This window comes from Lichenostomus cassidix, chromosome 4 (assembly GCF_008360975.1).
Source record: "Lichenostomus cassidix isolate B80296 chromosome 4, HeHo_3.0, whole genome shotgun sequence".
Classification (NCBI taxonomy): domain Eukaryota; kingdom Metazoa; phylum Chordata; class Aves; order Passeriformes; family Meliphagidae; genus Lichenostomus; species Lichenostomus cassidix.
Window position 1 is genome coordinate 54,328,221 of NC_139484.1, and position 121,896 is coordinate 54,450,116.

General features: G+C 37.0%; 1 protein-coding gene and 2 long non-coding RNA genes across 4 annotated transcripts; 1 reads left to right on the top strand and 2 right to left on the bottom strand.

Annotated features, from left to right (window-relative positions):
• The first annotated feature begins 36,669 nt into the window (after positions 1-36,669).
• ADGRA3 (adhesion G protein-coupled receptor A3) lies at positions 36,670-90,478 on the top strand. The gene is made up of 19 exons (XM_085059242.1): positions 36,670-37,197; positions 51,550-51,621; positions 58,378-58,449; positions 59,804-59,875; positions 60,763-60,834; positions 62,384-62,544; positions 63,430-63,643; positions 64,577-64,741; positions 71,430-71,631; positions 74,294-74,443; positions 76,942-77,103; positions 77,376-77,579; positions 78,659-78,872; positions 79,019-79,227; positions 83,903-84,027; positions 84,566-84,689; positions 86,357-86,502; positions 88,615-88,710; positions 88,900-90,478. The coding sequence occupies exons 1-19, from the start codon at positions 36,935-36,937 to the stop codon at positions 90,140-90,142; spliced, it is 3,966 nt and encodes a 1,321-aa protein (XP_084915368.1). The 5' UTR covers positions 36,670-36,934; the 3' UTR covers positions 90,143-90,478.
• Positions 90,479-99,605: 9,127 nt separating this feature from the next.
• Positions 99,606-114,357, bottom strand: LOC146438513 (uncharacterized). The gene is made up of 3 exons (XR_014852091.1): positions 113,800-114,357; positions 100,698-100,824; positions 99,606-100,078 (listed from the first exon to the last, which is right to left on the bottom strand). It is a non-coding gene; the product is annotated as an uncharacterized LOC146438513 (long non-coding RNA).
• A 1,466-nt stretch (positions 114,358-115,823) lies between these two features.
• On the bottom strand, positions 115,824-120,067 carry LOC146438514 (uncharacterized). 2 transcript variants are annotated; one of them, XR_014852093.1, is made up of 4 exons: positions 120,006-120,067; positions 119,201-119,313; positions 118,475-118,576; positions 115,824-116,106 (listed from the first exon to the last, which is right to left on the bottom strand). It is a non-coding gene; the product is annotated as an uncharacterized LOC146438514 (long non-coding RNA). The 2 variants fall into 2 exon arrangements; XR_014852092.1 differs by lacking the exon at positions 115,824-116,106 and adding an exon at positions 116,906-118,244.
• Between the last annotated feature and the right edge of the window lie 1,829 nt (positions 120,068-121,896).

Consider the following 121,896-nt stretch of genomic DNA (forward strand, 5'->3'; position numbering starts at 1 on the left):
TTCAACACTTTGCAATGGTGTGAATTCAATGTTTCACTCATTAGATCTAGGTGATATTTAAGGCTTTTCATTGGGTTCTACTAGATTGTAGATGGAGTTTGAGGCACTGGTCTGTTTAGCCATCAACTTGAATGGCTTGGCAATAGTTTATCCAAGAAACCATCTCTTACCTTTTTACACTGCCACTGCTGCAGACTGCTCAGTCCTTCTAACTGCAAGAAGGAATTAGCTCACCTCTCTAAAAGCTCATGACTTCTAACCTTTCTTGTCCCCTCTTGCTAAGACAGAGATCAACTTTAATTTCCTGGATGTGTTGTTAAAGCTGGCCAGTACTGGGGATGTATTTCTAGAGGCTTAAAAGAAATTCACCTTCTGTTCTGATTTAGCAGAGGCTGACATAAATATGTTTCCTAAAGGACTATTTTTATGCTGCTGAGAGGTCACTGTAAGTTTAAATATCAGGATGTCTTAAGCTCTCAAATAGGCATTTTTAATTTTGCTTACATCCAAACACAACTGTATTGCTTTAAACCTTCTGAAAACACTAGATATTGAAATACACATCTTAAGCTCTGGTTCAAAGAGTATCAATTAGCTTGCTCTTTTACTTGAACTATCTGGTTTAGTGCAGTAATTGGAAAAGGCCAACAGTGGCCTTGAATTATTATTTGTTAAGCTAAGAGGCTCCAGATAGGAATAGGTCTCGTTCATGCCGGTGGAATGTAGAAATCAGTCAGCCTTTGCTTCAGAGACTTGGGCTAAATACATCAAAGTGTTTAATAACCTCAGAAACATAAAATTCATAAAAATTTTGTGGGTCTTAAACCACCACATATCCTAATAAAACATAGGTGCTTGTGAAATATGTATCCCAAGGCCTTGTATTGAAACACAGAACTCAGAAATGTCTACAGAAGTTGAAAACACAGCAGAAGGGAGGAGCATGAGGAAGACTAAATTGCAAAGGTTAATCAAATGTATGATTAGGAGGTTATGTATGGCGTAGATCATTATTCTTAACAGTTTCTGAACTAGAGATTTAGTTTAATCCAAAGCAGGAAATTTGTTCTATACTTCTGTTACATATTCCTCGGTATTTTCAGGTTCAGCTTACTGCGTATTGATGTTTGAAAATGCCAACGCAGAACTCCATACCACCTTCTTAAAAGGACAGTATTAGACTTCAACTTAACCCAACTTCAAATGACTTGTATTAGGGATTTCTGCCAAACTGCTTTTTTTAGACAACATTTACTGCAGCAATCAATTATGAACCCCAGATTTAGACACTGTCTTCTCCTAAACAAACAGATGCATACACATCCCTCCACACAGCAAGACTCAATAAGATTGTTTACAAAGTAATTCACAATAAATCTCACATGTAGTTTGCTTTTCCTTCCAAATGCAGCACCAGAAAAATACATTAAATTCTGAGGAGATAAGTGCCTGTGCCCGAGAACGCACTCATGCAAAAGAGAAAGGAATGTACTAGAACTTAAATTTTGAAAAGCAAATTTTTAGCATTTGCAATAGAAATTAGCAGCAAATACATGTTGTTACTCTTATTTTTGAATGGGGTTCTATTTGTCTTCAGTGGGACTGGGTGTCCCAACTCTTTGCTGATGAGACCATGAGGTTTACTACACAAGCTTAAACTGGGAAAAAAGAGATCCTTTGCTGCTCAGGGATCCTGTCCTCTCATATCAAGACCAATCCCTCCTAGAAGACACTAGCATTTCTCATTCTGATTTTCAGATTATAAATTATATAGTACAATTTATAACATTTAAGTGCAACCAGCCATCATTTATTTTTTACCTCTCGATTAAATACCTATATTGGAAAAGATTTATGCCTTTTGTTAGAAAATGAAGAGAAATTGAACTGCATGCCTGAAAAATGTTAATGTCAAGTCAAATATCCAGGTTGTCTCATACCTTCCAGAGTTGGCTGACTTAGTTTCTCTGGTTGTATCTTTGAGTCAGGTAGATGCAGAAATACAAAAGAAAACATTTTTCTGAGGAAGTGTGTATATAAGGCTTTTGTGGAGATAACCCAAAATTTTGGGATTACCGATATTAAGGAGCAGTTTGTCACTAGAAAGTGAAGGATTGTTCTTTTCTTCTTTCTGCCATCTCTCCCCATTCAGATTCCCTACCTTCATGCTGAGGTGAGGCATAACATAAAATTCTCAGACTCAATATCCCCATGTCTACAACTTCTGCCTTCTTCTGCACTGACACCTAATGTTTAGCAGCTCAATTGTTCTGCTCAGGGCACCTTCTAGGGTAAAAATAATTGTATAAAAATACTTGAAAAACTTGGTGTAAGCTTTAAGCTAAAACCTGAAACATCTTAGGAACAATACATCTACAGCATCACTGCTTTGAAAGACCCTACCTCCAAGTTAGAAATGGAATGGTTTTAAAGGTTTTCAAATGCCCTACATCTTAGGTGTGAAATTGGTAGTGAATCAGTTGGTGTGAACGATTTTATTTGAAAGGACATTGCTTTAAGCTTTCTAATTCTTCACATGCTCTTTGCAAAAATGTTTATATAGAAGATGATGGCCTTTCCATGCTATGCAGTTACAATTGCTTCAACAGATCACTGCACAGGAGAAGTGAACTCCTGCCTAATGAAAGCTGGCCTACTTGGAGTTTTGCCAATGCCCTTTCGTTAAATGTAAAGTTCATCATATTAATCAGCCAACTGCTTATACTGGGGATCAAGTGAACATTTTCTGAAATTACAGCTGAGTTTTGTCAAAATGTTAGCTTTCCTTACCGAGTGCTTTCAGAATGTCTGCTTGCTATCTCCCACTCTGACAACTAAATGACAAAGCCCATTCAGCAGGCAGCTTGGTGGGGTTTAGCAGTGCCTGCATCCCCAGCTGAAGGAATATCAGTACAGGAAAGAAACCACAACAACTCAGCCAAATTTAAATTCAACACCCCATGAAAAGCATTCTGAGGGAAAGACAAGCTGTGCCAGTGAAAGTGGGCCATGTATTGTAAATTTTGGTGGCAAAGAAAATGCTTCAATTCAAGCCTCTCTGGGATACTGGCACATGTATCTGGCATGCTCTGAAGGGAAAATGTCTGGTTGGTCTGTTTACAGCAGATTTACCAGTCCTGCTTTTCTGAAATCTTGAAACAAAGGCTCCTCCACTCTCTGGTGAAAACCTTAATCTGCAGGATGCAGAGGATAGGCTGATGTCTACTGAGCAGCCAAGCTCTTCATGACCAAAATTCTGCAGAAAATGATTGCTTCTGCTGGTACCATCCTAGTACAGATAACCTGCAGAGCATTTTCTAAGAAGTCCTATCCTTTGTAGCCTTCCATCTTTGCAATATTCAAACCAGGAGAAGAAAGGAATTGCCACGGCAAACACTGCCCCAGAAGTATGAATATATACATCTTCTTGGTAGAACTGAGATGCAGGAGAGTAGGAAGCAGAATTGAGAGTCAGAGGTTCATTTAAAAATATTTGCTTTTTTTCTCCTTGGAACATTATCCTTACAGCATACAAGAGATCTCAGCCAGCTACTTTGATTCTTCCATAATTTCTGGTTCAGCTTCAGTTGCTTTTATTTTTCACAATTCTCTTTATTTCTTCTTTCTTCCATTCCCTCTGTTCTGTAGGCACAACTGCCCTTTCCTGTCTTTTCCTAGAGAGTGATCCTTATTTCTCCCCCAGTCCACACCAATGGAATTAAAATAAATTAATCAGAAGTGAAAAAAAATTTATATCTGACTTCTAGCAATATGACCAACTTATTTATGTGCTGTATCCCTTTACACATATACACTGCCTGCTGAGACTGTGAAAACTCTTCAGAGCTTCTGTTTGCCAGAGAACTAAGCATAGTTCCTGTCAGAGTCTGAAGAATTCTCCATAATTTGCTAAAGAAAAATGTCTGGGAAAAGTATGTCCCTTAGTGCAAAATAGTCAATGTGAAGTTCAGCACATTGGAGTATACTGATAAACTATCTAAATGCACTTGCCAAATGAGATAACTTGTCTATTGTAAGCCATCCAAAAATATTCTCATGGCTAGGATCCCTGTAAGTATAAACATTCTGATGAAGCAAAATGATTTAGAGTTACAATTAAAAAAACTGGAGTAAGCAAAAAGATACATAGGAAACATAATAATAATCCTATCCCAAAAGATTGTGCTATCCGAGGGGATCTAGAATATTAATTAGCAAGTTGTTGCAAACCTATAAAAAATCATCCCATAATTACTCTGAAAAAAAGTTGCAATTTCAAAGCTACACTGCAGAATAGCATACTGGATTAATTATGCCAGACTGCAGCAATAACCTTGAATTAAAGCTGCAACCTTCTATTTTTAAGAAACAATTGCCTTTCTGGTTGATGAAACCTGTCGTCCCATCAGGTAACAGACGTGACCAGGAAAGAGAAAAGCAATAATGAGTCAATCCAAGCTGTTTGATACATTTCAAATCTTCCTCCCACAGAGTGTAGCTGCCACAAGCTACAGCACCAGTCTGGTTCTTGAAAACTCGATCTCCTCCCTGATGGGTGAATATGTCCCAGACATTAGGGCCCTTTCCATCTGCATTCCAGCCTTCTGCTTGAAAAACAAAACTTGGTCATTACACTTTTGACATCAAAAGACATATGTTGCATGTAAATATTTATCACAAAGTAGATGCAAATCCCTGAAAATCCCATGGGCAAACTGAGAAGTATTGTCTACCCTGATATCAGTTAAAGTAACTACAAACTTTCAAGCATTAATATACATTTGCATTAGGTTTTGAATTTATTCATATTTTTACTTGCTGCTAATTATTTGAAAATCCTGTTTTAAAAAAACATTCAGACTTCTAACACTCCTCATACTTTCTTAGCCAAAGATCAGATGTTTGCCACTCTTGAGATATTACAGGTTTTCACAAAGGGCATTTTCTAATGCAACTTCCATCCATAAATGTAAAAGATCAGTCCATATCAAAGAAAGCCTTTAGGGTATGAGAAATACATCCAACAAATAGGCACTTATGGCTTTCAGGATGTCCTTTGAAAATCTTGACAGTTTGTTAAAAAGAAAGGAATGCCATTATGAGCCATGGCCCTAGGCATATACAAGCTGAATTAATAACACAGCTCTACAAAACTTCTGCTTTTTGTTTAGCCAGACATTCACAGAAATTAATTTTGAATGTTCAAAAGCACTGCACCATTTTCCCCAAACTTGCAGAGTTTTGGGGTATTTCTTCACAATTCTAAAATTGAGATACACAGCTTACCATTAAAATATTCAAAATTTAGCTGTTGTCTGAGATCTAACAACATACAATATTTAATTCAAATAAATGTACCTCTCTTCATTGCAACTTTCTTTGTCTTTACTGAGCAATGCTGTAGCTGAGGCAAACACTACATTTTTTATGTGGAGAGCTCTGTAAACTTACTTCACTCTGTAAACCCCTGTAATGTGTGATTTAATAATAAAATTGCAATTAACCTCAAAATGGCCGACCTCATTTACCACCAAGATTTTTCAGAGTCCCAGTGAACCCAGTTCCAGGGTTATTCTTTAAAAACTAAAATGACATTGTGTGTTAAAATTATGTATAAATTAAATATCACTTGGGTTATAAGATTAATAACTATATAATAGCTACATATCAATCCTCAATAAAAGTGTTTTAATAATCAATTAGTATCATAGAAATTAGAGATGGAGGAGAGCTATTAGGAGGTCATTGAGTCCATCCCCTGCCAACGCAAGATTGCTCCCTTAAGTATATTCAGTACTTAATATACATCTGTCTTATTAAATCTAAGTTTAATGCAAGGTTAAGCATATTGAAGACACTTAATTTAAAGCATTACTAAAATCTGTAATATCACTTATATAACCTAGCTTTTCAAAGATCATTGTCACATTTCATGGTCTTTACAGAATTTTATTGCAGCACATGAACACCCATACATCTACATTTGGTTGGTCAGTAAATTAAATTTTACATGGGACAACCTTCAAAGTAGGTCAAATCTTAGATCCAGACAGTTTGAGTTTCTCTTAATCTCAGATTTTTTTCATAGACTTTGTGCTCTGTCTGTATGCTCCTCAGAAAAATACAATACTACAGGTTTTCTATATCCTGCTTCAAATTTCAAACATGACTGCTGAAATAAATAGTTATCTGAGAGAAGTGCAGGAAATAACAAATAACAGTAATTCTTCAATGGTACCTAGAATTTAGAAGCCTTTAAGAGCAGGCTTCCTGCACCATATTGATTTGATACAGCTCTTTTTTCAGTACAGTTGGAGTGAAGGGAAGAAAAAGCTGCCATAACAGGCAGCTAACACACCTTCAGTTAAGAATCATCATCTAGTGCAGGGGCTGAATGATTGCTCTTTTTTGTCTGCCTTCCTCCAGCAAAGGAAGTGGGAGGGAGGAGGAGAAGCATTTGATTTTCAGCAGAGTATAGCAGTACTACTCCAGTGGTCATTAGCCACTGCAAAGCCCTGAGGGGAGCTGGAGCAAACAGATCCACTTTCAAGCATTCTTCACACTCTTCAGAGAGATTTCTCTGTACAGCATCAAGCATCTGAGCTACCTGACAAAGGAAGGAATCCAGCCAAGGCAACAGAAAGCTCTACATACACTAACACATCCTGCTGAGCCACAATTGGTCCGCACAGAGCTCTTCAGTGAACCAAGCTTGCACCTCTCAGCTTGCTCAGAAACTTCCATGCTACATAGTGCTCCATAGTGTAGGCATAACTGGAGTTTTAGTGAGCTTTGGGGCCAGGAAAGAACAGTGATGAGGAACTGGTTTTACATTTAAAATACCTAGGTGAGAATTGGATACCAAATCAGCACGTGACATGCCATCAAATGAATAATGTAAATTATTGTGATACATGTTCCCCATTCCCTGCAATTATTATAACAGAAAGAAATGCAATACCTTTCCAACTAGTGAAGCTACTAAAGCAGGAATATTGCTGATCAGAATATTTAAGTTTTCATGTACTCTTCCAAGTACAGTTTTCTTTTAATTCAGCTGTCCTTTAGCCTTTTGGACTGAAATTTTCTTGACCCAGTCTCTGACCAAAAAGGGTAATTTTGTTTGAACTAATGCAGTTCTTCTATTTGGCATATGAAAGAAGTGAAGAAAACCACTTGAACCATTACAAGTATTTTTTGCAACTTTTCCAAAAAAAAAAAGTAAAGAAAAAAAAAAAATCAAGCAGAGAGTTGAAATTTAGCATAGAAATGGCCCTCAGTAAGAAGAAGTGCTTTTGAATGTTCTGGTGCAAATTGATTTTGATTTGACTGAGTCATGAACCTTTGAAATCTGCACTTTGAGCATGCACAGTACAATTGGTATGATTTTTTAGCGCTTTGAAATACACAGAGTGGAGAAGGTTGTGCTGTGCATAAATACATAGCTGACAGTAAAAAATAAAGTAGCCTGTCAGCTTATGCCTCTTCCACTGTGTATCTTGTGATATGTGCAGCAACTGAGTTTGGACTCTAGAAGAACTATTGCTTCAATCATGCTGCCTCTAAGTCAGAAGCTGCACAGCCTCCGAAGCTTTCAGGAGAAGGAATTCCCTGTTGAGTTTCTTACTTCTGCAGGAAAAGGGTCATTTAAGTAGTGTCTAGACCATATTATAGATTTTTTTTATGTTTTTCCCACTCAGAAGCCTTAAGAAAGTTCATTAAAAATACATTAAGGGAACATTAAAGTTGCACATCTAGCCACTCAAAAGGCAGGAAATTATAATGCCATTCTATATGCACACACAATTCACATTTTAAAAATTAGTTAGAAGAGCTATGTGCATTGCAGGACTCCAGTTAGAATCTGGCCCAGAATATTGATTCCCTGGGAACTGTGAGCTGTGCAGTCTATTAGGTGAAGTGAACTGAGCTCGTTAAAAGGTACTGAGCATGGGCAAGTACTCTCAATTTCAGCAATAACCAAGAACTAAAGGCTACATCCTCAAAGACAATTTAGGATCTACAGCTCCCATTTAGGTACTGAAATCAATGGGAGTTAAGTGCCTGTATGCTGCAGGGTATAATATGAGAATATCAGGTCTATATGTATTTTGCAGGTTTATAAAGACATATTTATGACAGGGTAAAGTTTGGAGGGGTTTTGGCTGTAGATATCCTTGTGTTTATGGGTTTACATTCCCTGATCTGCAACACATTTTCATATTGCCCTGGGCAAATCCGTTCCTCAGCCCCTCTATTCAGTTGGGAACATGACACAGTTCCCTGGGGGACAGCCTCCACAAGTCCAACTGTTAACCTCTCAGTTCATTGTTTTTCAGAATCTTTGGAGATGAGCTCCTAACTGAAGAGTTCTTGTGAGCACCAATGTCTGATGAGGTAGCTCTCCCATCCAGTTTCAAAATAGAAAAGAGCAAGCTACTTAAACTAGCTCTACAGGAAGGACATCTACAAGAAGTAGATTAAAAAATTACTTATATCTGCTTCCTCCCCCTGCCCCACCCCACTCTCAATAACCCACTCCATTTTCATTACCTAGCCATATTTCTGAGATTTGAAACATCTTCTAGCCTGTTCTTACTCCTCAAGTCAGAAGTGTTTAAACAGAAGTGCTACATGGATTTGCATCAGATGTAGTTTCTACAAAACAAGGCAAAGATCAAACACTCTCCTTCCTGGATCCAGAGTTTTCATTCACTTAAAACTTCCTTAACACTTTGATAGCTAAAAATTGACACCTTCAATTTGGTATGCTGCTGTAGCTGCGCTCCAAGCAAATCCAACTGGAAAAGCAATATCCTCCAGCACCAGCTGCAGAAGACAGGTGAATACACAGCTTTATGTGTGCTGTGGAGATGTTGGGCTCATTTACAGACAACGCTTCCTGGCTTGATCACTCTTCCACTTGTTACAAGCAGATTCTATACGGAAGACATAAATAAACCCTGTGCAGCTTCACACACTGAAGGGTAAGCCATGCACTTTGCATATCTCAGGATTAAAGCAGAGATGTTCAGTCAGCACTGAAAGTGGAAAAGGCAGCAGCAGAAAAGCCTAGGGTGGTCATGATAAAAGAGCTCCTAGGACAAAGAATTAGCACACAGAACAGATCCCTGTTTCCCTTCATTTCCCTCTCACCTCCCACCTCTCATACACAGAACTCTGTGGACCCTCTATTCAACATAATTCCTTTAGACACCAGGCAAAAAATAATTTCCAGCTCTTCCAGTAAGTTTCAAAAACCAGCAGCCCCTCTTCTGGCACCAAAATTGATTTTTTTTTTCTCTTCCAACACCAAGTAAAGTTGCCTGCAGTAGCTGAGAAAGGATGTTTTAGCCATTACATGTTTTGCAGTGGAAACCAATGAGTAGAAGAGCAAGATTTGTATGGGAGTACAGACAGAACAGCTATCTTTCTCCTTCTTTAAAACCCCATGGATGCTCATTTTTTTAGAGCAGCAATGACAACCTTATGGTATGTGTGCCAGAATCAGCATCTGCAAAACAGCCCTCAGGTCTCTCCCTCTACCTTCTGTCAATGCTGTTACTGCTCTCCTGTCAGCAGACTGAAAAGGGAGCAGCAGCAGCAGGCGAGTCAGGTAACAAGTGGGATGGGTTGAAAGTAGTTTACTGTCCCTTTCCAGAAAACTGCAACACCTGGCACACTAGATGGCACTACTGCAATTTTTTCTTTTTTTTTTTAAACTTACTGATGCTTTCCCCCCATTTATTGTAACAGTACATCCACCCAGCTTTTGCCAAGGTCAGTATCTGCACATAATCGGACTATTGTACTATAGGACCACTAATATGTTTTCTTCCTCTTTACTCCACTTACACTCCCTTGATTTCAAAATCTTTCTGGGTGAGGACCTAATTCTGCAAAGCATGTAACTGACATTTTCTTTGATAATGAAAATAAGAAACCTTAATACACATAGAAAAGCCACTAATAGAGTCAATGCACATACTTTTGCCAAAAATGCACACAATAAGAGTCAACTTCTTAGGAAAAAAAAAAAATTCCTTTGTAGAGATGCAGGGAAGCTGATTTAATTCCAAACCAAATATTGCAGAACCAGACAGTGCAGATGCAATGCAAAATAAATCAGGCTTTCACAGCAGGCATGTATTCCTCAAGTGTCTTTCAAAGGGAAGGTAAAATCCCCTTGAATACAAAGGAACAAAGGGGGATTTGAGGCACAACATACTAATTTGTTCCCAAAACACATGCTGACACAGGGTCTAGGCAAACACACATATCCTTCATGTGTGTTATACATATATGACCAAAAATTGATACAATGAACTATTCAGTATTCTCTGGTTGAAAAAGCATCCTGAGGCTTTCATCTGCAAGATAAGGACAGTTAACAGCAAAACTCATCAGGGCCACCTTAAACAATGATTAATAAGTATTAATGAGCCAGGGTAATAATGATTATTTTTTACATCATTAAAGGTTACTGGTAGGCACTTTTGAAAATGTGACATTAAATATTTTCCCTGAGAATGATACAATTCAATTTCACAATTACACATAATAAATATGTAACTCAATAATAGGGGGAGAGGGGAAGACAGGAGATACTAAAAATAAAAATCTAATAAAAAATTTTTTAAAAATGCTTAAGCATGAAAACAAGGCTAAAAAGTGTCACTGCTGATTCCCTATCAGGAATCAACAGAGATGAGTTTTGGAAGAGATTGAGTAGGAGGAAAATATTCCATAAGCAGTCTAGAGAAGAGTGAACAAAATTTGCCTCAGAGGTTAAGACAGATTCACAGCAATGAGATACCAGGTTATGTTAGATAAGTAGGCAGACACTGAAAGATGCAACTTATAGCAACTAAGCTCAAACTTTTCTGGCAACCCAATTTCTACATTTGTGATCCCATTTCTGGTTGTATTTCTGGATTCATAACTCACTCCTTACTGCAGTGGTGGGATTTGAAACTACATCTTCATTAAAGCCACTACATGGCTACTAGGATGCACCCACCTTCTTACTCTGATAATTTCCCCTACATCTAACGAATAACCCGGCCCCAAACTGAATTTCCAGTATTTCACTGTCCCAATTGTTTTGTTCAACACGTATACATATAAAACCTTAAGAGAACTATTAAGTTCTATCCAGAGGCAATGTTTTTCCAGACTACATTTAAGGTCTTTACATTTGCACTGGCACATATGTAACTGAATGAGCTCAAGCCAAGTATTTGTAAGAAAAAACAAGCAGCTCCTCGGTATCCAAACCTATTTGGACAAAGATTTTCTTGTCAAGTCAAAAAAAAGCAGGAGAAATTAGCCCTCATAGTAAGGGTTGGCAACTAACTTTAAATAATGCCAGATACTTTATTAAGGTGAAAGATGAACAGGCTTTGGTGTTGGACTATAAGTCATGTGCAGTTCATTATTATTAGAGGAATTGTATCTTGTCAAAAGGAGATTTTCCTGACTGAATTGATGCTTCCTATCATAAATATCTTTAATAATATTTACTATGGAGTTTAGAAATCAAATTCTGGAAGCGTGGTGAAAATTAAAATCTTGTTCCTGAAATTTTATACCATACAGGGACCAGCAGAAAGATATACCTTCTTTGGAAGCAAGACTATGTCTCTGAAACAGCCAAAGATAGAAGTTCATATCTTCTGTGAGTTCTCTTTGTAATTGCTGCTCATAAATTTAGCTTCTCTCCCTGGCAACATAACAGAGCAGCTATTGAGAAACAAATTCACTAAAGCATTTTGAAGTCTGCAAGACAAACTTGGGTTTTTTAATAGTAATACAAAATTAATTAATGGAGAACAGAAGAAATACAGTCATATGTCTGTGTTTTAGCCATAAACTGTTTTCTTTAGGATATTTTAGCACTGGGCTTAAGGTGTTCTCAATTAAGTTATGGAGACAGTTTCCATCTTACACTGTGGCTGCAGTAGAGGATTCAACTTTGATTCTCTAAATTCAGCCTTAATTAGGAGCCTCTCCTGGATTGTTGATTAGCCACATCACCAATGTGTCAAAATTCTGTTCCCAAACTTAAATCAAATTGGAAATGAACTATCATGTTGACTGCAATGAAGGGTGATGATAAACAATGAAGGGTAATGATAAACAATAACTTTGAAGGGAGGCATTTAGTGTGGTACACAAAGATTAGTATTACTTCTGATCTCATTTAATAGCTTCAATAATGAGCTAGAAGAGGGAGTAAATGGTACATTAATGAAATCTGCAGATCTATTAAACTAGGAGGAGCTGAGCACACTGCTGAAAATGGAGAAATAATTCAAGGGTTCTTGGGAAGATGAGAAACACAGGCAGAATATTGCAATGAGATTCTATTTAGAAAACAGATGAATAATATTTTGGTAAAAAAAATCAACAGATGGTAACAGGTAAAAATCCAGAAAGCTGTAATGCTGGAAGAGATTTAAAATTAAGAAAAGTAGGAAAACTAGGCAGGAATCTGAGTAGTAGATATAAACTGTGAAATTTGGGCAAAACTATTAAAGAAAAAGTAAACAAGTAATGACTCATCTTAAAGCAGCTCTACAACCATCAGTTCTCTTCTGTATATAGCATGGGCATTGGAAAAACAGACTATCAGTCAGATGGTTAAAAATTTTACAGCTATGGAATGTTTTCCTGGAAGAAAACTTAAAAGTAAGCCATTCATATAACAGAGTGCTGTCCTTCATAAAGTGAATGACATAACAGTGAGCCACTGGCTAAAAAAGTATAAAAAAGCCCAAGACTGAAGAAATAAAATATTCTCCCACTGCTCCTAGTAATTTCATCATGCAGCTTGAATTTTTTGATATTCCTGAGGAAACTTCCAATATAATGCCAGCTGCCAATATAAAGCCAGTGAGCTTTCCAATACCAGATATATTTGCACAATATCTTGGAGACCTAAAGCCAGTTGTGAGCAAGTTAGTTGCAGTTGAGGAGCTCACAGAAATTAAACTTGCTGGGAATAACTCTACACAAACTATAGCAGAGGGCCAAACCAGTGGTACATCACTCCCTGTACCAGAAAAAGCCTTGGCAATTCAGCACAGCAACAGCATTAGGATGTACTGTATGTTTGTAAAGTGATATTCCATATTGGTCATCAGTCTTCAGAAGTCCTTGGTAGTTCTTGGATGTTGAAGGCAATTGTCCTTTATTGCTGAGTGCCTTCATATAGTATTTTTAAGTGGGCTTGTCTGCTCAGGAGTTTGTCACTGTCACCACATTGTGACACAACACTGAGTGCGCAGAGAGCAGGGCATTGAGCCACAGCTTTAAATTTGCACACTTCAGTAGAAAACCTGGCAAATGCCCTTTCATGTAAAACCATGCTCCATTCATTTATATCCTAGCACGTCCTCCTGTTCCACACTTCTGGATCACTCACTTTTAGGTGAACAAGCTTAAAAACAATGAGCCATCATGCACAAATATCAGGATTAAAAAAAGGAAAATACATATATATATGAAAAACAACACAAAAAAATACCAGAAGTATAGGCAGGCCCTCTGGTCCCTTGTGAATGCACTCTGTGTGCTGAGACAGCATCCTTTCACTGGTGTTTCAGGGAGAGCTGTCTACATTTTCCAGAAACTGACAGTTTCAAGATGTTTGCAGAGCTACCTACTGGCAAACCTGTTTAATATGGTTTTGCCAGTAAAATACCTGCTGCAATTTACCAGATTGGCTGCAACTGGTTAGAAAGACACATCTGAATGATCTTAAGCTAAACTTGTTAACATTTTCAAAACAGAAGGCAAGGTCTTTCACTTATTTGAAAGTGGCATAGTTTCCCTATTTATGCCATGAACCTGTAGGCTATTTTGCTACACAGTTAAATTTTCAAAATCATGTACACAGAATCTTCACTGCACATACCAAGTTCTGCTTTAAGATCAGTATGCCTCCTTTTTCACACTAGGTGCACTTTGAAATCCCAGCACCTTATCCTCTAGAATATTTAAGTGCCCAGAACTAGAAGCCAAATTTGGCTCATTTGAAAATGTAGGCCCCATATCTGTTTGTTTTGCTGTTCCTGAAACTTCTGCCTTCTCAACAGGTAAATTATATTTACCCTTAGAAACTTGTATTATATGGTTTTTATTGCTGGAAGATTATATACGTGGTGTCTATATTATTCACCCATTCTAACATTCACAACTTACATATTTCCTAGCACAGGAATTTTTTTTCTTTCTTCTGACCCCATATACCATCAACAATATAGCAGCAGCCCCTGTTACAGTGCATTCCAGGAGGCAGACATGTGCTGACATCACATCACACAGGGGTAAAAACATTGCTGAGATGTTTGAATGCTTAAAGGCAAAATTTCAATGGAAATCACTAACCAGAGCCAACCAAATTTGAAAGAAACCTGACATTTGTGACAATACATGGCTGAATAAATATTGGTGTTGCAACATGACAGAAAGCCTGAAAAGCTGGTGCAAGTATCATATTAAACATTAGAGAACATACTTGAAGGAGACATTGCAGATGCTGGTACTAAGCCAAATGCTTCCAGCAAGATCCATAAGACCACATAAAGCAAAAATCAACACCATCAGAGAAACCTGTTTTTAAAACTAAATTATCACAAAAACTTTTTTTTTTTTTTTGTTTTCTCCCCATAACACCTCACCATAACCTAAAAAAAAATCTTAAGAATTTTTACTACTTTTTTTTTCTTTCAAGAGTTTTTTTAGGTGTTTTTTGCTTTTTTGGTTGGTTGGAGTTTTTTTGGTTGGTTGGTTGTTTTTTTTGTTTGGGTTTTTGTTTGTTTGGGGTTTTTTTATAATTTTCATTTATTTTAACACAATCACAGAATAAACCAGGAAAGGATTCTGCCTAGACCAATTTTATGTTGGGTATATATTGACAAAACAAAATTATTTCAACATTTATAATATGAATAAAGTCCTGCAGAGTCCCACTATTTGATTTTAGAATTAGCTTGAAATAGTGCAACTAGTTTATATAGCACTGAAACTGTATCTTTCATTTTCTTTTCTTACAGAAATGCTGTTTCTCATGTCCCTGACTATGACTAATGACATTGACTATGACTTTAGCAAATATGCTTGAAAAGCTTCTTCCACCAGTCAGGATTAAGAAATCCCATTATATTAGTGCATTTACATAAAATTCACTTCCCTGTATCAGCAATATAGAACCATCTACTACTAAATGGCAGCACACTATAAGAGACAGTAGTTGATATTACTTTTCAAAAGATTTGTGCTACACCATTATCCTGTAAATATTTTTTCCTTTTGCAAGAAATACTATCCATTGTACTCCTCATTTTTATCCTGCAAAATAGTAGTGAGCATTATTGCTTGCACCTGGAAAGAGAGATTTACTGCAGTACTTTAATTTGACAAAGTAATTCAAATACCTATCTGAAATTCAGTAAATACAGGTTATTTTTCAAACAAATTGAGTTTTATACATACATACACACACACATATATATACACACATATATATAGTCTTCCAAACTGTATTACAGATGTGCAGTGATGTCTCAGGACTATGTTATTCTGGAAATATCACAAAACATGTACCTAACCCTGAAGCTAAACTACCACAATAAGAAGGAAAAAAAAATCAATACAACTGTTTAACATAGCTTTCATTTCTTGATTTTAGCACATACATTTTAAAAAAAGATGAAAGGATACAGTAGGCATAATGGGGCAGCACTGACCTTTTTACCATCACAGAGGTTTTCTCCTTAATAAAGAAGTCACATGGATAAATACAGTGTCTCATTAAATTTAGGCTCTTTAGATTTTCACTCATATTTTAGCTTGGCACAGAGTAAACTGAACAGTGGCACAGTGTAGATGAAATCACACACATGTTTCCCTTTCTGATGAAATACTTCAGAATTTTATAAGCACACAACAAAAAAAAAAAAAAAAAAGTAGATTTTATGGGTAAGCAAGTCTATTTTTAGATCCAGCTCCTTTGATTCTCTCTTAATTGCCTTTCAGACTAAACTGGCGAATAGACCTAGTAATGGTTGTTGTATGAAAGCTTTTGGCTGCTGAGTGATCAATATCCCATAGGAGGCAATAGTTAGAGCTTAGAGGATGTGGATATTGGGCACACATGCACACTAAGCTCTTAGAAATATTTCTGGTTCCTCACATTCCCATTGAGGTCTGTAGAAAAAATGTGTTTATATAATGAAAAGACTACAGCACGATCTATGGCATAGATTGGGAACAAAGACATAGGGGAACAAAGACAACATTTTATTTTCTAGCCTTTGAAAAGCAGATTTTGTGAATTACCACTATTTAATAGAATACATGTAGCAGCTTATTAAATGCATTTAAAATCTGTCCAGTGGTGGTGCTGCTATCCACATCACTCTTCTCTCAAACTCATCCAAAGCAAGAAGTTGTAGCAACAGAAAGCTATTACTTTTTATATGGACTATTATTACAGGTTGCCATTGGTTTCAGTTATTTGTTTCCTTGCCAAAGAGTGAGTAACTTTTTGTTGAGTTCCAAGTTCTCCAGCAGACTGTGCTCCACTGATTATCAATTATTTTATACTCTGTTTTGGCCTGTATTCATGATCTTAGCCTCGGTTTTGTTTTGGGGGTTTTTTGTGTTTTTTTAAAACACAGGCTTTGGCAGTAGCAGGAAAATGGCAGGGAAACCTTTGTTGGGCCTCCAAATTTTAGCATGGAGCCTGCTCCATCTCTGTAGGAGCAGTCCAATCCAGTTAAAGCAAAGAAGATGATGGGGGCTGAAGTGTTCTCAAAGCAGACAGTCTTTGGCAGATTATACAACCAAGTATTAACAAATTCTCCACTGAGCTTATGCAATGTGTATTTTTTTCTCCAAGGCTTATAGTGGGTCCAAATTTATGGAATCTTAATAGATATGGCAAGAGAGGTATGCTGACAAGCATGTGCCATTGGTGCCCCAATTTTGATTCACTCCTCAGTCAGTGTCTAGAGGTGTTAAAGCAAGCTCGTTTTCTTTCTGCAAAAATCTCATGCTTCAGATGCCTCTGATCCATGCCACCTATACAAATTTGAGACCGAAAAGAAAAAGACAGCCAGACTTGTGGTCTGAAACAATGAAGAATAGATGCAGACGTTATTAGACATCTTAAATTAAATATTTGCAAGAGTCCAGTTCTTTTTTTGCCTGAGTCAGGTTAGAATATGCATTTCTCAATAACCAGAGGAGTGTCTTAAGCAGCATGTATTGATTATCCTGTGATGATCTTAAAAATTCCTTTTTTCTTTTTTTCTTTTTTTTTTTTTTTGGCATCTTGGGTACCTTTTTGATAAAAGGTGTACCATAATGCTGCATTCTGACAAAAATATCTTGGTTCTAAATCTCAGTTTTCAAGAGTAAGGAAAAATATTTAAAAGTCGTCATAATTTCTTTTTAGACCTCACCTATGCTCAATGTTTTTCTCCTTTGAAACATTTTAGTCCAGAATTCCCCAGAGCACAGTGGAAAATAAATGCAAATTCTATTACACTTCCACAAGTAGAATACCAAAAAATTTCAGTTTTGGACTTTATATGGACACAGGCTCTACAAACAAAACCAACACAAGCTTTCCATTACTTACTGACAGTTGGATTAGGTCTTAGCTTTCACCATAATAAACCATTTGATCAACTGGAATAAAAGGAGGAGAAAATAACACCTAAATGTTATCAAAATTTTTCATCCATCAAAATACTTTTTTTCATATGACTGTAACTGATATTTTTAAAGCTACTTTTGCAGTCTTGTTTCAACATGGCTGAACTTCCACTGTGTCATGGGATGTTGACTAGGTATCACAAAAAGGATTTGGATTCTTTATTTCACTAGCCTTCTCCCAGTCAAGATTAGCCAAGTCCTCATAAACATGCTATATATAAGATTTCCTAGGGTTTTCTAAAGGCTGTAGGTTTGGTTTTCCTGCAGTTACAGAACACAGCCCTGGACTGATGCCTAGAACAGATCCAAGAAAGATATCTTTCTTCATGCTCCGTTCATGTGCTACTGGTTATAGACCTTGCAAGTGTTATCCAGCTGGATTAGTGCCTTAACCATACCTTTGCTATTCAAGAAGAAGATTTAAAATGAACAAAATCTTTTCTCCCACAATAGTTTTGTGAGAACATCAGCATGATAGAGCAAGCTGGGAACACTTTCTTAAGATCTTGTGATTACTATAAATTCTGTTTATCACTAAACCTGTTTTTTCCATTGAATACTTTATAGCCATTAAATTCTCTAGACACTGGTTTGTTCTCTACTTTAAAATAAGGTGATACCAATATTTTGAAACCTTTTTCAGGTTTTTTTTCCTCTTGAATGTGCTGAGTTTTCAATTGAGAAGGATTCACACATTAAATAATGGAAAGGAACACAATAAGTAGGGAATAACACTGCCAAAAGACAAAGAATCCTTAAACAGAAAAAAATCTCATAGCAATTGTTTCCTGTCATAATACTAGAAGCATTCAGTGCAAAAAGATTATAGTACTGTTATGCACAGATCTTTCTCTGGAAAGGCACTACATTGGAGAAAAGAGTCCCTAATGAAAACAGAAATGATTCCTCAAAAGCCACACAAAAGATCAATATCAGGATTAGGAAAACATTTAGATCTTTCATCAGGTACATGTCTTTTTCAGACAACAATACCTATCTGTACCTTCTCACATCTACTGCAGAATTTCCTGGCACTGAGCACAGTTCTGAAGAGCTAAGGAAACATGCAGATTGGTGTTTACTTTACCATATATAACTATAAAAATGGAAAGCTAAAAGTTTTCTGTTAGCTTTAATTGTCTTTCATATTGAGGTATATACTGAAAGCAAATATACAGTTCTGCTTTGTTCTGGCAAGCATGTCTGTTGAAATGCTCAACAGAATATGAAAGTTCGTATGTTCTTTCAAAAACTGACATTAACAGAGCTTTGTAACTGAAATGTTAAAATGTCAGAAAGGAGACCTGAAACCCAAAATCACGTATCTCAGCTCTGCCCTTCTCTGCAGCAACCTGCCTGTACTCCTGAGTGGATGCTGAAACATATCTTTTCATCCATAACTTTGCAATAGCAAGCTTCCTGTACTAAATTTGCTTTGTATCTTAAAAGTTTAGAAGTTGAATGATTGCCTATTAAAGTCAATACTATAGAATCTCAGCTTCTATGGAGAAAGAAATATTAAAGGCATGTGTTCAGTACACAACCAACTCAAATGCGAACACTGCAATGACATTAGAGATTACCTTTTTATCATTCAAATTTTCCCTGTGAATCTGTAAGGGAAAGAGGTGATTTTATAAAAGACATAATTATAGCTGCTTTTGAAGATAGTTGTGATCACAATCTACTAAGAGGATGGATAAGTATTTGACTATGGGACCAGAATTTTAACAGAAGTGACAAACCTATCTGAAAACAATAGCTTTTCTATCGGACAGCATCAAAAACCTGCTATTCTTTTCCATTGTGGCTTATCTCTGTCACTGCCCACCTATAGCACTTTAAAATTTATCCTCTTAACAATTATTAAAGCTTGAATAGTATGTTTGCATAGATATTAATCACTAGGATAAATTAAGGAAACTTTAGTTTAAGGCTGGAAAGAGCAAAAAAAATTGGTTATTTGCACATAATTCAGGGAATTCTATGGAGTAATGCCATTATCCCACTTACAGCATTTGATGCTTGTAACCTCCCATGCGTTCACTCATTTTGCTCACTTCTGCAGGCACTGTGTCTCTTTATGATTCCTTGACCACTGTGCAGTCTCTCCTGGGTGCTTGTCTCCCATGAAATGTCACTGCATCATTTAGTGAGATAAACGCTTGCATGTACTTATTGTGAGACAGAAACCTCATCAAAAGGGGAGGAAATAATTCAAGTTTCCAAACATTGGCTATTTCATATTTTCATTTGTTTCTTAAAGCTCTGTTTCATTCCACTAAGGTCAATACCATTTAAAAAGCAAGATGGTTTGGATAATCTCAATAAGTCAACCAAAGAGAACAGATGGATAAAATGCGTGGAAAAGCACATATCTATACCAAATGTTCTCTGAGATAAATTTCAAAGTCTTCAGATAGGAGTCTTGCTTAAAGCTCTGTAGAAAAAATCCACAAGCCTTCATGTAAGGAAAAGCAAACTGTTACATGACTTAAGATCACAAAACTGGATGATTTCTTTTTCTCAAATTTAATAAGTGAACTAGGATAAAATTGACCTTTGGTCAATGATCATATCTGAGAAATTTCAGCTGTGAAGGTTAAAGTTTGACAAAGTCATAAATAGCTGAAAAGGACAGAAAGAAAACATAAAAAAACCCCTATAAATGTCACTGTACTCTCCATCTGGAATACCATTGCTAGTACTTCTACAATGCAGTACAGAGAGCAGAACTAAGGTGATCAATGGAACAACAATCTGTCTTAAAATCTGTCTTTAAAAAGAGGAAAAATATCACTAAGATTAGAGCTGAGATCATGGATCATCCAGAAGACCACCTGCTGAGGAGGAAGACAAAGAAGAAAAGAAAGTCTGTTTTAGCCAGCTTCAGTTTCTTGCTAGACTGACCCTTGAACCACTAAGTCATCAGTTTCCAAAGATCCAGTTTTACTGGCCAATTACTCAGCAGAACATGACATGATCAATGATCTGAAAGTTTTCAGCTGGTTGTATTGATCAAATATATAAACAAAACACAACTGTCAGCTGCTTTGAGTTTACTGCTGATGAAGTGATGTTTAAAACAATTAATGCATTAATCCTCAAACACATATGAAAAAAACCCTTAGCTGATATAAAAGAGCAAAAATGTTTACTACTCAGTTAATTAATAATTTGCCTTATAATTGATTTTTTAAAATTGTTTGACTGGAAAAACAAAAGTGTGAGCTATAATTACCAGCTACCTGTAATAGCTCATTTTTGGGGGGGGATTTATGTTAATTATTTCTAAAGTGAAGGAAGCAGCATCACTGGGGCTGCCAAAGTCTTTTCAAATTATTGGTGCTAAAAAAATAAATATCAGAAAATGCAAATTATAACAAAATGTGAAGGTTGATTACTTTTTGTAAAAAAACAGGCAGAAGAGCAAATGCTATGAAATGCTGAGGCAGGGCTAGGGCACACAAAGGAGTTACGGTAAACTAATGAGCTTCCAGGTGTTGGCTGAGCTTGGGTAGCTAATAATATTTGCACTCTTAGCCTAGAGCAACTCTGAAGCAAAAGGTGTTAGATAAATCTTCAGAGAAAGCACCCTCTGTTAGCAGGACCAGCCCTAAACAAGAGTCAAAGTTTGCAAAAGTGCACCGCTTTATGAAGAACAACTTCCTTCACTCCTCCTTGACCTACTCTGAAAATAGGAACAATTTCAACTTTTAAAGGTAGTAATTTAATTTCCCTCTGACAGCAACAGAATGATCCAAGACTCAGTACTATCTTGCCTTTTCAGAAGACGTGTCTATAAAACAGAGGCTGCTTTCAAAAAGAGACTTGGAGTCAAATTCATTATTGGTCTCCTGGAAAATGTAATTTATGTCTTGCTTAGCCAGGTAAGATGGGAGGCAATCTAGCTGTTAGAAAATAAGGAGCTGAGTTAAAGAAAATGGAAGGGGAAAGAATTAAGCATGAAAAGAATACTATTTAAGGAAAGGGTGAAAACTGAGAGATTAATTTACTGTTAGTTCCATTTTATCTCTTGTAAGTACATTTTTTAATTCTTTAAATCGAAGTTCTTCTGCTCTATGTGTATTGCATTATTTCCTTGGAATTGAAAATGTCTGTTTTGTTCAGCAAGTGCATGTTAGAAATCTTGGGCTATTAAAAGATGGTGCCAATGTTAACTATTATACAAAGGATTAAATCTTAACTAAGTAGTATTAAAAAGTGACTCTATAAACCTTGAGGTTATTGGTACTTAAAGATTTTTCAAAGAAAAGAAGACCAATATGAAGGATTAATAGTTAAGGTTATGCAAAATCCACTTAATCAGCATGGCTAATTTTAGCTTTAACTAAAGCTGCTGGCAACTATGTGTACTTTGCTTTGGGGCTTTACTTTTGAAGAGAGTGATGAATACATTTTTGAGGTAAATTTATCTTAACTGAAAGTCTACCTAATGCTCTTTAATTGCTGAAAAAGTGATTTTAATAGCATTTGCATTTAGGAGAGGAAGAAGATCTTCAGCTGTGCATCTTTAAGACCCTAAAATAAGCACTTTATTTTCACATTTATATAATATACTGCTTGACTATAAAACAGGTGAATTTTATAAACAATACAGTCATCAACATGAGCACTGTTTATGAAGAAATAATTGTTCTCCTGATAGTGCATACTCTATTCAGAAAAGAGCCTAGGAAAACTGGAGCATACTGCAAAGATATGAATACAATGACTTGCCAAACTGTGTAGGGCACAAATGCTGAGACTGAGGGTCTTTCACTGGCAAATGCTACCTAAGCAAGGCAGATGCACAGTGTCAGCTCAAGCACCCCAGGCATTTTAAACCAGGAATATAAACTTGCTAATACTTGCAGCACTTTTACCCGGCTCCAAAATCACAAAGGATTAGATCATTCAACATGAAGTGGATTAAATGTGGTTATGTTCTTAGCTTAAACCAAACTATATGAATACAAACTCTATGCTCCCTGTCCTGTGAGAGTCAGATAAAATCTGACTGCATCTTAAGCTGGTGGGTTAAGGTGTTGAGAAAGCAAGAGCTGGGCATTTGGTCAACTCAGCTTCACAAAGTTGTCAAAATCGTGTGGGAGGAGCTACCCTTTACATTATAAAAATGAAGAGCCATGGTCATAATTCCACAGTGGAGGATAAAGGGCTTTATCTAGTGGAAAAAAGTGGGCAAACCTGGAAAAGCTAGACCACCGATTTACAGTTATGGGAAATTTGGATGAATGTACCTGTGTTAGCACAGGGCAATTATTCACACAAACCAGGTAATGTAATGTTAAAACATATGGCAAGATCCTAGCATACTATTACAGAACAATTTAATTTATCATAAATTGAAGTCTCTTTAGGCACTTGCAATACTACTTTTTTTTCTGTGTCATGAATAAATTAATTAACTGAAATTCATGCAGCTTTGCTTCCCTACACCTGCTGTCATGGCCTGAGAAGGTCATCCCACCTTCCCCTTTCTCCCAGGATTTTAACTACTAGGACTTTTTCAGTGGAACCTGTTTATCAGCTTGGATCATAAGGTATGATATACTAGATTCAGTGCATCCAGCTATGTGAGTATTTTTTGCATGGCAATGAACAGCATTTTCTGAAGAAACCTGTGTTCCAGATTGCAAATGGCAAGTAGATTGACTGGACTCAATGAAACGGAGATAATACACACTGTGCCATTTCCCTTGGTTAAATGTCATCCAGTAATACAAATCCACCATTTTAAAATCTTCCTGCTCTTGCCATCTAGTCTTGCTCTGATATTGTCTTTGATTCTTGGTTTAGATAACTGCATGGTAGACCACTGCATGGTACTCTTTGCTCCACCTCAGAAGAAGCTGTGCCTCTTTGATTGGAAAAAAATTGTTGGTAGAGAATTGTAGGAGGTATGACTTTGAAAATGAACTATCCTAATAGTTTGGTTAAGAATCTTCAAAGTTTTAACTTTTCTGTTTCTCATTGTAGACTAGCACATGGAGAACAGTAATTATGAGCAATAAGGATCTGAGCGTGAAATTTCCTATACAGCTGTAATTCAAATTTCTTCACCTTCAGGGAATCACACAGTCCCCATTGCCTTATACAGTTGCTTTCCTCTTATTTTTGTTTTTTTTTCCTGGAGGCATTCAGAAAGGGCATATGTATAATTATCTTACCATTTGTTATCTTGTTTTGCATTCCTATTTACATTTGTGTGACCAAATGCATTTCTGTGGGGTAGATCTGAAAAACACTTTAAAATTTTGAGAACTACTTGTCTGTATGTTTGTATGTATATGTTTATACTAGAGTTTCTCAATTAAAAATGAAAAAAATACCCTTCCAAATCTTCCAGGGAACATTCCTAAAAATTCATTTTGAGCTATAAGCTCTCATAAGATCTCCCTAAATTAGAGGCTGTTAGATTTTTTTATAAGTGTAAGTATTGTCACTTATAAATAAATTTGTTTAGGTATGCCATAACAAATTGTTTTAGTTTTAGAGTAGAATTTAAGTATCTATATCCATTATAACTCTCAAGAAAGAATTGTAAACTTTGGAGGCTATGTAAATCTCTGTACTCTTCACTGGGCTCCTTCAAAATATCAACGTCTAAAAACAGCTGACAATTACCTGGAATGTAAAAATTGGAATGTTAGATAGGGATGTACTATTCCCAGAAACTTTTAAAAATGTGCCTGGCATGTTACTTGCTCTGAAAGAAGAGGTAGTGGTGTGTCGCTTCTTAAAATGCCCTTACTGACCGCTGAGAGTAACTTAAAAGATCTCATGTCTTCTGTTTTCACACTGCATCAGCTCCAGCCATGTGGGCCTCCAACAGCAGCAACTCCACAGTCACTCGTTTACTGTCTATTGCACCCATAATGGCAAAATTTCCCCTTTGTACATTGCATGTACCCTTTATTTTGTTCTCAGCAAGCAGAACTTGCTATCTAATATGTATTTGTATGCTGTTAAAGGTTGCTGTCATTCTTTTCTATGAAGTGAACATGTCTATGTAGAAATTGAATTACAAGGGGAAAAATACCTAAATCCATCCATTTTCATTACATATTTTAAACTCTTAAATTTATCCTGACAATACTGTTGTATTAGTACACACATTTGAGGTAGCAATCATTATGAAGGAGAAAAAAGTTACCTTTGTCTTTGCATCTTTACCTGTGATACTTTCCTGGAAAAAGCCCAATGAAGTAACTTTCTATTTAAAATACAAACTCATAACTTTTTAACCCAAATCTATCTAATTATATTTTATCCTTGCCCTTTTAAAAATTAACTATTCAAGTTGTGTGGTATTTGACTGAAATGAGAAGGATCACTGCTTATGAGGGCAAAGCCATTCCTGAGGAAGTCAGAAGCAATTTTGCAGTTATTTCAACTTTAATGCAATCTGGATTATATTAAGGGTTTATAAATGACTGTGGCCAAAGTTTTCCTGACTAGGGTTTTATTTGTGGCATATACGTATTCATTATACTTTAAAATAAACACTACTGGAGTCTATGTGCAGACAAAATCAACTCTTTAACAATTAATAGTATCTGCTTTTTTTTGTATAAAACAATGTTCATTTCATCTGCCTATTCTCTGTGCTCTGCATTTCAGTCTTTTTTTTTTTTTAATGTCTCCTTTCAACATTATATTTTTATTCTAACACTGAAATACATTTGTTGTGTTTCATTGTCAGATTTGATTAGTTCACCTGCTGTTCAGGTGTGTGCTACCCCTCCTAACTTGGAAAGGTTGTCTCATAAGAATCTGCAAAACTAACTTGATAATCATCCTTTCAAACTTCTAAAAATGTCCCTTTCATCTAATTGCAATGAAAAGTCTTGACAATGATGAGGCAGCTGATTTTCCTGCTACAACAGCTGTCTGTAAATCTTACAAAGAGCCTCTCATTGATATCTTGGGATCTCATGTCCCTATCACCTATTGCCTCTTAGCCCATCAGCTTTTGGGACAAGAACAAGTTTCTGTATTCTTAAAAGCCAAAATATTCTTTTAGTTGTCAAAAAACATAGGTGGCCATACCTGCCAGCAGCATGCCTATTTGCTGTGGTAAAAACAAATTAATAATCAAAAGAATCTTTGTTAGTTTTTATAAAGAAAACAGAGCAAAAGATCTCAAAGACATCTAATGCCAGTAGACATATTTTTTCCCTCAGTCAAAACAAAAAGGCATAAACATTTCATGAATCCTGCGATTTTAGATGAATGGACAGAAATATCAGTCAACAGAAACAACGTCAATAAATAAATTTGAGATAATCCTGCAGCAACCAAAGCTCTATTTAGATATGCTTTGGAATATTTAATATATCTAAATAAAGCAACTCAGCTGTGTAGGAGAAAACTGATGCTGATGTAAGCTACTCTGGTGCTGGCATAGAACCAAAATGGCTGTCATTTTTGCTGGTCTGCTCAGTTTCTTTATTTAGGTGTTTCTTACATGTGATGCTGTTTTATGGGGGTTTTTTGACTTTAAAAAAAAAGAAAAAAAATCCCTTCATGTCTAAATTGAGCTGTGTAAGATGTTTAATCATGCAAAATGTTTTTGATCTTCTCTCAGCTATCAGCTCAACTGGAAAAGTTTTTCACTGTTTGATTTATTTACCTGTGTGTTCATTTTATGCTTTTTCTATTTAATCCAACGTCTTTTTGAGAATGCCATGTGCAACCAGTGTTAGTGTTTTACTAATATTAAGAAATTATGTCTACCACTTTTGCTTTGTGCAAGTCATTATTTCATCGAAGAAACCAATTAGTTTGGTTTCACTTGATTTATGCTTTTTACAAACGCGTTACCGATTTATCACTGCATTTTCTTCAACCTGTTTACATGCTGATTGCTCTGGCTTCACTAATTGTTCTAGTTATTTGTCAGATATTGAAGTTAAATTTAGTGGCCTATAATTCTTCTTCATTTTTCCTCAACCCTCACTTATTCTCTTCTTTTAAATTGTAATATAATTTTAGCCTCCTCTTGGTTTCCAAAGGCAAAGAAATGCAGATGGGTATTAAACTGAGAAGTAAGTAATAGCACAACTAATAAAATCTAGTTTGATTAACCAATGGCTAAATGGGCAAAGGAGAAAGTTTTGCTTGACTAGCAAGGTGCCTTCCACCTTTGGCTCACAAGACCATATCCTGTCTTAATTCCTGTACTACTTGTTTTCTGTGAGTGTGTATTTCTTCAGGGTGTGAGGGACAGTAAAGTAAAATGTTGCCACTTGTTTATTTAGTATTTTAAAATATGAATCAGCTGAGATTAAAAGTCACTGCTTCAGCCAAAGTAGAGCTAGGACTAATGTTAGATGCTAAGGGTTCTACAGGTTAAGCCTTCAATAAATCATTGAATCATAGAATCATTTAGGCTGCAAAACATCTCTAAGATTATAAAATCCAACCATTAACCTAACACTGCCAGGTCTACCACGAAATCATGTCTCTAGATACCACATCCAAACATTTTTTGAACATTTCCAGGGACTGTGATCCAATCATTTCCCTAGGAAGCCTGTTCCTACGCCTGGCCATCCTTTCAGTGAAGATACTTCCCTAATATCCAATCTAAACCTCCCCTAGTGCAACTTAAGGCTGTTTCCTCTGGTCCTGTCATTTGTAATCTGTGAGAAAAAAGTGATCCCCACCTGTCTACAACCTTCTTTGAGGTAGTTTTAGAGAGCAGTAAGGACCCTCCTGAGCCTCCTTGTCTCCAATCTTAACAACCCCAGCTCCCTCAGCCACTCCTCATCCGACTTGTGCTCCAGCCGCTTCACTGCCTGTCTCTGGATATACTCCAGCAAATATCTTTAGAATGTATTTATTTAATTATATATCAGTTATAATAGATTTAAATTAATAATATATTTAAAAATTCTTTGTAATGAGAAGCTTCTAGCTTGTCTCTGAGAGACCCCCTTCTGGTACTATCCAATGTTTTTCTTTCAGTTCTGAGTATAATGCTGTACAACACTGATGGATAATGATATGGGGTAATATTCCCTTAGGATTACAGCATGGCAGCTTCTACTAAATTTGGATAAGAACCTGTACAAAACTAGGTATGGCCCAGAGCAACCTGATGTAACAGAGGAGTTGGCCCTGCTCAGAGTTGGAACTCAACCAGATGATGTAAAGAGGGCCCTTCTAATCTAAATTACCCTATGATTCTAATTTGAAAATTGCAGGTTTTGGTGGGAATGCTTTGGGGATAAAGAACCAGTTCAGCTGTGCTTGTGGTTTGTATGTTAGATGTCATTACAGCATCAGTGTATGAGTTCTATCAGTAAAACATCATCAAAAGTTTGATTTCAGAACAATGCAGCCTTTCATTCAAAACAAACACACACTATTTGGAGCAGCCCGTTGCACTGTTTGTACTTAAAATGTGTATGCATCTCTGTATTGCCACAGACACAGGTATACCTGGGCATGATATCCAGATACAACAAAGAACTGAAGGTAGATCTACAAACCAACAAAAGTTCAGTAGGCTCCTGATTCTCAATGTGCAGTCACAGAAAAACAAAACAGTAATGAGAAATAATGGTAAATAGAAAAGAAGTGATATGGCACTGATGAGGCTAGTATTGGAATACTGTATACAGTTTTGGCAACTGTTTTTTAGGGGTGTAGAGGAACTGGAGGGAGTAAAGAAAAGATCCATATTAGGAAAGACTTTTGTATGAGAGAGATAGTTTGGCTTTAAAAAGACTGAGAGGTGATATGATTTCAATGTATTGATACAATCTTGTGCATTAGATACAGAGTGCTGAATAATGTCTTTATACTAGTTTTTAAAAATAGCATAATCGATTTTTAAAAATGAAGATAAACAGTTACTGGAAATAGATTACTAAAAGAAGCAATGAATTTTTTAGCCCTGGATGTTCTCAGAAATATCTTTCTAGAGAGCTTGAATCAGTTACAATGTACTAAGTTAAATAAGGACTTGTGACGGCTTCTTACAGTATATGTTAGACTATATGATTCAACACTTTCTTCTGACATGAATTTCAAGGATTCCTAACCCTGTCTCCAATGAAATATCTCAGTTCTCTTATCAAAACACTAATGCCAATTATTGCTCATAACTATGCAGTCTTGATCGAGGTCTACATGCAATGTTATTGCAGCTTCTCACATTTGTTGCAGAGGACTACAAGGGACAGAGTCACTTTTAGATCATCACTGTCGGGGTCATGATTCATTTAAAGAAGAAAAGTATTTCAAAAATTTTCAATCTCACATCCCTTTCTGAGAGTTGGTCATTTTTCAAACTAGGAATATGCAAATCCCACAGACAAATTTTGGCTCACTGGTTTAATGAACTGCTGAATGTCAGTTCCTTCAGCCAATAGGGATTGCTCTTCCTACACAAGTATGTGATATTTTATTGTCTTTATTATCTCCAGGTAAAGCTAATTACACTGGAAGAAAATGGGAGACAATCTTTAATATTGCTGTTAGCAGAGAAGCTTGGCAGAATGTGATTCACAGGTATTCAGAGCACTAGTAACAATAGTCTACATGAAACAAATTTACTCTGACTTTAACACTAATTTTAAGTGAAAAATATGAAACCAAGATCAGTTCTGCTGGGAAAATAGGCAACCTTTTAAATGACTGTTCCCTGAGCCACAATTAATTTAGATTTAATAGGATAGTTAGTGTATGTTATGTGAATACTGATTATTAAATCCTCACCAAGGATTAAAAGTTATGTAATAGATTCATAACAGCGAAATTGATATGGACCTATTGCATGCCATAATACTCTGCAAATATGTTTTAGTATGTAGCTGCTATTTGTTTAATATATAATAACTGTTTAATGAAGTCTAAATTAAATACTTGAATCTCAATTGCCCAGGAATTACAAAAGACAAATCGAAATATGTTTACTATGCTGTGTTATCAAGATAAAATCACATTGCTTTGAAAACAACCAAAAAGGCAAGCCGTCTGAGGGGCCTGCTTGAACAAAAAGTTTTCCCTGGATAGTTTCACTGCCAAAACTCCCATGGAAGTGCCTAGATGTCAGGATGATTAAGTACTCAAAGTGCAGTAACCAGAAATTTTGCTGATGTTGACATCAAAATGCATTGTTTTCCCCATTTCCTTCTGTCTCGGGAAGAAAATCTTTAATGATGTATTAATTGCTATTTATTATTATGTTTCCTATTGCTACATTTTTTATGCCTTGTGATTGTTTACCAGAACTATAAGTAATCCTAAGTACAAAATGTACTGGGAGTAAAGACCAGTACAAGTCTCATTGCAGATTGTTTAGACTGTGGTTTTATTTAGAACTTGAGGGTGCCACAGAGATCACGTCTTTAATGACATAGCTCTGCAACCAGACAGGCAGCTATAACCTACTGCTGTGGCTCCACCTGCTGCAAGGTAAGGGTTTGAGTTCCACAGGAGTACCACAGTAAGGCACGGTGCTTCTCCCATCCCCTGACTGCTTGTTTCGCATCCCTGTGTGGTACAGGCTGTGCCGTGTGTCTATGCGCCACACACTGTGTACATGCAGCTTGGGTGCTCCACAGCAAGGATCCCAACCTCTGCTTCAAAGGTAACGTTACTTATTATCATCAATGTGCCCAGAACTCCTGCTCCATCGGCTGTGGGTACACCTCTGAGTCCAGGTGAGCTTGTTATCATCCTCCCTTTTCTGTTTCTTTCGTCACTGCGCAGGCCTGGCTCAATATCTAGTCCTGCAGGATATTGTCTGAGCTACAGTGCTGTGTCACTGTGGGACTCAGTTGCCACCTGCCTCTGGCCAGTGTAGTCTTATTTATTTTTGTTATCACATTAGCCTTTTCCCTCCTGTTTTCCCATCTAAATTTTTTGCCTGAGTTTGAGATATCATGCAGGGAAGAAAAAAAGAATCTCTTGCTTCAGGCAACATTATACAACCAATAAAATTGGTACTTTTTCTAGAGTTAATGTTCTGTAAAATCTAAGGTGAAAAGATTTGGGAATGAAGGAAATACTTCAAAGTATTCCTCTTAAGGAAGTTTAACTTCTGAACTGTTTGAATTGCTTAAGCATCAGACAGCTTTTCTTTCATATGCATTGTTCACACAACGGTGCAAATCCCTATCTACCTAGATATACCACCAGCACCTTGGAGTCCCATCACCTTCTTTTAAGCCATAAGCACTGCTATGTTAGTAGGCAAGTAGTCCAGGTTTTGTTTTCCATACTAATTTTTCTCCACAATTCTGAGTGTGTGAAAACCTACTTACATTATAACATCTATTGAAGTACATAATGAATTATGACCAGGAGTAGAAGGAAAACTATTTTATTTCCATTTTTATTAGTACATTATTGCTTGAAAGCCTGTAAGTACATTAATGCTGAGTAATGTGCCTAACAGATGAAAATATTTTCAAAAGGGGCTGGAGTGACAGTTACGCATTTTAGAATTTTTTTTATGCTAGGCTGTATGAAAAATATATTTATCTCTTCCTCTTCCAAGCAAATATATATTTCTACAGCTTTATCTTTATTTTGTATGCGAAATCACGAAAAAGAAGTAGTCAAAATATTTCAAAATTATATGAAACAATTATTTGAAGGCTAAACACACAAAAAGTGGTGATGGAATTTGTATGTTAAAAAGAAACCTTGTACAACATAGTTTACATATTTTTGAGCTGTTCACATGGCTTTCTAAAATTTAGTGATGGAACTGTATTTCAAAGTCAGTGCTCCATCAACAATTACAGGCTAGGACAGCAGAAGAAAAGTGAGATCCTTGTATGAGTCTGCTGAATTCACACAGAATGTTTTTTTTTCCCTTCACTCATGGCAAAGAAAATGAAAATCAAGCATGAAAATACTCAAGGACTGACTGTCCTTTCTGCAGAAGTGAATCTGGTGGTTTTTCAAGTTTTAATACACAAAATTTCAGCGTCTAATTCTCACTTAATTTGGGATTTATTGATAACCAAACACAGAGATCTCTAAATAAACAGCTTGGAGAGCATTCTCCTTTTAAGCATTTCCAAAAAGTTTTCCATCATAAGAAGTATACAAACTAAGTCAATGAATGTTTGGCATTGCGCCAAAGTATTCTTGAAATATGTCTGCTTAAAGAGCAACGAGGTAAAGGGAAATAGCGTTTCTTCTCAGACTCCCAAAGGAGGCTAAAAATTCCATTTTCCCCATTATACAACTCAAACTAAAGATCTCTGACTCTTGACTGTAATAGACTGGGGAGAGGTGCTTGCAGAGAATATCTCTGTGTCTGAGAATGAATGGAGAACGTCCAGCATAAGAAACACTAGCCAAGCATTCGGGAATACCTGCATATTTCACACAGCAGAGCTCGGGGTAATTCAGTGAAGTGGCTGACAGAGGCAGGGGTGCAATACTACAATCTACAGCTGTGTAAGAAGTAGTTGTACAAAGGTGACTCTGTGCCTGCTCAGATTTAGTGATTACCAACAGCAAGCCAGCACGTGTCAGCAGTTATCATCACCTCCCTGTACTTGGAATATCAAATAACCACAGTATTGCAGACATAGCTGAGGGCAACCAAATGCTTCCTCTTTCTTGACAATTGCTGTAGCAAACAAAACATAACTGATGATGTCCCAATCCATGAAATGTGGTTGCTAAAAAAACTCTGTGGCAGTGGGGAAAAAAAAATCCCATAAGATGCAACGGTAGAGGTAGCCTGGGAGTCCCTTGAGAGAATTAGGGAGCTACCATTTCAGCAAAGGTGATGATAGCCCACGAAAATGTGCAGGGATGTAAAATAACAGATGATAAAAGGCCAGGAGTAAGCCAAGAAAAGAATCAGAATGAAAGACAGAAATAATGTAGAAGTCTCTACTTATCTCTCTGATGTGAGGACAAATGAAGAATTTGAAATGCTGCCAAAGCTACCTTTTTTTACACAGAAACACTGATGAAGAATTTAGTTGCCCTCCCCTCTTTCCCATGCCCTTCTTCTTATATATACTGGGCACAAAAAGTTAGTAATTAGTACACTAGAAAGAAGGAAGAAAAAATTGTCCATTTCTGTGGTTTCCCTTCCCTTCATAAAATTTGCCATTAGTACATTCAATTTTGAAAAGTAGTTTAAGGTGAATGTACTAGCGACAAATTATATGAAGGGAAGGGAAACCACAGAAAAGGACAAAATATGCTTGTTGGCAATCCGGTAGCAAAGCACATTCAAAAAAGTTCAAGTTACATAGCTCACTGCAAAGAAAGCATCACCAGCACCAACAACCTTATCAACACTGGTGGAGAATGAGGAGACTGAGGGAAAGAAAGTTTGGAGATTTTTCAGTACAGAAAAAGAAGCAATGATAGAAAGAAGTGATATTTTAAAGTAGCTGCTACCCCAGCTGTAGACAGTTTTGGGAACAACTAGCTTCCTTTTTTTGCATCTAAATAGCTATTATGATAAAATAACAGCCCCCCCCTACATACCTTGTTTTTCTTGAAGTTACATAGGATAACTTACTTTGCTACCTCGGTGGGATGTTTCACTCTCTTCCCTTGCGTCCTCCCCTCTCTTCAGCTCTGACATTCTTTTAACTCTTTTCTGTGTTGACTCAACTCAATAACCTGGCAGAAAATGAAACACAAAAAAAAAAAAAGAAGAAAAAAAAATAGCTTTTTTGTTGAGTTGAATTGGTTTATTGAACAATCAGGTAATTACAGCAGGTGGAGCAAGAGTGAGGCCATATAACCTAACGGGGCTGTTGGGAAGGTAGGAGCAACAGGACTTGCTGGTTTTTGAAGCAGATATACTATGTAGCTTTGTTCTCATATCCTTATACCACTACAATAAAAGTAGTGACCTAATAAACTTGACAAAGGTTCAAAAAAACCCCAAACCCACACATGAAATCTGTTAAGTGACTCCTGTGGGACATATGTTTTGGATTAAGGGCTTTCCTGAGTCAATGTAAGAAAATACATTTTCAAATATTTGGCACAGAATGGAAGTCGCAGTAATTTGCATGAAAGAGGAAAGATGAGGGGAGAAACACAAGCCTTCAAGAAAATACTTTTGCTTGAAGCCTTCAAGCTTTTTGAAACCAGGTGAGGAGCAGTGGAATTAGATTCATTGCAGAAGCAGTAACACTAAGAAGAAAAATCAACAGAGAGCAACATTTGTAGGTTTCCATAGTAGCAGTTTAAACAGAGGCACAATTTAAAACTAGTTTTGCAACTGGCATCCACTGTTAGAAATCTTAGTAGGGATGGTTTCGGTAGAAAAGAAAGAAGAGAGCAAATAGTTCAGAAACATCAGGGCAAGAAACACACAAATACATAAATTAGAAAGAAAGGAATTGGACATGACACTAAGATGCAAAGCAGTAGCAAGAAATTTGTCTCCCCACAATTTTAGGAAAATGGAGAATTGCAATGGGTTGTGATCATGGACACCAGAAGCAACAGTTCACCATTTCCATCATCATCATCTTTAGATTGTGTATCATCTCACTGATACAACTGGTCACAACATGCACTGCCACAAATGCAAGGCAAGGTAGAGAGGCAAGTAGCTTGATAAAAACATGAGAATATTTCCTTCAGTAGCACTCAAGCGCAATCTTGATTAGCTGTGCTTAAACTGTGGTGATGCCAAACCAAAATTCTGGTTGGATCAATAGTCTAAACTGGCATAAACTGCCCCTGCTGCCAGCGGAGGCAGTTTTACACCCTATCTCCATGCTGATCCCTCACACAGCACAAACTTTTTATGTAGCTGTGCAGTGAACTGGGTCTTGTTATTGATGCAGGTGAAGATTATGGGAAGGTGGCAAAAGGGAAGAACTGTTTAACCCAGCACTATTTCTGAGGGAAAAAGTATCTTGAGCCATGGTTTGATGTAGTCAATCCAACTTTAAAAGTCCTGTTGCCAGATCAAAAATGATAGGGTTCTATGATACAAAACACTTGTCCAATGCAAATTCACTCTGCAGTTAGAATTTGTTTAAAATGAAGCCCAAAATGGAAGAATTAACTTTACACTCACGAATTTTATGCTAAATAGATCTCTCTTCTCTTACAGTTCCTGTAACTGCAGCGTAACAGCAAAAACACATTGTCTACGTTGCTTTTTGTGTCCTGACCTAATTTATTTTAAGTGCAATAGTGGCCTCACATGTCACCCAGATCAGGTTGGTCCTGTTGAGTGACTCAGTAGCACACAAACCTAATATTAAAATTCAGGGACCTGTGTCTTCTTTGCACTCTGGTCAATTTCAGTACGTGGAACAGGTTTCATCTTCATTGGTAAGGGGACACAGAGTCTAGGAGTAAAGGGTGATTGTGAAGTTATTACTGTAATCTTGTTCCTCTTGCTCCAATCCACCATTCCGACGGTTTGCCAGTATCTTTCATTAGGTTATATTTAAAATTGAGTCACAGTCTGAGTGATCAACATTATTGAAGGACACCATGGGTTAAAGATTTTGTAAGACTCATTTTGGGAGCTGATACTGCCAATATCTAAAATGGCATTTCTGTGTAATATCAGGTATTTTGCAGTGTGCTATTTGCCAGTTCTCAAAGGACGGGGCACTGTGCGTTCTTGATTAGTTACCAGAACTTCCTCTATGTTCTGCAAAATCTGTCTTAAAATTTTTAAAGTACATGCTGCCACTTCTTGTAATTTGATTGCGAGTTAGGTAACAGTTACTTTATTATCCTCACACCTACCAGAGGCAAAGAACATATTGAGAATTTCAGTTGTCATTGGCACAAAAGTGTTTGCGCCTGGCTGTCCTGGCTGCTGAGAAATGTGGGAACATGACCTAATTAGACCCAGAAAAGTAGTTTCAAGTGTGCCATGAAAACCCACATTGTAGGTAGGCGGGTTTTTATGTTTTGTTTTGGTTTTTATTTGTACTTGAGATGAATGACACTGAAATAACTTTTGGCTATCAAGTGGGAATAATAGGTTACCTCATAAAATGGAACGCATTTTATTCCTTTCCTTTTATTTATAGATTTGTGTGTTACTTGCCCTGATGTTTCTGAACTATTTGCCCTGTTCTTTCCTCTCCACTGAAACTATCCCTACTAAGATTTCTAACTATGGATGCCAGTTGCAAAACGAGTTTTAAATTGTGCCTCTGTTTACTACCAAACTGACCCGGGTGACATGTGAGGCCACTATTACACTTGAACTAAATTAGGTCAGGACACAAAAAGCAAAGTAGACAATGCCTTTTTGCTCTCATGCTGCAGTTACACCAACGGTAGGAGAAGAAGGTCTAATTAACATAAAATTCAGCAGTGTAAAGTTAATTCTTCCATTTTGGGCTTCATTTTTAAAAAAATTCAAATTTCAGACTTAATTTGCGCTGGGTAAGTGCACTGAATCATAGAACCTTATCATTTTTGATCTGGCACCAGGAGTTTTCAAGTTGGATAGACTGCATTATACCATGGCCCACGATGACGAAAAATATTTAAAAAGTACTATTACTTGGTGTACTATTACTGTAAGTACTTTTCACTTGGCGTTATAAATTTTGAAAGCCATTCACCACCCAGGCAGAGGATTATCTTTCCTCATGGATATCTTTTCACGGAGCACGAACAGCAACAGTCCCCCTTGCAAGACTAAGGAATTGGAGCGGGAAGGCAAAAGACAAGTCACGGCAGCAGAGAAGAGGGAAAGCAAAGCGCCCCATCGAGGGGGACGGGGCGCACGGCGAGCCCCAGGGGCGCGACACTGCGCACAGCCCCGTGGCCCAACATTGCACACAGCCCCAGCCCCCGGGCTGTGCCCGTGAGGGAAAGGCACCCCGGCCGCGGCCCCCCATCAGCTCCGCGCAGGCGCGGGGGCGCGGGGGCCACGGCGGCGCTTGCGCGGTGGGGCGGCGGCCCGGCGGGCGCGCTCGGTGCCGCGGCTCCGGCCCCGGCGGGAGGCGGCGCTGCTGCTGCCGCCGCGCTCGGCCCGACCCGACCCGACCCGCGCCACACAAAGGCAGCCGCGGCTGCCACCGCTCCCGCCCGCCCGCCGCCCCCGCGGCACCGCATGGCGGCGGCACCGCCCCCGCGGGGCTAGGTCGGGGCGGACCGCGGCTCCCTCCCTCCCTCTCTTCGGCGTCTCCCGCCCGGCTCGTCCGGTCCCCCGGAGGAGCGGAGCAGGGTCCTGCGCGGCCCCGCCATGCTGCCCCCGGGCCGCCGCGCTCTCTGCCGCCCGCCGCGCCGCCGCCGCCGCCCGGCGCGGCTGCTGCCCGCGCTGCTGCTGCTGGCGGTGCTGGGCGGCGGCGGTGCCGCGCTGCCCCCGGGCTGCAAGTACGACGGGCGTCCCAAGAGCGCCGGCAAAGCCGCGGCCGGCGCCCCGGCGGAGGTGAAGGTGGTCTGTAGCAACCTGGAGCTCGCTCAGGTCCTGCCTCCCGAGGCGCTGCCCAACCGGACGGTCACCCTGTGAGTACCGTCCCGCGTGGGGGGTGGGCAGCCTCCGGGAGACGTGTGCGGGGCGGAGGGGGAGCGGGAGCGTCAGTGTGAGGTAGAACGGGGTGAGGTGGGGGGCAGTGGAAGAGCAGTTGACTCCCCTCTACTCCTGGAGAAGGCCCCGGGAGCGGATGTGCTTTCCATGTGTTCCGGTGGTTTCCCGGGATGGTCATTTCAGAAGGGGCCGAAGTGTGCCGTAGCTCACCGGCGGGCCGCCCCGTCCCGTGGAGATCCCCCGCACCACCGCCTGTCCCGGGGAACAGCATCCCCAGATCCCTCTCCTTCATCCTTCAGGAGGCGTGCTGTTTTTGTGTGCAGGCAATCCTTGCTTATCCATTTGAATAACAAGTTCCAAACAGGATATGCAACTTAATCCAAAGTAAAAAATGGTCGGCACTTACTTAGATGTAAGTGTGCACATGTAAAGAGAGGCTTTGCAACTTGTTTTCCTTCCTGAGACATGACCTGGTCGCTGTAGTAAAGAAGTTCATAGAAAGGTTTGGGTTGGAAGGGAGCTCTCAAGATCAGCTGGTCCAATCCCCCTGGCATGGCGAGATCCTCCTCAGCCCCGGATCTCATCGGTGGATGGGCCCAAAAGTGGAGCCCTTGCCCCTTCTTTGGAGAGGCTTCGTGTGCCTGTGCTACCATGGGAGGACTCAAGTGCAACCAAGTAGTGTACAAGAAAGTCAATGAAAAGGAACTGAAATGTGGGGTCTTGCTTAAGGTATTTATCTGGTCAGCTGGAAATCACAGGTGTGAAAGATCTACCAGTAATGCGACATTTAAAAAGTACAGAATGTACTGTCATGAGAAGAGCAATCTGCTGCTTTTGTGAACTCTGACAGCACTGAAACACCAAGGATGGGCTTCCTTTAGGAAGTCTTGGAGAGGTGTGAACCTGGCAGATGCATGGACCTAGATGTGTGAGAAAAGGGAAAGCAAAAAGAAATGAGAGCTGATTAAAGCTAAAGTAATTGTTCTTGCTTGGAAGTCTGCAAGGGCTCAGACATTATTTCAAAATTACTTGTGAGAAATGATTATAGATGTTCGTATGGGAAGTTTCTGAAGTAGAAAACAAAGCAAAAAATACAAGTGACAGTAGTTTGATCAACAAAACTGCTTTAGTCTTTGTGAGGCTCAAATGCTTTACAGCTGATTAAATGTTACAAATATGGTATTACCCATAAAAATTTTGAATATAAGTAGATGTTAGTATGGTTGATATGCTGAAGTTCACTGTGGGGTTCTTTTGGTTCAAAAAACTTGAATCACAGCTCTGATAGCTATGAAAGACAAGCAGATACCAAACACAGCAGCCTTGCTGTGAGTGGATCTTTGTTCATCATTGCAGTGACAGAAGAATGTGGAAGAATGGTTCATCTTTCATTTTGATTTTCATACTCCTTCAATATCTAGAGCATATCTACATAGGCTAATTAGTAGCTTTCAATTAACCAGACTTTGAAGTTCATAACAACTTCTGAAACAATGATTTTTCTGTTTTGAACTTTTTAATAGACATAGCATGAAACAATATGATTTTTTTCATTGTTATTTGCAGCAACTATCATAACTGTGTTGATACAATTTAATGAACACGCACTTCAAAACTTCACTTAAATAATAAGGCAAGGATTATTAAAGCAATGACTTTCTTTTTCCAAGAGAGTGAGCACTAACTGTTGTGTTCAGGTTCAGAATCTTTTAAGTTCATTGACTCTTGAAGCGTGACTTTCCATTCTGAGAGTTTTTGTTTTGTTGTGCTTTTTTTTTAAATTTAATATTACCAAATTCCTGTTGCCATGGATAAAAAGTGTTAGTGACCTGTAGGGTTTGTCGCCAAGTGCCACTTCGCTAACATGTTGATTAGTAGTGCTTGGATTAATTGTTACCTAATCTTTTGCCAAAAATTACTTTTTTTTTTTCCCCAAGCTGATGCTTAAAATTGCAGCACTTGGTGGATAGTTGTCTGATTAGTCAAACTGCCCCAAGGTATCTGGAATCTTGATTCTTGTGGGATTTGTCTGTTAAGATAAGTACTAGTTGTATTAGATCTTTTTGGATTATTGGATCCCTGCAGAGATATGTAGCTGAAAATAGATCACTGTTGTGTATATCAGCTGCATTTTAATTTGGTTAATTTTCTTTTATGTTGACTCTATTTTGCACAAGCCAGTTTTAAATACAATGACCGATATAGTTTCATATAGCTTCTTGTTTTTTGAATGAGCTAAGAATGATGCAAATGAAATGATTAAATACATTTTGGAAATACTGATTTCCTCCTTATCACTGGTCAAGCTCTTAGATTTTCGGCAGATTAGCTACTGTGATTTTAGCATTTACAATTTCTTTTTTCCCAGTGATATGTTTTTGAGGACAACTGTCTCTAAAAAGTGAGAAAATAAGAGAATGGAAATTTGGATAAGTGAGTAGCATCTGAGGATGCTGGCCAGGTTCCCTCATTCTTGCACATCTCTGTAGTTAGTGGTTAATCGTGATACAAGTTGGGCAAGGTGACTTAATTTATGAAATGCCTTGGCCTGTGTTTGCCACAGAACCTGCTATTGTCCCAGTAATTTAGGTCAGTATGATGACAATCTTCAGTTACAATTCAGAAAAAAAAAATCCCAACTTGATTTCTATTGATAAGAGAAAAAGTGAGTTTGTTTCATTATTGAGGAAGAAAAGCAGACACTGGAAGAGGAGTATTGAAGTATGGAGACATATCTGTGGGAGCATAAGTAATGTTTAGGATTTCTGGTGGCACTGTAGACTGATTTTGCTTTACAATTCAGGTAGAATTGCCTGTTGCTTTACTGGGCACTTAAGTCAAATTCCAAGGTGAATTCAAGTTTATTTATAGCTAAGGAAGGGACTTTTTTCCTAGCATTAGGTAATAACAACTGATGTGGATGCAAGTGAAGGGTGTATCTGCATGAACACCATAGGTGGCTTTGACATTTGTAGGTTAACCAGCCAGATGAGATGCGTTTGGTTTGAAGATACCAAAACCAGGTGAATGTTACTGTGATTTGTCTGCCATGCTCGTTATTTCAGTAGATACTGAAGCCATTGTCATGGTGCACATTTAAGTAAGGAATGCACAGTACTTTTGTAATAGAAGTCTGAGAGAAAATACCTGTTGCTACTGTGTTTCTTGATGCAAGCTCAAATGATGATGATGGATACTTGTTCAAACTTGCTGGATATTAGCCATTACTTTGTTTTTTGAAGAGAATGTGTTAAATCCACTGAAGGCAAGACTATGAAGCTTATTATTTGTTGAGAATATAATTTACCTGTAAAATACATTATTGGAAAAGGAATCTAAATAAACGAAAGAAAAGCATATATATTCAGTAAAGAATTTCATTTCTGAATCAGGAGCCTTACTGCTCTGCAAACAACTTTGCTTAAACACATATCCTCATAGGAACATGGGAGTATCAGTGTTTGCACTTAAACAAGTGTTAGGATTTACAAGCCAGAGCTTTTCAAAGATATGCTTAACTGGGTTGCTGTTAGGAAACATCTTAAAATGTTACAATTTTTGTCCAGTTCCTAAATAAAATCACATCAAACTACATCCGTCAAGCAGCACAAAGGCATTCTTACTTGGACTTCCAAATATCTGTGCAATTTTTCCATTTGTGACACAAATTCAAAATTTCAGACATTTCAAAGCAAAATATTTCTCATATTGCAAGGAGCCACTTGTATTGCAATGTGGGATTATGCTGTAATTACTTGAGTCAGGTGTAATGCCAATATCCTTTGTGGAAGTTTGCCTCTTCTTTTAAAGTACATTTCTATTTACTAACTTGATGGTAATCCTGATAGCTATTGGTTTGGGGTTCTTTTGGTTGGAATAGTTAATTTTAGACTGTTAAAGTGCTCAGTACTAATAACTTGGGCAGTGATAACATTTTTGAAGGTACAAAGTGCTGATAAAAAGTGCCATTAAAACTTAAAATTTCCTTTGACCAGTGGATACATGGGCTATATGAAATGCATTTTACTTACGAACACAAGGCAGTACAGAGATAGTACTTGAGAACTGTAGCTGCAATGTAGTAATTCACCAGTGTATGCCTTTTTATCTGTGACATCTGGCTCCTAAAAATTATTAGAGTGTGTCATTTACTGGTAGGCTTATGTTCTAGTAGACCTATTCAGGATACATCTACCAGATTTTTGTGTCTTTTACCTTCTTGGGAAGATAACCAATTTTGTGCATTTCTGATGTATTTTTCCAACACTGGTTCATTGCTGTGAGCTTGTTATAGGATATTGAGTATGTACAGTATTCTCTTGTTGTGTACACTTTTGTATATATTTTATTGCAAGAAAATTCTGACATTGCAATATGAACAATGTTTTCTCTAAATTGCAATATTTAGTTCTATTTGAAAAACTATTCAGCTTTGGAAGGCATCATGTTACATGGTTTATATGTGTCCACTGGGATACACTGTCAAGGTTGAATAGTGTTTTCCCATGGTTGAATAGTATTTTCCCGGTTCAGTGTTGCAGTAATGACTTTACCATACATGGTGGTTTTGTAACAGGCAATAGTCTTCTTGCAGTATTATATTCAATTATTGTATTGATTCATACTTTTTTATAAAAAAACATTTCTGTGTAAGCATTTTAAAATTCTTTTAGGTGCCTTTCACAATGAGATTATTGTACTTTTGATTAAATACGTGAGGTAATTAGAAATATGGCTTCTGTAGCATAGATAGAACTGTAGCAGTTGTTACAAGCCTGGGGCTCGGGTTTTGCATCAGAGCTATGTATTGTTTACTGTTGAGTTGAAAATCAGGGAGAAGGAGAGAGCTAAGTTTTGAAAAATTCCAGAGAGCAAATTTAGATTTTTGTAGTGGAACTTTTTTTTTTAGTTGTCAGAGCTACCATATTAATGTAAAATACCTTTGTTCCTAAGGAGGAAACCATATAAGCAATGCTCTTTATGTGTTCATTAGCCCTGCAATTAGCCCTAAAGTGACTATTAAATGTTGAATGTGTTATCCATCTTCCTGAGGCTAGATACAGAATTTTAATCTTCACAATTAATGCTTTATTTTATTGTTGTCTTTTATTGATCAGTAGTATTCCTGGTTTTCTTCAGAACTGCAAAATACTAAAACTTTTTATTTAATGCCAAGAGTAAAATAATTGAACTAGAATTTGTGCTGCAGTGATGAAGAACGAATAACCTCTTATGTCTCATTGCCTAAAGTTTGCTCATGTTTCAGAGGTTATTTTTGTAATTTAAAGCAACTATGGAGCTGCAAGTTTAGATTTTTCAAAATTTAATGGTTCCCATATGTACTTTGCGTGGGCCAGATATGTTGCAGGTTCATGGATTTGTCATTACTGCCTTATATAGTCTATCTTTACCATTACAGTCTATAATTTTTGAATCTGTTCAGTTTAAATGCATTTTTGTACTACTAATTAATCCATGAAGATTAAAAACAGTTGAGCATTTCTTTTCCTCAGGGATAAAAACCTTTTCTAAATTTAAGAATGTCAGATAAAGTATGTTTTCAGGATAAAGTATGTTTCATGTTTTTGCTTTCTGTAGTGAAATAAATAATGACTTATAAATTCTGATTAAAAAAATTTATATAATCTATAAAATGTTTCTAGTCTTTATATAGCAAATAGGTGAGAATTTTCACCTTATATGCACTGTTTATGTGTTTAGCAGTGAAAACTGCAATGTCTTGTTGCTCTTGGAGTGCTAGAGATCATACCCATTAATTACCATTGATGTGGGTTACTGTGTTGTGGCTTCTCCTCCTGCAGTGCCGCAGGGCATGTCCAGTGGTGCAGTACAGCACTGTCCTGCAGATCTCCAGGCTGCTCTGGAGCCAGTGGCACACCAGTGCACTGCAGTGCAGAGCCTTTAGGTCCCCAAGGAGCTGACCTGCTTTCATTGCGGGTGTGATCCAAGCTGGTCAGCCAGTTTGGGCTCGGCTGCACAGTTGTCACTTCTGGACTAGGAACTTGACCTTCTTGCTAAGACAGAACAACTAAGAGCATAATAAATGCAGATTGATTGAAGACGTTTAAGGAATTGGCAGCTTAATTCCACAATTCTGTCTGCACTGGACAGTGTGTTCTAGGATTCGTCCAGACTCCAGGTGCCTGACGGCTGTGCTATCTTAAGGTGATTTGTCTAGGAGACAGTCTGTGCCCTCTGCTATGTATGTTCAGTCTAGGGAGAGAAGGTGCTTTGAGGTAGGGGAAGGGAGGTTAGAGGCTAGATACAGAGTGAATAAAGGCAGGAAGATGGGATTTAGAGGCAGAAACTGTTGCTGGGATTTTAGGGTGGAAGTGTGGGTTTCTTTGAGTGGATATATCTGTTGTGGAGGTGGGAAATCGGAAAACTTAAAGGAGAATGAAGAAGGCAGAGCAAATAAGGTACTGAAGGCTGAGTGTAAGCTGGCTTGGTGTGAGATGAGCAAGATTCTTGGAAATGCAGCAACTACCCCCAAAATCACTAAAAGCAGTATTAACATTTCAATGCCAGTAAGAAAAGATGGATCATGTAAGGAATGGTAGTGGTATAACACAGTCCATGAAAACTGTTCTGTTTCTGTCCACCAAAACATAAAGGTTTTTTCTGTCATATACAAGAACTCCTTATTAGTTTGCCCATGTTGTTAAAGTGTGTTTTACCTTGAAACTTAGTATCAGGCAGAGTTTTTGCAAGTTATGCTCAGGTTTCTGTAAGTGTCCTGTCATACATTCCAGAAAACTTATTCCAATACCTCGAACTGTTGTTTTAGGATAACAGCCTGTGGTGTCAACAGCAAGTCAAAGCAATTCTCAAAATTGTGTGTTGATGGGCTCACTGATGTTTCTGTGGGTTGTGGTGACCTGACCTTACAGCTGTTTGCTGGAGATCCCCTTCAACCATCTCTTCCTGCTTCTGACACAGGGATGGTGAGATGCGAGGGCTGAGGAGAGAAAATCTCACCCTCTGAGAGGGGAATGTTGCATCAGCATCCAGCTGTTTGTAAAACTGTAGCCTAACTGGACCTGGTTTGTTCATACCTTCACCTCCCAGTCTCTCACTGTGTAGATGTTTGTGGTTTTCTTTTCCTCTCCTCCCTGGCTGCAGTACTAGCATTTGTCTGGCTCCGTGCCTAGTCAGTTCAGGGAGCTAAGCCATCCAAAAACTGTTTACTTCTGTAGGATTAGGATATAAATTTTTGTAAATGTATCTTTGTATGCCAGCTGCTAACAGGAAGTGCTTGTTAACGTGTCTAGACAAAGCACTTTCTAGAGAGCAGGTACACCTGATAGGAAGTGTGAATACATGTGAGATGGGGTGTGACAGTCTGTACTCTAATTAGTACTACTGTAATATGACACAGAGAATTTATTGGCCGTTGCAGCTAAAGTTAGGAGTGGCTGGTAAGGCATCCCTGTACAGTCTTTTGTGTGAAGCAAGTTACTCTCTTACATGTATGGATGGAGGTTTTGGATTCAGATAAACTTGCGCTGAACTGCAAGCCAGTGAAAATCCTAAAAAAGTGTACATCCGGTAGCTAAGTGGGAAAGTCAGGAGGGAGCAGAAGGCAGTAAAACAGGATAGTTATTACAGAAAAAGTTGATCATCGTATCTTAAAATAATGCAGATGCTACAGATAAAAGCAGGGGGGAGAGAACTTGGAGGAAGCTTCCTAGAATTTAGTGGTCACAAGGGTTAGACTTCCAGTCTTACTAGCTAACTTACTGGCTTTAGAAATGGCAACACAGAGTTAGTATTGGAAGAAATTGGGGGTAGCTGCATCCTCTGAAATTTCTCCTTGGTAGGCTTTTGAACCTGGGATAAGTACAAGAAAGAAAGAAAAGTTTGGGAGGTAACTTTGTAATTTCACAAGAATTTCTTTTGAAAGCAGTATGAGTTTCAGCAACATTGCTGCTCGTTCTTGCATTCAATTTTGCCCTTCAGTTCTGTCCTAAGGTGATTTTCATTTAGTACTTTTACATAGAATACTTGCTGATTTGATCCAGTGATTGGCACTGTATTTCATTAGAAGTAACTTCAATCCTTAAGAACAGTTTGTTTTTAATGAAAATCAATAAATAAAACATGTTGCCATATACTGACTATCAAGAAAAACATTCTTTAATGACAGTGCATAGTGAGCATCACTGCTTGAATGATCCAGGGATTGTGTAGGAAAAATAAAGAGTCTTTAGATTATATAAATTTACTACATTACTAGTTAAAAATGGAGCAGTATAAATAGATATGGTTTTAATTCTTTAATTTCATCTGAGGGGTTTAGTTTACAATTTTAATATTGTTTAATATGCATAATAATGAAATATTGCAGGAAATCTTTTATCTGTTGCACACTTCTATTTTGCAAGTATCTCATTGCTAAGCTTCCTCAATTGTAATGTTTTTGTTGAATTGGAAAATACTGTCCCCTTTCATTAGAGTTTTGGAATGATTAATAGCTCTTTTTCTGTATAACACTTATGGAGTGTTTTCATTTCAGAGTTACTTTTAAGCGGGTCCTGTTTGTGTTCGCTTCAATTTGTTACAAGGTTTCTTTCCCTTTGACACCAGTAACTCACTAGAAGGCAAAATACTAACTTGAAAAATACTGGGTTTGTGTTCTTGTTAAATCACTATTTCTACAAGATAAACTTAAAGAAATCTATTTCTTTTTGCATGCTCATGACTTCCAGCAGAAGGCATTTTTCTTGGTTGTTTGCAGATGGTTATTTTAATCTGACTTTTGTGGGTGGCTGCTTTCCCAGTCCTTAGAGTATGCAGTCATCATGAATTGATCTGATTTATTTTCTATTTCCTGGCTCTCTATTTGGGTCTTAAAATGTGTTTTGGAAGCTGCTTCAGCATTCAGCTAACAGTTACACTGTCTCTCAGTCTTCATACAGGCTTCTTGGTGGCCATTTTAACTATTTGGTATTAAGGGTTGTGTGTGTGTTTTAATAACATTCTCTGGATTAGGATTCAATTGTTAAGTTAGGATGTGCATTCTCAATTCCTGTCTAGTTGACTGCTGTCTTGGTGATGGTTGTTTTATAGCTGACAAGCCAAAATTGTTTCACAGAACAAAACTTTCATCTTAGTGCTTATTACATTATTCTAATGGTAAAAAAGGATCCAGCCATGATTTTTTTCCCCATCTCTATGAGAAAGAAAAGTTAGTACATTGTCTTTAGTATCTTGCTAAAATTCCTTGTAGTTCAAGGCCGGATTTTGGGTTTGACTGCATTTATATATTGCATGCTGGGCATCTACTGCTAAAGGTTTCGCCAATAAGTTAAGAGTTGTAGTTGAGCTTCTTTGCAGTTTTGCCAAAATCTTCTGCCAGTTTATGGAGCAAAATGGAAAACAGGCTTTCAGGTCCAAGTTATATTCAACAAAGAAACATTTCATCAATGTTCTTGGAATAGGTGAGAAGCTGGGGAGAGTTGGGTGGGGAGGTTGAGGGGGCTGGTACTTTTTTTTTCTTGCAGTGCATTGTTTCAGATCACCTCACTGCCTCTACAGTGATTCTGCTCAGTCAGAGGAAGAGGGAAATGCTTTGTTGTAAGGTGACTTGAGATGTCCATAATCCTTTCTAGAACCTAATTTTCAGCTGCTTGTTCTTTCAAGTTTTTTGTGTTCATTTCTGTGGCCATGTTTTTTTTACATACTAACTAATGTTAGTTCCACATTTTATGTTCTGGTATGTGTTGGACAAGCAAAATGCATTTTTTCCAAGCAGATGTTGTTGATTATTTAAAAGAAAATAAACATCTCTTATGGAGCTCATAAGAAATACGGAGCAGCAGTGATGTTGGGCCATGGAAACCCCTTCATGAAATCTTCAGTGACATCATTTATGTTTCACAGTCATTTGTTAAAGAGTAGAACAAGATGGGGATGAGTGGAGCTGTCATCTCAATGATAGCTCTCTTACTGTTTTCTCTTCAGACTACTTAATGATGGAAAAGTTAGCATATTTTCAGAATTACTTGCCTCTTTGGAAAAATTATGGTCTTAAACTAGTAACTTAGAATTATTATTGATCACAAATAATATCCTCTGCCTAAGTGGTACATTATAGTCCATCATTTCATTGTACATTAATGCACAGAAACTCTGAAAGTGACTATAAAACATCTACTTAGAGGTGAATGCTTTACTGTGTTTTGTCTTTTTGTGCCACATCTCTTAATACTTCAAATAATGTATAGACTATATATTAATAGCAAGTTTTCAACTGCATTTTTTTAAGATTACACAACATTTTTGTGTGATGAAGTGTTTCAGGTTATATGGAGTGTTGTAAAATCTATCATTTATTGTACTAAACCTTTATGGTTGAGCAACTAATAGCCTCTGCAGAGAAAATACTAAATCAGTCTGACTGTAATTTGTAAATCACACTCAAGAGAGAAATTTACCTTATACCTAGATATTCAAAGGCATCTACTTTAGGCCTATTTTTTTATAGGCAATGTCAGAATACTAATTTTTTTTTCTTACAGAACTGTTATTTAGTTTAAATTTAGTTCAGTCAGTTATAGCTAGTTTGGAAGTGGTCCTGGCTCCACTTTGAATAACTTCTTTTGCTGGAAAAAAATACAGGTAAATGAATAAATCTTAAGATGAAGTAAATTGTAACTAAAGTACAAGTTAATTTCTATGCTACCAAAGACTAATATGCTTGCTTGCTTCTGTTGACTTACTGTTTGCTTGTGAATCTTTTGGGGTTTTTTTCCTAATTTCTCTAGAAGTCTGGAATTGGTCTGATTTTTTTTTTTCTTGCTGCTGCTGTTATGCCTTATGCTCAGTTTGCCTTAACTATTAATGATTTTTATAAGCTCCTTCATCTACTTCTTTCTATATTATTATTTTTCTTTGTGCATACATTTCTGAAACCAGGAAGGATGTTGAAATAAAGGTGTACTTTATTTAGTTTACTGAATGTATTGCTGTTTTTACAAATAATACTTACTATTTAAATTGAAACTTTTTTCTCTTTGAGTAGAAGTGGAGGTAGTTTCAAAGATTTTAGGATATATAATTTTAATGCTTCAGGTTGGATTTTACTAGTTTTGCGGGCATTCCAATTTTAGGTGATTATTATTACCACCAAACTTGCACTCTTGCAAATGTGTGTACTGGTTTTCTGTTAAACATTGTGCCATTCTTGATGGAAAGATTCCTTGAAAAACTTTTTATAAGAGTACCTGGGCTTCCTTGATTTCTACGTGTGTTTTTAAAAAACAACACTGTGTTTCATTTGTTCTTTTAGGTTATCACAGCTGCAGCCAAGGGACAATTTTTCTTATATTCTTCTTATGAGGTAGCTTAACATATTGGACTGCAGAACTATATTTTCACACTCTAGTAGATGATACAGGCATTGTAGCAATACAATAGCAATTTCTCAGTATACTTTTAAGTATTTTTCCCCCTCTACTTTTCCACCATTCCTGTGATCAGTCTTCACCTGGGATTATCTGACTGTGTAGCATACTGTGTTGAGCACACTTGTATAGTTGATATAAATTAATCTCCTGGGAGATGCCCTGGGTAAACATGTAGTTTACCGTTACTGCTGCTTGTGGAGCAGTGGGCAGCATGGATGACTTGAGATGAGCTGCAAAAATATGTCTTATGACTAGAAGGTGAGAAGATGGAATGGAGTCTCCTCGTTCTAACATCAGAACTTGTTACCTCTGTTGAATTATTTAAGGCTAACTTTGAGAATTTTTAAACCTTCTTATCAGGCTGGAAATGGAACATTTTCAAATAATTTCTTCAGCTGTGTGTGTGAGATGAGAGAGAGAGATCGAGTGAAAGCCAGAGCTTCTAGACAAAAAATGCCTGCTCTGTGTCTAAACTACAGAGACTTGAGGAAATCTTTGAGAAACCTGGAGAAGAAAACTACATAGTATAACATATAGTTTTGTCAAAATGATGCTGTTTTCACAGATTGCTGTTTCTGTATTTTAGTTTTATCTTGGTCATTGTGTGTTGTAAAATATAAATCCTAGTCGTTATATAGTAAATTCTATGCACTGGAGGAAAGAGGGGGATGTGTGTGCATGTGTGTCTGTTTGGTTTATGGCTGTTGTAAAGGACATCTGAAAGACGTAGTGGAGTGGAAAGAAATCTCAGAGTGGCACCTCTAAGTGCAGAAGTAGTTATCCATCCTGAAGATGTAATTGGTGTGAGTGAAGAAATGCAGGGACATACTGGGTATGCCGGATGCATTTGATAGAGGACCTGTCTGAAATTGAAGTGACTGTAGCAGAAGTTGTGGAACAATCTGATAGAGTGAATAAATGTCCAGGACAAGATGGTGTGACTGAAGAGCTTTTAGAACTGTGGGATAAAATGTCTGAAGTCTTTCTTAGAATGAACTTGATTTTTGAGGACTGGAGGATAACAAATGCTCATTTTTATAAGTGCATCACCATCTGCATGGTTCCAAGTCTGACGTTTGTGTTGAGCAAATCAGTAGAATTTATAATCAATATATTGGATACCTGGATGAAGAAAAAGGTGCCATGGAAAATTTTCTGTTATGAGAAGCTCTTCCCCACAGTCCTTTGGAGTTCTTCAGAATCAGCAAAATATTTACAAGGTTGATCCAGCTGTTATAATGAGACATGCTTTTCTAAAAGGTGTGTCTGAACCTTGCCAAAGGCATTTGATGAAAAGAGTATGTCAGTCTTAAAAGGAGGATCATCAGATCAGCAGCTGACTTGCTAAGGATAAGAGGAGGGTGTGGAAGTAAATGGTTATCCTTCTCAGTGGAGTCACAGAGACCTGTAACGCACAACTTATTTCTTAATGGCCTGTAAAACAGTGTGAGTAAGGGGTTGACATAGTTGGGTGAGTTGATTGATGTAATAAGGATGAGGATAAAGTGAAGAATTTTGGAGGAAGTTTGTGAAAGTAATTGGGCAATAAAATGGCAGCAGCAGCACATTGTAGAAAAAATGAAAAATGTATTGGGGATGAAAACAAATCTTGTCATATCAGACCATGGGCATTGAGCTACCCAGAAATCTTAGATTCTTAGCACAAGTTGTAAAGGCAGGTCATATGTTAGGAATTACTAGGAATATTGTAGGAAACAGAACATTATTATTCCAGTATGTAGATGGGTGAGTTGTCTGTGTGTTGAGTACTGTGTCAGTTGTGGTGGTCCTACCTCACAATTTCTTTAGTGTAATAAAGCTGGAAAGAACTCAGAAATCATTAAGGTGGCACAAATGGCTTTTGTGTAAAGAATAATTAAGTAAAACATAGATTTTACATCTGGAAAGCGACATCTAGGTTTGTAGATAATTGCACATGTTAAAAAGAGGGGAAGTGGATTGATTACTCCGTGTTTCACTGTTAGAAATGGGGAATGTTACATAGAGCTGACAGGAGGTGTTTTCAAAACAAGTGAGATGTGGCATTTTTTATGGAAGGGAGCATTGTACTGTGGAGCTTGTGTAAGGAGTTTTGCAGATGCCAAAATTTGACATGATTCAAAATTTTGAAAATAGGCTTTTTTCTTTAAATTTTTTTTGTCCAACAGACAACTATGTAGTTGTATAGAAAGCAGGTCCTTCTAAGTAAGGAAATATCCAGCAATACAAAGAATTTCCTACCTTGAGGACAATTTGCATCTGCTGTGATCTGTGCAGATGTCTGTGATTGGAGGAGAGGGTGCTTGGCAAGATAGACCCGATCCAGTTATTTCAATGAAAGAGGGAATTTATGGTTGTGTTGTTATTTAAGACAAGAAAGGATAGATGAATGCTTGCTGAGCTTATTTGCAGATGTTCTAAAAAGATTGCATTGAGGAGAAGGATGGGTGGGAAAGGTGGAACAGTCTGGGAGAAGTGTGTGTGTGAGTGGCTGACAATGGGAGCAGAGGAAATGGGAAGCAGGCATTATGCTGCTTGGTTTGGAAAACCCAAGTGGATACAGAAGACAAGAATGTTGAATGTACTGATTGGTTCTTTAATACTTCATTTCTACTAAACCAATTCTAGGGTTTTATTAGGATAATCCTAGATGGGTGTACTTCCTCTCAGATGTTATATATGTGAGCTTGCATGGTACTTGCAACATGACATAGAAAATCTTCTTTTTCTCTTTCATAATAGTTAAGCAGTGCTGTTGTATGTACCTCAAGACAATGAGCTAGGCATTGCAGTTTGATACACAGGCTGTTAAAAAAAGAGTTACAAGAGAATTGTACCCTGCAGGAAAAAAATTTATTACCAAATTTATAATATATTGTTCTTGATTGATTTTGTTCATAGGATTTTGAGTAACAATAAAATAACAGAGCTGAAGAATGGTTCCTTCTCTGGATTACACCTTCTTGAAAGATTGTAAGTACTTGTTAAAAAGCTATTTTCACTTTAAAAATTAAGTGATATATTGTTAACATTTCATTAGTAATTCTGAGAACAGAATGTCTTAAATAAGAGATGTGTTCTTTATTTTGATGTATTTTTTTTGTGATTGAAGAGTTAACATAGCTATGCGTTCTCTTAACTTGAGTGAATGAATTATTCATTAATATGAATGACATGTAACAGCAAAAAAGGGATAATCTCACCTGCAGGTGAGAGGGCAGTTTCAGTGAGAAGTTTACTAGAATGCTATGATGGATGGATTTGCTTTGTTGGTTGTTTCATTATACAAACACTTATGTTGTAAAGAAAATTGCTTCTTTAATTTCTTATGAAGTGTCAAATGCTTAGTCGAACAGTTGCAAAATATAATTGCAGGGGAAGCAGATGTATTAGAGCCTCTAAGAGAGAATGGATTTATTACAGATTTCTTGTTGACATTTATTTTAAGAGTTTTGGTGCTTACTTCACAACTTTGGTATATGCCGAATGTACGGGGGGTGGGAGTGAGTCTGATGGGAGTAACTTCGTGGATATCTTTGCTTCCTGTTTTCACTTTCAGATGATACATTGCCTATGGGATAAGAAGCTGCATTGTAGCTTCTGTTACAGTAAGCTTTTTTCCAGCTGGTGGAAGGTCAGGATTGGCAGGTTGATCTACCTGGGAGCAAGCATAAACTTTAGAGATAAGGATTTTTCTAGGCCATTTGACTGGGAAAGTAGCCAGTTTCATAATCATCTCACAGCATCTAGGAAGGGTTCCAAACGACTTTTGGCTTCAGGGGATTAAAAGTATTTTATTCTTCCTCTAAAACTTGAAGGCTCCAATCCCAGTCACCTGACCTAAATAAATTCAAACACTTCTACTATTCCTTCTCCCGCATACCAGAAGAAAGTGTCTTTGTGCTGGCAGATGAGCTTTATTGTAGAAAGAAGCTGTTGTGCCAAAGAATCCAGGTTATCAGCAGTGATGGCATTTGCTTAGGTAATCAAGGCATCTGCTGACAGTTGTTATTTGTTGAAACTCATTACAATTTTCAGACAGGAAATACTTGAAACACTAGTTTGTTTGAGATAACGATTTTTCTCCATGAATCCCAATCCTAATTTTCTTTAAAATCATAAGAATGCAGCTTTCTTCCATTTAAGTCCTGTCATTTTAAAGGTTTCTTAGGTTATTTTAATATCTTCTTGTATGAAAAGGAAAAGAAAGCGGGAAGGCTGGCATCATGTTTTGAGCATTTAAAGTGAGCTGGGATAGCAGTATTTTAGAGGGTATGGTAGTCTCATCTGAATGAGAACACTCATTGTGCACTGTTGTAGGAGTTAATGCATCAACAAAAGATTAATAATGGCCATCTGTCTTCATGATAAATGGAGGGATAACTAGTGTGTTACACTAATTATTAATGATATTTTCTTTTTTTTTTCTCCTTCTTACTTGCAAGACTTGTTTAAAAGCCATAGATACTTAACCATAGTAAAATGATTTTTTTTCTTCTTTAAATGCTTTTATAGCCATGGACAGAAACTACTATTGTAATAGTTAAAACTTAAACTTAAATAGATAATCAATAGTAAAAGGAAAAACAGTTGAAAGTCACAGTAACTATTTTAAACATTCACATTATGTTAATTAGTTTCAAATTGTTTTCCTTAATGTTCATTGTGATAACTGCATGCCTTGAAAATTGCACTTATTTGACTTTTTTTGCTTATTTTTATTTTTTCTTACTACTCATGCTTCCCCTTGTTTCCTTACTAGTGTTTTTTCCTTTGTAGATAAGTTCCTTTCCCCACATTTAATGTAAAAAGGAGATTAAATGGAGATAACAGAAATAAATTGTCCATATTTAAACAGTTAATTTAGACAGTATCACTTTACTGCTTATTAGGGGGAGAGATCCTGTATTGCATTTCATGCTTGTTTGTTCATTCCTTGTGGTGTTATGCTTGACAGCAAAAATGTTTGTCATTTCTCCTTAGTGGTTTTCAGGCAGAGTTTATATATGTATTGATATATTTAAATAAAGCCTTTAGAACAGTAAATCAGAGGAACATGTCAGGAACATGTATCTCCATAATGATTGAATTTTAATCAATACTCACAACTTCAGTATCTTAACAGATGAATTATAAACTTTTTTTCTTCTGTTTAGTTCTTGAAAATTTTAATGAAATTGTAGATATTTTTAAATGGTTTCTGTAATTTTATTATTTTTTCAGGTAAACTTGGGGACATGGTATTTGTAGTTGGCCACTTGTTGCACTTTGGGTTATCATTTTACTCAAACATTATCACTTGACCTCTTCCCCATCTGATAATTCTTCTCTGTTACTATTGAAAGGGATATAGTTTTGGAGCATGCAAGAAACAAATGAAACAATGAGGCAGTGCTTTAAAAATGGTGGCCCCAACAAGCTATAATAAGTATTGGTTTTAATGAGTAATAATTTTTTACAGACATGTTAATTTATGATAATGTGAATTTGTTAATACATTATTTTGTAAAGAGGGTGATAAATTTACCAAAATAAGAATTTTATTTTACTGCAGGATGAAATGTTTGTTAATTATTGTAGTAAATTACTATGCTATGTCTACATCTACTCCTACAGGAAAAAGCATGCAAATAAGAGTAGTCAGGTCAAAGATTTTAACTGTCTTAAGTAGTAATAAAAGTGTCTGTACAAAAAGATGCCAAATATTTTAATCTTCATTATGTTTTGATATTAATTTGAAATTCAACAAAGGCAAATGCAAAGGATCCTGCATCAGGGGAAGGGTAAACCCATGCACCAGCACAGGCTGGGGGCCAACTGCTGAAAAGCAGCCTTGGGAAGAAATGACTGAGAGGGAACCTCATCAATGCCTATCAGTCTCTGAAGGGAGGGTAGCAGGAGGATGGCATCAGGCTCTGCTCAGGGTGCCAAGCAATAGGACAGGAGGCAATGGGCAGAAACTGATGCCCAGGAAATTCCACCTGAACATGAGGAAGAACTTCTTTACTGTGCAGGTGGCCCCACATGGATCAGGTTCCCCAGGCATCTCCCACACTGGAGATATTCAAGAGCCATCTGAATACAGTCTTGTGCCATGTGCTCTGCGATGACTGCGTGTGGCAGGGAGGTTGGACTGCATGACCCACTGTAGTTCCTTCCAACCTGACCCATTGGGTGATACTGGTAAACATAAAAATTCAGTCATAAGCATTTGTTGGATTTGTCTGTATAAAATCTACACCCCAGAGAGCTGTGGAAAGGACAGGCTGACTGTGTAATGTGTGTAATGTATAACCTATTTCTGTAATTTCTTACCTTGTGCTCTTCCATCATTTCCTTTTGGAAAAGCTTTTCATAGAGGAAGAGCCCATGGTAGCTAGTATGTTTCCAATCTGACATTAATTTTCAAGTAGTGTTAAGGAAGAAAAGATAATTTATCCAATGGTAGTTAAGAAAACTTAATAATGTTAATATGTCAGTATATATATATGCATAGTTTGCTTGTGCCTGCAGGATGCTTTAGTAATAATTAAGACAGTCTTCATTGTGCTGAGACAGAAAGCAGTAAATTTTTAACTATGTATATGTGCGCTTTTAAATCATAGACAACTGGCTACTGAAGTATTCCATTACAAAGTCTAATAAAATTAAAGGTGCTTTTTTTTTTTTTTTACATGGCAAACCATAGTTAAATGTAAGTAATCTTTCATTAAGGTACTTTTCACATCTTAACAAGAACATTAGGTGCAAAAAAGTATTTTTGATTGTTGGTAAGTTGTTTATTCGCCCACATAATCATGGCTTTGATAAAGGGCTGTTTCAATTGGACAAAACAGTATTCTCTATAATGAGAATGGTTAAACAGAGTTGTGTAATGGTGAAATGTGCATCCTGTGAGGTTTTCAGGACTTTATTGGATGTAACAGTGGGGCAGTTGATCTGATTTAGTTGTACTTTGAGCCAGAATTTGGATTACATGACTGACCTCAACACATCCCTTGAAACCTAAGTTTTTCTACTATCCTAACAATTGTTAGTCATCTTCACTGATGAATAGAGGGCACCCTTATTTGCAGTGTTATTCAGATTTAATAGAAAAATAAGAATATTTTAATAGATTCTTAGTGTAAGATTGCTCTACTGCCTGGTTTTTTATTTGTTTTGTTTTGTTCTGAGGGTGGGTCTTTTTGGTTTTTGTTTTGTTTGGGGTTTTTTTTTTGTATGTTTTGTTTTTGTGGGTTTTGGGGGGTTTGTTTTTGTTTGTGTTGTTTTGGTTTTTTTTGTTGTGTGTTTTTTGTTTTTGGGTTTTTTTGCTGTTTTGTTTGTTAGTTTTTCTTGTTTTGTTTTTTAGAAGTATTCTTGATAGATGGAAGATGCAGTTATTATAATATTAAAGATGTTACCCTAACTCAAATCCTCTTCTGGATTTCTTTTGGACAGATTTTCTTCCATATGGACAAATAGATATCTATAGCTTCATCTTGTTGGGTGAGCTTTGCTAAAGAAAAATTAAAATCAACATCTGAAGTGATTCATTTCCCGTTGCTAAAATTAAAATATAGTTTATATAAATGTATTTATAGGTGTTAAAAACAACAAAAACTTTAAAGCCAAACACAGCTTTCTAATGAGATTGTCTTCCCCATCTCACACCAATATAACCGATAAGTGGTTGGTTTAAGCACTACTGTAATTTTTTCATTTAGAGACTGTCCTAGATGCTGGAATCCTGGTAGTTCTACCACCCTGTGTATGAACATCTTTTACTGTTTCTGAAGAGCTGCTAAACATGTCAACACTGTTAATTCTGAGATATTTTGGTATCTCTTTTATTTCACAGTTTTCCTCTGCAAATACTTTTTGGTAGATTGATATGCAGCTAGTGCCAACCCAAGGATTGCCACTGGGAGGGGTAAAAAACCCCAACCAGAGACTCCCCAGCTGTTGTAGTTGCAGGTTGAGAAAAGTCTTAACACTGTGTACATTTATTTACATGAATCCATTGCAGTGTATTTAGGAAAGAGCTGTATCAGGGAGTACTCTTTGAATATATGGAGTGAAATTAAAGGTCCCTGATAGTCAAGACTAGTGGATTTCCAAGGCATGTTGTTAAGGTTTTTCTCCCTCAGTGCTCTCAACAGTGAGAATTCAAGTGGGAGTTACGTGACTTTAAATCAAAATTTGAAACATGAACAGTAAGTTTAATTTTTTTCCCTACCTCAAAGACTGATGATAAATGAGTGATGAATACCTCTTATTAGTCTCAGATTTGTCATGGTCTGGTACTGTGTATATACACCTGCTGAAAGAGCCTGTTCTTGAGGCTCTTGATGCTACTGCCTTGGAAGTACTTGGCTGTTCTGCCACCATAGCAAGGGAAGAAAATAAAGTCGAGATCAGAGAATTGATATATATGAAAATTAACTGTACTGCAAGGTGAATTTAAAGTATTGCAAGTACTTAAAATGTTTATTAGGTGCAACATTGCAATGTGATCTATGTGCCATGATGCTGTCTGTTTTTCTCTGATTTTTTAATATGTCTGCAGGAAATGCTGTTGTGAAAACCTGGGATGAATTATATTTTTCCTTGAGCATGTCTCTGTGATGGTAGATGTAATCCTCTTGTACAGTTCTCTTTCAGGCAGAATTATTAATGTTGTGGTAGATTTAGGAGATGTTTTTTCTACTCTTGCAAATTCAAAGCTGCTTTTAAATGAAAGTACTATTTTTTTTTCAAAGCTAGAGTTTTTAGGTATTACCAGGGAATGAGAAACTTTACATGTAGCAATAAGTGCCTGCAAAGTTTCAGATGTTAGTAAAGTAAAAGTCTTGGGGGACTAGGGAGGTAGAAGTGATTTTAGCATTTGTGCAGTGAAAAAGTGTGTTCAAAACCGTATAGATGCTGTCAGCTGCTTTCTGTGACCTTTGAAATTCAGCTGTATCTGCAAAATATCTCAAGTTAGGAGTTAAAACTCCTATATCACTTGTACAATTAATAAAGCAGTTTAATGGTTACTTTACATTTCTCCTTACAGTCTCTGGAAACTTAAGATTTGGAAATTTGCTCTGAAGTTTTTTAACCAGCTGTATTTGGGGTTTTCAGCTAGGGCTTTGCTTTTGTGCCAGCAACTTCGGTGGAAATTTTCAGTGTTGTCTTTGGTGTATTTTTGGGATCATGTTTTGCTTTTTTTGGTAGTTGGGCACTACTGAAGTATTGGAAATTGGACAGGCTAAAGAAGACAACGTTGTGCTAGACAGTGTTGTGCTGTGTAATAAGCAAATGTCTCACCCTGCATAGCTGTAACCTATTCGGACATTGCGGCAAAGGATCTTTGGCTCTATACCTTTTCATGTGATATGAACGGCTAGAATATTTAAGGGAATACACATACTGTTTCTGTTCCTCCTTGTAGTTAAAATACAGGTTTTTTCCAATTTTGAGAGATGCTATGTTAGAGAAAGTAAAAATGTGTTGTCGGGTTTTTGGTTGTGGGTTTTTTGGTTGTTGTGGGTTTTTTTTGTTTGTTTGTTTTTGTTTGTTTGGTTGGTTGGGTTTTTTGGTTGGTTTTTGTTTGTTTTTTGTTTTGTTTTCTTCATTTGGGGTTGGGTTTTTTTTTTCATTTTGAGGTTCTCAAGCAAATTGAGACAAGTTAGGTGTATCTCCATGAATATATCTGTTTTATACAGTAATTTATGGTAAATGTAATCTCTTAATTTTTCTCCGCAGGGATCTTAAGAACAATCTTATTAGTACCATTGATCCAGGAGCTTTTCTGGGGCTTTCATCTTTGAAAAGACTGTAAGTAGTATATCTAGGTAGGCAGTTTAAACAAAACAAACAAAAAAAGCCCTCAGAGAGAGCAAGTCTTAGGTTCTGGAAATTTAGACAGCAAAGTTGTTACATATTAAAAGTTGAATTTATATATGCTGTCTAAATATATACACACATGCATGTGTAAAACAAGGTCTGCTTTCAGTCTTATGACTGAAGAACATCTGCTGCTTATGGCTTGGCAGTCTCACTTGTTCTGACAGCCTCTAGGATTATTCCTTTCTTTTTGTATTTGGTGGCTTGAAACATCACTGGCTGGACGTTTGTTCAGAGCTTTGATTCCATCAAGTCTTGTTTTTTTGAGCGCTAAACTCCTCATGATTTTTATTTTCCGAAGGTCACAGTGGAACATAGAGTCCCTTGCTATTAATACTACACTGAAGTTACAGCACTATTAATGCTGCTTTATTGAATGTTTTGCCAACGTTCCCATTAACATATTTTTGGGGGATTTATGCCTTGGCTTTAAATGTTCTGGACCAGTTGAAATTTGAAAAACAAAACCTCAGCAATATTGCTTTTTTTCTTCTTTTTTTTTTTTTTTTTTTTTTTTTAACCCACTCTTCAGATTTTTGGAATATCTGTGACAACTTTTAAGTCCTAGTGAATTTGCCACTGCCTCCCCCCACCCACTTTCCTTCTTAAATTTTTAGAGTATATAGGTTCATTTCTCACTGATCAGATGATCTGGTTCACTTAAAAGGAAAGTATGTTGGTAATTGCACTTCTGAAAACCTTAAAAATAAAACTGAAGGACCAATTCTGGAACATTTATTACTTGAAAGCCTAATTTTTATTTCTTTAAGAATTTTTGGCAATTTGATTCAAGACCTGTATTGAAAAATACATTACTTTTCAAATTTTTATCTAAGTATGAAGTGGTCTTATTTATGTATAATAAATGCACTAGTATAGGTCTCTGGCACGTTAAAAAATTACTTGATGTAGTGCATGTGATGTACTGTGTTTGTATATACATATATATACATACATATATACATATATACACACACATATTGCACAAATACCAAAATTTGCTTGGTGGGATGTAACGTGAGCCTGTTTAAGGGGGTTTATTGGTAAGGCTAGACTTGTTGAATTGTATGTGTGCAAACTATAATTACTTAAGAGATGAATTAAGGAGTCTCTGTGCATGTGTATACACCCATATAGCAGTACCTTGTCGGTTTTCCTGAAAAAGACCAAATATATGTGTGGTGCAATCTGTTACGAATTTTAGTTCAAATACTTCTGTTAGCAGACTGTATGCTATTTGCAAATAAACCAGTTTAATCCACATTTTCCTTTTTTCTATTTATAGAGACCTAACTAATAACCGAATAGGCTGCCTGAATGCAGATATATTTAGAGGACTTGTAAACCTTATTAGATTGTAAGTATAATTTGTTCTATATAAATACACTTAAGTTTTAGCCTTGTGTAAGTCAACATTCTTTGTTTCAAGGGGAGTAGTTTAAGTATGTTCTTGAAAGACAGCCAGTGCCTACAGTTGTGGTTTGTTACTCAGTAGCAAACGTATAAACAAGTGGTGGAGCCAACCCAAACCACACTATACAGTGCTCTGCTGGCTTTGGAACTGTTTTCCAGTTTCTTTGAATGTGTAGCAAGGAGGGGGATTAGCAGACTGTACAAAATATTTTCTTTAAAAAAATTTTTCAGCTTTATACAGACTCTTTCAATATCCATGCCTTCTACTGTGGCATTGGTGCCAGTATGTTTTGCTGGCTGTCTGGCATGATTTGAAGTCCTTCAATTACTTTAGGAGGATAACATGTAAGATTATGGAATATATCTTTGCCCTGGTTCTTTCTTACAAACAGTGCTTTCACTGACATATAGAAAGTGGTATGGATAATATTTTTAAAAATTATTCTGATAGATCAAACATTCTTCTTAGAGGATGCTAATAGGAATACATCAGTTCACTGTGAACAAAAAAATTAATTTTACACTCCTTAAAATCTATGCTCAACATGTGCTAGTTGCTTTAAATAACAGTAAAGTCTTTGCATGTACTCTTTTTTCACAGTCTTAAAATTCTTCACCTAAACCAGGTCTATTAGGAAACAGTTTATTTGGAGGTTTTATCTGGGCTGTTGAGACCTGGTTATTATTATTACAGTCTTGTGAACTATGACAGAGTGTCATAATAGTATCTTGTAACTTTTAAACATAGAGTTTTCTTGAAGAGAGTGGGGGTTTTTTATTTCACATGTTAGTTGTCTGAGCATCAGTTCAAATCATACTTTTATTTCTCAGGAATCTTTCTGGAAATCTGTTTTCTACACTTACACAGGGAACATTTGATCATCTTGGTTCACTAAAGTCTCTGTAAGTACTTTCTGCATTAAGTCTTATTTGTGTGATCATTTGTGTTCTTAACAAAAAATATTTTATACACGCTTGTACAACAGTTTTGTATTTCTACTTTTAATCCTCCTAACAGTATTATCTGTATATGTAGTAAGTGTGTGCACAGGTATTTGGGTGTTTATACAACTCCCTTCAAAATTGCTCACTATTTGTTACATTATCCTGAAAGAACAAAGATGTTTTCCCATCTGGGCTTTCAAAAGTTTTATTCTATATGTGTGATTTATTAATTTGTAGTAAATAAATAGCATTTTCCACCTTTATAACAAAGGGAACAAATACTTAAAAGCAAGATCTCAGTCCTTTCTGAACAGTACATGTAACAGCAGGTACATCTCAACCTCATGTAATTTTCTCTTTTAGTTTCATGAGTTGTAATCTTGTGTAAGAAAGAAAGTAAATGAAGAAAGTAAGTGCTGATGATTAGCTTATGCTTTTTCCTGATAGTCATGACAGTTGTATTGAGACTTTATCAAAAGCTTTGGTGTCTGGATTTGACACTGAGTTAATTTCTTGCTTGTAAAGGAGAATGTTTCTTTTCATCCTCCATCTCTTTTAGTTGTTTATAAGTTGTTATTCCTGGTATTTTAATTGTCTACATAAAGATTGTTGTCCAAGAACACCACAGATGTAGCGAGAGAACCTGGACGTAAGTGTTACCATTAAAATAATGGCTGTCTGGAGGAATTCATATGAACAAACACCAAATGGGGTTTCACAGGAATGTTGATTTAGTGTTTGAAGTATTCTGCCTGTGATGTTGTGTTATCCTCTAGACATCTGCAAAAAGAAAATGTTTTCACTAGAGGTAAAAACCAGTGTAGGCATAGCCATATGTTTTGGTACATTTTTTTCTGGTATAAACAGATAAAATATTAATTTCTGAACAGATAATTAATTAATTTCCTAATTTAGCTGACTTCAGCAAACATCTATGGGGGATTTGGGATACCTTATAGTAGAAAGTACTGAGTTATACCGGGAAGACTGTGGGTCAATTAAAAGCCTTATGATTTTCATATAAAGCAGAATAAAATTGTGTGTGAATAAGTGCTTCTGAAAAGAGAAGTACATGAGGAGCTATTTTTATTTCTGTTGATTTTATTGCTAAAGCATTTGATTGCTAAAGTGAAGCAATGAAGTGTCTTCTTAGGTTATGATGGTGCATATTCAAGCAATTCTTTGTTATTGCTCACCTGAAATAGTGTGAACACTCTGCATGAAAGAAATTACTAGAATTTTTAGATGCCAGTATAAGATACTCCTTATATTTATGGAGAGGATTCCTTTTCTCAGGGAGTTTGTCATTTTGTCCTCAGAGCACACTTGCAGACGATTAGAATAAGCTCCAGTAGGTAGAGGGAGGCAACTCCACTTAGTCTGGACTTTGACTGCTTGTTGCCTGTGTGTCCGTGACAGTGAGAGGCATTGCACAACTGTTGATGTCAGGCTTTCAGACCTTGGAGTTTTGCAGTTTGTCATTGTAAATACCTGTGTTTTGTTGCAGAGAATTTCAGACTGATTATCTTCTTTGTGACTGCAACATACTGTGGATGCATCAGTGGTTAAAGGAAAGAAATATAACTGTACGTGAGACTAAATGTGCCTATCCCAAGTCACTTCAGTCACAGACAGTGACTGGTGTTAAACAGGAACTTCTCACCTGTGGTAAGCACTCCTGACAACTGATACTTACTCTCTAAAGCATTCCATGTTCTGTTAATATTAGTGAACAGCCTTTTTTTGCTTTGTTTCATTTCCCTAAAATTCAGCACTCAGATGACAGTGGTAATAGTGACTCCTTTTCAAAAATTGATCTTTAGTTGTGATTCAGTATTGCTTGCTTTTGGAAATAAATAATAAATAAATTGATGATTGTGGATGTTAGTCTCTAGAAACAAAGGATTAATAACTCTCTCTGGAGATAAATTCCCTTTTCCTGATAATCTATGTTTTTCAGAGATCTTTACCTAAACTTCACAAGAAGAATTAGAAACTGATAATTTCTTTCCTAGGTCTAGCTATCTGACTTCTGATGTGTGAATTATTCTAACCCCAAATTTCTGAAGTTAAAAGATCTTGATTTTATGAATTACTTTCCTACGTCATGATTCTGTTCTTGATTAGCCTTCTTTTTGTGAAAAAACCATGACCAACTTGCTTAACTTGTTTTTTTTGTATTGGAATTATTTCAACTGCAAAAATAAAAACTAATATGTTATTGTGATTTTGAAGTCTTAGTGAAAAATTGGGAAGAATTAAAACGCATAAATATATTTTCCTCCAAAATTTTTTTCCACACTTTTAGATGTGAGCTAGCAAAAGATTTTTGAAATATATTACATTAAACAAATACACATTTTGAAAATTAATATGATGATAATTTGTATTTTTCAATATCCAATGCATTAAATGTAGTTTTTACATACATATTGCCAGATGCAACTTTATATCAATATATAAATAATTGATAGTGTATTTTTCTTCTCTTCTGAAAATTAGGTATATAACAGATTCTTGCTGTTAATTGTGGTTTTATGTCTTGCATTCTAGAGCCGCCTCTTGAATTGCCATCTTTCTATATGACTCCATCTCATCGTCAGGTGGTCTTTGAAGGAGACAGTCTGCCCTTCCAATGTATGGCTTCCTATATTGATCAAGACATGCAAGTCTTGTGGTATCAAGATGGGAAGATAGTGGAAACTGATGAGTCCCAGGGTATTTTTGTTGAAAAAAACATGATTCATAACTGCTCACTGATTGCAAGGTGAATCCATAGTGAGAAAATGTATTTCCTACTTCTTACTTTCTGCTCTGATTTTGTGACTATTTCCATAACCACTAAGGCCCTCTCATAGCCTCACTGCATGAACATATTTAGACAGAAACATCCCTAGTAGGGCAGTAGTCATCACACACCTGCTATTAATGGTAAAGTTTGAGGAAGGAGGTCTAGAGATTTGGTTAGCCAAACCTACATGCTTAAAATGGGATTACCTAGAGGTAGTTGCAGTTGGGTTTTAATTTTCTGCAAATTTTACTCAATGCATTCATTGAAAATATGTTTGTGGTAGGATGCATTTGTTCTCATGGAATATTAAAATGATGAAAATGTTGAAAACAAGGCATTTAACTGAATTACTCTTGGATTCTTTACTCTTCTTTTGAGCACACCACAATTTAAGTTCTTTATATTGTTTTCCAGCAGAGATTTATAAGTGTAATTTATTCTGCCTGCAGCAGATTGTTGACTTATGCAGCGTCTACAGAGTGGTTATATATCTTGTAATTGTATTAGTAAATTAGAGCTTCAGTGCTTATAACAAATTATGCATTTGGGAATTTATTTTAGCTTGGCCTTTCTAAACGACTAAAAATTTTGTGTTGAATACCGATGATAACACTTGGGGAATTCAGACTTCTCATCTCTTCCTTCTGAATTCTAGGGATTTCTTCCTATGGCTGTTCTTTTTGTTTTCTACCTTGGCAAAATTGAGAGCCTGAAGAATAGTAAATACTTGTCTGATAGTTACAGTACAGTGAGATGTGTATAGCTTTGGTTTTTTAAGATCACTTATGACTATATGTAATTTGATGTTTCTTCCATTGTCTTTCTGTACTTAATTAATCTTTTGGTAAAAGCTTATATAAATGTTATTGCAAGACTGTTGGGTTTTATTTGTTTTTTCTGTCTTTCTAGTGCATTGACAATCTCAAACATTCAGGCTGGCTCCACAGGAAACTGGGGTTGTCATGTACAAACCAGGCGTGGGAATAACACAAGGACAGTAGACATTGTGGTGTTAGAAAGTTCTGCTCAGTACTGCCCTCCAGAGAGGGTTGTGAACAATAAAGGGGATTTCAGGTTAGTAACTTCAGGTTGGTTTTTTTTTTCAGGGTAAAGAAAAGTCTATTTCAATTCACTTCTGACTTCTTTCAATTCACTTCTGACTAAGATTTTGTGCTTTAAAGGTGCCTATGTGGCTGTTTGCTTGTAAATGGTGTGTAATCGATTTTTAACTGTTCTAAATTACTATGTGTTGACAAGAGGGCATGAAATTATACTATGAAGTGTTAAACTTTGAGCCTGGTAACACATCCTTGAAAGATACTGAAACTAAGCTGTGATATTGAAATATATAAATGAAATTATTGGAGTAGTTAAACTTCTGGAGATTACCTTTAAGATTAAGTTGGACTACATACTGACAGGGGGTTTTCTGCCAGGTTATAATTCTCTTTTTAAAAGTCTTCTGCTCCAATACAACAAAATCACTACACAAGAAATATGCAATAGAGTTTGGATATTTTTCCCCCCTGTGAGTACTAGAGTAAATATGAATGGTGCTGCTTCCTTTTAATGATTGTTGGGACTGTAGTGGTAGCTGTGATATTCCATTGTGTTGGATGTTGCAGAGTATTTTATCTTTTGTTCTTATCTCTTCACCTGTTTTCCCTTTTCTGATCTTTCTGCTGCTGGTCACTCTAACAACACGTTACTCCTGGAGGTGCCAGCTGTAACAGATAGCTTCTGTGTAGATTCTCTATATGTAAGGTAATTCCCTTTATGACTACTCTGTGTTTTACCTCCCTGCAGTAGTTCCTACTGAGAATTAGTGTCTGCAATAGCATTGTCTTCACTACGGTGCATAGGGTTTCTTAATGTTGTATGAACTGCTTTTATCCACTCATTTCACTTTTCTTATGCTGCTTGGCTGTGTTGATCTTCTGCTTGGTCTTTTGTTTACACTTAGAAACTTTTCTTCCTTTCTCTGTGTGCATTAGAGTTTTTAAAGTCATATTTGTATACAGCTAATCTAAGACCATGTATATTTTATATTAAGAAATGAAAAGTAAGTTAAACCATGTTGCAGGGACATAGTTTTGGGGGGAGGGAAAAACAAGCTTTCAGTTGCATAAGACCTCCAGTTGTAGCAAAAATTGACTTAAAGTCGTGGCTGAGAGCATTAATTCCAAGCTGATCTCCTTTGTATTCATCAGTTAGACAATTTGAGAAGGGTGAGTATGAGGAACTACTAGTAAGGGAACTAGTGTTAAGATTGCTTGCTGCACAGAGGCAATTAAGAGTTACTGAAGAATTTCACTTTCACATTGTGAGGAATTATTTATATTAGTAACTTTGTGCGTGTCCTCTTTTTACACTGTGGTGGTTTCAACTGCAGCAATAAGCATTGCCTTAGAAAAGAACTTCCTGCTTTAGATAAAAGGCGAAGCAGATGCAGATTGTATTCATCAAAGAACACATCTATTTAAATCACTTATGCATTTTTTTATGATACAAGTGTGAATTGTTCTTCTTTGATTTGCCATTAGAGGTGAAAACAGATGGTAAAGGCTTATTTCAAAGTGTTTTCCATTAAATTAACCTGTGCTGTTCAGTGACTGTTCAGTGTAATAGGATTTACCCCCTCTGGAATTCAGGAGAAAGAAATAAGATTGCAGGAAATGTTCAGCTTATCAAAAAGTTCACTGTGTCTGAGTTTACTATAACAGACTTCCACTTGTAGCTTGGGTGGAGTAATAATAAAGAGTAATTTTTCACCTTCGAGAGCATATGGAAATAAGGCTTTGACTAGTGAGAAAATGGTTCTGAGCAGATGGCTGTAAATGATCCTAGGTGAATTTGATTTTATAGTTTTTTTAGTTGGAACTGGTTAGTCATTTTAGCTTGGGAGGTGATTCAAAACTGGCATCTAGATTTTTATCCCTGCAGAGACGGGATAGCAAAGAGTAACAAAGGAAGATGTTTGTCTTCAGTGTCTTTGGCTCAGTATTAGTTCAGTGTAGTTTGTAAAGGTTAGGCAAAAACTTCATCATAGAATCTATTTAATTTAAATATTCTGAGTCTTATTTAGTATCCCTGAGTATTTTACAATCAGTGGTTAAATTGAAAATACATTTTGCATGTTAAAATGCTTCTGCTTCAGTAAATCCTTTAACTGTTGTGTTTAACATAATTTTATGCTGGTAGTTGATAGAATTCTTTCTTATATATAAGAATTATCTTTTTGAAAACTGTTACTCACTGGGTGTAATTATTTTAAAACTGTAATTATCATGCTGAATTTAGAGAATTGCTAAAATGGAATAAAAAAAGACTGGACTATCTGTAAACTAATGAAATTATGATATAAAAACATACTGTAATTGAAAGTTATTGTTCGTTAAAGAAATGAGTGCTTTCAAAACAGAATTAATATGTATGAAAGAAAGGATTCTTTTATAATCTCATGGTCTGCCTTTTCTTTTCCCCTGAAATGAAATTAAAGTGCTTAAACGTAAATGAACCATCTTTCCCCCCACAGCTGTCTACACTCATGTACCTGTGATAAATTTTGAGCACCTAATTATACAGAGTAATGAAATAAGAGTGTTAATACAGCCCAAATTTGCACTTCTGCTAGCTGTTGGGTAAACTGTGAAAGAAATTCAAGATTAGACTCAAAAGAAATTAAGAATACAGCCAAACTTACTTAGCCTTTGTTTGCATGGTAAGAATTTCATGCCATTAATTACATTTTGAGCCCTGCTGGAAGGATGTCCTCTCTGGCTTCATGGAAACTGGAGAATGCCTCCTTAGCTCGTGTCATACAGGGTATTGGGAAGAAACAGTTCATGACTGAGGATGGTACAGTGTAACGTTCATTTAGCAAAACTAGGGAATAAGGGACATGTAGTTAAGGCTAGTATCAGTTCCCCTATCTCATTTACCTCTGCAAAGAAACTTGGACCTATCCAAGGGGTTTTGTGAGTGGGAGACGAAACAGGGTAGAGGACACTGTTGCTCAAAAACATTTCTCTTCATGGTGTTGTGTATTTTTGTTGTTTTTGTGAGTAAGATTATGGCACAAAGCTGTTGAGTTTTAAATTTCCCACTTTTTATGTCTGATTTAGTAGAAAGCTTTCTAAATCATTATACAAATAAGATGTTATTTTTAGCACTGAAGTATCTGTACATATCTGAATTTGTTCTAAAGGTAGCATGGACTATAAGACTGTCTGGCATTGCTTGTATTCTTAAAAGAAGATCATGGCAAAAGATGATGAAATGTTGTGTAGGGAGGTGAATGCAAAGTAAACTCAGGGAGAATAAAAGGACAATAACAAAAGAGAAAGAGAGGGGTAATAAAAACAGGGAAAATAGAGATAAGTAGAGGGAGAAAAGGCAAATAACCTTGTAATAATCTAATAACCTTTGAAGCAGTGCTAAACATTGAAACTCTCACTTTTTTTTCTGTTTGATGGCTACAGAAGTTCTGGAAGAGATCTATATAGCTTATAAATAATACTTGTTTAAAAGCACAGTAATTAAAGCTCTCCTGAAAAATTTGTTTTACATGTGAGTCCTAGTCTGGACAGAGAGAAACTCTGTTTTCTTTTTTTCTAGTTCTTTAGCGCTAGATGTGAATAGTGAGAAAAGGGAACAGCATGTGCCACATTGCAGTAAAAATATTTGTCTTGGAGGTTGTGTTATAGAACCTCTGTCAGGACCACAGAATTTAAATCATTCCAAGGCCATATGGCACTCAGTCTGTAAGGTGATACATTCAGTAAAAACTGAGCTGTCCACACTTTTACTGAAAGTGGTTTGGAAAAATACAACTTTTAGAAAACTATCTGTAAAGACAGAGACAAATGCTCCTTTTGAAGTGGCATCTTTGATGTGGAAACTAAATATAAAAACTTCAGCATTGATAAATGGTTTTGGAAATTATGTTTTGGTACTCCAGTGGCAGTGTTTCTGGAAACCTGACTCTGCATTCTAGAAGTGGAGGTTTGGGTGTATTATGCAAGGTATTTGTGGCCTGCATGTGTTCTAACAGCTGTGCCAGCTGATTTATTAGTTGTCCTCATCTGCCTGTTTTCTTTTTGGCTTCATTCTCTTCAGACTTATTATAAATACATAAAAATTGGGAGCACAGAAGTATTTCATCTTTGTACTTGTTTTTCCAGTCTGTGTTGAATCAGAGTTTATTTCAATTTGTCCCTACTGACATTTCAGAGACTTGGATAAGTTTACATGTATTGTATCCTGCTGTCCTCCCCTCCCTCCCTTCCAGCAACTTGCTCTCTCCATGATTTGAGTTGGCCAGATGTGATCCAGTCAGATGTTTTGTTAGCTTGCTGAGGTGCATGTAACATTACACTAGGGTTACTACTGGAATTGTGGCAATTCACAGCAATACTTTTGTAATTTTTTTCTGAGGAAGATTTTTGTCATTTCTTGTGCCTTCTTTACAGGTAAAAAGATGGTAAAATACTTAGGTTACCATGGCAAAATCTCTGCCTATTCTTTTAATTAATTTACATTTTCCAAAATACCTTTGTATGATTCCAGGCATTTAAAATCTTTGCTAATTATTTTTTAATTTTTCTTCTTTTAACTACCTCCATTGTCACTAAATCTGGTATAAGTTTTCCTTTCTGGTAATAATTGATGGTGACACTTCTCTTAATTACTTGAAGTGGCTGCTGAGGCCCTGAATATACATGAATGCATATTTTCTGAGCTGAATGAAGCTCTGCTGGATACCCAAATAATCCTATGTCTCTTCTGGTATTCAAATACTGAGGTGATGGTTATAATAACAAGTGTCCATTCCTTAATGAAATTTTGTCACTACAATGTAGAGAACTAATCTGTAATGCCAAAGCTTTTATAAAAGGTAGTTAAATTTAAACCCTTATTTTCTAGTTTAGTGTGTTGCATTTACCATCTAGTCTTTTCCATTAGTTCTCTTACTGACTTAGAATTCTTCTATGGTTGTTGCAATTATCTGTGCAATATAGGGATGCCACCAGCACCTATTTTTTGTTGCTTCTTGCCCAAACTTAAGTAATGGTCAAAATGGCCTGAACTAGGTGTCTTTCTTCCATTACTGAACGTGTAACAATTGTTCTGTTGGAACTGATTAGGAATAAATGGGAGTTTGAGATGGAGAAGACTTCCAGTATACCCTAAAAGTTTAGTATCTTCTATCACTTAATATAATTGAGAAGTGTAGCCTTTTGCCTTGGTCCATCTTTGGAGTTAATTCTCTTCTTTCAGGAAGAGCTGTCATAAATTGTAGCATCTTCAGTAAGAGGAGTTATTAATAGATGAATAAGGTGGGAAAATGGTGCTGACTACTTCAGTTGCTCTGTGTTGGCAATATTGCTTAAATTTTTAATTTCCTGGAAATGGAGCATCCTTCAAGGTGTTTACTTCATCCTCCTGCAAACACAGAATTATTCTTTTTTTCAAAGATCAATATATTCTTAGCATTTCTTAATTTAGATGATATGGTGAAAATATGGCTATTTAGTAAAATGCAGTCCAGATATAAAACCAAACTTTAAATCACAGTATAATCCACTGAAATTTTTTGTCCGACCAGTTCCAGTTATTGGACACAACTGCTTTGTACAAGGCCCTTTGAAATAGTTAAAATTTAGAAAAAGTATGTTAGCTCTTAAGGCTGTTCAAGGAGCTTAATGATAGTACAGAAAGCCGGGGATGATCAAGCGAAGCTCACTTGCTCTCTGTTTTAATTAAACCTTATGTGTTGGTTGTTAAATTTGAGAAACTTAGCATTCTGCAATTTAGGTATGTATGCTTTTTACTTTTAAATTTTAAGAATTAGTGCTCTGAGTGATAAAGTAGTGCTTATGCATATAACAGCGTAGATGCCAGAAGCACGGCCAAGGCAGACTGGCTGCCATTCCTTGTCCTTGTGCCTTCTGTCTTCTCAGCATTGCAGCTTAATTCAGGCATGGTTTCCTCTTATTTTTTCCTTGAGTCAGTTCTCCTCTAATGAATGATCTGTGCATTAAAGACATATGGCAATTTAATTTTCTGTATTTATTTTTTTTTTATCTGACATTTATATTTGTATAGATAAAATATGCAGTGAAATTAGAGGACAAAGTGAAGAGAATGTTAGGAGTTTTCTTAAGAAGGTTATAATTTCACGTATCTTGAGTGAAAGGAATTATTTTCTTCTTTCTTGACATGAACAATTTTTTCCCATTAATTTCTATTTGGTATTTTGTTTGCAAAACTGGTCAGAGTGGTTGTACTACTGCTACTGCTGTTTCTTGAATACTGCAAATGCAGTCTTTTGTTCATATCTGCAGTTTGATACTAATATGAATGCAATTATTTCAAAGTTACATTGATGCCTGTGTAGAGGACAAGTAGAAAGGTAGAATCAAATTGTTTTTATAGTGTTAACAGGGTATTTTTCATGAAGTAGGCAAGCTTTTTTATAAAAAAATTGTGAACTATTTTTAGTTGTTTTATAAGCACCTTCTCTCCATCTGAAACCTCATAAAAGAACTCAAAAAAAGCATGCTTGCATTAGTACTCATTTTGTTAATAGACACAAATATGAACAGCTTGAAAATACTGAAGATGAGCCAAGGTGGCCCTTTAAATAGTTTAGCGATGCTTAGTTTTGAGTGTCTCTCATGTTGTAGTGCTTAATCCTTTTATTTACTTGTCATGTAAATTTGTCTAAATGTGAGGATTTTTTTTCCTTTTGACTCCCCAGGTGGCCCAGAACATTGGCAGGCATCACAGCATACCTGCTGTGTACACGTTATTCTGCTGGCAGTGGGATATATCCTGGCAACTCACAAGATGAGAGAAGAGCCTGGCGCAGATGCGACAGGGGAGGGTACTGGGCAGACGAGGACTACTCCAGGTGCCAGTATGCAAATGATGTGACTCGAGTTCTTTATATGTTCAATCAGGTAATTTGTGCATTTCTGTACAATCACATTATGAAAACCTAATTAATGAGAATAAAAACTCAGAAGACCTTTCATCTTTTTTAAGCTGGAAATACTGGTGGTTTAGATAGGTTCTGATGGACACATGCCTCTGAGTACAATATTGGAATTTGAAGGTTTAGGTTAAAAGCTTGGTCTAATATCTGTTTTGAGTGCCCCTAGATTGAAAGTGCAAGGAAAATTTTATACTTTGTACTTGTCTAAAGCATAGGAGAATGGCTTGTCATTGTTACTTTTGTCAGCTGGATGCCCTGTCCTACCCACATACTATAAAGAAACAAGGCAGGCTTAATCTGTAATGGAGAACAGCTCTTTTCATTATAATAACAGACAGCAAGTCAAACTCTGCTCTGCCTTTGTTGCTGTAAAGCTTTGATAGATTCGGTGTGATTGGTGGGAGTTAACTAGTGAAAGCAGTGACTATTAACTAGGCTTCTTTATCTGGTAGCACTCTTACCAGGATACAATAGAGTATTCTAGAATTCAAATTGTAGCTATGAAACAAAAATTTTCAGCTCCAAGTTCCTTTTGAGGTTTATCTAGTTAATGCACACTTCCACAAACACTGTTCTGCAGTGATGTACCCAACCTTGTCTGTGTGAGTGCTGTGTTGTAAATTACTCCATAAAGCTTTGAACTTCTGGTGTAAGCTTGTTTTCCAATGCATGCGGTCAGTTCGCTAGTATGGATGCAACAGGTGAAACTATGGAAATATGAGATTGTTTTTGGTGTGGTGTTTTGGAGTTCCTTTAGTCGCTGTTTTTTTGTTTTTTAATAACAATGCTTGGTCTCTGGTGGTGATGATGTTGGTAGCACCACTTATGTTTAACATGGGGCTGTGATGCTTGTCTGAGCCCATGGCAGGATTTTTGCATGTTCTGTGGGTTTGGAGTGTTTCAGTTCATCTCACATTCTTTTAGGAGAAACTTCATACCAACCTATCTGAAGCACCTCAGCACCCAATTGAGACAATCAGATCTAAACTGGTATTTTGCTCTTGGGATGTCTTAGATTTATACACACAGTGAAATCTTGATGTCCAAACTGCTTGGGCTAACTCCAGTTTGAGGCAAAACAGTTGTACTGAATACTGTGTGGATGGGTTGTTGCTGACTTACTCTGTCTGCATTCAGGTATTTCCTAATGCAGGGTAGCTTTGCCAGCTTTAAGGTAGGAAGTTTAAAATGGAAGCATCAGACTGGTATCTTCAAAAAAGCAAAAGAATAATTTTCATGTGTGAAGTAGATAACTTCCTATTACCTACTTAAAAATATATGTATACAGGTATTCTATGCTGAAATAAAAGTGGGGTTTTTTTAAGGGAAAAGTGGAATGTTTTGGGTGTGGTAGTTGTTTTTACTTACTATAATTGCCTTCCTTTTATGTGTAGTAGATCTGGAATTTTTAACAGTTTTCTTCTGCACAGAAATTTCTTGTCTCTGAGACTAATGTTAAATGTATCATATTACAAACATGTTTATAGCCTTTGAACAAAGGTAGCTGAGCTGTTTTGAACATCAGAACTTAGCCAAAAATTTTAGATCAAGTAAAGGTTCACATGTAAAATGAAATGAAACATGTAACATTCTACAAGAGCATTTATATTCCACTGTTCTTGTTTGTGTATTGAATAGGTACAGTTTTAGGTGAAAAGAAATTCATGATTAAATGATTAAAGAAAAAGTTCAAAAGGTTAAAAAAATTTGAAATTGAACACAGTATCTGAATTTGAATGTTGACCTTGTTCAGTGCATGTTATGACTTTGAACGCTATTTGCACTTTAAATGCAGAACGTTTAGCATATTGACAAAAATTATCTTCCATTAGTCACACTGAAATTTATGTACAGGTGCTAAGACTGGAAAAGACAAATATATAGTTGTGCCTATGTAGCACTTGTCAAATTCAGTAGGGCAGACTAGATAGGTCTTCACCAAAAACTAGAGAGAGAACGTCTCTAGTTTGGATTATCGTGGATAAACAGCATCCGAACATGAGCCAATAACATTTGCAGGGCTTTCCACTATACTATGTAAAATTTTCCAATTTTGGGCCCTGCTAGCTCAGGCATGTTGATGTATTATTTGTGAAGAATTTTCCATCATGGAGTTTGTTTCAGGAGTGAAATCATGACCTTTGTCATAGAGAGATCTGTCCTGTTTTTTTAATGTCTATTCTATTCCAAATCTTCCTATAATTACAGAATTGAGAGTGAATGCTGTGGCAGTGGTATGTTTGAATTGGTTTTGGCTTCTCTTCCTCTAAAATGCTATATTTAAAGAGCTTTATGTTGTCATGCCCTGGCTTTGGTGAAAATGAAAATAAGCAGTTGACAGTACTGTTTTGAGGTTCTTTTCTTCTTTTTCTGGTGCAATACCTCTGGCCCTTCTAGGTCAACAGCACAAACCCCAGTTGCTGGCTGCCAGTACAAACAGTAGTTCTCTGGCTTGTAGGAAATGTTTTTGCTTACAGTTAAGGTGGTAGTCCTTAGCTACTCAAAACACTTGATCCCTGTGGGAGTTGCTCTCCTTTTTGGATGAATGCTTATTTATTAATTGATGAAGCATTGTCTCTATTTTGTACTTCCTTTTTTTTAATCCTCATGTTTGTTCTCCTACATAGATGCCGCTCAACCTTACTAATGCAGTGGCAACAGCAAGACAGCTCTTGGCTTACACTGTTGAAGCAGCAAATTTTTCTGATAAAATGGATGTTATTTTTGTGGCTGAAATGATAGAGAAATTCGGAAGATTTGCTGAAAAATACAAAGAGGTAACTGGATGATTTGCCATCACTTTAAAGATAATCAAAGTGTTTGTCCTTAAGTATTCTGAGCAGTGAAATCTTCCCAACATTAGATGCAGGCACTGAGTTAGTGGATTGCCAAATTCTATTCCCTGTTTTTGTTTGTTTAGTAGGTTCCTGAAGTTGCTGACCCATGGTCACAGACTTTGCATTCGCGCTGAGATGATCCAGCATTCACTGGACCTGTAATGTGAGTAACACCTCTGGTCAGCACTGGAGCAGGGAGATAGGTACAGTAAGTCTGTTTTTATTTACTATGGAGTGGGTCACACAGGTTTTCATTGGTATGTTCTTATCTAAAAACACAAATAATGAAAGCCTCAGAGATCCTCTCAATAATGAATAAAACGAGACTTATCTTCTCCCCTTCCACCATGATAGGCTGTCTTTATTCAATATTGAGCCGTATCTCTAAGGTTTTCAGTATTCCTCTGTCTTGCAGGATAAAACATAAGACATTAAAACAAAATCTTAGAGAACGCTCATTGTGGGGAGAAAAATGCAAGTAGTTGAGTAGTCCCACCAGTGGGTAGGAACTCTCTGTTTCACTGCTGAACAGAGGTTATATTGATCTCACTGTACAGTGCATGTTGGGAAGTTGGCGACCGCAATGCCTCAAGTTTAAGTTCATGCCCAAAAGAAAATAAAAAAAAAAAGCCAAATTTCCCTGTCCACCCCTCAGCAAACCATAAATGCTGGTTCTACATCCTTTACAGAACTCCTTGAAGAATTTTCATTGTCATAGACAATGGCTTTTTTACCTCAGTGGATTTTATTTGAAGCCAGCCTATGATTTGCTGGTATATTCCAAGAACATGAGTACAATTTAATGTAAAAATTCTAGTAGCTGTTAATAAGGCTGATTTCTTATCAGGTTATTACTCTACGAACTTGTTCTTGATATTGTTATTCCTGTTCATTCACTTACACCATTTTCTTATTTGTTCCTCAGTTTGTGCTAAAGTGGCTATTCTGAAAGATTAGTACAATAAATAATAAGCAGGTTCATTTAATAGCTCTTTCATAGTGGAAGAAACAAACATGAAAAATTAGAAAGTTTTTAGCAGATTGTCTTAAGTTAGAATACAGCTGAAAAAACCTTTTCATACCTTGATAAGCAGGAGAAAAAATAATGTGTAATATATTTTAAAAGTATGAACCAACTGGAATTGTTTGAGTTGAGGGTATTAACATTGCTGGTTTATTCTAAAATCACCGTTTGTTGATGTGTAAGACTTGTTACCATTTTTCAAGTAGTACTACGTCATGATAAGCACCTTCAACTAATTTAACTTTGTTGAGGATTTAATGAAAGGACTACAGCCTGCAAATGCTACTGAAGGTGCAGAGTTACTTATTAAGCATTTTTGCCAATTGTAACTTCTATTCCTAAGAGAGCTAGGTCTCAAAAGGGTAAATATTTTTATAGTCCAATTCTTGCCTTCAAAGATTTAAAAAGAGAAAAACAAATTCTTGTGTTCTCGCCTTATGAGTAATATTCTGAAAAAAAATTGGGAAACCTGGATGGTAGAGATGTCTACCTCACCCTATCCTGTCTCTCTTCAAGCGGAAAATTCCAGTCCCTAAATTTAGGTGCTGTGAATTGCATTTCAGTAAATTCAGCTAAAAATTATACTCACCTTTGGTTTTGGGTCCAGTGTTTGTCACTGATCCTTAAATGTTGTGCAAATCTGGTGTAGGTCAATGTTGTCAATGTAGGTGCTCATTAATTTTGGTAGAGAGGCCTAAATAAATAAATGCCCTTTATAGTTTTTATTTGTTTTTTATACAGAAGGCAGGGTGAGGACTTAAAACAATGTAATTGATGGTTTGAAAGCAGCACTGGTACTTATGGGTATTTGCTGTCTCGTGTATACCTGTGACCTAAAACAGGTCATGCAAATTTGAAGACAAAGCAAGAAGGCAATTTTTAAAAAGTTTGACTTGCCAAAAGGAAGCAAAACAGAAGTGTTGTATGATAATTTTTGCCTGTATTACTCTTATTATCTTCTGTTACACATGCTAACTGTACTATTTTTGATTTACAGTTTTAGTTTTCGAGTTAATTGTAAATAATCGTTTAAAACAATTAGTACAGTAGAAAATGGAGCATTGCATCCTTTCCTTTTAATAAAATATTTACCATGTATTTTTTTTCTAAGTACAGTGTAAACATGTAAAGTACAATGAAGTGTAAACAGTGTAAAGTACAATGAACTTTTTCCTAAGTACAATGTAAAAAAAAATACATTTAGACACATGTTGGCATAACATTTTTCTTCAATGGAGGTAAATGTCTGAGTCAAAGTATTTCAGTGTCTGAACATGATATGGTGATTGAAATAGGAGCAGCCAATTTCCTTGTACTTTTTGTGCTGCCAGGTCACTTTGTATTTTCTGGCAATGATCCTACCTGCTGAACACTTTCATAGCTATAAAAGAATCTTACTTCTCTTCCATGTTAGCTTGGTGACGTCATGGTGGACATAGCAAGTAATATTATGTTGGCTGATGAGCGCGTTCTGTGGATGGCACAAAGGGAAGCCAAGGCTTGCACCCGAATTGTACAATGTCTACAGAAAATTGCTATGTATCGGCTTGCTAATGGAGCTCAAGTTTATTCTACTGTAAGTGTGAATTTATTTATTTAGAAGAGGTTTTGGTTGCTCTTGGGTTTGAATAGCTTTTTATTTTTCTTAATAGATTCTGGCATTATCTGAAATGCCTACTCTTTCTGTAGGCAGAAGAGGAATACTCTGAAAAGATTTATACCTGCCAGATAAACTGAAATGGTTTTCTGGATGTGTTTTTCTGTGAAGACAGAGAATCCCTTGAAGACTATTTATGATCCTGTCTATGGTGTGTCAAATCATTTCATGTTTGATTTTTCTCGTCACAGTATTCTCCAAATATTGCTCTTGAGGCCTATGTGATAAAGGCTGCTGGTTTCACTGGGATGACTTGCACCGTATTTCAGAAAGTGGCTACATCAGACCGAACAGGACTCAGTGATTATGGGAGAAGAGATCCAGATGGAAATCTGGATAAACAATTAAGCTTTAAGTGCAACGTTTCAAATACGCTGTCAAGTCTTGCTTTAAAGGTGGGACACTCTTTGTTTACCTACTGACTTCATTTATATGAATAATTTGAAAAGCAAGTTTATTAATTTCTAATGTAAATTAGCATTTTTATGTAATCCAAAATGACTGTGAGAAGAATTAAAGGGAAAAAGAATAATAAAGCTTTATTATAAAATAGTTTTTTTAATGGACACAACTTTTAATAAGTAGGTGTGGTTTTCTTCTTAAGTTGAAAGATCCTTTCAGACGTTTTCATAAGTATTCAAATTAAGATGCTTCCCAGTTCATAATAATACATCTTTGTTTCTGCATTTTCACCTTCATTATGTATTAAATCAGACATTAGAAGTCTTATTAAAAATTTGAAATCATCTGCTGAGAGTGTAATTAAGCATGAAATAGAAAATGTACCTGAGAGGTTAATTTTATTTTTGTGTGTGCATGTATGTATACACACAGAGGCACACACATATATATTACATCCATATGTTGGTGTGTATAAAATGGAAACACTTCCTTGTATTCCATTAAAGTGTTTTTTCAGTTATATTCCCCAATTTACCAGTTTGCTTTTATCGCTTAACTTGCTTGAATGTCACCACAGGATATATTTTAAAATTTATACATATGTCATTCTATGAAATTACATGCATGCTTCTCTACTCAATTATTATTTATATACAAGTTAAATCACCCTGTTTGTGCACAGCATTTTGTTTTGAATGGCACTAGTGCACAATTGCAGCATTTCTCTCTGTCTGCTTGTCTTGGTTGCTGCTTCTAGTTGCTGATAGTCTAATATGGAAAAACTCTTGTAAAACTTTACTGATACAGACTTTAACTTTGTTCTCTGTAACAAGTAAGGTAACTGTAGAATCTTAACTTTTTTTTTACTTTAAAAAAATTTTAAGGCTTTTATAACCTGATTAAGCTATTTTATCCTGGATTACTTGGAAACACTGTCAAATAGGTTGGTCACGATATGTAGCCTGCTAAATGCATTCATCTCTGACACTGTACACATAGGAGAGTTGCTAATTTAATCTCTATAAAGAATAGAATTTTCTCTTTAGAACTTTAAATATCTGTTTGTTTCTAGAACACAATTGTAGAGGCTTCTATCCAGTTGCCAGCTTCCCTTTTCTCCCAAAAACAAAAAAGAGAGATCAGACCAGCAGATGAATCTGTCTACAAGCTTCAGCTTATTGCATTTCGCAATGGAAAGCTTTTCCCAGCAACAGGAAATTCAACAAATCTGGCTGACGATGGGAAACGCCGTACAGTTGTAACCCCAGTTATTCTTACCAAGATAGGTTTGTTTTTATTATTACTTTCTTGTGATCTTTAGTAAACATTTTTGTTTATTTGTTTCAGTTAGTGTGTATCTAATAGAAAGTTTTAGCATCTAATGTGTATTATGATGAGAAATTTATGTGCAAATGCATTTCCTTTGTAACAGATGGTTTAAGTGGAGCCAGTCACCACGTTCCTATAAACGTGACACTGCGGCGGATTGCACATGGAGCAGATGCTGTTGCAGCTCAGTGGGACTTCGATCTCCTCAATGGACAAGGGGGATGGAAATCTGATGGTTGTCGCATCCTTCTGTCTGATGAAAATATTACAACCATTCAGTGCTACTCCCTCAGCAACTATGCTGTTTTAATGGTATGACACTTAAGGATTAAGTTTCTTTCTGGAACTTAAAAATGTTTCCAGATACAATTCTATTTGTTTTTTGCTTTTGTTAAGGAAAACAAGCATTCCCACACTCAGTTTTACATGAAACTAGACATAATAAATACATTTTTATATTTTGCTTTTGTTGATGTAAATGTTGAGGTAAGATGAGGTTTAAATGGAAATTTATCAAAGTGTTAACTAATGGGATAATAAATAATAATAATCAGCTGGATATACTAGAAATAAAGGAATTTTCATATGCAAAGTACTATATTATAGGTAGACATTTTAATGAGTTACTTAATCAAATTGGCTTTTATGAACTTTAGTCTAATAATGACAGGTTTTCTTTGACTGTTACCACTCTTTTCTTTAAACTATCTTCTCTATGTTAAATTAGATTTGTTGACTTTGTCAGTTGAGCAGGAGTGTTTTCCCAGGTATTTTTTTCCTGTGATCAGCTATTTCATTCCAAATTATCTGTTCATTCACTAGTACGTAGGTCAGCAGAAGACATCAGTGGGAAATGGATAAAAATCAAAACACTTAGTAACTATGAAAAATATTTTTAAATTCTGCTTAAAAAATAGTATCTGAAGTCTAGTCTAAGCATATTGGTATCAAGATAATGGTTAACCAGTTCTGAAATATGGTGATAGAATAGACTCTTTTAGTGTTCCTTAATTGTGAATTTGAGTTTCTTTGTTCTCAGAACTCTTAATTTCAGAATTTGGCCTGGGAAGCTTCCATTTTTATAAGTGATGACTGCTACTCTGCTCATCAGTAATCACCACAGATGCTGAATGATAAAATGTCATACATAAATAGGGTGGGCTGCTAGGAAGCTGAGCAAATATTACGAGGTTTAGGAAATATTGTTAAATGTAAATTTGTAACGTGTTTTGTGGTAGTTAATGTGTTCTGTGTTAAATTAAATATATATATTCATGTAATCATACATGGAAGAAAGATGACACCTTTAGGATGATCAGTGGATTAGAAGTTGATATTTTTCTTTAGCAACTCTGATTTTCAAAAATCTTTTTCTTAAGAGAATTAAATGGTAATTACCAAGCTAAATGTAAATAAAATTGATTTACATGCCAAGCTTTTAAAAAGACCTCAAAGAGAGCAAGTTTTCACTTTACCTTTGAGGTTACTGTTTTAAATTATTTTAAACTTTTACAATCACTTAGTTCCTTTCTTTGATATTTTTAAAATATATAATCCTTTCCTAAAATTTAACAGCATTCTTTACAATAGAATTAAACTTCATTTGTATGTGTAATATGCATGCAAGAGAGATTATGCTTTAAATTGGTCACATTTCTGTCACCTGGAGGAAGAAAAATGAAAAGCATGTTCAATCTGCTTCTATAAAGACTATTTCTGAATTATACATGGTACAATTATGTGAATATCTTTTTGTGAATTTTAGAGGGAGCTGTTGACAATCAGAAATCAAGAAAATTAGAGACAGGGGCACTTTTCTTCCTTTTCTGCCAGTAGCTCTTGTATACTTGCTCAAAACAGGTAGTCCTTAAGTATTTAGCTACTTTCCAAAATGTCAGTCTGTAGAGGCTGGAGAGGAGGGGGTAGGTGGAGTGGCACGGAGTAACACTCATCTGACAGATGTTCTTTGCACACAGATACTACACTGCAGAAGCTCTGGATGTCTAAGTAGTTGCTAAAAAGGGTTTTCATAATGCCTGTCCATATATTAACCAAAAAAGCTATGAGAGACTGTTTCATTTGTAGACTCCCATCGTGTTGTGAAAGTCTGGGTTCTGGTCTTAGGCTCAGAGGAAGCTCTTTTGCATTAAGTTTTGGAAGTTTGCTTTTTAATCCAGCAGTTGCTGTTAACACCAAATACATGAGCAGCAGTGGCAGGAGTGACCTGAACATGATGGTTCATCATCCTGGCTGAATGGTGAATGACTTAACCAGAACTTTTTCACTCTGTTTTAATTTACTTTACTTTAGTACATAATGTGTAGAAGAAAGTACTTTGTAGTGTACTGACTCGTCTTGGTACATTTCAGAACATAATGTAAAGCCTTCTGATAAGGAAACACATCACTGCGTGCCTGGTTTTCTGATCTAGTGGTTTAGGCAGATGCAGTTGTAAAACTTCGTATTTATTTGGAAATTATCTTTACTACTGTTTCCTAATAGAAGAGATAAGCAGCAGGCTTAGCTGAAAACTCATTATTACAGGCTGAATAGAGGGAAAAAACCAACAGTAGGGGTTGAGAAAAAACAAGACTTCTGCGAAATGACTATAAACCCCCCAGTATTCTTAATGCCATCACTACTATTATTTTACTGTCATTCTTTTTTACTTAATAATTATTTTGGATCAATTCAGCTCAGAAATAACATTGTTAGCTCCCATCACTCACATCTAGGTCTGAGGAAAAATGTCAGTGCAATGGTTAAGAATTCCATTGACTTAGTGGTTATTGGGTCAAGGCCTTGGCCATCTAGGCAAGGCATATTGAGTTTTCTCAAATGTTTTAGAAGATTATTGTAAATCTTGTGATTTTGTAGCTCTTGCTCTTGAAATTCACACCAATACATTCATGGCATCTTGTTACCTGACACCAGTCTGGAAGCATCCACCAGAACTGTCCTACAGTTTCTGTTGCCTGGTACTTATGGGCCAGGTGTACGAAAACATTTGCTCATGCTTGCACCAGCAGTGAGTTCCCAGGGATCCTGAGCTGCATAACAACCAGGCCATGGGTAGTGTTGAAATCAGATGACACTAGATGCCTGAGGCATAATATCCTATGATGCTTTTCCAGGTACCAAAGAAAACCAAATAGATAAGAATCAAACTGACAACCTGATTAAATTAGTTTGAAATGAGGTTGTTGAGTTAGTTAGGAATAACGAATTTATATTCTGATGAAAGAGCAATTGAAGGTATGGTGAAGAGAGTGTTGACTCTAATTTAATTGTAAGCCTCAATTCAAAAACTCTTTCCCTGTCCATGAAATTAGATTACCTATCTTGAGCATAAAAATCTCACTGATTTTTCTCAAAATAGACTGAAACTTCCTCCTAATCTTTTACTGTTCTTTCTGAATGCCAAGTGTTTTCTCCTTTTCCCCAGCACGCTTTTGAACTTAGCCAACTCTAGAGGTTTAAGAGTGACTCACTCAGAATTCTAGGGGAGAGACTTTCCTGTATCCTGTCCATTCCAAAAAATTATCTTTAATAGATTTTTTCACTAATCATGGTTAAATAAATTTACTGTATTTTGTGCAGGAAGGGACTAAAGTTTCTTTTGAGTGGTCATGTCATGTCTGTGTCATGCTCTGTCTGTATGCGTCCCCTTCCCACCCTTGGAACTCTAGTAAATTTTAACTGCTTCCAAACAGAATTGTTATCTTCCTTTGAATAAATTAAAATGTCATTCTGGGGTGGATTTAGAAAATTTAATTGATGCTATAGAGCTGCTGAATTCTCTTAGAGTTATCAACTATCTATTTGCTTCAGTGATCATAGAATAACAGCCTGGTATGAACATCTGGTGCCATTTGGTCCAGTTAACCTGCTCGAAGTTTGTCTGCCTTCAAAGTCAAATCTTACTGCTCCAGGTCATATTCAGGCAAGCTTTGAGTATCTCCAGGGACACAGTCTCTGGGTACTATGTGACCACTTCTGATTAGATACAGGAAAAAAAAATCTGAATTTTCCATGTTTCTGATAATGTCAGTTTCCTTTCATCAGTGGATGGTTCAGCTCCAAGAACAGTTTGAGAGAGTTTCACTCAGTCTTCTTCATATCATCGCAATAGGTAGTCCAATATAATAATGAGATTCTGCCCCTCTTCCTTTTCTTAAAGATAAAATACATCTTCTTCAGAGTCGTCAGACATTGTATGCTTCAGCCTGCTAATCATCTTGTGATCTGGTAGTCTTGCTCCATCCAGTATGTCAGTGTCTTTCTTGTGCTGGGGAGCCTCAAGCTGAGAGTTCTGCAGGGTGGTCTCAGTGCTCAGCAGAAAGGAAGGATCTGCTCACCCGCTGGCTGTGTCAGCACTCACACAGCAAAGCATGGCCTTGGTGGTTCTTTGGTTGTTTTTTTGATCAGCCCAATGCCCAGCCTCTGTTTTTATGTGCATGGGGTTATTGCATCCCACAAGCAGATTTTTTAATGTTTTCCTTTCCTAAATTTCATGCTGTTTTATCAGCCCATTTCTCTGTCTCACCAACGTCCCTATGATAATCCTCCAATCTGTTGATCAGTCTCCTCAGTCTATAACATCATCTACAGACTTGCTGAGGGCACTTCCTGTAATGCTCTCTGGGTTTTTGAAGATAATCACAACTAAAACACACAGTTATTCTACATCTGCACATATTTTAAGACGAAAATGTTGTATTTCTATAAGCTGCTGACGTCTCTGTATCTTCAAGAATACATGAAGTTGAACTGTTCTGTAAGAGTTGTTACTGCATATGTAGGTCAGCCAGAATAGCAGAAATAACAAGTAAATAATTAGAGAGTTGTTTTGGGTGGGTGGGAAGGGAGGGAAGACGTTTCATTTAAAAGGTTTCTGTTACATTTTGTGTTCCCTTTGCCATTCCCCCACTTCAAAATTTAGAGAGATACAGTGGACTAATTTTTTTTTTTTTATTTTTGTTGTCAGGACTTGACTGGAGCTGAATTATATACACAGCCAGCTGATCTTCTGCATCCAGTAATTTATGCCACTGCCATGGTTTTGCTGATGTGCCTGTTGATGATCATGATCAGTTACATATACCATCACAGGTAGGAATCAAAATTACCAGACTAAAATAATGAGTTTCATCATTCTTAGGATTACCTTTTCTGTTTTTATTGGAGCATGATACAGTGATGTACTTTTGGTGGTTTTTCCCTATAAAATTTGTTGATGCAAACTAACAGTTACGCAAGTAGCTATTTCATCTCTCTTATGATAATTTAGCTCTCATAACCACATCTCTACTTTAATTCTTCACTTTTAATTCATGATGAAAGAAGAAGCCATTCAAGAATAATGGTAGAATTTAACAAACTGTTCAGCCTTTTACATTTCTGTTGATGTGAAATCTTGAAGCCTAAAATTTTTAAATCAGGCCCCAAATAGATGTATAAAGCTTGATAATAGGAGGGTGTTTTAATTTCTTATTATAAAGTCCATATATTGTATTTGATTACAAAGTATGTGGTAGTCAAACAATCATTAACAGGAATTATATGTCATTTATCACAAGAATATCATGCTAGTTTCTGGAAATGGTGATGTAGCTGTGTTTTATACTGTCTAATTTTTTTCTTTTAACAGTGTGATCAGGATCAGTGTAAAAAGCTGGCATATGTTAGTTAACTTGAGCTTTCATATTTTCCTGACATGTGTGGTATTTATTGGAGGCATAACACAGACCAGGAATGCCAGTATTTGCCAAGCAGTAAGTAAAAATTTGTTACTGGTTTTGTACTCCTGTATATGAATATGCCCCCCTTGCCTCCTACAGAACTGTAATGCTGTATAGGCCTTCATCAAAATGTAAAATTTTGACCAAAAATTGTTTGCTTTTAGAATCATAGAATGGTTTGGGTTGGGAAGGACCTTAAAGGTCATCTAGTCCAACACCCCTGCAATAAAGAGGGACATCTTCAACTAGATCAGATTGCTCAGAGCCCCATCCAACCTGGCCTGCAATATTTCCAGAGATGGGGCATCTACCACTTCACTGGGCAACCTGTGCCTGTGTTTTGACACAGTCATTGTAAAAACCTTACGTTCTTATATCTGATATAAATCATCCATCTTTCACTTTAAAGTTGTTCCTCCTATCATTACATGCCCTTGTAAAATATGCAACAGATGTTTTTTTCCCAACATGCTACTACAAAAACTAAGTGTTACTGGTTATTTTTGGTTTTGAGACTGACTATGAAATTATTTTATAGGCCTGTATGTGGCCTTTACCAGGCCATGTGAAATCTGATTTTTACAGGTTATTGAAATACTGATTTCCATTTGCTTAGTAAAACTGAAGCAGAGGAGAGAGAAGTGTCTCAAGCACCCATGCTTTCTCTAAACTCATGTCCCTAGCTTTATTAAGACTTCTTCTTTTCAATGATTTGCCGCTCTAAGATTTGGCCATTTCAAATTCACTTCCAGTGTTTCATTACAACAACAGTTGCTGCTTTAAAAAAAGGCCAATGAAATTTTGTTAGGGTTTTTCTTTTTTTTTCTTAATCCTGTGATTCAAAAAATTTTCAAGTCCTTCACAATAATATTCCATAATGCTTTTTGTTTGAGTTTACAGTAGTTATTAGGTTGATGGTTCAAAGTGTTGCAGTAAAATACATCCCTGATTTTTCTCCTGTGTGTGGGCACACATACACCTTTTTTACCTTCGTGGAGACAGTAATCCTCCAGAAGAAACCTTGTGATACAGATGGGCTGTTTTAGATCTGTGCTTGTGTTGGTGATTGAAACTTGCAAAAAACCCACTTGCAGTCAGCTCAATAGGAACTAAAGTGATACCCTTCCTATGTGCATGTGCTGTCATGGCAGTGTTGGCCTATAAATAAGGCAGTACAGGACAACGAGATTCCACTGTGAAACAGACTTTACATTAATGTTTGGTCTGGTTAAATATCTAATACGCTTTTTTTAGCTTTGCATTATGTTAAAATTGCTGATGAGTGTTGGCTGTCTGTGTTTTGCGATCTGCTGCACACTAGTCATAGTATCATGAGTTAGCTGTTCCCTTCTTTGTTTCAATTTGAATGATATCTGTAACACAGGACATTTTAAAGTTAAATTGTTCATAAAATACAGTTTTCTAAAGTGTGTGATTGTTACGTAATCTGAAAATGTTCTTCCCCCATTAAGTTTTCCATGCATGGGTTTGCATTACATTTAAAAAAAGCCCCAAAATAACTACAATGACTTGACACTTAGAACAATCATGTAAAATAAGAGGGCTCAATTCTCTTGAATTGAGCTTTTGAAAATTTCAGCTTTATGGTAAGTTGTGAGTATAATGATTACTATAGTAACTTAGTAGAAAGGAAATATTTGGGGGTTAATTCTTTTCTTCTTTTCTGTTTTTGTTTTAAGGTTGGGATAATTCTCCATTATTCCACTCTTGCAACAGTACTGTGGCTGGGAGTGACATCTCGTAATATTTACAAGCAGGTAACCAAAAAAGCAAAAAGGTGTCAAGATCCTGATGAGCCACCTCCTCCACCCAGGCCAATGCTGAGGTAAGTTGTTTGGTTTTGTGGCTCCTTATTTCCCAAGTTACTACATTTCTATTCTGACCAGAAAATACAAGTCACTATTCTTGTGTTCTTTCAAAGTCTATAAAGTTCCTTTCAGAATTTTCTGTTACTCAGTGTTATGGAGGATGAGCTGAAAGACTATTGGTCTTAAGTGTATTACAGATGCAAGGCTGTGTTGCTGATTTGTAAATTAAAAAATTGTTGGTGTTTCAGCATCACCACTGAAGGTTTGACTAGGACTTAATATAGCAACCAGCCCATTGAATTGTCAGAATAAAGAATGTGGAGAACTGTTAACACAATTAACAAACACTGCAATATAAGTAAATAAAGTTTATTATGTTTTCCAAAGATTATCTGCAGATCTTTGAAAAATAGGAATGTCACTCATTATCAAAATGCAAATAGTGGTCTTTGTCAGCTGTTCCTCCTTGAATTTTGATTTCTGAAGTTCCAGAAATGGGACAAAATGATTATCTGTGAAATTCACGTATATTATATGTTCTTACTAGAAAATACTGACATACTTCATTCATTACTCCTCCTGAGCTGCTGGATATTAATTAAAAACTGCTACACTGAAATTCTCCACAAGGTGGCAGGAGTTGATTAACTTTGATTAGTTGTAGGCAACTATTTAAAGAGCTTGATTTTAGTGTACAGAGGCTGCAGAAAAACAGAACTGCTTTTCTGATTATCTTCAAGTAGCATTTTCAGTACTACATACAAGCATTTTTCACCCCTTATTATTTGTTTTGAAGTTTCTGCTTTGGAAAATGTGGCAGTAAAATAACCAGCCTCACAGGCTCAGCTCTGCACAAGCATACACATAAGCATGCCATTTCAGGTTGGAACATCTCATCTCTGACACTGACTGTAGCTCTGGAGACAAGTATCCAAGACAAAAGCAGAGCAAACATGCTTTATATTTTTAGGGCTTTCTCAGTGTCTAACTTCTTACAGATCAGGAATTTCATCAGTTACATAGATGTGTGATGCTTTTTCATTGAAGGGCCTCAGAAGGATTTTTTTTCAGTTGTCTTTTAGAATTAGATTCAAAATAAAACTACTAATAATGTGGTGCCTGTACAAAGATTTGTACTATGTGGCCAGCTCCTGATTGCTGCATCAAGATACCGAATAGGCCAATGTCAGAATTTGATCTTTGTAGGATTCACCAACTAAATAATAAACTCAGTATATCTTGATTTCCAAGAAAGTAATAATTTGTTTTAGACTTGTTTTGTGTCTCAAGTGAGACAAGTAATTTTTTGTGAATTATTAGAAATGCAGTGGAAAAGTCCAGGATCACCATAATAGGTGTCTCCTGTTGATAAAAAACAAATGCTCACCTGCATGTCACAGTAGGAGTTTTCACTTTTGTGTTCTGATCCAAACTTGGACTGGATTAGCATAAGCTGCAGGACTGAGTGCCATTAATTGGAATGATTGTCAGTAATTATTTATACGCCACTAATAAATTTATTGTGAATTCATAGAAATTGAATATAAGTATGAAAAGTAAGATACTCCAACAACATATGACCTTTCTCTTGAATGTAGATAGTTTTTATTAATACCACCACAGGGAAGCAGGAAGTATGTACTATGAAATTACTGAGTCCATTAAAATAAAGCCAAAACAACCTGCCATCTGCCAAACCCCTCCACCCAAAAAAAGTCAAGTAACAGTGCATATAATATTAGGTAAGTTCAACTCCGGAACATGGGACATACCACTTAATATTTTCCTTTCAAGTTTTGTCATTCTTTTCCAGCAGTTTACAACTTCTGACTGACAGCTTTTGCTCTTACCTTCTAATTTTGTATACTTTTGTTCAGTGTCTGCAAGTGGGAGGTGGGAGTAAGCAGCTCTCAGAGAAAGGCAGCTTAGAGCAGGAGGAGGAGAAACTGTAGTGAGGGAGACTTAGGAAGCAATTAATACTGCCAAACCCAAAACCTGATTCACCCTATTTATTTTCATAAAGAACTTCTGTGTTTCCCAAATTCTGGAAAGCTCTCAGTTCCTTCATGGTGACTGAATAAAATCCATTGCACTTAAGCAGCTACTGATAAACTGGTTTTGTTTTATAGGTTCTACCTTATTGGTGGAGGGATCCCTATCATAGTTTGTGGAATAACAGCTGCAGCAAATATCCGAAATTACGGCAGCAGACTTAATGCACCTTAGTAAGTATCTTGTAACTGAGAACTGTCTCGTAAGATTTCATAGGCTTGCTTTTCTCTGAATACTACTTGCAATTAATTCTGATCCTTCCAGAAAATATATGACAGACAAGATAATTTCAATGAACTGAAAAAGCATAAGTGACTTGTGCGAAGATGTTAATTTAATTCTTTGGTTTGTTTCTTTTTCAGTTGCTGGATGGCTTGGGAGCCTAGCTTAGGAGCATTTTACGGACCTGCTAGCTTTATAATTTTCATAAACTGTATGTACTTCCTCAGCATATTCATACAACTCAAGCGTCACCCTGAACGCAAATATGAGCTGAAGGAACCCGTCGAGGAGCAGCAGCGTCTGGCCACCAACGAGCACGGGGAGCTGGTCCATCAGGATTCATTGTCAGTGTCGCTGGTGTCCACATCTGCTCTGGAGAACGAGCACAGTTTTCAAGCACAGCTTCTGGGCGTGGGCCTTACTTTGGTTTTGTATGTTACGCTGTGGATCTTTGGAGCCCTGTCTGTCTCCTTGTATTATCCCATGGACCTGATCTTCAGCTGTTTTTTTGGGGCAACATGTTTAAGCCTCAGTGCCTTTCTTATGGTGCACCATTGCATTAACAGGGAAGATGTCAGGCATGCTTGGATAACAACTTGCTGCCCAGGAAGGAGTACATATTCAGTGCAAGTAAATGTGCCACCCTCCAGTTCCAGTGGAACCAATGGAGAGGCCCCAAAATGCACCAACAGTAGCGCAGAATCCTCATGCACAAATAAAAGTGCCTCAAGCCTAAAAAATTCCTCTCAAGGTTGTAAACTAACTAATTTACAAGCTGCAGCAGCTCAGTGCCACCCTACCTCTCTGCCACTGAACACAGGCCCTCAGCTTGATAACAGTCTCACTGAACACTCAGTAGATAATGACATCAAAATGCACGTAGCTCCGTTAGAGGTACAGTTTCGGACAAACGGACACCCAAGTCGGCACCATAAGAACAGGAGCAAGGGACACCGTGCCAGCAGGCTCGCGGTGTTGAGGGAATATGCCTATGATGTTCCCACGAGTGTGGAAGGAAGTGTGCAGAATGGCTTACCCAAAACTCGCCAGAGCAACAGTGAGGGGCATTCGAGGAGCCGAAGAGCCTATTTGGCATACAGAGAACGTCAGTATAACCAGTCCCAGCAAGACAGCAGTGATGCTTGCAGTACACTGCCAAAAAGCAGCAGAAATACTGAGAAAACAATAGCTACCAACAACAAAAAAGATATTCTAAGGAAACCAATAGCGGCTGAACTTGAAAACCAACAAAAATCTTACGGCTTAAATTTGGCCGTCCAGAATGGACCCCTGAAAAGCAGTGGTCAGGATGGACCTTTGCTCACTGCAGACAGTACTGGTAATATTAGAACTGGGTTATGGAAACATGAAACTACTGTGTAGCATTATAATTCTTTGTGGGATGAATCCATATAAACTGTGATTACACATTCCTTAAAGCTATTAACACTTTTAAAGACTGTTTACAAACTGTAGGTACTTTATGCAGGGAGGGAACAAGAATAATGTGCCAAGCAAAAAAATTTACACATTGTTACCTTTGCCGTTCTTAAAAAGATGAACTGTTGCTTGGTATTTTGTGAAATTTTTTTGAAGTGTCTGTCTTGAGAGATGCAGAACACAACTTTGTACATTTTTTTACCTGTAACCCTGCAGATGTGTCCACAACACATTTCAAATTTGTATTTAAATGTATAATAAATAGTATTTTCCCCAGCAGCCCAAAGTTGCACGTCTTTGTTGGGTTTCTTAAATATTGTTGCACTGAATGCCATATTGATTTTACTGTTTCGATATCTGAAACTTATGAGCTTCCATTACTAAAGAAAATACTGAAGTTACAGTTTTCTACACTTTAATTGTTGACATCTCAATGTACACAAGATCATATTTTGTATCATTCTGCTACTGTGACTTACTTGAAATTGTAGTTGCAGAGTGGTGCTTGAGGTTGTGCCTGTTTCCAGCACTTAAATGTGTTTTGCTAAAGCTATGTGCATTAAATAGCAAAAAATGCCTCTGTATAATCTAGTACTGATACCACAACTCAGTCTTTAAACAACAGATGGAATTGGATTGTATATACTTGGTTTGTTGGTTACCCAATATCAACTTGTCACTTTTGAGTGTTTTAGTTAAGTGTATCTGAGTTACAGTACATATCTAACATTGTCCATACTCAAATGTTGTGTTAAATAATTTATAATGTAAGGACTCGTTAAGATACGTTTAATTACTACTTGCCAGGTTTACTGCAGCCTCTAGTAGCTGTTTGATAGTCTGAACTAATCTTGGGATGCATTGTACAAACCTCTGCAATAGGACAGTGTTGATAGATTTTGGGTTCTATTTTTGCTTCTTGTGGGTAGTTACTATTTAAGAATTCTTTCAGGAACATTTTGACAAGTGTATGACTCAATTTTGATTGCTATTCTATTTTTCTGGTTTCAAGAAAGGTAGCTTTTAGCATGTATCCCACCTTACAGCTACCGAAAAGATTGACACTTGAGAAAAGGAACCTATGGATATTACCAAAGAAAATAATTTTTACTAAATGTCCAAGTATACATCCCTATGAAGCTATATATAGCTATGTTTTAAAGCTATGTGATAAGGTGTCTAAGCATTGTAGACAACTGTCTGCTTTGTAATTGTGGCCTGTGGGTTGTTATTTGGTGCAGGAGGGTTCCTTTTGGTGGCAGAAATACAGTTTTGGACCTAGAAGTCAAAACTAGCAACTTGATGCTATTCCATTCCAAATGCTGCAAGTCATGAAAACTGAATTGCAGACAGTAAGTGTAAGGGCATGTGCCAGGAGAAGCAATCGTCTCTGAGCTGAATTTGTATATTACACAGCTAGGAGCAATTCATGCATAGTCTGTAGCCCAAACTGTGCTAGTCTCACATAATATTTAACCAGGTATCTACAATGTGCTTTTTTTTATAGTAATTTAAGCCTACTTTCTATCTTTAAAGTGCTAGAAAAATGTAATCCATGTATAATATGGAAAAATGTCCAAACAGTTCATAGATTACTTATTATCTGAACAAGGTATGATAGGAACTTAGCATAGGATTAGTTATCCTTTAGAATCTGCTTGCCCATTGCTTTAAGCACTCACCTCTCTTTCATAGGTTTGCTTGGATCTGAACATTGATGTAGTCTTTCTTGAAACTGGTCTTGAAAATGCCTTTAAAATTAATTCTACATGTAATACTTTTGCAGAGATTGATACTTTGCCCTGTTTTGATGAGATAAAAAATAGGCTTTTCTCTCAGTGCCTAATAAATTCTGACTAGCCTTGGTACATACAGGGTCATTAATGTAAAAATATTTCTTAAATCATCATTCTAAACATGCTTAGTTCACTCACTGATATATATGTAACTACATTTGCTTTCCATCTAGCAAATGCTTCGGCTCAGATGATAAATTAAGACATTGTTCTCTTCTGTAGACTTGACAAACATAACAGTACACTCATTTGTTGTATTTTTCATGAAGAATCTTAAATTTAAAGAATTTATGTAACTGAAAGGTGAAAGGCAGGTTATTAGACTCTGTAAAAGGGAAAATATTCAGTATCTTTCTAACTTATTAAAGAAGTTAGAAAGTCTTCAGGCTTTTTCATATGTTCTTTCCTAATAGTGTAAAGCAAGCTTATTTTCAGAATTGTAATTAAACTTCGTATGAAAAACCATCTAAATCACTCCAATGCAAAAAAAAAAAAAAACAAAAAAACCCAAAACAAAACCACAGAAAGCTTGTTTAGGCTTTCTGTGGATCAATGAGAGTAGTTACAATCATTAATCAGATATATAAAGGAAAGTAGATAACACGAAGTGGGGGCAGTTTGTGTTACCTACAAGAAGAAAGGAGAGACTAGAAACAGCAGTAGTTAGGGCTGGTTGTCACCGTGATAAAAGTGAGTATTTTGCTCTAGTCATACTAGGAGCAGAAACAGACTTTGAAAAACAATTGTCATGGGTTTAGAGGAGAAGGGTATAAGCACACCCTGGTTTATGACTAAAAAAGTTTTATCATAGAATATTAGAGGTTGGAAGGAACCCCAAAGATGATGTAGTTTCAACTGCCCCTGCCATGGACAGAGACACCTCCCACTAGACCAGGTTTCTCAAGGCCGTGTGCAGCCTTGCCTTGAACACTGCCAGGGATGCAGAGGGGCATCCACAGCCTCCCTGGGTAACCTGTTTCAGTATCTCTCCACCCTCACAGTAAAGAATGTCTTCCTAATACGTAATCTAAATTTCCCCTCTTCCAGTTTGTTCCCATTACCCCTTGTCCTGTCACTACAGTCCTTGATAAAGAGTCCCTCTCTGGCTTCCCTGTAGACCCTTTCAGATACTGGAAATTGCTATGCAGCCTCCAAACCTTTTCCTGTCTCTCTACATCAGATTCATTGTTAAATGAACATTTTTGACATAGCATATGGTCTCATTTGTACCTTAATTTGGGCAGAGGCATCTGTTAGTTTGATCTCACCCATTATCAGAACACCTTCAATGCTATTTGAACTTTGTGTTCAAATAGGTTAAGAAATATTTCAGATCTTGGAAGAAACCATAACTTTATAAAGTTCTTTCATTTTTACTTAATTACATTTTGACCACTTCTGTGTTAGCACTGTGCTGCTTGCTGAAGTTGAGGTGTTGTGTTGCTGCCTTTTTACATCCCTGAGCAAAGTGAAGGATCAGTTTGCCTTGATTTTATTGGGTCACAGTTTACAGATCTTAGAGAGATTAATAGTGTAGACATCTCTGAGAAGTACTATTCTCCTTGGAGTTCAATACTAACATATAAAATACAAAAATAACCCATGCTAATTTAAATGTACGCGCTGTGAACTTTTAATCTCTGCTTTCAAAAAAGGGGAACCTGTTGTGTTATAAGTTTAGTTATAGTTTAAATTAGGTTTATGTACCTTTGGTTGCCAGATTGGTTGAATATGGACATTTGGGAGATAGAGGAGGAAATTAAGTGGTGCTATCTATTAATGCAGTTGTACAATTTATTTTATATGGAAGAGGCGAATTTTGAAAACTGTTAAATTAGTATGATTCTAAGTATGATAAGACCATCAACATCATTTCACAGCTGAAACTTGCTTCCACATGAACAGGTAGGAAATGGCAGTCCTTGGCTAGAGGTGAGGAAAGCAGCTGTCGGCCTGTTCCACTCGCCTGGCTGCTTCTGAAAAGCCCTCGCAGAGCTGGTGCTGCTGACTAGGTATCTCTGCTGGCTGAGGTTGTGGCTCCCCCATGCATTGTAGACAAAATCTTGAATTGTGGAGGATGGCTCTAGAGAGTTGAAAGACAGAAGCTAAAAGGTCAGTGCAGAGATGCAGCTTGCTGACATTCTCAAAGCATGACTCACAGCCAGCTGACTCCACGTCTGATGTGACTTTATCTTAAAAAAGAAACAACCTTTATTCACCTTTAATCCCAAAGTATACAATTTGAGTACACAAATTAGGTGCTTAGCTAAACATGGCATTTTCTCTGAAGACAGAATTTGCTCAGTAGAAGAGTACTTATAAATCTTATATTCTTTAAGCTTTATAATGAAATAGATGAGGCAAGACTGAAGATATTAGTGAGATAAAACTGAGGGGAAATTTTTAGTTTCTATTTGATGAAGATTCTTGAAATTTTGCAGTTAAGTGCTGCATATAGTAAGGGTTTCATATAGCTCTTCAAGTGGATTATCGCTGAATAGCCTCAAATCCAATAATTGTGTAAATGAAAGAGAATGCTAAGTGTTAAATAACACAGATTAATTTTTGGACCTTGATTTTGGAAATTGTTTCAGAGACATACTTTTCATAAAATGACTAAAGACACAGTATTGGGTTTTTTTCTTCCATATAAATTTTTTGACTTCTAAATGTGAATTTCAGCTTTCACCTAGAGGAAGAGAACTTCAGCCAACTTGCAAAGCCTGAAGGGCCTTCAGTATGAATCACTGTGTAATTCTTGATAGGATGAACCATTTCGTGTAATGCAAACCTGACATTGTTGCTTTACTCACTTTAAAGTTTTATTTTGATCATTCTATTTCTCTCAGCATCAAATATTCCCTTTGCAGCCTTTTTCCTAATCTGTTGCCAGCTACAAAGTACCACAGATTGTCTTCTGCCCTCCCCAACAGCCCTCTACATTGTCACACTGTGGAGCAGCTTTCTGAATTGTTTGCAGCAATTTCCCTTTAATTCACAAATGAGTAAGTTGTTCCTGTAAGGCAGAGCCCAAATCTGAGCTGCAAACCTCTGCAGTGTGCAGGAACTTTATTTCAACTATTAGCTGATGGTGTTTGTATTGGATGCAACTGGTGAAATATAAACCTGTGAGAAGGACAGTTCCTTCCTAAGGGAGGAGGCATCCTTGGTAACATCTGGAGCTGCTGAGCAAGATATTTAAAATAAATACTTGGATGTAGTGTGCATCTAATCATTAAGAGGCTTATCTCTAAAGGTGCCAGACATGTGACTTTGACAGGCTCTTACCCAAGCTGTAATACATGAACTTGTCAATTCTGTTGGCACATAGCACTTAACCAGATCAGGCTGCGGTTTAGTCTTCAGCTCTTGTGGGCTGAAGATGTACTACTATTACAAATTGCAAGTAAAACTGTACTTGAGTTTAATCACTGATAACTATAAGGCATATCGTTTTTGCAGGGAAGATTTTGATATGAAGCAGAAGAGGATAGTTGAAAGGACACCTCTATTAACTACAGTTGCAGATGCAAAAATATCTAAGGCCATTACAGTCTCAAGATTTAATAAGCCAAAATTAATGCAATCACCAGTATCTTACTCCTTCCACATATGGATAATGAACAACCCAGCAGATCGCCCTAAAATGCTGCCATGTCGGAGTGATGTACACACTTGGCCAGTACCAGTGACCTGGATGTGGGAGCTGTCACCAGTATGTGGACACATCCCTGATGATGACTTACATTGTCCTGATGCCTAAAGCAGGCTACTTGAAACAGAGGCCAGGACAAAATTAGGAGAATAAAAAGCAGACAAATTTATTCAAGGCCTTCAAGGTACATTTGGGCAAGCAAAGCCCCCTCGGGCTACACCCAAAATGGACACCAGGTCATGAGTTCTTCACTTTGTGTAAATTCTGCCCTATTAGCATATTGGCCCTTAATTCTCCAATCACACCCTCAGGTGATGTTGTTAAGCACCCCAGGCTTGCTCCCCCCCAGCTCACTGTTTGCATATTTTCAGGCACTAGGGCAATAAATGTTCTTGGATTTCTATTCAGACGTAATTATTTTGACTAACGAAGCTGGGAACACAGGTTTTTAGCCTTCTATAAGAAGCACAGAACTATAAGAACACCAAGTTACAGATACATGAAGAATAAAAACTAGAAATTATTAGGGCATCAGTCCTGTCCTGTAAAGTAATGTCACCTGATTATCGCATAGCTGAAGTTTTATCTGGACCTAGTGAATAACACAAATAAGCTTTAAAAAAAGCCCGATTTAGAGTTAGAACAGTTGTATGTTACTGATTTCCAAGAAATGCATCTTTCCATGTAAAATGCAGGCAGCTGCACAATAAGAGCATGCAGGGTAGTGTCAGCTGTTCCTCCAGTCTATGGCTTAGCTTTCCTGTCACCTCCAACAAAGGTGTCTTTTTGATAAAACTGGTTTTACATTTTGAGTTTTTTTTCATCTTTCTTTTATGTAAGTGAGCTACCTGGCAAGTTTAATTAATTTTAATTGAAGTTTAATTAATTTGTTAAAGATTCCAGCTCAACTGGTGTGATTCCTCTTGCCTGCTACATTTGCCACCTTATATTTAGTGTTCCTGGATTCAAGAACAGGAAAGAAAGCCAGCTTTTGTCTTGCTCATTAGTTTGGTAAAGAATTCTGAAGTATCCTCATGTATAAAGGAAAGCTTGGGGAACAAAAGCAAAATCTTAATACTGCTTAATAGGAAAAAAAGTCATCACTGTGGTAAAGATGAAGAGATGAAGCTGTTCTGAGGTACCCTAGGAGTGCCTAGTGTCTAGACATGGTGATAATACCTGAGTTTAACTGCTGACATCTGATTGTTCTAATTCAGCCCCTGCCAGCCTCTTTTTGAAGCTTTTGTCTGCAAGCATGCGGGCAGACCCAGGAGTGTCATGAAAAAATTCCTTGGAATAAGGTTACGTGCCAGAAGTACCACAGCACTTAATGGCCAAAGCCATCCAAGGGGCGATCTGTGTTCCCAAAACCGTGTTTTAGAACAGTGTAATTACTGCAGTCCTAGGACTAGGGTAAAATTATTTCTTGCCTGCTGTCGAACAGCTTATGAGCAATTTAAATTGGTCCATTTGGAGGTTTCCTTCCCTTCCCTGCCCCCATAAAGTTAGCAGATAACAGCTGTTAACTCAGCAAGTTGGTAGCTCAGCTTGTCAAACACATGACAAATATCTTTCCTAATAGGAAATTTTCTCATTTCCCAATATATATCCTCTTTCCTAAAGATGTGGATTCGAATAAGCAAAACCTAAGAAGCCCACCCCAAGTCCCATGCACACCCCTCCCCTTTCCCCCTGGAATACTGGCTTCTGCTGCAAGGTGGGTCTACATCACTGGGAAGCATTTTATAAAGCTTTATTCAATACTATTGAAATTAAAGAAGAGATTATAAACTTCTGCAAGGCTACAGGCTTTCTTGTGTGAGACAACTGTTCACCTGTGTAAAGATGATGGGCTCTATGGTAGCATGATATCGTTACGAGTCTGGACCAGAAATGAGAGATTGTCTGAAGGTGTTCCTAAAACCTGCTATATTATTCCTGTTAATTTTCTTATGTGTTTCTGCTTTTCAATAAATATCACCTTAGCCTTGTCTTCTCAAGTGAATACTAAATCATCATTCTTAATGCACAGAAGAATGCCTAGAGAAAATAAAAAGCCCAATCCTACTATTTCTGAAAGTACATGACAGAAATTCTAAACATATGCCTACTTGCCAATGTAACTCAAAACATGCTGTTTATATAGCTCTATTAAAAAAAAACAATCTCAAGCCTCCTTAAGGAAATTGGTTTTTCTTTTCAAACCGTTCCTGCTGAAAAGATCTAAGTTACTGTATGGTGTATTTTTACATTAGGGTAAGTTTTTCAATTTATTAGAGAATAGATGTCCAAAACTACAAAGCTGTAGTGAAAGCCTTTTAATGCTTACACCCTGTCTCCTGTGCTCTGCTGTTTCCATTGCATGTTCTGTACAGATGAAGTCAAAGTCAGGGTGCTGTCAGGCAGGCATTTTGAAGGGGAGCTGCTGTTACCATGTGCCTTGTGATAATGAGGCCCCAACTTGTCGTTTCACAGATGTGGAATCTCAGGGCTCCAATGCCTCACACTAGCCATGATCAAACCCAGCCTTGGTAGTCAGAGTTGCCTGCTAGCTGTAAGGTATTTCTCACCCAGAGTAGCTTAATAAAAATTCACCTGGAAGAAAATTCATGCTCCTTTCCAAAACCTAACCTGCACAACTGATCTGTCTCGACCTCACACACAACAGCAGCAAGTAACAAGCCTGGTTTTACTCTGGAAAGGCTGTCCCCTGGAGAGCTGTCCTTACAGCACTTCACCTGCCAGCTCCCAGCCCAGGGAAGAATTAGAGACAGGCTCATTTGGAATTCTCTGAAAAATGCACATAAAGTAAAAGGAACAGCTCACGTTATGTATCAACCAAATGACCTACAGAAAGTGGAAATCTGATGTCAGTAACAAAACTGTTCATCCATGTTTTTATACAATGGCCATAAGATGCAGAGTACAGTATTCCATCTGTCTCAACTCTCCTATTTTCCTCCAGAAGTATAGGCTTCAGTGGCTTTGTACTTTCAAAGAGTAAAGAAATGAAGCAGAAATACTAGGAAAATGTTTAGTTCTCTACGTACAGCCTTTGTTTCAAGGAAATTTTCTATTAAAATAAAAAATCCAGTCTTTAATAATGCAAAGATTCCCTTCTTCATTTAAAGGACAAAAAGTTGGTGTGCTTCAAGTCACAAGTTGTGTGACATTTCCTTTGTTCAGGATTAAATAATGCTTATGCTTTTCAGCAGCATTACAACCAAATCTATTAGATAGAGGGGAGGCAAAAATTTCCTAGAACTGTGCTCCACTTATTAATGCAAAAATGAGCAGGAAGCAAAGAAGCATAAAAGGGTAGATGAAGTGGGAATGGAAGAAGAATGTGTGAAAGAAAAGGTGGTTTATAGAAAGGCTTTTCATTTATGACAGGACTCTGAGGTCAATAGGACCAGATTCCACTGCCTGTTGCTGCTTCTGCCTCCCAGTTCTCCCACACCTCCAAAGAGCCACTGCTCCAGGAATAACTTCAAGGGCCTGAAAGATCCCAGGAAGATTTGAGAAGGAAGACTAGAGGAGAAAATGTATTAAGACAAATATTTTATAAATATATTGTTATATTGCTAGTGACATGCCACTTGTACCAGTCATGGGCAAAATAAATTATTGGAAACTCATCACAAACATATGGACAGGAAATAATAATAAATAAATTATATGAAGTAACAATGTGAATGGTAAGGAGGCAATGCAAGCCTGTCAGACAGTTTCAGTCGTGGAGAGAGCGTTGCCATAGATTTCAACAGGGAGCAGACTTTCAAGGTTACATGCAGTCACATCAAATGAAAAATGTTCCCAAATGTGAGCACACTCAAGATCATCTCAAGAAATGAAAGCCTACTTCAGTAACAGAGGTGGAAGAGAAAACAAAGAGTGGAGTGCAGCTGTGATAAGAAACAGAAAAGGCAGAAAACTGGCAAGTAATACTGCATTCATAAATAAATCCTTTTATTATTTTTACTTTTAATAGTGTGCATTCTAAGCAGTTTTTTTCAGGTCCTTATATTGTTACTAGCTCTGCAAAATCCTGCACTACCAACCCCTGAAAACCTATTTTGAACCTGATGCAATAGAAGAAAAAGAAAGCTCAAAAAACATCAATGACCCCCACCCAAACCCCCAAAGTCTTAGCTTTTGGGTTCTTACAGAAATCCTCTTACAACAACAATGTACGTGTATTCCCAAATCAATAATTGTATTATGTTTTACGTAATCTATTCATTTACTTTGATGCTTTTACTGATCTCCTGTGAAGCAAGTGAACAATAAACCCCAAATACATAAAAGTAGTTATGAGCACCAGACACAGAAAACAGCCTTCCTTTCCCAGTCCTGCCCAAGATAATACTTGCATTAAGGAACTTCATTTATGGTGAGTGACATCTGTATCTTGCACATGCATCTTATCTGTTTAGAATTGAGTCAGAGAATTAAATAAATTAAAACAATCCATAATCAATAAAAATCAGCATTCCCTAAAATGTATGAAAACACTGCAGTTAAAGCTGTAGGGAAAGAGATAACAGCTGGCCTTGGTATTAAAGCTTAACTTTGGTTCCTGTGTTAATACCAGCAAAAAGCAGAATAACCCCTCATATGCTATTCTTGTATTATCAGATTAACAAAAATCAAAGCTTTCCCTCAAAATCACAGTGTGCACAACCTGTATTTTTGGTATGCTGCACCTGTAGCAAGGAGTTATTCTAACATTCACTGTATCATGTCATAAGTTTAATCAAAGAACTGCAGGCTCTAATGTCCCCTCAGCAAAACATTTTGACCCTCATGATTAAATAGTATTCTAAGGTGTGGTAGAAGTTAATGCCCAAAGTGATCTTTCTGAAGAGTTTATGTGCCAGTTTATTGTAAGCTGTAAATTGCTTCTGGAGATGAAAGACATTCTTTTATGTTATTAACTGTAACATAATGGCACTGATTCTGAAATAATTTCAAAGCTAGGGACAGGAATATGCTCATCTCAGTGAAACTCAGCACCCCTGAAAGAGTACAGTACTGAAATATTCACCTTTCAATCTCAGAAGAGATGAAACCATAACAAAATCCTTGTCATAAAATCTATTCCATAACAAATTTGTTCTTCCAAATTTTTCCTGGTTGTATTTACACAAGTGTAGTATTCTTTAAGACTCTGTCTGAAATGGTGGAATGGTCATAAAGGTATCAAGAAACATCAGGAAATCAAAACTTCCCTTGGACAATCCCAAGAAACAATGGAATTTAGCCTACATACATGCATCTTGCATGAGCCAGAAGAGTAAATTTTAAATTCTGTTTAAGAGTGTCCTATATCTTTGGTTGTCCCACTGATTTTCATGGGACTATTTGCCTGCAAAGGCACTAGCTGAGCCAAGTAATGCCATCTTTAAGCCCATGCAGTAAGACAATTACTGCAATTTTTACCACATAAACTTCATTCAAGATACAAGAAATCTACTGTCAACTGATGTTAAGTTTCCTCCAGCATGAAATCAGACATTTCAAATATTCATTGTGTGAATAAGATCTAACAAGTTTTGCAACAATTGCTCATGAATGCCAAAATTACATATATATTTGCCACACCCTTCTCAGGTAAGTCACGACAAACTTGTATGTGATGGACATGTGATGGACTCCAGTGGTTCCTCAGGTCTGACAGTAGTGGTGAAAACATATTCAGCTTTCCTTAAAAGCCAACGAAATTTAAGATAGAAAATAAGCAGTGAAGCACAGAGCTAAGAACAAAAAATAAACCAGCAGCCTATAGCAAAGAAATGTTGCTGCTTTTGTTGTTAGCCAAACAGAAGCTTTATTTGGGCTAAGAATTAAGAACAGAAATTTGGGTCAAGACGAACAAAAGCCTGTGTTTGTTGATTTCAGAACTGAACCCAAATTCTCTGGGTAATTCTACTCATTCTGTAGTTTTTGCTAATTTCTTAGGATTTGTTGCAGGTTAAAAGATGGGTTGTGTGCATGCATGTATGTATGTGGGTATGTGTACAAAATGTATCAACTTCACCCTCTTTCAAATATCCCCTGGTAGTTAATTAAAGCATGTAAAATTTCCTACAGATATTTTCAGAAGATCCCAGATGATTTATGAGCTAATAAATTACTTCCACAATAATCATGGAGATCTTTGCATCTGAATCAAAACACACACTGTAAAATCCAATCTTGCATTCTTGTGTTCTGATTTTTTAAGAAGTCATCAGGGTTTTATTTATGCTGCTGCTTCCTAATTTGTGTATAAAATACAATTTAATACATTGGCAGATGTCCATATTTTCCCAGGAAGATGGCTCTGAAGGCTATATTGCAAGGTGTACATTTTTCTATGCTGCAGTGTAAAATCCTTTCATGTGTGATATATTGCAGGCAGCTGAGCCAGATGAATATGCAGCCAATATGCAAATATTTCCTAGTTCACAGTTCTTTGTTTTGTCCCTATAGCCTTACTGCAAAAACCACAGTAGTGAATCTTTGTATAATGTGTGGGTAACCTGTGGCAAGGGCAGCTCTGCTCTCCCCAGAGTCACTGACTAAGCTTGTCTTCCCCCCTCTGTGGCATGGTATGAAGAGAAATTCTCTCTCCCAAGAAGTCAGCACTAATCCTTGAAAATACTGTAAAGCCTCACCTTAATCTTGATGAGAGAAGGGGTGTCATCCAAAATTACATTGGTTGTTAAATTAAAATATTTTTATATCTCTCACCCATAAGCAATTAACAAAATGTAAATCCTATTACTTGGCTAAGCAAAAGCAGCAATGAGGAGAGGAACAATTTACTTTGGCAAAACTGAATTTTCTCTACCTCTGGCTCATGCCTAAGACAAAAATATGATCATGCTCTATTGTCTCAAATGGAATTGCCCCAAGAAAAGATCTGGCACTGAGCAAGCTGAACCACAATAATAGGTCACAGAATACACAAATTAAAGTAAAACAGCAACAGTTAAAACTTTGCCTCAAATTTGTTGTTTACTTAATGGGTCAGGTTTTCATTTTAGTTTACCTAGGAACAAAAATGTCAATTCTAGGATTTATTATCATTACAAAATTTGTTTTAAAAGAAGCTGTGTGGTGAATTCATTCATTAGAACTGCTACAGGTTTATTTTGTGCTGCGGAAGTCAGGCTGGAAATTGTTTGCATTATAGATGTATATATGCATTTGTACCTCACATGCAATACTAATACTAATACTAATACTAATACTAGTAATACTAATATTACTAATTAATACGAATACTAATTCTAAAAAAATTAGTGGTCATTTTGCACCTAGGTGAATGATCAGGCTATTCTCCAAGCAAATTAGTATAATGCTCATTTTGTTTGAAAAAGGAGCCCTTAGAACTCACCACAGACAAGCTGACCAACAAGTTACAACTCTAAACCCTCTTTGCTATCTATAAGTCACATGGAAATGGATTATTAGTTGCCTGAGAACGCTCAGCAGACTGACATAGAACCAGATATGCCATCAGAGATTTTCCCTATAGTCATTGCAATGGGCATGTTACAGAGGTGTCTTTTCCTGGGCAGTTCATATAGTGCCCTGGAGGCAACACCAGAACAGAGAATTTGATATTTTGCTCACTGATCATTAAAAATAGCCTGTCCCTTTGTTTTACTTTTACAGCCTGGGTTATTATTACTTCTCTTTTTTTTTTTTTCTGAGGACACTTAAACAAAATAGTTGCATTACAGGCAATTCATTTTTTCCTTGTTTCAAAACTCATAAAAGTCAGATTAATTTCAAATCCAGTCTCTGGAATGTTAACCTAAAGTGTTCTTGGAAAGAATGTGAATTGCATATTAATTAAAATATGAAGATAGAATTTGGTATATGGTTTGTATTGCTGAAAGTCATCTTCATGACCCTTTTGAAATAGTGTAAGGGTAATGATAAATCATATGACTAAATGCACAGAACAACACTTATTAATACTTTAAACAGAATATTTTTGTGTCTATCTCATACCTAAACATGATTTTAACTACGTTGCTATAAAAATATTGGGTTTGCATTTTAAAGCCAGATGGATATATAATCTCTTCTTTTAATTACTGGAATATGAAAGAAGTCTGGAAGATAAATGGAAACAATATGAGTGTTCTCATAAAACTGGACAGTGTAATAAAAATGGCAATACCAAATAGTTTTATGGACTTTTTTCCAATGTCACAAAATATAAAGATACTTTTATGATAGGGGCAAACTCTAAATGATGAGCTATAAAGGAGAAGAGTAGATCATAAGTTCCTAGTAAATATTTTAAATGGGTTCTGTCCACTAGAACTTGACTCAGAAAACAGCTGCTAGCATTTTGAAGGTGTGACACAGGCAGTTACTCTAATGGGACACATCCACATCACAGAATGGGGTATATGGGATACAGTGGCCAGACTTCTGAGGTAGTTTTAAATACAATGGTACAGACACATAGTATGTTCTGGGCAGTACTGTCAGAGATGCTGTGGGACAATGACACAGCAGGACTGCATCAATATCATGCTGGACTTGAGCTGGTCGGTCCTGACCCTAAGCAAGCCCAAGCAGTGCCAGCTCAGCTCTGTTTCACAGCAATTGTCAGTGCTCTACCCTGCAGCAAGGTCCCATTCAGTGCCACACCCTTCCACTTTAATGACTCAAGTTAGGCAGGCATTTTTCAAGGCTAACTCTTACTAAACAGTGAGTTGACAAGATTTGAAACAAACTTAAAGATTTCTTGATAATTTACTGAGCTATCTCAGATTTATGCAGCACTTCAAAATGGGTGACGAAGGATCAGCTGTAGTATGTCCAGAGAGGTTACCACATCTCAGCAGGCACAAAAAGTGTGTTTGCAACCAGTGGAGCCATGGAACTTCAGTTGTGGATATGGTAAAATGTGTCTGTCTCTCTACCTTTCTTTCTGAAGGTGCCTGACAAGCCTGGAGAAGAGCAATAATGCATCTAACTAAGCATGCTGCTTGCACTTAGCAGGTAGCACCAGGGAAAGCTCTCTGCCTTTCTGGAGGTGTAGAAGATGTTTGAGGGAGATGAGCTGTGGATATTCTGAAGGCCTTCATATCAGGGAAAGTGCGTGCTAGCATCCAAACCAATTTTTCACTTGAGAGAGGTAAAGAAATTCAGTCATCATACTCTGCCAATTAAACTCCTCCTATAATTTTCTGTATCATAAACCTCCCTTCTTTTTTAGAAAACCAGAAGGTAAAAGATCCATTTGGGACACATTACTTTCAGCTTAAGTATCTACCTTAACCTGTATCAGTTCATATGGAACATTCTGACTTTACTTAAAAAGGGATTAATATCTCAGGAGATGGTAAGTTTTTGAATTGTGTAAGTACAGATGAAATCAAACAATTTAATGCAGATACTGAGGACAGACTATCATTCTAGATAAACCTTGAAATATCCCAACAACCTAAAAACCTGTTCAGAACTTCCATATTGTAATTGGACCAGTACTGTCCAATGAGACACAAAGCCCCTGAAGCATGTTTAATCTTTGCTGTTCAGAGAATCATTTGTTTTTCAAGATTACAGCAAAACCTCTGTAGCATCCTACACTCGTTTGTTGTGAACTGGAAAACATCCTTTGAGACCTCTGAGGCTGATTGGGGGGCGGTCATGTTGAGGACATTGCAAACACATCAAGTCACATCAGCTGAGAGAAAAAATTCTGTTCCAAGCAAAGTTAAACAAAACCCGAAAACATCGCCTCCCACACACACTCTTAAAAATTCCCAGTTTACTAACTGTGCCAGCAAATATTTCTACGTAATTCAGTGGGATTTGAACTACTCACCTTTGTCTAATTTAAATGAATATGAAATCACAGGGAAGGAAAGATAACCACAGCTAAGGTATTGGCAAGAAATGGAGGGAGGCAAAGAAGTCACAAATGTGTCCCTTTGGCCAAAGCAGTTGGGCTGAGGCTCACCGAAGCAGATGTGCCACTGGGCTGTCAGTTGTGAAACTGCAGAGCTGCAGAGAGCAGGCACAGAACCAAGCGACTGAATCTTGCTCCTCCACTAAGTCTCTAAACCAGGTCAGAAGCATTTTCCTATTTTGTGTCAGAGGACTTTGGCTTTAAATTATTCTCTGCAATGATTTCAACTTAGTTCTCGTAGACCTAGTAAAGTAAAATATTCTGTTCTCATATTCAGTGCATTTTTCCTCTTTCTTTACCTACTCCTCATTTCAGTATGCAGAGTTCTCCAAGTTTAAACTTCCAGGATACACTTCTAGACAAAAAAAAATTTTCAGGACAAAAATCTCTTTCTCATAATTTAAGCACTAGACAGTCAGACTTCTAAGCAAAATTCTGTCAAGCAACTCACTTCAATGCTTGTCCTTAGGTCAATGTTGTTGAACTCAGACACTTGTCATGCTGATGAACCACTGAGTAACACTTAAATCTGCAGTCTCCAGATGTTAATTTCAGAAAAAAAAGTAGAAACTATAATGTCAAAAACACAGATAAAGATCTGGAATGACTACTTTTTCTATTCATTACTTTCACAAGAGTGCTACACAATAAATTCTTGGTATGTGTGAAGAAGTCATCTTTAGTGTATGGCCATTCAATAGCCTTTAAGGAATGCCTCATAATCAGGAAATGTAGAAATTGATACCTAATGCCATATATTTTAACACAGAAAACTGTCTAAAAGCCTGACTTGTGATGGGATTAACAGAAACTGCCAGATCCAGAGGAATCAGAGGGGACCAGACCAGCCTCACTAGCCACAATTAATTGTTGCGGAACAGTATCAGAGCTACTGATCTCACCACACGTGAATCCTGCAGGAACTGTGAGGATATCCTTCCACTGCCAACCCTGCAATGTAATCAGTACAGATCATGGCCAATGGAAATCAGTTACAAAAAATACAAACAAACCTGAAGCTGACAGCAAAGAGAGAAGTAGCAGCAGCAGCTTTCAGTCTGCATTGTGGGAAAGTTGGTGACAGTCACCAACACCCGAGGCAGCACTTGGGGCTCTTGACTTTTTAGCATTTGAAATTTTGATACTCACCTGTTTCTAATATTTTCAACAAGGATAATTTAGCCTTTGGGAAACTTGTACATTACTAATATGAAACTAGTGATTATTTAAATTAAATCATTGAATAGGTTTGTGGAAACAGAGAGGAATGAGAAAGAAAAGGGGAATGTCATGAACCAATCACAAAACGTGGTAAATGTGAATGATTATAATACTAAGTTTTCCTTTATAAAAAAACCATGCCATTTGTTTTCATATTTGCAGACATTCAGAAAGAGAAACACAGGCTGAATAAAATCGGCCTAAGTGCTGTGGAGCACAAAAAGAAGAATTTAAATCACTAATGGATTAGCTAGACAGGACTATTTTTCTGCTCAGAAAAAAGACCTACTTTTTTTTCCAGCTGGCCATCTGACCTTTGAAAATTCCTCTTGATGAATTGCATAAAGGTATTTTAACTTAATCTCTGAAAAACAAGCTAGAGTCTCAATGCACTTTTTGCTAAATAACTGCCTGAAATTAAGTGAACTGACAAAGGCTGTGTCCTGGTCCCTGCTCTTATAAACCTGCTGAGTAGTCATTTGCTCAATCAATTTCATTTTCTTCGTGACTGTGAGATATTATGAGTCACTATTAATAATTCCTAAAACTAGTTCTGTTCAAAACACCTTTGTTCCAGCAAAGAATAAACATGGTAGTCAAGTAGAAGAGGATGTGTCCTAAAGGCCCTACACCTCTGGTACAGAAAAACAATCCAGGTTTAAATAAAATATTTTCAAATAAAATATTTTCAAATAAAACTGCCTGCAGTTATGCATGATAAAAGAGGATTTTATTTATTGATAAGACTTGTGCAAAAGCAAATCCTCAAGTTATTAAGGATCAGGAGGTTGCCATGTGGCTGATCTGTTCTCTTAAGTTCACCAGCCCTTGCGCCTCTCCTGAGTCTATGGTCTACCCTTGTAACCATCTGAGGGGTTTGGTACATATAAGGTCTCACTCCAGCTTTTCTGATCCTCTTCTTTCCAGCTACTGCTTCAATAACAGTATTGCAGTATTTAAATTTCCTGGAGTGCCTTGCTGTTGTACAGTCCATGTTCATACAAATTAGTAGGTGTTTTTGTGCCGGAGTGTCAAATGTTGTGTGTTCTCAGAGCATGCGTAATATTTATAGAGAAGAAGACACATTGCACACAGAAAACAGTTCTGGCTATTGTACTTTGGACAGAAGCAGCAATTGTCTTCTGTAACAGCAGAGTGTAAGGAAGCAGAAATGCTATGTTCAGTCCCTACCCTCAGGCTGAGGAGTTCAAATCCACACTACTTGTCAGGAGAAAGTTTCTGTGCTCAGGGAGGGTGCCTTCGCCCTCTGCAGCTGAAGAAAAAGGAGCCCAAGATCAACCAAGCACAACAGAGCAGAGGAGCAGATACACAAGGGAGTACATTTTGATGAAAAGCATTTATAGGTGCAATATGGGCAGAGGAGGAGACCTGCAGGGGTCTGCTGTGAGCACTGCTCCTGGAACCTCTGCACAGCTCAGGGGATTCGTGGTCCTGGTTGGTGCTCAGCCCTGCTCCATGAGCCTGCTCTGAGCAGCAAGAGGAGCTTCTGTGCTCTGTCTTGCACATTCTGACACACCCTGCCAGGGTTGGAATCCACAGTGACAGAACAGAACTGGATAATGGCTCACACTCAAAGCCTGCCATTTCCAGCATTGCTCAAGGACAAGAGCCTAGCTCCCACGTGGAAAATTAAACCGTGTCTCCCAACTAGCTGAAACACTTATGAAACTTCATTAGGAAATAATAAAATAAGACTCCCTTCTGCCCTTTTCTTGTCTCCATACACCTCCAGAAAGGTATTGAGATAAGCAATTTTCCACCTATTTCTAGGAGCAATTATTTCTAAGGACAGATCTCTCACAGGACAGCTCTATCTAGCATTATTCTGAGAAAGGAAGAGATTTCAGACATCACTGTATTCATGTTTCCTGTTTTGAAAGCTCTAGAAGTTGTTTTGGATGTTATTTTAAGGTGCCTTTCATTTCTCCTGAGCCTTCTCAAGGCCAGAGCTTGGGTGCAAGCACTGCAGTGGATGTTTACATCACCAGCTGTACCTCTAGAGCTCTTGTTGTGCACAGGAGGTGCAGGACCAGGCTGTGTGTTTGTCCCTGCCATCACACACACCAGCCTTCAGCACTAAGGGGATGGAGGGACAGAATTGGGGTATTTTTTTCTTTTATTTTTTAAAAAAGAGGGGGGAAGTGTGTGCATGGGCAGGGAGTGTGAGGAGGGGGAAATAGTTTAAGGAATATGATTGAGTGAGGGTGACACCGAGACCACATGTGGGAACAAGATTAGCAGAGATATCAGCAAGAAGAGTCTGTTCTCTTAAGTCAGCTCAAGCCCCTCTGCTTTTTCACAGAGCAGAAAAAATCAGTTTCAGGAGACCCAGTCAAGAGGGGATTTGGTGTTAAAGAAGCAAAATACAAACCCTTCTTTTATAATAAGAAAATTAAAAATAAATGTCGATTTTATCTAAGTAATACTGACCTCTTTATTAGTTAATAGAGGAACAGATTGAATTGAAGAAAAGTCATTGAAGCAGCATTAGCCTGGTGCATAGCCCATTCTTACAATATTGTTAATGTTGGACTTTTGTGAGATGAACACATTCACTCCCAGATAAATGAAGTATTTTATTGACTGGGTTGTGTCTCTGACAGTTTAAAAAAAGAAAAATCTGTTGGAGCTTTATTTTTCTTTGCTTTTTCCCTTACCAAGAATCCACCAGAGTGTTAAGAGGCAAGCAACATCCTACCTTGTAAACTGGATGTAAACAAAAAAGTAATCAGATTTATCTATCTTTTTAAGTATGTGCTGTATAATTAACATGTTTGAAATGAAACCTGTTATTGCTTCAGAAACAGAGATGTTTATATCCCCTTATTGTTCCAAGCATTATAGAGTACACAAAGCCATCACATGTAATTGGTATATATCAAACATCCTGAACTGCCTGGAGCCTAAACTGAGAAAATGGAAAACAAGACCTAAGACCTATAAAATGTTAATGTTTTCTTGAACAAAATGCTGAATTTATAATGTATTGTTCAGTTTTAATTCCAAAACTTATTAAATCTTTCTTTCCTGCTGGCTGACTCTTATTATCCCAGCTCCAAATACATATGACATGACTTAAGATTTGCTTTCAAAATTTGGTGGTGTATTCCTCTGGGCTGAAATGTATTAAGTATTTATGTGTGTGGTGTTTATAGCTAGGTGTTAATGCTAATGTGGTAAGGGTGGAGCATAGATATAATTCATAAATTTAAAGTCATCACTACTGAAGAGAAACACATCTTTTTTTGCTGTCAGGCAGGAGTGAGACTTCATGTTTACTTAAGCAATCAGTTTCCTGCCATGTTATATTTTTCTACAAAATGATAAAGCCATCATTATTAATACCCTGGTCTAATAAGAGAAATATTAGAAAACCTTTATTCAGAAATTGTTTCTTCTGTTACAGCTTAACTTCTGTTGGTTGTTTCATTTAAAGATTAAAATCAGCATTTTGCTGATTTTTCTTGAATACCATTTTTCCAGCTGAATATACAACACAATCAGCACACAAAACTGACAGGATGGTGGCCAGACATAGGATTTTGAGGAAAGGGTAAAAAGAAATAGCATATCAGCAAGAACATCCTACAGATGTTTCATCTGGTGTAGTTAAGTGATGACAGCTTTAGGGTTTGTGTCAGTCCTAACCTGGCTAGGAAATGTGTCTTTCCTGCTTAATACATTTTGTGGAATATCAGAAGGAAAATCCAACACTCTGTTTTGTCCAGATTGGGAAACTCTTTCAAACTCTTACTTCCTAGGAGTATTAGATGTCACTCACTGTTAGTGTACTTTGAGAGATGCTCTAAATTATGTGTAATGAGCTGGGTGTGAAAGTTTCACCATGGCTGGTATCTTGTAGAGCTTTGGACATCCATTGCTTTGATTTTGAGATTTGGTTGCATTCCTTGCACAGGAATTCCACAGCCTGAATAACACAGTTCATTTATTTTGGAAAATCTGAGTTATAGAATGTAAAAGCATTAAGTCCTACACTCTGTACCAATATAGTAAGATTAGTGTACATTGTCATTTCCTGCATTAAATGGGCACAGAAATCCATTCCTTAGAGGACAGTGACTCCTTTTCTCAGCAACAAGGAGCTTGATTAACAGAGAACATGCTGTAATTTAAAAAAATCCCTAAAGAGAGTCAATAGACTTTTACACTGTAACCTGATTAAACACTATATCATTTCAATGGATTCCAAATACTATTTAGAGATCGTGGATGGGAAAATCAGTTTCATTTGGAAAGCGATAAGATTGTTTTATGATATTAGCTTTCCTTAACCGTTAAACTTTAATAAAGACACCATAAAGATACCATTGTTCCTCTGCTATTTACAATTTATAGTGAGTGTGCCTCAGAATATACTAGAGAAGGAAATATTATTTGAAGTAAAGTGTGGATTAAATCCATGCATAAATGAGTACTCATCCTGCTTAGTGTGTTTCTCTTAACACTTCTAAAGAGGCAGTATTTGCTAATATAGTTACAAAAATGAACTTGGTTCCTTGAAGATAACTTAAAAAAATTTTAATAGTTTACCATTTAATCTGTGAGCAATGCAATCTCAGTTTTGGAACCACAGCAGAACATATAGTACAAAACCAAAGCTCCCAAATCTTTTCAATAGTGGTAGACCTTGCTGTGATCCACATAGATGAGACATTTACTCCTGTAATCTTAGTTTACTCATCCTCCAGGAGCCTCCAAAAGTGAATCTACCATACTGGAACAAATCCCACAAAATTCTGGTTTTCCCTTCAAAAACTAGTCTTGGCAGCAAAGGAGTCCTTTTGTTTAGTGAGTGACTGTGTAAAACCCTGATGGGCAGAACTCTTGCATTCCCTCATGTTCATAGCAAGGCAAAAAACACACTCCTGTTTTTCTGCCACATTAGATTAAGATGTGCTCAACTCCCCTCTGCTGAAGGTACTGAACTTTGAAAAGCAAAGTTAAATTAAAAAACAAACAAACAAACAAAAATAACCCCCCCAAAAAGCTAAGCAAAAAAGCACATTGTTTCAGAGCAATATGGCTTTCTCATGGCTGAGATTTTTTCACATGGAAAGGTACTCTATCTTTCAGTTTCTGATTTAGCAAACACTGTAAAAACAGTGGCTACTGTTTTTATTAATAGTTGTTCTGCATTATTTTCTTTGCATACTGGTTGTTGTAAATCTTGGCTTCAAATAATTTGTTCACAGGTCAGAGCTGTGTGCTGGGATATGAATAATATATATACAATAATGATGCAGGTAAATTCTTACTTTATAGAGGGATGTGTATGGATTGGAGCTTACATACCCCAAGATTAAATATCCAAATACCAAACGTGAACATTTGAAACCATGTATGTTAACTCTGTATAAGTAAGTTCTGCCTTACAACATAGTTTTGCTCTATATTGATAAGCCTTTTGCTTTTGCCATCCAGATGGAGACAGCTCTCGTTCTTTTTGACCCCTAAGACTTAACAGGTAGATTTGCCTTCACCAGGTTGTTTCCATCAGCTAGATTAGTCTGAAAGGGATCTGGTATTTCTTTGGTTCATTTTATTTACTTACAAAGAATACATGATATCTTCATTCCCAAATCAATGGTGGTTTCTTCCTATGGAGCTGTCTCAAAGACAGAAAATCCAGGCTCTTCCTGGACTGTGTGCAAACCCCATGAAGAATACTTCATCACACAGATGTTGCAATCAGTGCTTTACCCAGCCTTGCTTTTACAATTGCCTCCTGCAATATCTGTCACTGTCACACAGCTCTATACACCAGACCAGTTCAAGAGTATCTCTTTTTCTGTCCTCAGTTTAATTCTAAATTCTCTCTACATGGCTTAGGCTGGGATCACTATTGCTTATTCTAGTTATCATGAAATGGAGAAGAATTTCCCTCTCTTTAGAAGGCAAATAGCTTGGCATATACATTGCACATGAGGAAAAAACTTAATTAATAGAGACCATCATCTGGGAAAAGTAATTGAGCTGAGCCAGTAAGAGTAGAGACAAAAGGTTCAGAGGGCAGAGACTAAACTTAAGCTGGTTTTGACACTAGTTGTTTCCCATGAATTTCCCAGCTTCCTACTTTCAGAATTGAACAGGGTAGATAAGAGGATATATGGTGTTCAAAATTATTTAAGCGAGTTTTGTGATAGGATTTGTCAGTCTTCTTATAAGGGTAGCAATTCCCTTCTGTATTAAGTAGCAGAAATCAAAGCCACAAAAAAAAAAAAGAAAAAAGAAAAAAGAAGCCAATTTCATTGTCTGTAATGCTGACATTTGTTTTAATTTAATCCTAATAGTTTTCTCTTCCAAAGGTCAGAATACGTCATTACAAACAAAATGCTATTTTTCCCAAAATTTTTGGATTTGTGGACAAAAGATTTATGGTGCTGGCATGTTGGAGTTACATTGAATTATTTATAATAATTATTTGAAAAGAACAGTTTTACACTGTCTGTGTAATACACATATTCAATGAAAAAAGGCAAAAGACATAATTCCTAAAAGAAAGGTTCACAAGACCAGAGTAACTGAATGTTATTTGAGTGCAACACCACCCCGAGTTGTGCTTTAGTGGACAGCAGTGGACATTTGTTAAACCATCTGCAATATCAGTGTCTGGGTTTGAGGAAGTTTCAGGAAGCATCTGATAGTGGCTTCCTGTGGTGAAGGCAGGAGCAAAGCACTGGAGGGACTACCACTCCAGGGCTCAGGCTCAGGAACATGTGATCTCTGCAAACCAGAGGGAATTCAAGGTCCTATTCTGAGCGTGAAAGCCTAAACTTTAAAAGGTGGAAGAAAGGGAAATAGACAAACACATTCTGGCTGAAGCTGGTTCTTCCTGGAGCACCAAGCTACCAGCCCTATTAGTCACAAGTGGCAGAGCTGAGGATCATGCAAACACACCCTAAAACCGTGTAGGCAAGTTTCTATAAAAACCACTGATAAGCCAAAGCAGAGACATGATTACATTACAGGTTCCATGCCTCAAAAGTTGCCACAAATATTCTGAATTGCTTCTTGAAGCTTAGAGGTGCTTATCTTTTCTGATCATCTTCTGTCCAACTGTCTACCAATTATCTGTTGTTTTGTTGTTGTTGCAAGCTCTTCAGATTTTGAGAAGAATTTTGTGTGCAGAGAAATCTGCTGTTGCCAAAGCAACCAAAATAAGTCCTCATTAATGGGTCTTTCTCAAAGTTGTATTTTTTTTTTTTTAATTACCAAACTCTTCAGCATGGAAACACAATAAGCACTAGAGACCAAAACATACCAAGAAAGCTCAAGTGAAAAGAAAAGAATTAGAAACAAAACAGTTTCTTACTTCTTTAACTCTCCAAAATCTCTCCCTTTTTCTCTCCTTTACATCCAGAAAACAATGCAAGTGATTCATGAACAGGTGAAGAAGGTCTGCAAACAAGCAAACACTAGACAAGGAGTCAGGGTGGACTATAAAATATACAGCAAGCAATAGGTGAGTGTTCTTGGCTGTGCATTTATTTTACTCACTTTTTAAGGAAAAGTCAATGAATCTAGCTGTTGTATCGCGGTCCGGGAGGGTGGCACAGGCTGGCTGCCCCCCGGACCGGGTCTCTGGTTCTTGTAAATCCCACCGGATCCGGGGCGGGCGGCCCCCGAGGTTCTGTGGCATGGCGGCAGTCTTCTAACCGCGTCAATTCAAGCAGGAAAATAGTGATACGAAGGAAGAACTGGACTCCATCTCTGTTCTACTAGGGATGTTTATTTAGGGTAACGGGAAAAGGGGTGCAGGGAAGGAGAGGGGGGAAGGGAGACAAGGCAGGAAGGGGATGCTAGCAGCCCAGAGATGGAAAAGACCACGAGGTGATCTGGACATCGCCTTATAAAGGGAAAGGAAGGGGAGGGACTGTCTCCCCCAGAGCCAGTGCCAGGGAGTCTGAAGGGAAGACAGGCATAGGGAACCCACCAATAGATTTCGGGGTACAGCAGAGCATATTTCAAAATGAACCAATGGTATACAAAGCAGAGGGACAAAGGAGCATATGGGATCCTAACACTCCACGTTGCAACATCTAGCCACAAATTTCCCTTACTATGTTCAGTGTTGGGAGGGTCAGAAGTGATATTCAAGAGTTATTACAGCTTTGAGAAAGCTGTAATAGGACTTCACATTTCAGTTGTTTAGTCCCATGTGAGTTTCATTACCACAGAAGTCATCCCTACTGCACCATTAAGTTTGTCTGGAAAACACTGTACATTAGCAACACAGTGGCTTCATTTGGCTGCCTTTACACACAGTTATTTTAAGTGTTAATTTAGGATTTGAATGGTCAGAGGCAGGCACAAATTGAGTATTTGTGATAATATATAGGAAGAATACTGTATATCTGACCAAACGTTTTGTAACAAGCCACCACAGAATAGTTCAGACAATTTCTTGCAGTAATGAAGGAGCAGGAAGCTCGCAATTTCCTAAATTAATGCCGGTGTCCCCAGCCCAAAGGGATGTTTTCAGATTTAGACAATTGAACATATATCAATTTTCTATATGTACATCTCTATCATTCTCCAGAAAAGTGATGACATCAAGATCCAGAAGCAGCACTCCATTCTCCAGTTTATGTACTAAAGCTGAGAAACGGGTGTTAAACCCACAACATGTCCTTGGTAAATCTATAGCTAAGGCATACATCCAGTCAAACGAATGAGGCAAGCCTGACAGAAATTCTGGATGGCACCATGTCCTTCTCAGAAAATGTTTCAACACATTTCAAAACAGAAAATGTGAGCCAAAAGAGTAAGTACCCATCTGCTATTTGTCTGCACTTCTGCAGAAGAACCGCTTGCCAAAGGAGCAAGTTCTGTTCTGTTTGATCTAAAGCACATAACACCCCAGCAAACTTTTACACCCCTCCCTGTCCCTCCCCTTGCTCAATTTGACATCTACAGTCACACAGTTCATAAAGATTGTGAAAGATGCAAAAACAATGTTAGTAAACACAACCCAGAGCACATAGTTCTCACAAAGAGAATGAAAGTGTTCTCAGTAAGCAACCAGATCTGCCACAGCAGCTTCCCATTCACGCCTGCAAAAAATCACATCTCCCAGCACATAAATCATTTGATTATACCAAACTGGCTATTCCAATGCACTTTGAAATCTGGAGTTCCATTAACAAAAAGGACACTTGTTTGCTTGCCTGGTTTCTCCCAGCTCATTTCCATGTCTCTTGTGCTGTGTGATGCTCCTTTTCCCTCCAGAATTCCATCTGCCCCTTCATACAGGTCTTTGATTTGCCATCTGCTAGGTTATTACATGAAAGGACACTGTACATGCTGCTCTTTGTTGAAAAGACTCTTTGGAGAGACACTGCAGCTAACACTGGAGACATTTCCAAGGCAGGCTTGTGCCTCTTCCAACCCATGCGTTCTCACCCCAATACCATTTTGCAGCTTCAGTACCCATAGTCTTTACCCTAGTTTTCTAGCAATCCCCATCCTATTGGTAAACATCTGCTGTCTTTGGATCACTTTGGAGTGATGTGTGTGTGTTTCATTCCTTGGTGAATTAGCTGAAAATGGGGTTGTAGCTATTCTCTCCTTTTGTGAGCAGACACTGCTGTGAATAAGGTATCTGTGAGAATGTGAAAGGAAATCTGCAGCAGTGAGCAGAACCCGAGTGGGTGGGATGGGGAAGCATTCCTCAATGTTCCCAAAGCTAATCAAGCTTTTCTGAAACTCTGGGCAATCAGCTTGCTCTGTGATATGAGTCTCTCAAGACTCAAGAGAAACATCTCTCACTGAATTAAGGTAACCAAACACCCAACCCTATCATGCAAGTACACAACTCAGTGGTATGAGACTTCATCATTCCTGACATGTTATAGAGGCTGTGCTTTAACCTGCAAACCTGATTTACTGTCCTTCAAGTCTACTTCAAATTTTTCATCGCTATATCAAAGTTTGTACTGTGATTTTCTGGCTTAAAAAATAAATACATTTATGCATAAAGCAATGAAAAATAACATTTCGGGTATGTGACTTATTATATGCCATGTTCAACATATTTTCCAAAAGGCAGGTTACCTTCCTGTTTTCACAAGTACCAAACCAGAACTGCTACATAAGTTGGATAAAAGTACAGAAGGAAAAGGAGTTGAAACAGAGCAAGAAGCAAAAACAGTTATTGATTAATTAGGTCACTGCAATTTGAGACTTATAAACTGGTGTGATGTTTCAAATGCAGTCACCTTGAAACAGAGACTGTAATTTAGACCTCTGTCAATAGATTCAGACATCATAAGGAAGGGAGAGCAGGGAATCATGTCTAATTTGAAATATTTCAAGTACCTACCATGCATTTTGGCTGATAATGTCTAAAAACACATATACAGTACATCCTCTGATTACATGAAAACATTTAAATAATGGAGCTAGAGTATATTTTCAGGATATTTGTCTGTCTTCTCTTTTTCTCTGTCTGGCTAATTTGTCTCTCTTTAGCAGCTTTTATGTTTAGGTCTCCCCTGTATCCCTCCTATATCAGATCTAAGATTTGTTGTTTTATTCAGAAATATGCAGAGAATTATCCAATATAATTTTTGGTGCATATTTAATTCTGTAAGCTACACACACTCAATTTTAAATTCTGTTAGAGACTGAAATAATGATAGAAAGCAAATGAAAAGCTTTTGACCTTTATGATTAAAAAACTCCAATGACAGAAGGGTTTTGATTAATTGAAAACCATCATAAAGTCATCAATTATATGTTCAAGTGCAGAAGGTTCCCCCAATCAACAGAAAAATTCTTGCAGTTAAGACTCAGACTCAGGAGACCTTTGCTCCATTTACAGTATTAGCACAGTATTCCTGTTTGATTACTGTACAAGGCACTTGGGATAATACTCAGAAGTAATTAGCCTTTTGCAGTGTCTAGGGTCATGCATCAGTGTCAAGTTTAGAACTAAGATTTCTTGCTCAACTCACAACATGAAAAAGATGTCTAAGGAAAGGATATTCATGGTCAGGGAGAAATAAAACACCAAAAGGACTTGGGCACTTTCTTAGCATGTCAGTTTAGACACAGGGTGTCTTGTCTGTCACCTATAAAGGTAGCTGAGCTGCAAAAAAAGCAAAAGATGCTCATCAAATTGAAGTGTTTAGTCGTGTGATGCTGGAGGCATTTTCTTCAGATATTCATCACACGTTGGTATCTGTAGTTCAAATGCATTGTTTGGCTCCTGGCTTGAGAAGTCTAATATGCAAAACAAAAGTCTCAGGGCTGGTTCAAAACATCATAAAATTATTGAAATCTTTCCACAGACTTCAGTGAATATTTGATTGGTTACATAACTATCAAGAGCATTAAGTCTTTCCAATACTTCTTGTTGAAGTAATACTTCCCAAAGGCTGTTGAGAAAAGTGGAGGTTTCCACGCCTGGACACATTCAGAAACCATAAAAACACCAGATGGGTCATATTAATTTAATTACAGTAGTTGATCAACAAGAAATATTTTCTTTTACTTAGAAAAACAAGTACTATAGTTGCACTACTATATACTATCTGCCTCATTGCTTGCTCTGATGATCAGCACCAGCTTATCCTTAGCATTTGTTTATTGAATACAACAGTTAAATTCATATATAAAAATTTAAGTGAACTGACCTCAAAGTCTTTTTGAGAGACTGCGGTGAATTCAGTCAATTGGCAGGACCAGAAGCAGGAATAGCATATCCAAGCTATTGAGCCCACATGATAGAACTTTTCCTAACATTAAGAAACAGCAAAACAGGTTTTCTTGAAAAACAGACATGATTTTCCTTTTCACTGTTGGGGAAGTTCCTGAGGTTTATAACCCTTTAGGTGCACTCATTCACACACTACACAAGGAGCCATTAGCCAACATCTGTAAGTTGACATAAGAACATTACCAGTTCCCATACCAGCCAAAATCTCTCTCACAGCTACTTGTTCTCAAACAGAAATATTCTATTTTCTAGAAGAAAATATTCTAATATGCTCCTCACTAATATGCAAGCATTAGTACTTTTTTTTAGTTGCCTGTCAAGTTGATTTACTTTAGAAGTTGTCTAGTGAGTACTCAATTTAAAGCGTCAAATCCTTCTGTTCCTCATAATCTTCCTTGAATTCCTTAGTAGTCAACTTGATTTTCAATGGAACTTTGTGAAGTAGCAGTTTTGTACCCCAAAAACCTTTTCTTTTTGTGCAGTCAATTTTTATTTGACATTTAAAACAACCATTTTTTGAAGGCATTATGGTCAAAAAAGTACAAGTTGAGGCAAGTTTCTCTCATAATGAGAATTTTCTTGAAACACATTTCAGAGATATTTTTCTAGTTATCCACAAGCACAGACTATAAAATCAGTTTACCCTGCAGACAGTGTGCCAGCTGATAAAGAAGGAGGGAGGGGAAAGAAAATCATGGCATGATTGCCATATCCTAGGCTGAGTCTGCAGATTGGTAGTTACAGAAGAATTTACCTCTACATGTGGGCTGGGATTCAAAGAGCAGCAATGAGCATGGAGATCACACAACTCATTTGGTCCAAATGCATAATTGACCTTATCACAAATTCCAACCATTCACTCACAGCTCTGATGACACCAAGATACAATACCACAAATCAAATATTAGATATAGCAAGGCGTGGAAGGGACACATTTCTAAATAAGGCATAAAAATAAATAAAAGAAGTTTTCTGATGAAATGAGTAACTTCAACTCATTAGAAAAGGTTCATTACAGAGCTACTTTATGCAGCAGAACTCAGCATAATTACAACTCCTGAAATGCCAGTGATCATCCTCTATACTTCACTGAAATGCTAGCTCTTTCCCTTAATATCTATCTGCACAACTACCACCAGATCTCTCCCTAAGATTTGGCTCTGAAAAGCCATTCATTTTAGATACAGATTTTAATATCTTTTTTATTTAGCATAAAAGTGAACTTTACTTCCTTGCATGCTCCCACACCTTTGTACTTCCTCTCTCCTCAACATGCAACACATTATTAATAAAATCTCACAAACAATTCAGGTCACCTATTGCCATCTACTAAGCTCTTCACAAACACATAAGCTTCTAGAAACAGATTGTTAAAATAAATATGATTGCTGTCTTTCTTTGCATAAGTATCCAAAAATAATCTGACCTTCCTTTAAGGAAAAGAATACCTGAGTGTACTGACAAGAATCATCTCCCTCCCCCAAAGTACAGTTATAACCTTGTAGTTTGCTCTTCTGAAAGTGTGTCTCTTTCCCATTTGTGCTTAAAAAGCTGAATCATTGAGCTTGTAATTACTCCCAATCTCATCCTTCTGGTTTCTCTCACCCATCCTTTTGCATTTAGCTTCTTTCACATGTGGTTTTCATTCCCTTTCATTGTCTATGTATGTCACAGTGACACAGATTTTTTTTTCTCCCCTTCATAGCTTTATCAAATTTCAGACAAGCACTTTTCAAACAAAAGCCTTCTTATTCATTGTCCCAGACAATATTTTTTTCTTCCTAACATTGTGATATTCAGAGATGAAATAAGGCATTACTGAAATTAATTAATATTTGCACAATACCAATTCACTGAGACAGATACATCCATGATATCCTTTACAGAGACATCTCAAGAACTAAGCTCACATATCCGTAAACATAGCAGGTCACATCTATCTACTTACAACATGTCCTGGAGAATTTCCATTGTCATTTCAGTGTTAAGCTCAACAAAAAAAATCTGTGCCCTGCTTGCTCTCTAGGCCTAAGTTTCTATGCACTACATCTCCAAAGGAAAGGATCAACCATGGTATTTTGCAGCTGCATTACAAAGATTCTTTCAAATGTTGGGCTCATTGCAGGTGGTTAAATCAAAAGGCAAGGGATATATGCCAAGGATTATTTCATCTTTTAAAGCTTCAGTGCTTTTTAGAAAAAGTTAAATTACCATTAAAATTGAAAAACTAAGCAATTATGAAACATATTTTGCCATTAATGTGATTGTTTTCAGCCATATTTCTTGGACATTTTGTATTTGACAGAAAGTGGAAGAACCACGTCAAATTATTTTATGGATGTGGTGAACTTGACGAACTCAGTCAATTGCATTATAGCCTTGATGTAATTTTACCAGTGGAGAAGTGAATCTCAAGTTTTTATCTGGAATGAAAAAAAGACAAAATGTTGACATTAATCATCATCAAGGTAAATAGTGTGGCCATTGCTTGTTGCTGATAGATTGCGCTGCATTTATACAGATGCACGCTGAGACATTGTTCACTGCAGACTTCAAATGGGGACATTTTCCAATTGTTTCATTGGGCATGGCAGCCACACCTCTCAAAACACCATATGGCAGTAATACACCTCAGAACCTCACAGCATATGATGAGCTCCAGAGAGATTGTATGCAAAATGTTTAGAGATTTTCATCATCCTCCTCCAACCACCAACAAGCCATTTACTGACTGGTTTTGTCTCTCAACACCAGTAGTGAAATAGCTCAATAGGCAGTCTCGAGACCTCATAACCCACAGAGAATCTAGCTGGCCATTGTACATATACCATTTTAAAGTCTTTTTCACGAACAGGCCAACTCCTGCAATACAACACACATTTCTTCCTTCATTCATTGCCAGATGGTCTTCAGCCCCTCAGCTGCTCCTTATTTGGCCTCTGTGTCCCAGAATTCATCTCACATATGAGCCAACCAGGGACAGAGTTTAATAAGAGTCATCTATCAATGTATCCACCTGGCACAGTAAAACCAATACCAGGTAACACCTTATTTTTAGACTCCCGTGAGTTTTCATCTACAGCAGCCAATTCCACCTCATGCCTGTTAATTACAAAACACATCTCCCAAGTTCTCTCTGCAGTTAAATGAGCTGGCACCCACGAAAGATGTCTTTAGAAAATCAGGGCCCGTTTTTCTTGCCAATTCCTGACTTACAATTTCTTATATTTCCTCCTTTGCTGTTGAGCATTTTCCATTGCCCTGCACAACAGTCTGCTTTCAAAATTAACTTCTTAAATGGAGTTTGTTACCCTTCTCTTCTATGCTTGCTTCATTTTC

Excerpts from the sequence above, each read along its gene's own strand:
- ADGRA3 (XM_085059242.1), top strand. The coding sequence starts at position 36,935 with ATGCTGCCCCCGGGCCGCCGCGCTCTCTGCCGCCCGCCGCGCCGCCGC. Across the intron at positions 63,644-64,576 it reads AACTGCTCACTGATTGCAAG|TGCATTGACAATCTCAAACA; the intron begins GTGAATCCATAG and ends CTGTCTTTCTAG. Across the intron at positions 84,028-84,565 it reads AGTTACATATACCATCACAG|TGTGATCAGGATCAGTGTAA; the intron begins GTAGGAATCAAA and ends TTCTTTTAACAG.